This window comes from Mya arenaria, chromosome 1 (assembly GCF_026914265.1).
Source record: "Mya arenaria isolate MELC-2E11 chromosome 1, ASM2691426v1".
Taxonomy (NCBI): Eukaryota; Metazoa; Mollusca; class Bivalvia; order Myida; family Myidae; genus Mya; species Mya arenaria.
Window position 1 is genome coordinate 28,372,294 of NC_069122.1, and position 144,080 is coordinate 28,516,373.

The 144,080-nt window shown below is 35.5% G+C and overlaps 7 protein-coding genes across 12 annotated transcripts in view; 4 read left to right on the plus strand and 3 right to left on the minus strand.

The window, feature by feature from the left end:
* Positions 1-9,490, minus strand: part of LOC128225970 (cytochrome P450 3A24-like) — a 19,091-nt gene extending 9,601 nt beyond the window's left edge. The window contains exons 1-7 of the mRNA XM_052935897.1: positions 9,353-9,490; positions 9,015-9,112; positions 7,743-7,839; positions 6,566-6,618; positions 6,351-6,447; positions 5,265-5,381; positions 4,419-4,510 (exon numbers count right to left, since the gene is read on the minus strand). Of these exons, the coding sequence (XP_052791857.1) occupies positions 4,419-4,510; positions 5,265-5,381; positions 6,351-6,447; positions 6,566-6,618; positions 7,743-7,839; positions 9,015-9,088 (530 nt within the window). The 5' untranslated portion in view covers positions 9,089-9,112; positions 9,353-9,490. The remainder of the gene's footprint in view (positions 1-4,418; positions 4,511-5,264; positions 5,382-6,350; positions 6,448-6,565; positions 6,619-7,742; positions 7,840-9,014; positions 9,113-9,352) is intronic.
* An 11,892-nt stretch (positions 9,491-21,382) lies between these two features.
* On the minus strand, positions 21,383-39,454 carry LOC128235279 (cytochrome P450 3A24-like). 2 transcript variants are annotated; one of them, XM_052950094.1, is made up of 15 exons: positions 39,366-39,454; positions 38,361-38,458; positions 33,603-33,699; positions 33,020-33,072; positions 32,626-32,722; positions 31,112-31,228; positions 30,333-30,424; positions 28,907-29,058; positions 28,431-28,558; positions 28,136-28,220; positions 27,738-27,895; positions 27,185-27,273; positions 26,657-26,794; positions 23,937-24,099; positions 21,383-21,641 (listed from the first exon to the last, which is right to left on the minus strand). In XM_052950094.1, the coding sequence occupies exons 2-15, from the start codon at positions 38,432-38,434 to the stop codon at positions 21,558-21,560; spliced, it is 1,527 nt and encodes a 508-aa protein (XP_052806054.1). In that variant the 5' UTR covers positions 38,435-38,458; positions 39,366-39,454; the 3' UTR covers positions 21,383-21,557. The 2 variants fall into 2 exon arrangements, with proteins under 2 accessions (XP_052806054.1, XP_052806061.1); XM_052950101.1 differs by lacking the exons at positions 33,020-33,072; positions 33,603-33,699.
* Positions 39,455-44,955: 5,501 nt separating this feature from the next.
* Positions 44,956-64,440, plus strand: LOC128226019 (polypeptide N-acetylgalactosaminyltransferase 5-like). The gene is made up of 11 exons (XM_052935921.1): positions 44,956-45,614; positions 46,964-47,117; positions 55,708-55,874; positions 56,620-56,784; positions 57,351-57,576; positions 58,023-58,326; positions 59,574-59,702; positions 61,044-61,148; positions 62,378-62,455; positions 63,706-63,756; positions 64,294-64,440. The coding sequence occupies exons 1-11, from the start codon at positions 45,194-45,196 to the stop codon at positions 64,438-64,440; spliced, it is 1,947 nt and encodes a 648-aa protein (XP_052791881.1). The 5' UTR covers positions 44,956-45,193.
* Positions 50,872-55,334, minus strand: LOC128246354 (uncharacterized). Of its 3 annotated transcripts, XM_052964570.1 has the most exons (6): positions 54,841-54,952; positions 54,334-54,398; positions 53,920-54,063; positions 53,431-53,523; positions 52,128-52,163; positions 50,872-51,626 (listed from the first exon to the last, which is right to left on the minus strand). In XM_052964570.1, exons 1-6 carry the CDS (start codon positions 54,915-54,917, stop codon positions 51,370-51,372), a joined length of 672 nt encoding a protein of 223 aa, XP_052820530.1. In that variant the 5' UTR covers positions 54,918-54,952; the 3' UTR covers positions 50,872-51,369. The 3 variants fall into 3 exon arrangements, with proteins under 3 accessions (XP_052820530.1, XP_052820679.1, XP_052820604.1); XM_052964719.1 differs by lacking the exons at positions 54,334-54,398; positions 54,841-54,952 and adding an exon at positions 55,193-55,334; XM_052964644.1 differs by lacking the exon at positions 52,128-52,163.
* Positions 64,441-74,517: 10,077 nt separating the features above from the next.
* Positions 74,518-82,165, plus strand: LOC128238208 (uncharacterized). The gene is made up of 2 exons (XM_052953865.1): positions 74,518-74,658; positions 80,360-82,165. Exons 1-2 carry the CDS (start codon positions 74,547-74,549, stop codon positions 81,472-81,474), a joined length of 1,227 nt encoding a protein of 408 aa, XP_052809825.1. The 5' UTR covers positions 74,518-74,546; the 3' UTR covers positions 81,475-82,165.
* A 27,478-nt stretch (positions 82,166-109,643) lies between these two features.
* LOC128226030 (tigger transposable element-derived protein 4-like) lies at positions 109,644-110,733 on the plus strand. The gene is made up of 2 exons (XM_052935932.1): positions 109,644-110,070; positions 110,333-110,733. The coding sequence occupies exons 1-2, from the start codon at positions 109,644-109,646 to the stop codon at positions 110,731-110,733; spliced, it is 828 nt and encodes a 275-aa protein (XP_052791892.1).
* Positions 110,734-114,067: 3,334 nt separating this feature from the next.
* Positions 114,068-138,932, plus strand: LOC128238196 (polypeptide N-acetylgalactosaminyltransferase 5-like). 3 transcript variants are annotated; one of them, XM_052953841.1, is made up of 12 exons: positions 114,068-114,175; positions 116,541-117,171; positions 119,260-119,413; positions 126,373-126,539; positions 129,255-129,419; positions 133,219-133,444; positions 133,940-134,243; positions 135,315-135,443; positions 136,113-136,217; positions 137,352-137,429; positions 138,013-138,063; positions 138,659-138,932. In XM_052953841.1, the coding sequence occupies exons 2-12, from the start codon at positions 116,649-116,651 to the stop codon at positions 138,803-138,805; spliced, it is 2,049 nt and encodes a 682-aa protein (XP_052809801.1). In that variant the 5' UTR covers positions 114,068-114,175; positions 116,541-116,648; the 3' UTR covers positions 138,806-138,932. The 3 variants fall into 3 exon arrangements, with proteins under 3 accessions (XP_052809801.1, XP_052809811.1, XP_052809791.1); XM_052953851.1 differs by lacking the exons at positions 114,068-114,175; positions 133,219-133,444 and adding an exon at positions 130,776-130,995 and having other exon boundaries at positions 116,431-117,171; XM_052953831.1 differs by lacking the exon at positions 114,068-114,175 and having other exon boundaries at positions 116,431-117,171.
* The last annotated feature ends 5,148 nt before the right edge of the window (positions 138,933-144,080 follow it).

Consider the following 144,080-nt stretch of genomic DNA (forward strand, 5'->3'; position numbering starts at 1 on the left):
TGCAAATGTAAGTGAAACCCAGTGTGACACTGCCTTAACATTCAATTGTTAGTGAAACCCAGTGTGACACTCCCTTAACATTCAATTGTAAGTGAAACCCAGTGTGACACTCCCTTAACATTCAAATGTAAGTGAAACCCAGTGTGACACTGCCTTAACATTCAATTGTTAGTGAAACCCAGTGTGACACTCCCTTAACATTCAAATGTAAGTGAAACCCAGTGTGACACCCTCTTAACATTCAATTGTTAGTGAAACCCAGTGTGACACTCCCTTAACATTCAATGGTATGTGAAACCCAGTGTGACACTCCTTAACATTCAATGGTAAGTGAAACCCAGTGTGACACTCCCTTAACATTCAATTGTAAGTGAAACCCGGTGTGACACTCCCTTAACATTCAATTGTTAGTGAAACCACAAGTGTGACTCCCCCTTAACAATAAATTGTAAGTGAAACTCAAAGTGTGACACTCCCTTAACATTCAATTGTTAGTGAAACCACAAGTGTGACACCCCCTTGTTATTCTTGGTCTTGCGATATTCTGTCGTGTGCTTGTTTGAAAGATGGCCGCTATTTTTATTATTTGCTTTCCGGAGATGTATATAATAATTTATAATATGTTTACCGGAGATGATTATAGAGATTTATTATATGATTTTCGGAGATGTTTATAGAGATTTATATATTCTTTCCGGAGATGTTTATTGATATTCTTTCCGGAGATGATTATAGAGATTTATGATATTCTTTCCGGAGATGATTATAGAGATTTATAATATTCTTTCCGGAGATGATTATAGAGATTTATGATATTCTTTCCGGATATGTTTATAGAGATTTATGATATTCTTTCCGGAGATGATTATAGAGATTTATGATATTCTTTCCGGAGATGATTATAGAGATTTATGATATTCTTTCCGGATATGTTTATAGAGATTTATGATATTCTTTCCGGAGATGATTATAGAGATTTATGATATTCTTTCCGGAGATGATTATAGAGATTTATAATATTCTTTCCGGATATGTTTATAGAGATTTATGATATTCTTTCCGGAGATGATTATAGAGTTTTATGATATTCTTTCCGGAGATGATTATAGAGATTTATGATATTCTTTCCGGATATGATTATAGAGATTTATGATATTCTTTCCGGATTTTCTTTCCGGATATGTTTATAGAGATTTATAATATTCTTTCCGGAGATAATTATAGAGATTTATGATATTCTTTCCGGATTTTCTTTCCGGATATGATTATAGAGATTTATAATATTCTTTCCGGATATGTTTATAGAGATTTATGATATTCTCTCCGGGGATGTTTATAGAGATTTATGATATTCTTTCCGGAGATGTTTATAGAGATTTATGATATTCTTTCCGGATTTTCTTTCCGGATATGATTATAGAGATTTATAATATTCTTTCCGGATATGTTTATAGAGATTTATGATATTCTTTCCGGAGATGATTATAGAGATTTATTATATGCTTTTCGGAGATGATTATAGAGATTTATGATATTCTTTCCGGAGATGATTATAGAGATTTATGATATTCTTTCCGGATATGTTTATAGAGATTTATGATATTCTCTCCGGATATGTTTATAGAGATTTATAATATTCTCTCCGGGGATGTTTATAGAGATTTATGATATTCTTTCCGGATATGTTTATAGAGATTTATGATATTCTTTCCGGATATGTTTATAGAGATTTATGATATTCTTTCCGGAGATGTTTATAGAGATTTATGATATTCTCTCCGGATATGTTTAAAGAGATTTATGATATTCTTTCCGGAGATGATTATAGAGATTTATTATATGCTTTTCGGAGATGATTTTAGAGATATATGATATTCTTTCCGGAGATGATTATAGAGATTTATGATATTCTTTCCGCATATGTTTATAGAGATTTTTGATATTCTCTCCGGAGATATTTATAGAGATTTATGATATTCTCTCCGGAGATGTTTTTAGAGATTTATGATATTCTCTCCGGAGATGTTTATAGAGATTTATGATATTCTCTCCGGAGATGTTTATAGAGATTTATGATATTCTCTCCGGAGATGTTTATAGAGATTTATGATTTTCTTTCCGGATATGTTTATAGAGATTTATGATATTCTCTCCGGAGATGTTTATAGAGATTTATGATTTTCTTTCCGGATATGTTTATAGAGATTTATGATATTCTCTCCGGAGATGTTTATAGAGATTTATTACATGCTTTTCGAAGATGTTTATAGATATTTATTATATGCTTTCCGGTGATGTTTATAAATATTTATTTTATGCTTTCCGGCGATTTGTAGAGATTTATCAGTAAAATAATATGATAATTCACTGTTTTAAGGTTTTAGTCTGCTCTTTATAATACTTTTAAATGAAAAAAAAACAGCGCGCTCAGGACAGGGACACAATTTTAACGACGTCTTTCATGAACACGTTGTTGTAAGCAATTTTGCGAGCTAAAATTGAATGTCTTCTTATCGATTTAAAAGTAAAAAAATTGTTTGCAGTGTAAGATTGCTTTATATTTCAATTCTGGAACACCAAATGTGTATATTGGTATACTGTATATACGCATTTATTGAATATACCCCACTCGTCAAATATACCTTTGGTGCTAACTCGGTGAACTATATTACGATCTTACAGCGAAGAAAACATTTAATATCCTCTTTGTAATTGATTGTTTTGAATATTTTTATCCCACACATAAGGCCCCCACACGTATAGGTTGATACAAAAAAGATGTTTTTATTTAAATGCAATATCGTGTTAAACTCATTTGACTTATATGCATGGGCAAATTTGTGGCCACGTAGCCAATAAAAATACAATAAAAAATAAAACAACATTTATAAAGGCTCATTTGTTATAATATGTACCTTAATAAATGCCTTTTAGTTTGTATCTTTAAAGTCAAAGGTGTTAAATATAATCATACATTGGCATGAACAACAACATTTTTTAAGCCATCCTTTATTGTGCGCAATTATAATTATGCTGAAAATTCAAAAATCGCTTTATTTCGCCCCACCGCGCTACCCGGATTTCCCGGTCTAGGAGAACGTGTATCCTTGAGCCCGATTCAAAGCTTTGTTGTGGATTGTGTTAATTGTCAGCGTATGCTTTGGATCATTGTGGCTTTTAAAAGTTCATAGTGGGATTTTGCATTTGTGTTCTCATGTATAATGCAAATAAGATAGCTAGGAGCATGAGATAGCTAGGATCATGAAATAGCTAGGAACATGAGATATCTTAGAACATGAGATAGTTAGGAGTATGAGATAGCTAGGAGCATGAGACAGCTAGGATTATAAGATAGCTAGGAGCATGAGATAGCTAGGATCAAAAGATAGCTAGGACCATGAGATAGCTTAGAAAATGAGATAGTTAGGAGAATGGTATAGCTAGGAACATGAGATAGCTAGGAGCATGAGATAGCATGAAACATGAGATAGCTAGGCGCATGAGGTAGCTAGTAGCATGAGATAGCTTGGAACATGAGATAGCTAGGAGCAAGAGATAACTTGGAACATGAGATAGTTTGGAACATGAGATAGCTAGGAACATAAGATAGCTAGGAACATGAGATAGCTAGGAACATAATATAGCAAGGATACTGAGATAGGAGCATAGTCAAGCTAGGAAGATGAGATAGCTAGGAGTATGAGATAGCTAGGAGCATGAGATAGCTTGAAACATGAGATAGTTAGGAGAATGAGAAAGCTAGGAACGTGAGCTAGCTAGGAGCATGAGATAGCTAGGAGCATGAGATAGCTTAAATCATGAGATAGCTTAGAACATAAGATAGCTTGGAGCATGGGATAGCTCAGAGAATACGGTAACTAGAAGCATGAGATATCTAGGTGATGAGATAGCTAGGATACTGAGATAGCTATGAGCATGAGAAGGCTAGGAGCATGAAATAGCTAGGATGTGGAGATAGCTAGGAACATGAGATAGCTAGGAGCATGAGACATCTAGGAGCATGAGATGGCTAGGAGCATGAGACATCTAGGAGCATGAGATGGCTAGGAGCATGAGACATCTAGGAGCATGAGATGGCTAGGAGCATGAGATTGCTAGGAGCATGAGATTGCTTGGAGCATGCCAGAGCTTGGATCATAATATAGCAAGGAGAATGAGATAACTAGGAGCATTAGACTGAGATAGCTAGGAGCATAGTCAAGCTAGGAAGATGAGATAGCTAGGAGCATGAGATAGCTAGGAGCATGGGATAGCTGGGAGCATGAGATAGCTAGGAGCATAGTCAAGCTATGAAGATGAGATAGCTTGGATCATGAGATGGCTATGGTCATAAGATAGCTTAGATCTTGAGATTGCTAAGAATATTAGATTGCAAGGAGCATGAGATAGCTACTTACGAGTCAATGTCGAAACCCTCCGGACACTCCTGAATTTTTTTGTCGAGAACTTCATGGAAAACGTCGAGACATCTTTGCAAATATGGACCCATCTACAGAAATAAGAAAATATCCTAAACTACTATACATAAATAACATCACAAAGCGGAAAAGCATATTTATATTTAACTGACATACATTAAACACGGTATAGTTCGAGTTCTAGAACACGATAACACTTGTCTGTACTGTCAAACCGGACGAGACAAAATTGAAATGCATAATTTAATGGCCATGAACGGCGTAGTAACCAAAAATAAATAGCATTACTATTGTTTCAATTGTAGCAAGCGGAATTTCGGTACCACGTTTTTCAAAGTACATGCTCAAGTTGTATAGCTCTGTAAGGCGCTTTTTAGGGCGAAGTAAAAGTATTGGCAACCTATTATTGACTTTCTAAATTTACTAGAATAAAGTAACTTTGAAAGCGAAAACAATTTGATTCTTAAATAATAAAATGACAACAATTAAAAAAAAATTTGGAAAAAAATTAAAAAAATTAAGGGACAGCTCCCTTCTTTTTTATTTACAATTTAATTAATTGTTTGAGGTAAGCAACATGATCTTTCCAAATATTTCTGGATAATTTAAGCAGATTGCCTATTTTTGGTAGTTTTATTTCTTTGAGCACTAAATAACAACATTGAACGCATTGAAGCAGTTAAATCCAAAAGTGGGCAATTTTGTGACGACAACTGAGCATTACTTATGCATTTGTTACATGCGCTTTGCATCCATCTAATGAACTGGAACATCACACATGCCTTGCATCCCGCTAGTGAACCTTAAACTTAAACATAGACTCACATGTCTCATTTTCCCGGAAGTAAAAGTTGGACTGAGGGTGTGCCTTATGTTCCTCCACGTGTGTCCCTCGGCAAGAGAAACAGCTGACTTCCAAAACTCAGGTAAGTTTATCATTTGCTGAAAAACAAATTAAGAAATAGATGACATGGCAAGTTTCAAAACAACAGGTGGGATGAAACCGAAATTAAACCCCTCTGTAAACTTTAATAATGCATATATGGAAGACTGCTGGACTCTTGGGACCATTCTTACGAACAGTCTCAAATTAAGTCACAGACTCAAAAAAGGATGTTCCATTTCGAAAAGATATTAAATTCAACAAATGTCATCATCAAAACTCGACTAGAATGTGAGTTACAATAAACACATATATGCAGTTTTTCCACTTAAGTCAAGCTGGTCATCATTTCCCAGAGTCATCTATATTATGCAAAATTAAACACGATTACAGAAGGATTGGATATCGGAATCTATGTTATGTATATCCCGTTCTTAAAATAGCATTAAAAAACACCAGGACTAGACACCAGATGCGTCAATTGCAAGGAAAAAGAAAAAAAAAATCCCATCCGAGATTTACTAGGCTAGTCTTCCACGTGAATTCCAGTTAATGTATGAATAGTTTTTGTATATTTTCTGTACCAATTACATGACTTTCAAACGCGTAATATAAAAACGTAAAATTGGAAAGCATTGTGCGCTTGTTTTAAACGGGTAAACTAAGCGGAAACAACGACAAAATATTATCTGAATCATGTAAAATGATCATCGGCCTCATACTAGCTCGTAATTACGAGTCTAGGCTTGTTTTGTGGAAATACTGGATTGGCCTAATTTAAGACCATCTGATGTCAAGCCCCTATAGCCTTCTACTCTATGTGCAATATTTCAAAACTATTGTAAAACAACAGTCAACATGCTGCGTATTGTATATTGTCCACAACGGCTTTCAGTCTGAGTGAGCCGCGTATTACCTACATTTGTTCTGAAGAAGTATGCAATATATGAGGAAACGTATGAACAAGACATTCCTTATGAAAATGAAACTTACAAATATTTTGAATTGGGCCTGATTTATTCACTCACCGATCTGTTGGTGAATTTGTCGAACTGCTTCACTGTGATTTGTTTGATGATTTCAGGGTCACTGATCACCAATGTTGGCCTGTTTCCCGTGTAGGTCCTAAGGAAATAGATTGTTTACTAAATTACTATAATTAAAAAAAAATATATATATTGCATTGAATGTGAGTATAATGTAGTTTAAACTACTGTACGAATCACTATAATTAGGTAATTACCCGAAAGTTTTTCCATATTTCTTGTAATCCTGTAAGTCAAGGTATCCAATACCCTGAAATATTTATCATGGAAAGTTACAAGGTATTGTTTAAAATAGTAACACTCTTTGTCATTCCCTTTTACCAATACAAAAATTGGTCCGACATTTAAAATGAGGTTATTTCTTAAAGTTACACTCGTATTATAAGAATCAATACATAGACATGTATAACAAACATTAATTGTTAGTAATAAACCTCTAACTACTTACTGGTCAATGCATTGATGGGAAAAAAAAACTGATAACAAGATTGTAACCGTGTATTCATTAGCTCGAAATGCACAAATAGTAAATGACTGGTGAGTGCGAAAAGATTTACAGTGATCAACTATCGTCTCATAAGGTAGAAATACCGTGTTTCCTGCATCTTTTTTTCCAATAAAGCATAGAATCCATGTTAGCGAAAATATCTCAATCTCTTTATTGTCGGTTGACGAGCTGTGCAAGCTGATTTAGATCAGTTTAAATTGTATAAATAGTATATGGTATCTTGCCAAACCGACCTTTCAAGGGTGCAATACAAATTTACATTTAGATTTACCTACTAAGTATATTACAAAAATATTTGAGATATTTTGGCGCATTTTAACTAGGGAAATCGTTGCTTCATATCTATTCATTGAAAAATTCATTAAAAAATGTTAATTAGTTTTAACTAATAATGCATTTAAACCAAAAAATAATAGCTCTCCTTTAAAGACATTGTATCTTTATTATGTTTTTTTGTAAATAAATGGCGGTGTTTGTGATATTGAGAGTGAAATGTTTGTCTAGTGAATAGATGGGGCTTTTATTATAACTCATATTTACCAACTTTTCAATGTGCAAGTATGCCTTATTCAATAGCTTTAAAAACTGTTTATATACACTTTAGAATAGATTAATAAACAACTTTTCAGAGGTGTAAGTTAAAGAATAAACAAAACAATTTAGGTATCGATTCTAATTTAAGAGATGAATGTGTCCTTACCACCTTTGTTACTATTTATAATATCGAAGATTGATTTTTAAAGAGAATGTCATTTTTATTTAACTTATGAACAAATTAGTTCAAGTAAATGATTAAAAGCAGTAGTGTGGTTACTCATATGGTAAATTTATATTGATAATACGGTTTCAAATATGGCCGCTTTTACCTTTTTAACAATGTCAACCATGTCCCCTAGAAAGAAGAAGGTCTTCCTCTGTTTGATTCCCATCCTTTTGAAGTAGCTTTGTTTGTACCAGGTGTACCTACACGTTAAAAAACAGTCAGTATCATTGTATCAGCCGAAACCCGTTGGCTCGAACTCGCTTGTCTCGAATTCCTCGTTGGCTCGAGATAGATGAAAGGACCGATTCCTCTATTATAACTGAAGGTAAACCTTCCCGCTTGGCTCGAATTTTCCGAGGCTCGAGGTATTTTCGCCGGTCCCTGGGAGTTCGAGCGAACGGGGTGCGACTGTACGTTTAATAGCTTATAACATTCCTTTGAATGACAACTTAGATTTCGATACGTGTTAAGACAATATATAAACACTCAGATACTGTCAGTCATTGTTATGGCACAATATATGGTTAAGATATCAATCACAATTTTGAGACACATAATGGTGTGAAGGAGGTGAACTTCTGTTATTTCTTTCAGTGGCGTATGATCTGACGTTTTATACCACCTGTACAATTTAGTGACATGTTACATGAAGGTGTGCATTTCTTCCTCATACTTACATTAGATAACACCCCTTACAAATATATTCAACTAAAAACAGGCCTTTTAATGCTCTGAATTTTTCAAAACTTCTTAAGCTTAACAGGCTTAAGTCGCTTATTTCAATAAGCCGAAATATATACTGAAATTGGATTTTGATACGTGAAAAATGGTTTATTGTGATAAAATCTCAAAGAAGTAAATATTACGCAAATTATTGAAAAACAAAAATATTGAGCTTAATATCTTAATCCTGTGATAAGGGAATAATAAGTTTCGAGAAGGAGATGTTCTGACATTCTTAAAACGGATTCTTTAAATAATACGTGTGATCGTAATAAGGACTGGCATCTTGTTTAAATCTGAAGAAGAAAAAGAATGATTTCATCGTTTGGTTCGTGTGTCAGTCAATAAGAAAAAGGTCATATGGCACTTAAGGAAATTGCAGGAGTTATTTCCCTTAAAACCTAGAAATATACATCAATCGGTGTTGGGGAGTCCGCCTAATCCTGGCTTAATCTCAAGTCGAATTGATCGGTTGTCGCTGACCCTTAAAATTGGGTCTACACCAGATTCTCTGGTCTCCTCCACACCACAAGACCACAATTTTATTACATGGTACCAACCAACAATAGTTGATAGCATAATTGTGTCAGTAACGTACTTTTAGATCATATAAGTTTATAAGACAACGCTTAAATGTAAAGAATTTACTTACAAACAGACAGTCAACAGGAAGAAGACAATGGTAGCGGCCCATCTTGGTAGATCAAATAGTCCTAGTATATCCATTGTAGGCGTATCCTGTACCGGCCTCTTTTTGAAATATGAAATAGAGACTACACTTCAGAGATTTCAAATAAATTGAGTTTTAAAACCAACGTAGTAGAAATATGTCACCATACTGTTATCCTCGCATTGACGTTTATCTAAGCTATATATATTTCGACGTATTTCGACGTGTATGCTGAAAAGTATTTATGAACTGATTGTAATACAACGATCGATAGTGAAAATAAAGAAGAAATTTAGCAAGAAAAATTGACAATCACTTACCTTGTATATGAAATTGATTATTAATAATTATTATTCTATTTTATAAATAGATACGCAATTCCTTCTGCATATATCATTGCACAACTTATGAACTGTTCTGCTCGCAATCGTTGACATTGATGGCTTTATACCTCGGCGCGTATGACTCACTAATAATGAAATATGGGCATTCATTGCAAGTTCACCAAAGCTCAACTGGGCAAAATAAAACGCAGTCATTATTTTCACTTAAGATTTCACTGCTTTCGCTCTTCATATTAATAGGAAAAATGATTTGATTAAGGGGAAGGGAGGGAAGGGGGAGGGGAGGGGAGGGAGGGAGGGAGGGAGGCAGGAAGGGAGGGAGGGAGGGAGGGAGGCAGGCAGGAAGGCAGGAAGGCAGGAAGTAAGGCAGGCAGGGAGGCAGGAAGTAAGGGAGGAGGGAGGAAGACAGGAAGGCAGGGAGGAAGGCAGGAAGGCAGGAAGGAAGGAAGGAAGGAAGGCAGGAAGGCAGGAAGGAAGTAAGGAAGGAAGGCAGGAAGGAAGTAAGGAATGCAGGAAGGCAGGAAGGAAGGAAGGAAGAGGAAGGAATGCAGGAAGGCAGGAAGGAAGGAAGGAAGGAAGGCAGGAAGGCAGGAAGGAAGGAAGGAAGGAAGGCAGGCAGGAAGGAAGGCAGGCAGGAAGGAAGGAAGGAAGGAAGGAAGGAAGGAAGGAAGGAAGGAAGGAAGGAAGGAAGGAAGGAAGGAAGGAAGGAAGGAAGGAAGGAAGGAAGGAAGGAAGGAAGGAAGGAAGGAAGGAAGGAAGGATTATGTATTTATAGACTTGCGATATACGGCACCGCCATATGGATATTGATGATGATTGAATGTAAACATCTTGTGAAAATGACAGAGACTACTCAATAAAACATATTTGTTGAAGACTGTTTGTCGATATATTCTGCAAGCAGTTGAAGCTACGTGTGGTTATTTGTTATAGTTATGCATTATATCTGATGAGTTTATGTTATTATTTAATGTAGTAGATATACAAAAAATAATTTTAATATATCTGTATCGTCGTTGAAACAGTCGGGCGGTCCTCTTTTTGTGTCTGATATCTTGCAATTCGCAAATATGGCCTAGGTCAATATGTAGCGCAATGGCCTATACTCCAAAATTATCTATTAGTAAGCTAACATTACGTTGGAAGTTTACTTGTTGCAGTTCATACCTTATAAGGTAATTCCAATAAGATTTTAGGCTACATATATGTTTGTTGTTTAACAATAACACGTATCTCTAATATATTAATGTTATTTGTAAATGTGGTATATGTATATTTATAGGTAGCGTCGGGCAGCTCTTTTTACGTGTGATTTCTTGCAATTGTCAAATATGGCCGAGGTCAATATTAAGCGCGATGCCCTGTAATTTGTACAATCTAAGTTAACATCAAGCCAGTTGGTATTTGCGATACAAACCTTTTAAGGTAGATCGCGTTTAACGGGATAAATTCCTTATTTGGTCTATACAACGCGTGTTATGTACACATACTACACGATAGCAAAATGTCGGTAATCGTTTTAGCTCCGTTGTTTATATGTAGCTTCTATTCTAGCTCAAGGTCAACATACAGGGGCGGTCCAGGACGTTTAACGTTACAGGGGGCGAAACTTTGGCTTGGAACCTTTTGACGTTCGACCCTCCCTCAGAACAAGAATATATGCGGTTTAAAATGAAGCCAGGTGGGTTTGGGAAGAGAGCGTACGTTCTCTGTTGCACTTCCAAAGTGCGCCCCGTCTTACGCGAACTCCGGAATCCGCCCCTGTTTAATATATATATATATATATACCATAACATGCTTGTTAAAAGATACATAATACAATAGGTGATCAGAAATTTTATTTTATTGAAATCCATTTAGTATTTTAAACACGATTTACTAGTGCATCTTAGCTCTTCAGGGCAAATGCATGTGTGCGTATACATATTGTTTTATTATTGATAAAGTTCAGGTCTTTAGGCAATGCGATGAAAACCGTATTAGATACCGTCTCATAGAATTTATTTAATTTTACCAAAAACTTGCTTAACAACATTTTGAACGTGTCAAAGTGTTCATGACCAAACCTAAAACCATTACCTTCTGAATACTAATGCACCATTCCATTCCGGCCAATAGAGTGATGATATACAACTGTTTACAAGGAAGATCATTGATGCAAAGCACCAAGGGGGGCTTTCGGTTAGTTTGTTAAGTTAACAAATTTGTATTAAAAATAATTAACAAACAAAATTTAATTAAAATATATATTATTTTATCGGTTTCAACTATACACCTCATACTGCGATACGCTAGAACCGCACCATCATGACAGACATGATGATATCTATTGCGATACGCTTTGTTTGTTTATTTGAGTTTATCAATGTCTGCCCGCGCCCACTGGCTGCATTATGTCTTGACCCCGCCGTGACGCCATTATGACTTAAATTGTGTTGAAATACCATATGTGTCACGTGATGAAAGTGATACAATAACCAGTCAAATCCAGATATAACACGGTGGAGAACCCACGTGACTTATTTGGTAAAGTGCACGGCGACAAATGTCAACAAGTCTCGATTCAGGTAAGGTTTTTAAAGAGAACTTTCTTAATATTTGGAGAATTTTTGTGAAACAAAGACCATAAACCCCGCATTTAAGAGCTCTATCCACGGTAATAAAGAACTTTCTCTAATATCCTAAAGTTTTCCTGAAAATCTTGACCAACTGATTTCTCAGAGTTGAAATCTAAGGCAAAGTACACGGCTTTTGACAAATCTATCGCTTTACTTCATGTTAGCCGTAAATAATTCATACACAAATCTTATTTTAAGCTGTTTGCGAAGAGGTCTCTTGGTGCTTTAACGTGATCAGACCTTAAAATACATTTGGTTCGGGTAACCCAACCCTACCTACGAAATAGGCGACGCCCTAGCGTGTTTGGGCGGCACCATGCTACTTTTCGACATGTATGCATCATTGGGCCCCCGGGCCTCAAACAGAAGCGTTCAGGAACCAGTGTTTAACGAAAGTGCACAAGCAAATAATGCAAAGAATTTCATACTACGCGAGTCAAGTAGCGCCACAAGTCGACTGATCCATAACAATGTAAAATATATTATTCGACTATAGCTCCACAATATTTAACACTGCATTTGTAAATAAAACACACAAAAGTTACAAATACATTATTTTAGCCAATACCTTTCTTTTATTACACTAGTGTTTCATGAATATTCAGATCGGCTTCTGTCAACAAAGCATCGCCATTTTGGAACTGTCAAGCAAGTGTGCGGTTATCTTGCCGTACGTTTTATGCTGAATCGGACTATACTTAGATTGATAATACTTTCTTAACACTATATTTATAAACTTTCTTATTTATCATTAGTCGTTAGATGTCTTTAACCATGGACCTGTGGTTTATATGCCCGTGTTTAAACATACCACTTTTCAAAATATATTTTTTGACTGACAATGACATAATTATTATAGTTAAATATATGTATTCATCAATATTGTAGCATGAACCTATAAACCTGGTTTATAGGTCCGTTATAATAATTGTAGAGTGAGTGTTCAATGTTGACTATCAGCTCAATGTTGGCACAATTGGATGCCAGTGTACAACTAATAGATCATCATGCTAGTGGTCAGACGGAGAGGGTTTGAACACGTAAACAAGCGCACATTTCTTTAAAGGTTAAATTCTATAATATCAACTGGTGGTGGTGGTGCATGAATATGGAAAAATGCTGATATTTTTGCTGTGCCCATGAATGGCAGACATTTACATATTAATCGAATTGTTATTTTCAGAGGGAAGTATGGTACCAATGGTATGGCCGGCTATGACTTGTTCTTATGAAAAATTGCAGCCGAGGTAATGGTTGTGCTAAGTTCAAAATTCGGACTTTAATTCAAGTTATCCCTTTAAAGGGACTGTGTCACAGATTGGCACCAAAACAAGTTTTTTCCTGTAACGAATCTCAGGACAATTATCTAATAAAATGTGTTACGCTTTGATATCATAATTGTAAAAAAGTACTAAAATGTAAAACAAAATTGGGGTCGGAGACCGGGTTCGAAAACTGAGTCGCCAAAATTGTAGTCCAGCGTTTTACTCACTGCGCTACAAAGGCTTATTCTAATCGGGTGACATAATGAAGCTATACACCTACCTCGGTAATATCACGTGATAGCACCGACTAGACAATCACGCATAAGGAATGAATTATACCTGGTAGACATACCCAGTAATCTTTTTTATTGGAAAAATACGAAATAACTGATAAACTTAAATAAATTGTAAACTATGTGGTACTTCAGTTAGTAAGTTTCAATGCATTGTACACATCGATGCCAAGTTTATGTCAGTTTTCGACAATTTTCTTTTCTTTTGTCGCTATTTTATCATACGTGAGACAGCCCCTTTAAGGATAGCTTTCGTTATTGGTGTCTTTGTAATGCATTTAATTAATGATTTTCTATAACCATATCCCCAGCAATCGCATGACGTAACTGGTCTGATTGGCCGCAGTGCGCCCCCTCTACAAAGCACATTGTTATCAGGCCTTTTTTGCTCCAACAATCGTAAGAGAAAGGTCATCCTTTGGCAATTATTTTATTAAATTCTGGATTATTTTCATTTTGATTTTTTTTCTTTAAAAATCTGTTAAATACATTATCTAGTTTTATAGTTGCACGTTTATTTTTTATTCAGCGATATTAAATAATTATCTAAGTGTTATCATGCAATTTCTGATTGTAAATACAGATAGTGTATTTTCGCGTATTGGCAGTGACTCATCTGCATACAAATTCTAACTTATAACAAGGTAAACTTGTTTATTCTTCAATTGTTGTAAGCGTATTAAATGTTTATCTTTCGTGTTTCATGCTGAGAGGACCGAAATGTGCCGAATCGGCGAGGAGATCAGGTCTGCCAAGTGCGCCCGGCTTAATCCTCCGGCTGCACCACCGTACATCCCTAGGGAGGGACTCTGGCAACAAGACCCCCCACATGTTGTTCCAGTCCAAAACGAGGATCCAGCCGCCGAAACAACGACCCCCAAGACCAGGCATCAAAGCATTCTCCCCACCACATGATAACAACTTCTGGCCAGCGTATGTCGCATACAACCAGTGCATCGCAACCGGCCGGTCAAATGCATGCGAGAGCAAAGCCAGACCACGGGCAAGGTATAATTACCCCCGCCCAGTTATCTTTAGATTTTGATGTGCCTACTATGTTACCTAGCATCAACGCGCAGTTAGGGGACGCTGTCTCTCCGTCTGTACGAGATAACATTGTCTCGGGAGCTATGTCGAGTTTGCGTCCCTGCTTGGAGAGACGCACACTGCGAACGAACAAGCACTTACACTTGGTTAGAACGTGGAGCTTTTGATGAAACCAAAATCATCTTGGGCAAAAATTAAAGATATTTCCTCATGGACGGCCGCTTCCTTTATTTATGCGTCCAAACTTTTGACCGCACATTACAAAGAACGCAATAAATACTTAAGTACGGCAGTAACATTCGGCTTGAGGCTAAAAAATATCCCGGCCTGGGATGGCTTGATTAAGATCAGCAGTTTTTTTTTTGCGTCTAACCAGTGACCCGACTGGCTTTTCATTCTCAAAAATCGATTATGAATTGTGGCTCTTTTTTATTAGCTCTTCAGTCATCAGCAGATTTAGCGAGAACCTTGCCCAAGAAATGCAATGGTTTTAATTACATACAGTGCAGATGATATCATTGCAACTACTTGCATAAGTGTTTTAATTGTAACTCAGATAATCCTCTTAGATCCTGTGCAAATAACTGAAGCCTCGGCTCGTACGGAACATCATTTCGGGTCCGTGGAGCAGCCTACCGTAGTTTTGTTTGCGTCTAACCAGTGACCCGACTGGCCTTCCATTCTCAAAAATCGATTATGAATTGTGGCTCTTTTGTATTAGCTCTTCAAAGTCATCAGCAGATTTAGCGAGAACCTTGCCCAAAAAATGCAATGATTTTAATTACATACAGTGCAGATGATATCATTGAAACAACTTGCATAAATGTTTTAATTGTAACTCAGATAATCCTCTTAGATCCTGTGCAAATAACCGACGTCTCGGCTCGTACGGAACATCATATCAGGTCCGTGGAGCAGCCTACCGCGCCCGGCCTTCCCCTCCGTAGTTCTTACCATCCCGTTCGCAATTCCGACCTAGGTTCTCCGCTAGATACCAGTGAAAAATTCGCTCGGTTAAAAGGCCTGGGATATTGACCAATAAACGTAAATGCAATCGAACATTAACTTTGTTCATACCCAAGCAAGGGTCACGTCGATATACTTTTTAAACGGGTCTAAGCATGGTTTCCGGTTAGGTTATTTAGGTCCACGCCGCTATTATGAGGCGAGAAATTTACAATCAGCGGTAACAAATGCAGACGAAGTTTTAGAAAAGATGCTGTAGGAAGTAGATGCGGGTCGAATGACTGGTCCCTTTTCAACTCCTTCTATAAATAATTTAAGAATTTCACCTGTCAGTGGAACTTGTCCCGAAATCTAATGGATCGTTCAGACTTATAACATATTTAAGTTTTCCAAGAAATGATAATACAAGTATAAATGCAAATATAGACGAAGAACTAGAAAGCGTATCTTATACATCATTTGACAAAGTTGCCGATATGGTATTTGAATTGGGTAACGGTTCACTCTTGGCAAAACGCGACATAATATCGGCTTTTCGGCTTCTCCCAATTATACCAGATGATTTCAATTTAATAGGAATTAATATAAATGGGAAAATATTCATAGATAGGAATATCCTCTTTGGTGTGAGTTGTGCCCCTTTTTATTTTGGGTGTTTTTCAAAATTTATTCACTGGTCTGTTGAGACATCATCAGGTCAAAATAAACTTGACCATTACTTGGATGACTTTATTTCTTGCGGTCAACATGGAACAGACAACATTTACTACCGTATGCAATAGTTAAAACTTTATTTAATTCTACAACGATTGTGAAACTAGCTATTACAACCTATATTAATCACTCTCGTTGGCACGATGTTTCGCAAGAGTGTGTTCCTGTGTTGTGGGAGAAACCGGAGCACCCGAAGAAAACCCACTTGTCCGGGTTGGTGACCACTAACCAAACTCACATGCGCCCAGGCTGGGAATCGAACCCGGGTCGCCTTGGTGAGAAGCGAGTGCGCTAACCACTGTTGCTAACCGGACAACCGTATGCAATGAATTAGGCGTTCCAATTAATACTGAATAAAGCGTAGATCCGATAACAGTGGTGACTTTTCTAGAAATGGAAGATTGACTCGGAAAAAATGTTGAATCGCATTTCTCTCGAGAAGCTCTCGTAATTAAAAGCTATAATATTACAAAATTTACCCGGGTTATCGGTCGAGCGATACAATCAAGCAAAGCTTTCAAAAGACGATTTTACGATGCAATGTCGGGCGCATTGTCTTATTTAAATGGAATTTGCCCTATTCCAAACCATGTCTGGCGCACAGCGAAACCCTGCAGCTTTTCATCGACAGTGCCGGCAATACTGACTTAGGTTATGGTTGCTATTTTCAAGTAAATGGACATATTTTCAATGGCCGGTACGCTGGAATAATGAGGACATTATGCGAGAAATACAATTCTTGGAAATGGTCCCGGTACTGTTAGCTACGACCTTATGGGGTACCAAGCTACATATTGACAATAACGCACTAGTATCTGTGTTTAATAATCAAGTCATCAAAGTCAAAATGACTAATACATTTAGTCAGGCAATTTGTATTGGCATGCATGCCCCAAAATAAACTGTTTACGGCTGTTCATCTTACATCTAAACACAAATTTATCGCTGACTTTAATCTCCGTGAATAGTGGGACAGACTCTTGCACAGCGTGCCGCTGTCACCTTTTCCGAAAGTAATCCCAGGCGTTTTTCAGAAAATGATCTCCGGAATAAAGCTAAACGATTAATTATATCGTCTTTGTCTGAAATTACTTTATCATTTTACGCTGTATGTGTAAGGGGGTTAGAATCATTCACAACCAAGTACAAACTTTCTCAAGTCTGGCCTCCAAAAGTTGAGGAAATAGTTGTGTTCCTATCGTCACTGTCCTTGGAAGGGGTGTCGCATTATACCGCCAGACATGATAAATGCGAATTGGATGTCAATGTAAACTTTTAGGACATTGTTCGGAAATTACCATCAGTCTGCCATAATGTTTTTGAGACCCGTTTGTTTACCGCTGCTTTCACGTTAGCCTTTTTTGGTTATTCAGTGTCGGCGAAATAGCTTTAACCAGCCGGAGCTTAAGTGATAAGGTTCTGTCTAACAGGGACGTATCGTATGATCCTGTCGAAGATGCGCTTTTGCTTACTCAAAGGGGGTCCAAAACCAGCAATCAAAAGGGCAGGTCATCAAATAAAAACTGGAAAGTCACTATGTCCAATAACTAGCTTTGAACAATACGGGATACGCAGACCTTAAGTAAGCGGCACACTGTTTTGTCATCCAAATGGCACGCCATTAACTCGTACACAATTCTCTACAGTTTTAAAGAAGGCGTTGATTCTTTTAAACGTCGATTTCGGAAAATACAACAGTCATTCCTTCCGTATTGGGGCTGCAACAACCGCAGCAGCAATGGTAGGCTGCTCTGGGGATGCAATAAAGGCTGCTGGTAGATGGAAATCAGGGGCGTATAAGTCGTATATTAAAGCAACTACATCTGGAATTATCCCGAAATCGATTTAACTCTCTCCTTCTCATGAAGGTGTCAGACACGTGTGGATTGTGGGCTCTCCAAAAATAAAATCAGCGTTTTGCCACGCCACAAATAAAAGCATAAACCTTCATATTCCCAAATGTGAAATACGGTGGCAAGGAAACGGTGGTATGCGATAAATGGACGTCAGAAGATAGTTGCAACACTTGGCCCGCGCTAATACTAACCCTCCATCCGTCTTGGTTATCCACCGCGGCGGTAATGACATTGGAAAACGTAAACTAAAAGTAGAGATGAGTGAATACATTTCTTTGCTCGACGAGGTCAACCGCTTACTTCCTAACGTTAAAGTAGTATATTCTCAAATTTTATAACGAACCCGATGGTGATATTCTTCCAATAATGTCGCTATGAACAAAACGAGGCGGCGCCTTAGTAGTTTTTGTAAGAACGCCACTCTGTCAAAAGGCGGTTTCTACATTTCCCATACGTATAAAATACGTGCGCGGGCATTTCAACTTCCACGTATATTCCATTACGTGTTGCAAACTACTTACTGTGACGCCAGCTTCATATATTTATATTAAAACCATGCATGAACTATTTTACTTTGAAGTGCCTTGTTGTGAAACACTTTTGTGCAAAATATATAAACAACCACAATAATAAGCATGTAAAAGCAGACTGGACAACCAATTAAATACTAGTTAACTGCATATATACAGTGATGGTCTTACACAGCTGTTACCATATTAGGGGACACAATTGGTAAACCTTTCCTAAGGCTACTTTGGCCCGGCCTTAGCTCTTTGCAGTATATGACGAAGATGTGTATTAAACAGAAATGTGACATTCGGCTTTTAAATCTTGCAAAAAACTTTTAATGATCTTGGCTCTACATTACACACTATATATATATATATATATATATATATATATATATATATATATATATATATATATATATATATATATATATATATATATATATATATATATATACATGTGCAATGCGCTATGCTATGTTAGTTATAAAGTCACTTTACTATGTGCATAACACATTGCTTGGCGCATTCGCAAAAAACGGCACTTTCCATTTGTAACATTTCGTGTTGCCAAACCAAAAAAAAAAATCCAAAATATTTGACTTACTCATTATGTTCAGTATTTGGTGTGGTTTCTTTTTGTGAGTGTTTTTGTTGTTGTTGTTGTTTCTTGTTTTTTTGTTTTTTATTTATTTTTATTATTTTTTTTTTTGGGGGGGGGGGCTGATCGGCTTCCACTATCTCAGCCTCTCATTGGCGATTGGCAACTCATAAATAACTGTTTATGGACAATTTGTGGTATCTAAATAGATCGGTCGGATTTGATCATAGATATACCATGACAGAACCGTTGATATTTTATCTACACTTCGTCCGAGCCTTGCCCATTATTTTCCAAACATAAAACAAAGACAATGAACATGAAATAAATATTGAAAAGGTTGTGTTTTCCTTGATTGTAATGATGGGTAATAGGATATCCACTACGGGCTTGCCTTAGTTGCTTCTCTACTTCGATCATAAGTATACCAATAATGCAACAATCAATTACTGGTTTTCGCCAAAATTTACCTGCATGTTTGTACAATTAATCAACAAAGACTGACAGTTTTAAAACAAATCAACATTGTAGTCGAACTTCAACATGATAACAATTAAATTGTTCATAAGTTCTTAAATTTGGTCCAGGTGTAGGTTTAAAACTTGGAAAAATAAATTTCATTCAATATATTAAAACGAAGCATTAAAGCTGCTCTGGAATTTATACCAAATTCAGCCGAATCTGAGATTTTCTTTTTTTTCCAAATATCAAAGCTGCCAATCTGTGAGTGACTGTCACTAAAAAAACTAAAATTTCGTTAAAAGCCATAAAACATCAACGATTGAACTCGAATATGAAAGACTGTGATCTGACCTTTTGTCCGCAGTCCAATAACACTGGTTTCTAGACATTTGCACAATAATTGGCTCATTAAAAGACAAAAAGGTGTCAAAACAGTCAATCAGTTAGGATGCAGCTTTAAATTGGTGCGGCACTAAAGATTTTGTGAATTTCTTTCAATGTTATCGCCTCTCAAATAATTGGTGTGAAAATCTCATTCCTTTTATTTCTCTTGTATTCTATTTTTTCTATTTAGGGCACTGGCATGTGATTAAATATGCTATTTTACTGAGAAATGACCTGCAATACATAGAATACATGTAACATATTTGCGATGCCAACCAGAAAGGGAAAATAAGCGCTAGATGACATTGGCAGACCGAATAATGAAGTGTATCGGTCCGCTGTAGGCAGCGGATGTGCGTTCATAGTATAAAATTTCGTTTATAGACGGACGTAGGTTCATAGTACGTATGTTAACTTGGTTGGTAATATGCAAATTAGCAAAGCCCGGACTCCATATGGATCGAGAATTTACCTTTTATAAAGATCAGTTGACCAGTCGAGCATGCTTTTCTCTGAAGGGATCTGTTAGCCTTGTTTGAAGTCGCATGTTACAAATGGTGGCACCAGGAGGATGTTGACAACTGCCGAATTGGACTTGACTTACCCACTAGTTTCCCAGTCCAAGGCTCTGGACGAGTGTTCTCGGAGGGTAAAGTAATGTAACGGTCCGCTGTAGGCGGCGGATGTGCGTTCATAATATAACAATCAATTTATAGACGGAAGTACGTATGTTAACTTGGTTGGTAATATGCAAATTAGCAAAGCCCGGGCTCCGTGTGGATCGAGAATTTACTGTATATTAAGACTAATCAACCTCTTCAGGGTCGAGTATGTTTTTCTCTGAAGGGATCTGTTGACCTTGTTGGACGTCGCACATTACAGGAGTAATAATATTGCTCAGTTCAATTTTAAAGACGTTAGAAAATCCTTAAATAAGGCACATCTTTGGAAATGCCATATTGTGAATTTTTTTTTTTTTGAAATTGTGAAAAGGTGAAAGTGGTCAAGTGGAGTTGTAAGGTGTTTGCCTCAAATCCAAGGTTGTGGGTTCAAACTCCAGCAAGATACTTTCTCATTGCCTCAGATAAAGGACGTCGGTACTGGTTTCAATCCAGGAAGCAGACTCAAACTTTCATATTGCGACGCAATTTAGCTAAAATATGAGTTGGCATAAAATAATTTGCTAGCTGACTTGCAAACAATTTTACCATTTGTGTAAACTGTTGACTTGTTTTGCCATCTGTGAGAATGTTTATTGCAAGTGAAGACCATTGCTTACTGCAACTAATATTTACTTTCTTTATTAAGTTGGATCTAACATATATATCTAACAAGACATGTGATTACACAAATTGTACAAAACTTCTGGACACTGGATTAAAGTCTTGTTTAAATGTAGCCAAAACTCGTTCAAAAATCATTCAGCTCTTCTTTTCTTCATCATATTTGATATTTCGGGATTGACGTCACTTCCTTCTTTCCAATCGCAGGTGAACTGGCTTCTCAGGTTTGTTGATGCCGCCAAATGCCTTCGAAGAGGGCATCGGTATCTGTTGCGATGATAAAATACAATAATACTGGAAAGTGAGGTTTCTGCTTTGATATCATTTTTTTTCTTTTTGTTAAACACAGTTTATTTGTTATTGAAAATCTGGTACATAAGCCTTTAGCATATGACTAATGTTTTGATATGAGATCTAATCATTAATTATCTTTCGCTGAACATAAAATAAGAATGTAAACACACTTTTCAATCACAATTTTGTCAGAAAAAGCTTGCTCTAGAAGACCTTACGTCCAGATTGTTATCTGATTTACCAATACACGAGCTCTCATGCATATGTTCATTTTTGAATTTACGGATTTAAATCAATACAAACCCTTGTATTAAAAATAAGTAAGAGGTAAACACATTTTTCCCTAAACATTAAGGGTGCAGATTCTAATTACTTTTCAATTTCTTAAAATGGCTGTACAATACCAGAAGGCGAACCGCTCTCGGACACATTGTTTTCGATATATCCCCCTGATTGTATTAGGTATCTAAACAAATCTTTGTAATAAATTTCAGCAAATCTTCTGTTCAAAACTTCTATTTCAACTTAGTAAACAATTTTCTCATACGCTTGCTAAAATTAATAACTATAACTATGGTAGCATATTAGTGCCGTAAGTTTACCTGATACGATACGTGTTACCATTTATCTATAAATGCATTTCTGGCCTCTAGCAAATACTAGTTAACAAGTTATGATTTGCGAATTCCACTAAGTAAGTAACATAATAACTGGTTAACAAAATACGATTCGTGTTTCAAGTTTTCTATATGTAGCGGATTTAAAGTAATGGATATATATTTATAATTTGCGAATTTCACTTAGTATTTGGTATCACGAATTTTATCTAGTTAACCAGTAATTATGTAACTCATTAAGTGGAATACAGAACCTAACAGAACATAACTAGATAACCAGTTAGTGTCCGTGTTCTGGAATGCTTTTAAAGGTAACTGGTTACACAATATCGATTTTAGTCCAGATCTACCAATATCGTTTTCTTTTGTTCATGAACATGTTCATGTTAATTAACATATGATATACTGTGATTCAGAACCTAGACCAGTTATTGCGGATTAAATCGTACTTAATACTAACCGATAACAGAACAGAGCACAAGTCAGCGACATCACTTTGGGTATTAAACCGGTACGCAAGCTAAGTAAAACAAAATATAATACAGCCAGAGCACCGTTACATACATACATGAAATAGCAATAACAGCGTGACGTCGTATTTTATTCCAATAATTAACCACTAAAGTATTTTTAATTTGGTTTGAAAACAGAAATGTTGTCCTGTTGTTTGTTTCTAAATAATTAGTGATATGAATTCGTGTTTATAGTTACCATGTCGATTTAATAAAATAAGTCATTTTTAACAGTTACCATGGTAGCCAGATTCTAGTGTTCTTAGTAACCTGTCATGGTTGTGTAACCATCTTAATATTTTCAATGTGTTACTTTTTGAGCATTCGGCTTCATACAATAACATGTTTCGGTTATTTTGTATTCAATTGATCATACCGTGTATACAATATATCTATGATGTAACCTTAAAATTTGCTGACAATGTCGTACTTATATGTAAGTGTTTAGAATTGCTTGATGGTGATAAGTTCACCTTTTTAACAAATGTCAGGCAAATCAATGCAAGATATACAATAATGCATTGCTTTTTTATTGAATGGTTACCATGGCTAGTTTTTGTTTGCCTTTAATCTTCCCATTTTTAATACTTATCATTGTAAAATGCAAGACTCCATCAGCGAATGTAAGAATATAAATGTTCTGTGACTTTTACCTTATTGCTAGTTCATGCTTTAAAATAAACGGCATTTTAAAAATTTCCTAAGAAATATATATTTGTTCATCATTTTTTTTATCGTCAAATATTTTGCTAAAGACATTGTTTTGGCTCTGATATTTAGAAATGTGTTTTAAATTTATAGGAAATAAACAAATGTGTTGTTTTACGTTATTTATTTCATTTAAACTCCGAGGTTTTGAATTTGACCTATTTTGGAAGAAAAAATGTTAAAAATGTCTTGTTAAAAAGAGCCATAACTCTCTAAACAATTGATGAATTCTTAAAAGATATGCAAACTTGAGTTTGTAATGACGGACCGTTTAAAATGATATATCACTTGACTATAACACATGACATTTTTTAACGTAGTTATTGCTACCTGAAGTGGATCAGTCTTGTGTATTCTGTATTTAAACAGACGGCAAATGATGGTCCTCTTCACCTCTAGCTCTGCCAAAACACTTAACATTACATACAAACCTGAAGTTGATCCGTTTTGTGGATCCTGTATTTCTGGAGAAGGCTGATGATGGTCATCTTTACCTCTAGCTGCGCCAACCTCATACCAATACAGTTCCTTGGACCAAGACCAAACGGCATGTAGGCATACTCATTGATGCGATCCTTGTTTTCTGGGGAAAATCTGGAATTTTAAGCAAGACAATCTATTATTTAAAAAAAAGCTTTTCTCAATGGACAATCATCTTCAATGAATGTAAATATATTCCTTAAATTAGTTTTTTTTCTGTATTGTATAAGATAGCAGTTCAATACAAAATGACAAATTAAGAAGAAGATAGAGGGCAGCCTTGTCTGATGCCTCGACTAATTCGAAATTCTTCTGAGAGAAAACCATTATTTAGTATAACACTATTTATACATTATAGAAGAGTTTGACCCAGTTTATAAGCTATCGCCAAAGTTTTAGAGATTTTAGTACAAATTTGTGGTTTTAAGTATCACGAGCGTTTTCAAATAAAATAAAAAAATACAGAATCCGACGTCGACATAGCGAGTCTGGACTGTATAAACATAATACTTTCATCTATAAGTCGTATGTTTTCGCCAATGTACCTTCCATGAACAAAATCTGTTTGAAGAGGGCTTTGAATTTTAATTAAAAATCTTTTCATTCTATTTGAAATGGATTTTGTTGATATTTTATAACCTATATTAAGATATATATACCAAAGAATAGTTTTATATCGTTCCAAAACATCTTATAAAATTCGGCAGTGAAACCATCAGACCCTGGCCTATTGGGTTTTTCATGTATTAATGATGAAAAGAACTCACTGTTGTTATCTAAATCAATATCATCGTTTGTGTATAATTTCTTAAAGAATGTCCGCTGAACATTTCATATTTCTGAAGTTTAGTTATTCATGTAATTGTATTTTGTAAAGTATGTAATATTGTTTTTATTTCTGCATGACGTTTTTTAAGGTTTGCAAAGTATTTAGAATTGTTCTCATTATTTTCCACATGTAGTGCTTTTTCCATTTAGTCTTTAAGTGAGGATCTCGTTCAGATTTTTGAGTTTTGAAATTGTTTCTAGTAGCTGTATCATTTAGGTTTTGTTCTAAATAATATTATTATATCGTTCATTATGTATTCCTCTATCTGGTTGATTTACGCTTCGAATTTGATGAAAAACTTATTGTTGTGTTTCTTATATTTCCTTTCAATACCACCCTAAATAATATTGAGTTTATTGTTCTAAGCAGTGCCAGTAATTGTATATTTTTTAATCTGTTGGTATTCGCTGATTAACAGTATTTATTTTATTAATGTTAAAATATCACGAACCCCTTTTCTTTACTGAACGATCCATTTTTATATTTATTTAACAATGACCAGGTTTAAACCCGTCGATAAATTTGCTGCGTTTACATTTATTTTGCGTATAATTTGAAACTTAAAAATAGTCCAATCTTATTTATTTTATTAATGTTAAAATATCACGAACCCCTTTTCTTTACTGAACGATCCATTTTTATATTTATTTAACAATGACCAGGTTTAAACCCGTCGATAAATTTGCTGCGTTTACATTTATTTTGCGTATAATTTGAAACTTAAAAATAGTCCAATCTTATTTATTTTATTAATGTTAAAATATCACGAACCCCTTTTCTTTACTGAACGATCCATTTTTATATTTATTTAACAATGACCAGGTTTAAACCCGTCGATAAATTTGCTGCGTTTACATATATCTTGCGTAAAATTTGAAACTTAAAAATAGTCCAATCGGCTATGGGTGCTGGATTTTGTATTTGAATGCCAAGTATATTTTATGTTGGTGTTGTTCGCGCCTCACATCAAAAAGATAACAATAATTAATCATGTTAAATAGAGTTTGTATCGATCGCTTATGTAAATCAACATTACCATTGTTCCTATCTAACTGACTATCTAATAGGGTGTTAAAATCAACTCCATCAATTTCACTTCGATCCCAATATTGACTAATGAAATTATGAAATGTTTCAAAAAACAGAACTTCGTCTTGGTTCAGTCCTCAAATGTTTATATTTAATAACTCTTTGTTTTCTATGGTTAACTCAAATTCTAATATTCTACTTATTTTGATTTCATAAACATTTTTTTATTTCTACAAGACAGTCAGGATTAATGAATATTGCAACACCTTCACTATTTGTAAAATTGTCGCTGTAGTAACAATCTCCGGGTATTTAATAATTTTGACTTTTAATGAAATTTACGTAAGGAAAGCGGTCGTTTTAAAACTATTTAGTGATTGGAAGGAAATTTGCCGTATAATTATGTTTACTTGAGCATATTATATATTTAAATTTTAAAGTATCTTCTTTATAGAAAGGACAAAAAGGCCTTATAATTAAAATGTAAGAAAAATGGCGCGTTTAAAAAGAAATGTTATGCAAAAAATATATATCATGAGTTTAAAAACATGAATAAAAATGAAAACATGTATGTTTTGGAAAATATACACAAGCTGAATGATATGTGAAAAACCTTAACAAAATTCACTTTTCACGAATAATTCAAAATGTCAGATTTCCAAATTTCTTAATAGTAATTTTAAAAAACACGCCAAAAATAGTTTTCAGTAGATGATTTCCAAAGGTAAAACCCTCACTGACAGACCATGCATGTCAATTGTATAGTGCTTCGGATACACGCTGTTGACATTATTTCCTAGAATAAGAACACACCTCTCCGGGTTAAACTTGTTTGGCTCGTCCCAGTATTCTTCGACAAAGTGCAGAATTGTCGGGCAATAGGTACAATCCATTCCCTTCTGGATTTTCAGTCCTTTGATTTCAATATCCTCAGATGCTTCCCGGTTTAGCCTATACAGGAAGGAAACGTAAGGACATATTGGGTTCCTTTTACACTACTCCACGTATTTAAAGCAAATTCTTTCAAGGAATATGAATGTTCATCAGTGGAATGTTTAAATTATAGTTATCAATTCTAAAAATCAAATCAATGCATACATTTCATTGACAGAAGTATGAAAAATGATAACGAGAACATGAATACTAAAACTAATTTGATCAAGAACGTATTATCATGTTAACCTTAACATAGTAAGATCGAAGGGAAAACGAAAACGTTCAAATGGCATTATATATAAAAACACAACAGGTACATGTACATGCTTGAATACGTCGTTTGAATCTTTTTGAAGTTTATTTTGTTTAGAGTTTGTACGTTAAGAACATGTGCTTAACAATTACCTTTGTGCAGGAGGATGTATGCGGAGAGTCTCTGACATAACCATATCCATGTACCTCATGTTGAACACGTTATCGTAAGAAAGTTTGTTCTGAAAAATATGACACTTAATGCGTGAACATGAGAGTAGTCGCAAACATAATTACGAATGTGCACACTTCCATTTGTTTTGTTGTTGTAGTGTTTAAGGACCTACACACAGACCTAGTTGCAAACAAGTTTGGAATTTTAATGCCATTACGTATATATTTATTGTATATACATGTATAGTGTCTCTCTCGGTAAAATGTAACGCTATGTTCTTGTAAGTTTTATAGCGATCCGACCTTGGAAATCCGACGAATCACATTTATCTGCAGTATGTTTGGACACACCTCGTCTGTCGCTGTGTTCAGTAGAGAAAAAATCAGACTTATGTGTGAAGACATTATAATTAATGGTCGGATAACACTTTGGATAAGCGACATGTGGTATCATCAAACACACCAAACGTATGACATGAACAGCTCCGCTAGTGTTTCTATCAAAAATAAAAAAAATCAGATTACAGCATACCTCGCCGATTTCTTCGTCAATGGCCTCAATGAGTTTTTCCTGGACATCTGGATTCAAAGCGAGGTCATAGAGCACCCAGGCTATTGAGCTTGCTGTGGTGTCAAAGCCGGCCAACATAAACATGATTGAGTTGGCAATGACCTCCGTGTCTGTCAGACCTGGGTGGGGCAAATTTATAACTTTGTAGAATGAGTGTTCTAAACTCCTACTGAGTATACGTAAATACCTGTTTATCACATTCATTTTTTAATATTTACATTTAGCTATTGATCAGATACACGTGTATGAATATAATATATATAAAACAATACAATACCATGGTGTATGTTGACATATCTCTACTGATTATGTACCTATAATACCATGTTATCGGTATTAAAAACACTAAATTAATGTACCTTGTGTTCGATTTTCATTTGGTGTTTTATCGTCTTCATCGTCTTGATGGGCATTTACCATCAGTTGTAAAAGGTCTTTGTATTTCTTGATAAAATAATTTTATAATTTCAAATATATGCATAACAATGAACACCTTTGTACTGAACACAATCATGTATGAATATTGCAGCCTCGGTTTGATATAAAATTCATTGACAACGATATAGCGCCAATTTGAGTGGTGTTATATTTTTAATAATTAAATGCATATTTTGCCAACAATGCTGTACAAGCTACTTAAGATGTTGCTCTTACAGAATGACCCTTTTTTCTCTCGTCAATAAATGATTTTGAAGCATCTATGAAGAAATCGAGTGAGTCTTTTGGTACGAAATCCATTGGAAAGAGTTTCGGAAAAGCCCCCACAACATCAGGAAAGAACACTGCAAAATAATATGATTTAAAATATGTGAAGATGTATAAAGGATATAAAAGCCTGGTAATCTTTAAGGTCTACGTGATATAATTGCGCGATACTTTGCTTGTGATAATCGCAACCGCCACAATATACTTATACTTGTTTTGTACAATCGAGCACACACTAAGACATTTTTTTGTATTACAGACTGGCTAAAAGCGCAACCAGTCGAATAACCTAGAATTATTAAGTTAAGAATTCGCTCAAACTTGGAAAAGTGTATTTACGAGATAAGTTTACCGGCGTTGATGACTATATGCTGTCAATCAAGTTTGACACAAATAAACATAAAGACAATTAAATATGTGTTTACCATAAAGGAGAAACATAGGGCTGGTTGCTGGCTTAAACGTTAGGGCGACTTTGGCGTGTCTGTTAAACGGATTATTGGGGTCTGTCTGGGCGCTGACTTCTGTACCGAACCCAGTGATGCACGTAACGTCTATCGTGTATCCACGGACCACGCTGAAAGTTCCAGTGAGTATTCAGTGATATTAGAAATAATTAGATATGGAAATTAGAAGAAATATACAAAGTGTTTTTCATAAAGTACAAACTATGAATCATGCGCATCATGGCAATAAATAAACGTAATAGGAGGGTTCTCTTTCATGACCTGGGTCGCCATAGTCGATGTGAATCAGCCCTTTTCGCCCATTTTTGTGTACAAATCTAAAAGAACGTTTTTGAATAACGAATCACAAAGATAAAAGTACATAGTAAACAATCGCATAAACAATAGTGTCACAAAAACCTGTAGCATTAACTGAAACATGTATTTAGCTATCATTTTTTTCTGATATCAGAAACAGCAATATTCATGTCGTGAATGTGCATTATTACAGAAATTTTGTATTGGTCAACTATGCATTGAGGCTTTTTATCATTTTTGAACTAATACTTTAAAACCATGCCACCGTTCATTAAACAAATATCGCTTCACCTCGATTTCCTCGGAGTTCCCGCTCAAGACGGAGTACCATTGAGCAAGATTCCCAGCTGTGTCGTTGATTTGTTTATTTTGCCAGCGTTGTCTTTTGTTTCGTGTGTCTTTCAGAATGTCACAGAAGGCTAGTTACTTTTTGCAATGCATAATGGAAGTATATAGGTAGAAAAGCTAAACTTGTCTTTTATCTTTTTCATCGTTATTTATTAACGTTGGACAAGTGGGATGTTTGGAACCCATAAACTAGTTAGAACCAATCACCGGCCCTTCTTAGGTGGTAGTTCAAGCATTTCTTAATACAGTGATTCTAATGCAAATGTTATCTTTCTTTGTTGTACTGTGACGTTGAATGTGTCTCGTTGAGAGTATGTTTGACCTTGAGGATTGTACCTCTCATCAGGTATATCGTAAATGTTGGCAACTGAGGTTGCCTCTTTAGCTTCCATTGTTGTTAATCCGGTACACATTTATATAAGACTTACATTAGAGGATCATACAACGATAAGTCTGACTGTCTATGCAGTGGCACAAAGACCAGAAAAAAACAGACCAACAGCAAACCACACACAAGACAACGAACAAATGATGCGCTAACATCAATACATTTAAATTTTGGGTGACCGCTATGGAACAATACATTCTAAAAGAGTGAACTTTCATAAGAACATCTAACCCGAAATGTATGACTGAGAATTTTCAATTGGTAGGAATGATGAAACGCTGTTATCGTCCCAGATAAGGGTCAACCAGTATACAATAACATCTGATTTGATATAATAAGGGAAGTACGTACGGGTCAATGTCAAAACCTTCCGGATTCTCCTGAGATTTCTTGTCGAGAATTTCATGGAAAACGTCGAGACATTTTTGCAAATATGGCCCCATCTAAAGAAAACATAAATAGCATACAATACTAAATGTATATAGAATTTACAAAAATAATAGCTAAAGGTTCCTAATAGTTTATACTTCCATACAAATGATACCTAAGAATACGATAGCGGGGGTCCGAGCTGTTAAGTATGATATATAATGGTTGGGCAAATTGATAGCGCACGATCTCCCCATATAAATTAATGACACTGAGCCGGGATCGAAGCTTTAAGAAGGGATGGCTAAACAGACAGCAAACGAAAACAGTCAGTTTGGTACCACGCTGTCCGCTTGTTTTTCTCGGTAGAGAATTACATAAAACGTAGTTGATCATTCCCGGCTATTTTTATTGTCCTTCTTATTATACAAGAAAAATAAATTACCCGTGCAGTATAGAAAACGTTTGTTTTTGAAAACCAAAACAATGACAACTTTTAAAGATGCTTTAATTTTGAAACCCGTGAGACAGTGCCCTTCTGAATTACATTTCAGTTGGTTGAGATTAGCAACATTAAATTACCGGGTGTGTCTGTTTAGGCATAATCAGAGATTGGAATGTTTTTTTCTGCTAGTTAACATGTACAGCAAGGAAAGCATTTAAAGCGGTTTGTTGTATTTGCGTGACGACAACATAACTAAAGCCTTTGCGCCTTTGTCTTGCATCGTGCTAGTGAATCTCAACCTTAAACATAGACTCACATGTCTCATTTTCCCGGAAGTAAAAGTTGGACTGAGGGTGTGCCGCATGTTCCTCCACGTATCTCCATCGGCAACAGAAACAGCTGACTTCCAAAACTCAGGTAGGTTTAATAGTTGCTAAAAACAGTTAAGAACATCATTGGCGTGACACATTGTCTTTTGTTAGGCCAGGGGTATTTTATAAATATAGTTTAACAAGCTTCCAAAATGGCTGGATATTGAGTTTATCCGTGTGGTTTCTGTCGCAATAACAAGGTCAAAGTTATAAGAAAAACATTATGAGAAAGTAGATTTAACAATAACACCGGTAACATTTGGCTTAAATGGGCCTGCATAATTTGAAAAATATATAGAAAATCACCTTATTGAAGTAACTTTTTTTGTACGTGTGCATCGAAAAGACTTATATTATACTATTATTGTCTAACGCAATGCAACATGCATAGCTAAATGGGCACGTAATTTCCTTAAAGCTAGTTGAATCGAAATTTCCCAACACGGCATGTAGTTCCCCTACTCCATGGTGAAGATTCCAAAAACACTCTGCGCTCAAGCAGTTGTGTGAGGCTAACATAGATTCCTGTCACATGACATGCGAATGTTCGCCCTAAGCTTAAACAGCCCACGACAAAATTTACTAAGACTTTGTTACTTGATATTCTTTCATATATTTTATACTTCTAGACGGTTCAAGAACATATTTATGGAGAAAATATTTAAAATTTTGAATTTTTTGAAATGTCAACACTGCACTCACTAATTTAACTCGCTCATTAAGGTCGACGAAGAATTACATGGGTCATTGCAAATAAGTGATATTTCAACATTTTAAAACATCTCACCATTGCGTGCAGCCTTAATTAAAACTTACGTGAACGTTTACCTAGCTAAATAGTCAGACATGATTTGCCTTTCATCAGGATTGTGCAAAAAAAAAACTTCAGAGTTATATATAGTTGCCGAATGTCTAATCTGATGTACAACATACAACACAAATAAGCAAGACTCATACACGACAACAAACATCTTCCACACAACACATAATGTATTATGGGTTAGGCCATAGTAAAGGCCTCTATTTCAAGAAAGATGTTTGATTTGTTTTAACCTGTGTGATTTTTTTTATTCTATTTTATTCAAAAACATTCTTATTTGAACCGATAGCATCATGAAGCCACAACACATTGTTGATTGGATCGTCTAGAACCATTTTACATTAAAATTGTTCATATTGCCGAAATACTCATCCGGAAAAGGTGCAGAGGATTTCCAATATTTTCCGTATTATCACACTAAAACATTCAAAGGATGTTCGTTCTTCTCTTTCAAAATAACAAAAGCAAAATTAAATCAAACATTAACTTCTGAAGCAATTAAGTCTGGTATGCCCCACCCACATTTGGATTATAGAAGGCCCTTATGCGGTGACCTTTAACGAACCACTAAGTCATACTAATTCAATAACCAAACTATTAACTAAGTATAAAACTTATATATTATAGCTGTTAACTCACTGATCTGTTGGTGAATTTGTCGAACTGCTTCACTGTGATTTGTTTGATGATTTCAGGGTCACTGATCACCAATGTTGGCCTGTTTCCCGCGTAAGTCCTGCAAAAACAGATTGTTGATGACGGCAACTATAAATTAAAGGTCATATGCTGGCATTTACTGAAAACCCTGAAAACAAACACTAGGACGAAGCTGATAAATACTATCCAAATCATTCAATTACACGTAAACAAAACTGATGTATATACATGTTCATGAATAAGGCAGCGTTAAAACTTACAGTTTTATTGCAAAATGGAATCAACAGGATCAAACTTAATACTACAATGGAATCAACAGTGTAAATCGTTATACTACAATTGATTACTGTATGAAGAACTACAATATGCAAGTTACCCGAACACTTTTCCATATGTCTTGTAATCGTCTATGTCAAGGTATCCAAGCCCCTGAAATGTTTATCATTGGCATTGTTCACACCGTTTTTCGTTACTTTATACAACTTAAATTTAAATATTCCAAAAGGTAACTTCCATTTAGCTATGCTTTGTGTAGTCCCATTGATTGTCATATTATCTCTGGATTCCTAGAGCGACGTTGAGGCCTACTAAAGGATTATGGTAAAAAAAGACTTCTAGTACTTAATTGGTAATATATAAGTGAAATAGACAAATATAAATTGTTACCAATTATATACTGTTACAAAGGTATCTTAATGTTGTAAAGAATATTCCACGTATTTAAGGGATATATATATTGCTGTGTTTGTGGTATAAAACAGTTGAACATAGATGCAAAGGCATCTTCAATTCTTATTCATATTCTTGGAACTGACCATTATGGCAATTGTTCTTCGTTCCATGATTAATAAATCTATTTATGTAAGTAAGGGTTATAACATTGTTGAATGCAAACATGTGCTTACTTCATATGAATAAATAAATATGGATATTATGGTTTCAAATATGTTCGCATTTACCTTTTTTGCAATTTCGATAAAGTCACCAAGAAAAAACACGGTCTTCCTCTGTCTGATCCCCATCCTTTTGAAGTAGCTTTGTTTGTACCATGTGTACCTAACAGGTTAAAAAATAATTTCACTTTAAGTATTTATTTGTATTATATTTTGCCGCATTCGTTTGCATAAACGTACTTTCCATAAATGTTTTACCATCAATCAAAACGCAGACACTGCCAGTAATTGCCGCTTGGATATAATATATGATAAAGTGGAATGTTGGAAACTACACTGACAAGCACAGAAGTCAAATATCTCACGAGACATTTAAACTTTAAAATAACTGCGGTGATATAATGAAACAGGGACTTGAGCAGAAGCTAAATTAAACATGATTTTAGGGCCGCCCAAGAGCAATATTAAGGCCCTTAACACTCATCTATAATCAATCAAATATGTCGGCGAGCAGAAAAGATCTCTGCCACCACGTACGAAAATAGCTGGATTTTGTGTGGGTGGGGTACCTTTTATTAAAGTTCCAATACTAAACATTGTTTCCATGGTAATATTTTTGGTTTCAAAAGAAAGAAAATGAAAACAAACATTTTTAATAACGTCACGTGAATGTGATCATCATCACATGATTTGCGAGTTGGAAGTGAATACTGTACAGCAAGTGTTGAGGGTCGAGTGCGCAGCAGCCAATACCGAGTGTGATCTAATTTTATAACACACATATAAACAAACAAACTACAATCATATACACGTCAACAAATTCCGGCATCAATAATTGCTTGTTTGTCAGTCGAACTCCGGCCATGTCGCGTGTGAGATCAGTCAGTTGTCACCAAACCTGACAACCTTCTTATGGCTACTCTTTTTTTCCCCAAAGCAAGAAACCCGAACTCGTTACATTGTGCCAGCGAGCAGGGTCGTGATAATGCTGTATTAATTTCTTTTTGTCCCTTCGGTTTCCATTGTTTTATAAACATTCACAGTAGTTTTGTGCGTGCCGTGTGTAAGCCATTACTCACAATTCGTTCTGTTAGAAATAACAGCCCCTCCGAAACTGAGTACGAAAATCTTCAATTAATAATGTTAATCATGTTGATTCCGTTGTAGGATTACGATTGTTCCTGTTGATTCAATTGTAGTATAACGATAGACCCTGTTGATTCCATTGTAGTACATGTATTATGATTTACCCTGTTGATTCAGTTGTAGTATTACGATTGATGCTGTTGATTCCATTGTAGAATACCGATTGACCCAGCTGATTCCATTATGATATTACAACTGACCCAGTTAATTCCATTTAAGTATTACATTTGAACCTGTTGATTCCATTGTAGCATTATGTTTGACACTGTTGATTCCATTGTAGTATTTCGAATGACCAAGTTGATTCCATTGTAGTATTTCGATTGACCAAGTTGATTCCATTGTAGTATTTCGATTGACCAAGTTGATTCCATTGTAGTATTTCGATTGACCAAGTTGATTCCATTGTAGTATTTCGATTGACCAAGTTGATTTCATTGTAGTATTACGATTGACCAAGCTGATTCCATTGTAGTATTACGATTGACCAAGTTGATTCCATAGTAGAATACCGATTGACCCAGCTGATTCCATTATGATATTACAACTGACCCAGTTAATTCCATTTAAGTATTACATTTGAACCTGTTGATTCCATTGTAGCATTATGTTTGACACTGTTGATTCCATTGTAGTATTTCGAATGACCAAGTTGATTCCATTGTAGTATTTCGATTGACCAAGTTGATTCCATTGTAGTATTTCGATTGACCAAGTTGATTTCATTGTAGTATTTCGATAGACCAAGTTGATTCCATTGTAGTATTTCGATTGACCAAGTTGATTCCATTGTAGTATTACGATTGACCAAGTTGATTCCATTGTATTATTACGATTAACCCAGTTGATTCCATTGTGGTATTACGATTTACCATGTTGATACCATTGTAGTATTACAATTTACCATGATGATTCCATTGTAGTATTACAATTTACCATGTTGATACCATTGTAGTATTACGATTTACCATATTGATTCCATTGTAGTATTACAATTTACCATATTGATTCCATTGTAGTATTACAATTTACCATATTGATTCCATTGTAGTATTACAATTTACCATATTGATTCCATTGTAGTATTACAATTTACCATATTGAATCCATTGTAGTATTACGATTTACCATATTGATTCCATTGTAGTATTACGATTGATACTGTTAATTCCATTGTAGTATTACGATTGATCCTGTTGATTCCATTGTAGTATTACGATTGATCCTGTTGATTCCATTGTATAATTAGGATTGATCCTGTTGATTCCATTGTAGTATTACGATTTACCATATTGATTCCATTGTAGTATTACGATTGATACTGTTAATTCCATTGTAGTATTACGATTGATCATGTTGATTCCATTGTAGAATTAGGATTGATCCTGTTAATTCCATTGTAGAATTGCAAATGGCCCTGTTGACTCCATTGTAGTATTGCGATTGATCCTGTTGATTCCATTGTAGTATTACGATTGATCCTGTTGATTCCATTGTATAATTAGGATTGATCCTGTGAATTCCATTGTAGAATTACAAATGGCCCAGCTGATTCCATTGTAGTATTACGATTGATCCTGTTGATTCGATTGTAGTATTACGATTGATCCTGTTGATTCCATTGTAGTATTACGATTAACACTGTTGATTCCATTGTAGTATTACGATTAACACTGTTGATTCCATTGTAGTATTACGATTAACACTGTTAATTCCATTGTAGTATTACGATTAACACTGTTGATTCCATTGTAGTATTAAGTTTGATCCTGTTGATTCCATTGTAGTATTACGATTTACACTGTTGATTCCATTGTAGTATTACGATTGATCCTGTTGATTCCATTGACCATTACGTTTGATCCTGTTGATTCCATTGTAGTATTACGATTTACACTGTTGATTCCATTGTAGAATTACAATTGATACTGTTGATTCCATTTACCATTACGATTGATCCTGTTGATTCCATTGTAGTATTACGATTGGCCCTGTTGATTCCATTGAATTATTTCTATTGATCCTGTTGATTCCATTGTATAATTAGGATTGATCCTGTTAATTCCATTGTAGAATTACAAATGGCCCTGTTGATTCCATTGTAGTATTACGATTGATCCTGTTGATTCCATTGTAGTATAACGATTTACACTGTTGATTCCATTGTAGTATTAAGATTGATCCTGTTGATTCCATTGTAGTATTACGATTTACACTGTTGATTCCATTGTAGTATTACGATTGATCCTGTTGATTCCATTGACCATTACGTTTGATCCTGTTGATTCCATTGTAGTATTACGATTTACACTGTTGATTCCATTGTAGAATTACAATTGATACTGTTGATTCCATTTACCATTACGATTTATCCTGTTGATTCCATTGTAGTATTACGATTGGCCCTGTTGATTCCATTGAATTATTGCTATTGATCATGTTGATTCCATGTAGAATTACAATTGCTCCTGTTGATTCCATTGTAGTATTACGATTGATCCTATTGATTCCATTGAAGCATTTCAATTTGCCCTGTGGATTACATTTTAGTACTACGATTGATACTGTTGATTCCATTGTAGTATTGCGATTGATCCTGTTGATTCCATTGTAGTATTGCGATTGATCCTGTTGATTCCATTGTAGTATTACGTTTGATCCTGTTGATTCCATTGAAGCATTTCAATTTGCCCTGTTGATTCCATTGTAGTATTACGATTGATACTGTTGATTCCATTGTAGTATTGCGATTGATCCTGTTGATTCCATTGTAGTATTACGATTGATCCTGTTGATTCCATTGTAGTATTACGTTTGATCCTGTTGATTCCATTGTAGTATTACGATTGATCCTGTTGATTCCATTGTAGTATTACGTTTGATCCTGTTGATTCCATTGAAGCATTTCAATTTGCCCTGTTGATTCCATTGTAGTATTACGATTGATCCTGTTGATTCCATTGTAGTATTGCGATTGATCCTGTTGATTCCATTGTAGTATTACGATTGATCCTGTTGATTCCATTGTAGTATTACGTTTGATCCTGTTGATTCCATTGACCATTACGTTTGATCCTGTTGATTCCATTGTAGTATTACTATTGGCCCTGTTGATTCCATTGAATTATTGCTATTGATCCTGTTGATTCCATTGTAGAATTACAATTGATCCTGTTGATTCCATTGAAGCATTACAATTGACCCAGTTGATTCCATTGTAGTATTACGATTGATCCTATTGATTCCATTGAAGCATTTCAATTTGCCCTGTGGATTACATTGTAGTACTACGATTGATACTGTTGATTCCATTGTAGAATTACGATTGGCCCTATTTATTCCATTGAAGCATTACAATTTGCGCTGTTGATTCCATTGTAGCATTACAACTTACCCTATTGATTCCAATGTAGAATTACGATTGATCCTGTTGATTCCATTGTAGAAATAACGATAGGCCCTATTCATTCCATTGAAGCATTACAATTGGCCCTGTTTATTCCATTGTAGTATTACGATTGATTCAGTAAATTCCATTGTAGGGTTACGATTGATCCAGTTCATTCCATTGCAGTATTACGATTGATCCAGTTTATTCCATTGTAGTATTACGATTGATGTTTCAATACGTTAACGTTAAAGATAATTAAACCATTAATAAGCAAACGTTTTACTCACAAACAGACAGTCGTCAGGAAGAAGACAATGGCAGCGGCCCATCTAGGCAGATCAAATAGTCCCAGTATATCCATGATGGGCGTATTCTATACCGTCATCTATATAAAATATATACTCGAAATTAAACTGCACTGCATGTTAATGTACTGAGTTTAAACTCGAATCGTTTTTTCGTGTGCATTCCACTATCGCGCCAATTAATAAACTGAACATGAACCTTGAAACTTGGATGAACTTTAAATATTTACTTTTGATATGTTCAGATCATTTTGAGGCTACGGATTATACAAGCAAACCCTTGTGGTAGGCAAATACAATGAGTTAGCGAAGCAGGTATGTGAAGGTCAGAACTTCATGAAACTCTGTGGAAACAATTTGATATGTCGTGAACACATTTTCAACGTTTCCGCTCTTATAAAGGTATGACTAATGAGTGGTAATTGTTATGATGTTTCTTTGGTTCGATTTAAACTTTCTAGCATTTTACCACCTATCGCAATATAACAGGTCAAATGGGAATATTTCATTTATACAGATTCGAGTTTTTGGCACGAAAATTTTACTGTTTTATCATTCGTATTTACACGTTAACTGTATATAACAACAGAAAATGGACGGCTGTCATCACTAAACTGATAGTACCTGCCCAGAACAAGCAGGTTAGACTCGAAAACACAGACATCAAAAACTTGACGTTGACACCACATTATATACGTAGTTTAGGCTTATTTATGCTAAGCTTAGGAAAAACCCTACACAGGGTAGATAGTGGAAATTATTGCACATGCATTTATAATCGAAGGAATATTATATGAAATACGTAGCACATAAATCACCGATACTCTTGGTTACACCTGTAATAACATAACGATAATTTCCAACCGTGGATGCACACACTACTGTCTAAGAAGTGCCCGTGGTGTATGTAAGTGTATTACAAAACAACTTATTTTGTAGAAATATGACAGACACAATAAATAATTAGACAAAATAACAAGCTCTTACCATGTGCAATATTTCCGTGTTCTAGTATAATGCTTTCCCTCCTCAAACCATGCTCGTCTATATAGCCCGGCTAGTATCACTCACTGCTGGGCTGGTATTCTATACTGGATCTAATAACGATGTAGCTAATCCGATTGCTTGTTAATTATAACTGACCAATAGAGTATTTAAGTCAATCATGTATGACCATAAGATTGAGTTAAGTTACATATTGAATACCACCCCTGTGCAGGTGAAATATGGGCATTTATTGTAGAGTTAAGATAAACAGATATCGTTGTGTCTATGCTATTAAATTAGCCCGGTGAGTATGTCTTTACCAGATTGTTTTCAAATGATTTTAGGGACACTTCCGATCCCCGGGATTTTGACAATGTTCGCTTCTCGAGGTTATTCTCGCAGTTTGTACAAACTCTCAGATTGTGCATGCCACCACCCCATGACCCAAGTTATACGAATATTTATTAAACCATTGATTTTTGTGAACGAAAATGCATTTTATTTGTCATATACTGTGTCTATGTAAAAAGTAACGTTTAATTAATGATCTATTGTGTATAATGGATTTGGTCCGAAGAGAAAACGGGCATTTCTAAAAAAAAAGTGCATAGCACTATGAACCACCAACTACCTTAAAACGGATTTATTGCACATCTCAATGTGCTTGATATTGACTTACATTATCTTAAATGTAGACTATCGCGCTACATTTTGACATAGGCTATATACGTCAATACCTGACACACGGAGAGTTTAAATCACGATACAGAGAGATTGAACAAAACATTTAAAATAGATTTTATCAGACGCAAACATATAGAGCTGCCTGTTAAAAATACGTTACAGATTGATTAAACATCATACTTTACTACATCCAATACTTACAAGTACAATACAATAAACATGGAAGCCGGGCGGTTCAATTTTCCAATTGTTTTCAATCCAAACTCGAGATTTGACAGGATTATTATAAATTTATTCACGTTTGCAAGCAATTGATAAATTTATTACAAGAGTCAGCAATGGAACCAGTAGTCAGTTTGGGTATTCCGGACATGAACTACTTATTTTTGTATTCCGTAATAGTTATCTTAGTACCAGGGACGGTAGTTGTTAAGGTTGACTGAAACGTAACTCTGGAGACTGATTACTGGCGAGTGTCTCCATCGGCGGGTAAGCTTATTTATACTCGCACTCGGGCAATGCCCATTCGGCGAGTGCTCCGTTAAGAATGTTAGTCATTTTAGGTTTTTGGAGCATAGTGCACAGACAGAATGTAACCCTGGTTATAGCTACCCTGCTTCTTTAACGTGCACCAGTGTATAGCACTGTCACACGGGACCCCTATTTAACGTCCCTCCCGGAAGACGATTAGTATTTTTAATGGTGCGAACCTGCGACCCCTGGATTGATAGTCAAGTGCGTTACCACTAGACCACGGATCCGCCACTCCATTGCAAAACTAAATCGCATTATATAGCGGTGGCTGATGCTGGCGTTGCTGGCAACCAATCAAATTAGATATTTCCACCAGCAGCGGTGGCTGAGTAATGCGGCTCATATTTTGTGTGAATACAATTACAATTGTATAGCGCAAAAAGTATTGTTCAATATTCGATTGTGCTTCACGCAGATAATGCGCTATTTTATACTAGGCAATATACAGTCAATTACACATATGATCAGTTTGACATTTCAATTATAAAACAGTTTAAATCTGCACTCTCACAGATATACCGTTTTTAAAACTTTTTTATTTTTTTGTCTTGGAAAGAGCAAAGATTTGCGTAAATATCTGAAACCAATGATATAAGATGGCTGACAAAAAATCATATCGTTGATTTTCATATTTCCGTTCGAAAATTAATGTTTTATGGCTTAAACCGTTTAAGAAAAATGCATTAAACATCATTTTTTTAACTTAAATGTAAATATCTGCGATCTAATTTTTTGTCAGCAGTCTTATATAACTGGTTTCCATGCATTTTCGCAAAAATTGGCTCGTTCTAAGACAAAAAATAAAAAAGTTGTCAAAACGTTCAATCCATGAGAGTGCAGCTTTAAACAAATAAGGTTTTAAAACTAGGTTCACTTCAAATCTAGGTTCACTTTTAATGTGTTTTATGTCTCTGGGAAGACTAGAAGCACTCCACCATTTTGGCACAAGTGATCTATCAGCAATTCTGGCTCTGGTTATGGGAACAATAAATTGAATGTCATCAGAAGAAGTATTTTCCCTGAACACGGTATAATAAAGACCTCAAATAAGATGGAGCTGTTCCCTGTATGATACAAATACAATGAACAAATTTCAAACATAATTATTTCCCTTACAGGTAGCCAGTGAAAGGATTTGAGGACGTCGGTAGTTGGATGACCGTATGGTGTGTTGGACACAACTCTTGCTGCTTGGTTCTGAACTTTTTGAAGTATATTAATTGGATAGGCATGTATTTCCGTAAATAATCCATTGTAAAACTCAATATGAGAATGAATAAGCCCGTTTACCATTATCTCAGTTGATTTTTGCGAAAAGCATTCCGCGAAAACATTAGTGAAATAGTGCTACCCAGCATTGAAGATCTCAGGCGAGACCTTAAATAAACAAACGACAAATTAATATGAATTTGACACAATACAAAATATTGCACATAACTACAATATTACATCACAATTAAATATTGGTATTTACTAGATTACTTGATTCACTACGCTTCTACTATGCCTACAAAATGCAAATGGCGAACACGTTTGACTATAGTGAAAAATGTTTAGCTTAATGCTGGCCTCAAGACTACGAGTTGATCCAGAAGAGATGTGGAGAAATCATCTGCTAAACATTTCATACAATTAGTAAGAAGTATAACAAGTGCACGTGATGCATAAGGAAACTCCAATTACGCACTTCAAACTGGTAAATTGATTGACGAGTTACATCAATTTCGGACAGGCATTTCGGACAAAAATTAATCACATTATTACAATATGCAGCCCTTAACGTTTACTGGTATATACAAGACAGACACGCCTTATTCCAGAAACCGATGGCATGATGTTATCCAATCAAACTCTCTCTCGCCGATGTCAAAAACCATGCATTGTGATGTAAAGAGAATGTGTCTAGTCCGGAAGTTAAAGCTGAGAACCATGCATGGCGGTGTAAAGAGAATGTGTCTAGTCCGGAAGTTAAAGCTGAGAACCATGCATGGCGGTGTAAAAAGAATGTGTCTCGTCCGGAAGTTAAAGCTGAGAACCATGCTTGGCGGTGTATAGAGAATGTTTATTGTCCGGAAGTTAAAGCTGAAAACCATGTTTGGCGGTGTATAGATAATGTGTATTGTCTGGATGTTAAAGCTAAGAACCATGCATGGTGATGTAAAAAGAATGTGTCTCGTCCGGAAGTTAAAGCTGAGAACCATGCTTGGCTGTGTAAAGATAATGTGTATTGTCCGGATGTTAAAGCTGAGAACTATGCATTGCGATGTATAGAGAATGAATATTGTCCGGATGCCAAAGTCAAAAACACTGCATGGTGGTGTAAAGAGAATGTGTCTAGTCCCGAAGTTAAAGCTGAGGACTATGCATGGCGGTTTACAGAGAATGTGTATTGACCTGATGCCAAATTAAAAAAAAACATGCATTGCGGTGTAAAGAAAATGTGTTTAGTCCGGAAGTTAAAGCTGAGAACCATGCATGGCGGTGTATAGAAAATGAGTATTGTCCGGATGTTAAAGCTGAGAACTATGCATTGCGATGTATAGAGAATGAATATTGTCCGGATGCCAAAGTCAAAAACACTGCATGGCGGTGTAAAGAGAATGTGTCTAGTCCCGAAGTTAAAGCTGAGGACTATGCATGGCGGTTTACAGAGAATGTGTATTGACCTGATGCCAAATTAAAAAAAAAACAACATGCATTGCGGTGTAAAGAAAATGTGTTTAGTCCGGAAGTTAAAGCTGAGAACCATGCATGGCGGTGTATAGAAAATGAGTATTGTCCGAATGTTAAAGCTGAGAACCATGCATTGCGGTGTATAGAGAATGTATATTTTCCGGACAAAGTCGATAACCAAGCATGGCGGTGTAAGGATATTGTGTATGGTCCGGATGTTAAAGCTGGGAACCATGCATTGCGTTGTATAGAGAATGTATATTGTCCGGAAGCCAAAGTCGATAACCAAGCATGGCGGTGTGAAGAAAATGTGTATGGTCCGGATGTTAAAGATGGGAACCATGCTTTAATGTATACAGAGAATGAGAATGATCCAGATGTTAAAGCTGAGAACCATGCATGGCGGTGTATAGATAATGTGTATTGTCCGGATGTTAAAGCTGAAATCCTTGCATGGCGATGAATAGAGAATATGTTATGTCCGGATGTTAAAGCTGAAAATCATGCATGGCGGTGTATAGAGAATGTGTATTGTCCGGATGTTAAAGCTGAAAACCATGCATTGTGGTGTATAGGAAATGTATATTGTCCGGATGACAACGTCGAGAACCATGCATTGCGGTGTAAAGATAATGTGTATGGTCCGGATGTTAAAGCTGGGAATCATGCAAGGCGGTGTAAAGATAATGTATATGGTCCGGATGTTGAAGCTGAAAACCATGCATGGCGGTGTATAGAGATTGTGTATTGTTTGGATGCCAAAGCTGAAAACCATGCAAGGCGGTGTATAGAGAATAAATATTGTCCTGATGCTAAAGTCGAGAAACATGCATTGCGGTGTATAGAGTAGCCACAGTCGAGAACCATGCATGGCGGTGTATATAGCATGTTTATTTTCCAGATGCCAAAGTCGAGAAACATGCATGGCGGTGTATAGAAACTGTTTATTTATGTTTCGATAACCTAGAATTTCTTACTAGTATTCTAAAATACACATGAAATGGCACGAACTTTGGTCATTTTGTTAATGTAAAAGGGCGTCTAAGATGGCCATCTGGCTTGAATTAACACTATTCTTACAAACACATATGTGAACCCCAAGTCATTGCATATTATTTATTTAAAACCATAAAGGAAATGAGTAATTGTAAATCAACAAAAAATGCGTCAAAAATATTCACTTTTCACGCATTTATATCTTTGTTTTTTAAGGATTTATTAAAAAGGATCGTTTCAAATAGAATTAAGAACAACGCCAACATCAACAAGTCATCGAAGGTGGTCGCAAAATGTATACAATAAGGGGGGATTCCTTCTAATTTGTGCATTGGCAAGATATTGGTTAAAAATTATCGAAGTGTTTTGTGAACCATTAACTGGTACAATTGAATTTAATTAGGCAATATATTTTACCATATGAAGTTCATTATGGCTTTCAAGAAAAACTCAAAACTAAAACAAAAATAATGGTAGTTGCTTTCACTTTTCTATGATATAAGAATTGAAGAAGAGCTATATTCTGATTTAGGATCGATTATAAGCCTCACCAAATGTTGCAGCCACATTCTTTGGGCACACAAAAAGACTATTCATATATGTTAACAAGCACTAGCCAAATGATTCAAGATGTTACTCCGTACATTGACTTTTATGTCGAATGCATTTTTCGTTTATCAATGGAGAAGGGGAAGTTCTGAAATCTACAAATGACATGGAAATTTAATTAGATACTTAGTTCTTGTTTATAGCTTGTCATACATATTTACAAACACAGTTTTGCTTTGATTTTAAAGCAAGTTACTAAATTAAACTTTTTGCTTTCTAAACAGTAAGGAAATGAGTATGCTGTTGATAATCACAGAAAATAGAAATAATTGAAGAGATGATAATTTTTCAACTTGTGTTAGTATTAAAAGTTCAAAGTGAAGAAGAGCAAAATGTTTCCAAGACAGCTCAGACGTCTCGGATTACGATTGTGTGTTGTTATAGGACTGTTTTGGTTGGGGACTGTGTTTTTAGGTTTAAAAATGTCATTGGATAATGTTAACAATACTCAAATAGATTTGAACGTAAATAACTTTTTAGAAATAGAAGAGAAAAGGGCTCTTTTAAATGCAAATATTCATAATAATATAGAATCTCGTAAATGGGTAAGTGCAAATAATAGCAATGATCAGATATCAAGTGTACCGAAACCGTTTGAAAATAAACCAATCAAAGAAAATAAAAACTCCACTAAAGTCGTTCCTGACAAACTCGAACCAAACGGAAGTGGTAAAGAAGCCTACGAGGATGATGTGGCACAGATAGGAGCTCCAGTTGATCGAGCTGACAAGGACAGACCCCTCGATGCCCCGGGTAAGTGGTCCTTGTTCTATTTGTGTTATCAATTAATAAGTTATCCTGTTCAACTCATTCTCAGTTGATTAGATTTAAAACGGTTAAAATAAAAACAACTTCGTTGCTTTTACTGTTAATATGATTATCTTAAAGTGATACTCTTATTCAAAATCAATACATACACATGTATAACAAAATTTTGACTGATATCTCTTTAATAATGCATTTATGGAAAGGGTTAATAACTGATAACAATATTGTAACCATGTATTTAACAGCAGAAAGCGTAAACAATATTAAATGATTGCTGAATGCTAAAAGATTTACTGTGGTCTACTATAGTCTCATAAGGTAGAAATACCGTGGTTAATGTTCATTTCGTTCACATTAAACTCGGTATCCTTTATAAGAACCATTGTTTTCGACATTTATTCATCTTTTTTGGAAGATTAAAACAATATTATTAATTGGGTTAAATCTTAGTTTGGAGTAAGAGTGCATCTTTAATCATTCACATACAAGGTCACAAGTTGTTTGGTGGGTCTCATTGGTTTCAACAATAATTTATTTCCAATAAAATATTTTTCATTTTTACATAAGAAATATAAGCATAATCAAAGAATTTTAGGTGAGAGATGTAAATGAGAAATTAGACAAGATATATATAAACACAACACGCAAGAAATAATTGAAGTTTTGACCATTCAGCTTTCCATTGATATCTAAAGAGAATGCGAAGCGGAATTAAGTTAAGTATTTTAAAAAAGTAATTTAGAAGTGACAGTACTTACTTGATATTTGTTTGTAAAATAAAAAAAGCCTTGTGTACACAAAATACAGCTCCAAATGTAGCATAAACCTTATTTTACGGCCAAGTAATGAAATGTGTAATTGGCTTTCGGAAGATAACGAATGTATTCGCTGAGTCGCCACACGATAGGTGCTGTTGCACACAGTGGTTCATATTTGCACTTATATGATATATGTTCGATAAAATACTTCTACTCGTCTTTATCAGCCTCATATTAACTTTAAGAGTTTTTGCGTTTGTGTTTTCCAGTACATTAAGCTTTTTACCACTAGGACCTGTTTCATATATGCTCTTAGTTGATCTAAGTCAAAAATTGAAATTATCTATGCATCACATTTGCGTTATTTAACTACATATTAATATTAAGTGAACTTAAATCAGTAATAAAATAATGGTCAGTTTATCGTCAATTGGATCGATCATACATATTTAAGGTAATGGAAGTTTTGCCTGAAATCCTGCATTGAAAAGTATATTTAACGTTTCGCGACAGGTCCCCGATAGATCAATATATCATATTATGTTTCATCTTCCAAAGTCACTGGATTATTTCCAGGCGAGATGGGCAAACCCGTGTACATTGCCAAAGAAAAACTGACCAAGGAGCAGCAAGCGGACTTCGACAAGGGATGGCAAGACAACGCCTTTAACCGTTACGCCAGTGATATGATATCTCTGCATAGGGCACTTCCGGATGTACGGGCTGAAACGTGGGTATTACTAATCCTGTCAGAAAAAAATGATAATCTTGAGGATAGCTGTTATGTTAACTGTTTAATTGTTTGGTCAGTCTCAAATTTAAATCGTTTTTGTTTGTAAACTTGTACTCGGTTACCAGAAGATACTTATAAGATAAGGAACTATATCTAACACTATGTAATATTCACGAGGTTCGGCATGAATATGAGGAAAGAAACTACGATCACAATTTCTGTTAAACAACAAAACAACATTCGTGAAAAACACCACGTCGTAAAATACAAAAACTAAAACTTTCGAATGAATGTTATATGTTTTTCACCCCCTCCCCACAGTTTTAAGTCAAATGTTCGTATCATAAATTCCATGCCCGCTACATATCTTTGGTAAATTGCGAACCACATATACACGAGCAGCAGTAATTCTCAAAATTCGCTCGCCGTTTTTTGTATGGGTCTAAATTGTGTGTCTCTCGTTCAGTACCTGCAAATAAACTTGACTTAAAACTGGATCTTTGTTAAGTCTTTTTGACTTGTCACTGCCTGTTGTATCGTTAGTACGCATTATTTCGAGAACTATGAGTGTACATCTCAAACAACAGCTTTTGGATGATGGTTTGGCTTATCTGTAATGGATACAAATTTAAAAGACATAAATGACAACACCTTTTAAGATATATACTCGGGATTTACTATAATTTAACGGCCATGCAAGCCGTAACCGTAATGTTTCTTTTACGTTCAGGCTTGTTTAGGCTGCCACAATGCATACGCGTATTGTGAAAAAGTCCTTCCCTGGGAAGTGGCATATAACAGATGTAATACTTAAACGCAAATGTTCGTATCATATCATTTGATTTTTTTATTTGTTATAAAAATATATTTATGCAAAAACAACAAACAAGCAATTTTAAACAGTAAGTAACACAAACATAGCTTATAAGTTATATGAAGATGTATTGAAATTTATACATGGATAACAATTAGAGACAGAACTTAAAGTGATGGCATGTTTATTCAAACTGTTAAACCATTAAAATTTGATAATAATTGTAATAAAATCAAGCGATTTTTATCGATTAGCGCGTTGTGCTAAATAATGCCAAGCAAACAAATCAAGGTGTGAGATTCTTAATTGAACCCGCGAAAATGACATCGACCCAAGCAAACAAAACAAAGTGTGAAATTCTTACTTGGGACCGCGAAAATGACATCGAGCGTGGAAAAATATCGACACTCAAGATATCGAGCCATCCGATCGAATTTTTATGAACATAGAGTAAAAATAAATCGGTCCTTTAATCTGGTTCGAGCCAACGGGGATATCGAGCCATGAGATATCGAGCCAACGAGTTTCGACTGTATGTCATTCACGTCAGATATCAGGGCCCGTATTCACGTACGTGTCTTAGCCTCAAATGTAGACTTAGGACTCAAGACTCAGACTTTGGGCTGTAAAACGGTATTCACTAATGTTTCTGAGATCAAAGTTTGAGTTCAAAGTCTGAGCCTGAGTCTCAAATGTTGAGTCTATAATTTAGAAGCTTTGCAACCTTCAAAGATGGCGGCTGGACATAGAGCTATCGTTAGAGATCGTATGTATCTGAGGCAAGTGCCACGTCCTCGTGTTTTTCGCGATAGGAGTAACCCTCTGGAGGACCTAAGGGAAGAGGAGATATTTGCTCGTTATCGTTTCCGGCCGGATACGATCTACTTCATTGTTGATTTATGCCAGGCAGCTGCCCGGGACACTAGTCTAAAATAAAATCCTCTGATGCATGCTAACCTGCTTGTAACATAGCATCAAGATGGACGGTGAATGTGTTGTACACCGTTTAAGCTATTAGAAAGGCAACCTTAGCACAAAAGGACCTTGGGGTTCGGGTTAGGAACGCATGGTTTTCATACAGGACGACCAAGCACTAGTTAGCGGAACATGCATGTAAAGTGATAAGTTTAACCTAACAGCCTGATTTCCTGTTTTGTTTCTAGTTTTCATTTGAAGTAAGCATATAAATACAACAAAGACATTTGATATGTTTCATGTTTTAATTATCTTACCACTATGAACAAGTAACAATGTGGAATGCTTCATATCACAAGTGTTTTCATAAATGAACAGGCCCCAACTTCTCAAGTCTATTATAAAAAGGATTAAGTTTATATCACTATTTTTGTTTTCCAATAATTAGCATTATATTTACTTCTTTAAGAACTTTTATGCTTTAGGTATATGCTGTATGTTAATAACATTTAACTATTTATTTTCAATCCAATTCAAATTGAAAGAAGTTTTGATAATTTGTGACAAGAGCATAAACTCTTAGAAAGTTAACAATGATGACATTAACAATGCTGTTAACTTAAAACACTTCTTTTCAATACACCATTATAGTACAAACAAGAGCTGTCATAGAGACAGCGCGCTCGACTATTCGGCCGCTTTTCAGTATCAGGATTGAAAATATATGAGGTAGTACGCAAATTTTGACATAAATTCTTAGTCGAAACAGGGGCTTAATTATGTCAAAATGATTGACACAGTTACCTCCTCCTGTTTACATGTTGCGGGCATGATGGTGAACAAGCATGCAAAGTTTCAAAGCTAGATGTCAATGGAGTTTGAAAATATTTCAGATAGTACGAAAACTTTAATGTAAATTCTAATTAGAAAAAGGGGCATAATTTTGTCAAAATGCTTGATAGAGTTACCTCCTCTTGTGTACACATATTTGAGGTGGTACACAAACTATTACAATTTCTTTTATCATAAGTGGTTACGCCGACGCTCAGGTGAATAGGATAGCTCTCCTTATTCTTCGAATAGTCGAGTTTAAAACGATGAGGAACAACACTCATATATACACCACAGTTTTAACAAAGCATGTAATTCAAATCATCCATAGGGCTTAGTGTTACAACTAGCTACAATTAAGCAATGAAAGTACAATACATATGCAAACATCACATACAGTTTTAGTTAGGACCGATATCATATCTAATGTACACTTCTATAATATTTGACAACGATCTGTATTATTTGAAACCTAATATTAGTGTTTTATTTTGACTAAATCATTTGTAATGATAATATAAACAACAAAGGTAAGTGACGCTCATGAAAATTGAAAGCCATACTTCCATGGACAGACTTTCATACTTTATAAACGATACTATCTATTGTTCAATGTTAAGTAAATTTCGACAAGAACATAAGTCATTACCTTAATTCTTATTAATTCACCATGCCATTGTTGACAAAAAGAACAAAATCACTTATTGACCGTCCAAATATTGGATAAAATCACCATAAATTCAGATGAAATGTGTTTGTAAATTCCGTTAACAACTTAACATTTCAGACTTTGCATAAAATGACAAACTATCAAAATCAGTTCCAATTAAACAGAGACAGCTGTTTTTTTCATATAACTGATATGTAATGTTCATAACATATGAATAATATGAGTTGAATTTGATATATATCAACTAAAAAAAATACATAGAGTCATTGTTGTATATATGTATATGAAGTCATGCAGTCATGCAGTCAAAACACAGGGAAAGCTATCAATAGAAAGTATATACATTTGCATCTATAAAATGATCATTATGAAAATAATCATTAATATAAATTAACAGTGTCAATCATAAAGAGGATACTTTCTCAAACTCCAGATGAACCTTGTGAATTATAAATGAATGAGAACTGTGTAACAATTGGATATTTGAAAAGTAACAAGCAATACCCTTAATAATACTTAATTGTCTGATGACTTTATGGCACCATACATTTTATAAATTTGATATGTATAAACTATATAGCAAACTACATACCTTATGTCCTTAATAAATAATTACTTCAGCAAACTTTACAAAGAATATTTCATTGGACATGGATGAACAATGATGTGTAACATATATATGAAATGTCATCATCAAACTTAGTGGCATAACATATATGGTTTAAAAACTTTAATAGCACATGAATTTCAGGGCATTGCTTAATACAACAAGTACATTTTGACTTGATCAAAAATAAAGTCACCTAAGCCAATCATACATGCAATTCAAGACTTACAAAGCTTTAAATATTTGAAGATTGATGTAGGATCTCAAAAGTAAGTTTGAAGAAGTTAGCTTAAAGAAGTACATCACCTTCAAATATACAATGAAAAATACAGGGACAAGCCTAAAATGTTTCAAAGACAATCTAACAGTGTGCTTGTTACTTTCAAATATCCAATGAATTGGTTGAGCAGAATTATTTATTAAAAGTAAAGGAATCTACAAAAGGATTTCCTGAATTAAACTCAATGGAAGACCTTTGTAAATAATAACTTTTGGCAGCATCAGCCATTTCCTTCACTGAAATAAGTGCATTTTTTTGTTCTAATAATAGGTCCATCTGGAGCTTGATTTTTTTGGTCTCCTCCCTAATCCTGACATTGTCAAGCGATAGGTTTTCTGCAGTTAATTCATTTATTGTGGACTGCTCCGTGGTGACAATTTTTCTTTTTGCTGAAAAACAACAAAAAACATATTTTTATTTTATACTCGACTTAATACATATAATGTTAGTATAGCTATCACATTTATCATTTACTTCAATCATACATTATTCTAAAACAAAATCACTATATGCTGCTTGATAAATTATAGAAAAGATGTTATATCTGCTTTTCTTACAATTATGATATCAAAGCGTAACACTTTCAATTAAACAATTTTCAAGAGGTTCTTTACATGAAAATACTTCATTTGGTGCCAATATGGTGTACAATCCCTTGAAAGCAATCAACACGTATAGGAGTGTTAAGCATTTCCTAATAGTTCAATAAGTTGAACTTAACAGTATGTTATTGCTAAAAATAATATCAGATAAGACCTTTTCGAATTTGAGTTAATTTTAGATCTACCACAGCAGATGGTACAAGCACAGGAAGTGTATGCATAAAAAGATCTGTCATAAACTACGACACAAAAAAAAGTCTCATTTAATCTTTACTTAAATGAAATTACCTTTCCCGGTCTTTTGTCTGCACGACTTCAATGGACCTGAAAGATATGAAAAAGTTAATTTGTTATATCGACTATATTTAAGCTGTACTCTCACTCATATACTGACTGTTTTAAAAACTTTATTATTTCTTGTCTCAGAAAGATAAAAATTTGGCGTGAAATATCTGCAAACAAGTAATGGATCACTGTAAGATTTTAAAAAGGCAGCTAGTATACACAAGCAATGCTAAGAATATGTGGAGTTGCAAGAAAGGTCTGGCAATTTGAGCGCCTAAAAATAGACCGAAGTAAAACCATGTCAAAGCAAGGTGAACTTAAATCATTGTGGAAACCAAAAGTTGAGAATTTTCTTGAATTTAATTCTTGAATAATGCCTAATAAAACAGATACTATTATATTGAGTAGGATGCCAAAGGCAAATAGGGATCTTTTAATTTAGACATGTTCACAAAAGTGTTTGTTAGGTAACAATTCATTTTTGGTTTCAAATTTAGACAAAAATGTTTTTATTTTTTATTTTTATTAAACAACTGAATTATTATGCACATGACTACATACAGGTACCAATTACTGATTATAAAATTTAGAAAAAACATCTGATTTATGCTAGGTTCTTGTCATAAGACACTTTTATAGATCATCAATATTGATAGAAATGTTTGCAATATTTGGATTTAAGGTCAAAATATTTTTTTATTTGTATTTCCTGATAATTTACCGAAATTATTTCCATGCAATTTGAAGTATTTACTTTCATGTAAAATAGGTGACAATCATGAAAACTGGGTTTGAATTTTCAACCGCTATGTCACACTTTTGCCTCATTTATTTGAAAAGCACCCATATTATGTGTGCGTACACACAAAACCTAAACCAGAATTTCTAAGTCGTACAATAAACTATTTAAATTAAATGCAAACAATAGTTATCTTAATTGGTTAATCAAACAGGTTGAATTGTTAAGTACAATTGTAAGAAGTTTCAATGCAATACTTGAAGAAATTGCTGGGAAATTAAACAAGGTGTGTTGGCAAACCGGCACTTGGGTGAGTAGTATAGCTCTCCATATTCTTCACATAGCCGAGCTAAAACTGAATGCCATCAGACAAAATTGTGTGATTCTATCAACGTAGCTCATATGATAATGTATGACAACATTTTTTTTATGTACCAGACAACATTGCACGCATACATTCAGCCTTCCTGCAATACATAACACATTAATGAAAGTGAAAGGGTTTACGGAATTGAATTGCTTCTATTGATTTAATGTTGGGATAAGGAAAAGAATGAAATATTTTACCTCCTGATGTTTCTGGGATAGTGGCCTCAGACGTTGGCTCATCTGCCATGATCATTGAGGCCGGTTTCGAGGCCCGAAAAATTTGTTCAAGGTCTGCAATAATAAAAATCATCTCGAAAGTTTGGCATGGCACGCTGGATTGTTATTTCAACAATGGAAAACTCGTACAACTTCTACCAGTATACATAATGTGATATGATTTATTTATTATTCAAAGTCATAAAAATTTCAACCAAAATATGAACACCTTTAAAATAAAAACTTGTTTCAGTCATCAAAATTAGACTTTTGGATGAACAAGCCCGAACTATTGTTTTATTGCATGATAAATAAAATTCAGAATTTGAGCAAGCCAGAGATGAGGGCTTGCTGTTTACTGTCGATCAATTTGACATGAATATACAGTGCATATCAAACATTAGACTGATAAAGCTTTTACAAAACATATGTGAATGAAGGATAAAACATATGTGAATGAAGGATAAATACCATCTGAATCAAATCCTCCGCCAATGCCCGTGACAACTTCGTGTGTGGCAAGATGGTCTGCCACACACGACTCTGCCACGGACAATACAGCCGATGGGCCCCCTCCTGTTGGTGGATGCCGCAGCCCACTGACTTTGTTGATGGCTAAACGAAACGAAGATAATATGCAAGAAAATGTACTTTTCTGTCATCTTTTCACACCTGACTGAATCAACAATTAAAGCAACCAAACATCTAGAAATATTTTGTTTTAGTTAATGACGTTAGTCACTGACACAGTGAGACTTGACACAATGAGATGCATATAATCATATACATGTATACTTTCAGTAACTTCTGCAATTTTTCGTTGCAAATCTTTTAGATTGTTTCTGCCTCTATGAACTAGTAGCATGGTTAACATATTTTACTTACAACGTCCTTTTACATTTTGAAATTTCTTCCGGCACTGTTCCGAAGAACGTGGAGCTGTAAATTCACTGAAATATAACAACATGAGGTGTTTTAATTTTAATTATTTTAACTTCAGTAATTCTTACAAAGTTGAATGTCCACTGGTAATTGTTTCAATGTATATTGCATTCTTATAAAAGTTTAAATATTTTTTTTTTATGGATGATTTTCATTCAATTGCCAAATCAATAACAAGTGTATACCATCAATACAATGTTGATACATGTATATTATAAATTAGTACAGTATGTTTCAGTGGAACAATAATGTGGCAGTAATACAGCTATGCATGGCCATGTTACGTAACTGTTATTTATAATAAAATTGTTGAAAACTGTGTTTAATACCGCATGCAAAATATTAACCTTATGAACAATTATCCTTCATGCCATGCTGTCTCAGAAAGAAATAACAACAAAAACACATGTACAAATAAGGCATAAAGTCTGTTTCAACTATCAAACGTACTGGCTTACAACAGTGGCAATCTCTTGCCACTTTGCCCGGCGTTTAGTTGAAATTTTTTCAACACCACACCCTCTCATCTCTCCGAAAAGAAGATCCCAATTTTCACGTACGAGGCAGCAGAGTCTTACCTCTGCTGCCTCTGTCCATGGGGGACTTTTTTTGTTAAGAAACCCTAAAAGAATAACAACGTTATAATATCTAAACTTTCTAGTCCATTGCTAAGGTATCTACGTAAAAAAGAGTTCTCAATGAGAAATTATTCAGTATATGATCAGCATGTAAATTACTTTTTTAACGAAATGCATGATATCAGTATCAATAATTTATAATAAAAAACATGTAAACAATATACCTGTCGAGTCCATTATCCGTCTGTCAGTGATGTAACGGCGCGTGCGAGCACCTGCTGACGTAATCATGGAAAAATACCGCTTGCATCATCGACATAAAGTATTCTCAGCTGAGTCTGAGTCTAAAATCGTTAGTGAATACCAAAATCAAAATAGTCTCAGCATAGCCTGAGACTGAGACTGAGACTGAGTCTGAGTTTGAGTCAATAAAAAATGTACGTGAATACGGGCCCAGGTGAAATCAAGAGAACATATACAAACTGTTATAATGCTATGCATGGTGTACTTTCGGGCATTTGTTCTATATATAAGTAAACAGCAAGCAACTACTTTTCAAATGATACCAAGTCTGTATGAGGTCACCATTCATCGATATTTGCATTATTGTTACTGAAGCTATCATATAATTTGCAAATTCAGATGAAGAAGTTCACTAAAGAAGTCGCTCAAGCATACACGAACACGTAATATTTCGCAATCTTTTTAGTAATGTGTATTACTCCATTTTATTTTTCAGTTGCAAGACGATAAATTACGGCACAAACCTCCCCAGTGCATGTGTCATAATCATTTTTCACAACGAGGCTTGGAGCGTTCTTTTGCGAACCATTCACAGCGTTATCGACCGATCCGAGCCGAACCTTTTAAAACAGATAATTGTTGTGGATGATTTTTCTGACTTTGGTTGGTAGTATAGCCTGGATTTGGCGTAGAGCTAGAAATTCTTCCAGGCCTTGCGATACGCCTTGTATTATACTACTTCCAATTTTGCTTGTGTTTATATCTGCTAGCTTTTTCGTTCTATTTCTCGCCGAGCAATTACATCATTTGGATACATATATTGGTCCAATGTTCAATTTAGGCGGAGGCGTGTTTCGTCTTTGGTATAATTGATATTGAACTAATATTTGTATTTTCCATTCTACGCTTAATATATTATTTACATTTTTCGCTATCACTTTAACGTTCTGATTTACCATTAAAACCACTTGTTTCTTTTACCATATCCTATCTTTTTAATCCGTACAACAACAAAAAATGACGTCAAATGAATTTACGGATCAATTAAAATGAATCAATTTTGTTTTATACGTAGAGTTTAAACGATTACGTGGCTTTTGGGGCTGTTAGACTGTATAGATTTTGTTGTTTTACTTTAAAAGTAAATACCGTTTTCCTATTGTACAGTTATGTTGCCATGTGGAGATACTATCAAAAAATTATTTTTTTAAAGCTACAATTTGGATTCCGTATTCGTTTAAAATGAATTGTCTTATATTTACAAACCCACAAATCACAAAGGCCATCGTCTTTATTGATTTGTTGGCTGTCAACGCTATTGGTAAATTGACGTCACATCAAATATTAAAGAAAATGTGCAAATAAGTTATCGTATTACATGTACATTAGACAACTATGTATTTGTTAGATCATCTGAAGGATCCACTCCAAGAGTACATCGACCAGTTGGACAAAGTGACATTGGTACGGGCACATGAGAGGTCCGGGCTCATAAGGGCTCGGCTCATGGGCTTCGACAAGTGCACAGCAGCGGTGGCCATCTTCCTTGACTCACATTGTGAAACTACGGAAGGTAATTTGGTTTGATGGCAATGTATTTTTGTAATGCTGGTCCTACTTATTCATCCAGTTTTAATATGTGTATGTGTCTAATGTTATACACAATGTGACGACTTTGCCAAAATATTAAATAGTTATACAAATCGCAAAGTTCATACAATACCTGCTTTTTTCAAAAAGGTAAGCTGGAACCAATGTTGTACCAGATCAATTTTAACGCAACAACTTTCATCAAAGCGATTGACGTTAAGGTAGCCTCCACTAGTAAGCTGTTGTCCATAGCCTTGGTAGACAGGATAACATTTTATTTGCGTTTAGTTTTTTTCAATGTTTCAGCTGTCTTTACAACTTTATACTAGCTAATTTTGATCAATATATATATATGAGTACATATTTCTGGGCTGCAAGGGAAATGCATAACATCTTTATAAAACACATGATTGAGTAACATTCACAGTTTCACTAATGTATTAAATATTTCTGATTAAGTTATGCAGTTGCAGAAACGTGTTGGTGTAAAAGTATTGCGTATTACTTTTGCATTGTTTTGTATTATACAGTTGACACTTTTTACCATAGGATGGCTTCTGCCTCTGCTTGCCCGTATCAACGAAAATGAAACAAACGTTCTAGTTCCGGTAATTGACGTTATTGATCAGGATACGTTTTCATACGGGTATAGACAAAACCCAGATGCTAAGGACATGCTTGTTGGTGGTTTTGATTGGGGGCTATTGTTCAATTGGCATCCGGTCCCTGAGCTGGAGCTGAACAGAATCGAATATAAAACTAATGTACCTGTACGGTAAGTACATGTTAAAGATGAAATTATATATATTACAAGGCAGTTGTTGGATAAACTTTGTACCTCACCTATAAAAATAAAGAAATTAAAACATACATTCCATTGTGTAGTTAATAACGTAGATACAAGCGAAAAGTCTTACCACATTATTGTTCATTCTTTGTTTGGTGATTTCGTATATATTTCGTTTAGCTTTAATATATCGTTGTTGCTTTCGGAAACTCTTATTGACAACTTATAAAGTTGCTGTTCTTGAAAGTATCTAAAATAACCATGATTTGATAAGACGATTTGAAATTCAAATTTATATAAACAAATATATTGTACATGAGGGTTAAATAATGCAGAGTCTCAGAAACAATACAGTTGAAAAAATACAATAATAAATTGATTTGCTTTCCTAACTTTCGGTCTTAAAAATACATGTTTGTACCGACATATTGTAGAACTCCGACAATGGCAGGTGGGTTATTTGCCATCAGTAGTAATTTTTTCACAAAGCTTGGAACATATGACAGTGGATTCGACATTTGGGGTGGGGAAAACCTAGAGCTCTCGTTCAAAACGTGGATGTGCGGGGGTACGCTTGAGACGATCCCCTGCTCACATGTTGGTCACGTGTTCCAGAAGAGAAGTCCATACAAGTGGGACTCGAAGAGGAATGTGGTGAAGAGAAACTTGGTCCGCCTCGCGGAAGTTTGGCTGGATGAGTTCAAGGAATATTACTACCAAAGGATCGGGAGAGACCTGGTATGAAAAAAGCAATGTCCTTTTAATAAATCTGTTTGAAATCTCCCCATTTCCAATTTAGGTGCTGCTGTTGACAGTTCATAGTTTAAAAAATCAATATTTCGGGTTCAATGTTAATCTAAATTCTTATCGTTTGACATCTTTGAAAATTTCTACGAAGCAAATAAAGTTGTTTCATAGTATTTTAATTATGGTATGGTACTTATGTCTTAAACCTCTGATAATTATCGATATAAAGTTTATGTCAACTTTCATCCGCTGACCTTTACGTCTAAAATGACATTAAATTATTAATTTAGTTTGTAAAGATAACTCAATTCATTTATATACACAAAAAAAAAACTTTTTAAGGGTTTATTTTAAAATATCTATGTTTTACCTTTCTATCGTTGATGACAATTAAATTATTGTGTTTTAATATTTCGTCGGTACGTCATATTGTTTCATTTATGACATAACTAAATGTATCGCATTCTTAATCATAAACGGAGTAAAACAAAGGTAATGATATTCCATATCTCTAATGTATGAACTCGATGCATTAATTTGTGTCTTAATTGCAAACGTGTTTCTTCTCTGGCGTAAACGTCTACATATGTTCGCCTGTAGACTGTTTTTCTTTGCTCGAGTTACGTACCCGGACAATACCGCAAGTTTAAACCGTAAAAGGCGTTTATTATCACATTAAAGTGACACTCTTATTCAAAATCAATACATAGACATGTATAACATACATCAATTTTGACTGATAATCCTTTAACTACTTACTAAAAAATGCATTTATGGAACATATTACTTACTGATAACAAGATTGTAACCGTGTATTTAATATCAGAAAGTGCAAAAATATTAAATGATTGGTGAATGCTAAAAGATTTACCGTGGTCTACTATAGTCTCATAAGGTAGAAATACCGTGTTTTATGCTTATTTTTTTCCAATTAAACTTGGTATCCTTCATAAGAACCATTGTTTTCTACATGAATTCATCCTTTTTGGAATATTAAAACAATATTATTAATAGAAGTAAATCTTATTTGGGAGTAAGAGTGCATCTTTGAGTTTAACATTGTTATTAACTGTGTGTCTTGTAAGTAAGTTTTCCTTCGAGCATTCACTCGTTGTGCCACTAGTTGGATTATGATTATATGACCTTGCATACAAGACTTATCCATACATGTATGTATTTGTTGTTGCATTTAAATTGAGTTTACCTTTCGCAATTAAGCGTTGCTCTCCCTTTAACAGGGGGAGTTCGGTGATGTGAGTGATCGCAAAGCATTGCGGGAAAAGCTTCAGTGTAAGAGCTTTAAATGGTATCTGAACAACATCTACCCTGAACTGTTTCTACCGGGGGAAGCCGTAGCATCTGGAGAGGTATTACACTGATTTAATCAAACGCCATATATGATTATTAAATTAAACAGCATCCATCGATTTTGGGGTTTTGAAATAATATAATTTTGACTTGCATTCATCAAATTTAGACAAACAGTTGACGAACCACTCATCAATTCAATAAAAAAGCATTAGAGTGTTTTATAACAACTTATCATTTATTCTTAAGCTCTTATTTCTACCTGATTATAACATTTTAATTAATTATTGTGCTTGTGTTGATACCAAACTATATTCAGTTGTGGTTTCAAAGATTTCGGCGGTTTTGAAACCTGTTTTGAAATATTTGCTTGAAGTAACAAATGCACGGTTTTGTGAACAGCTGCAACAACATGATGTAGCTTCTGCACGTTGCCATTATTTCTTAGTTTCTTCAAAACAATGATACCGCAAATAGTCGTTTGTATGGTCTAATAAATTGTGTTTCAACACATGTGTTGGGTCACTGTCTACAAAAGGTTTTTAGACTGTAGGCCGCGACAGGGAATAAATAATACGTGGGTGATTCGATCCTCAGGTACTTGGCGTTGTAGAATAAAAACTTAGACATAAACCTAATTAATATGTCCAATGCATTTTGTTGGGATGCATTTGGTTTAGCAGGCATATCCTGGTAGTAAATTAAATACGCCTAAGTCAAGTTTGAAGTGTAGAGTAGATTTTAAATTAAATATCCTTGATGCCTTATCCGTGGCAGTGCATTGTTCATGAAACCAAAGCCCCAGATAAGGTTTTATATGATATTGAGAATTACTCCATTCCGAAAGCCTTTCAACGCTTTAAGGGCTTTGGTTTTTTTAAAGTGACTTGGGTTTTGGATTAAACAAATCGACGAATCTGCTTCCGGGGAAGGGGGGTCGATTGCTTCAAAAACCATTTTCGTTTTTCGTAAAACAAACGGTTACTTATTTCCATTTTATTTGAAACTATCATAACAAATGCAATATAGGTGTAACAAGTATAAAATCAAAACTTGTTTATTACCAACAAAAACACCCTTAGGATGGTATCACAATGCAACAAATGGTGATTCTGCGCGGATTTCGATTGATATTTCTTTACAATTATTTCTAAAAACCTTCAGTGAATAAACTTAATTTGATAATGAAAGTTTCTTAACCGTTTACTTCCATTTAAGTTAAAATATTAGTATAAAATCGCATTTCGAATGTAAATTACAAAAGCAAAGTGTTGGATTGTGTTATTCTGTGTCTTTGTAACACCATTACGTCCGTTTCACATTTGGCTTGCATTGACGTGTGTTATTCATGTACAAACCATTAAACTTCTATCATTCTGACTGTGTTACATATGTTGTAGATTCGCAACTACGATCGCTCAATGTGTGTGGACGCGCGCACGGAGCCGGGTAATAACGGAGGGAAAATATCAATGTACCCGTGCCACGGCCAGGGCGGGAACCAGGTAATCTGATTTAGTACTTATTGCATTATGGTGCCACGGACAAGGCGGGAATAAGGTATCGTGATTTAGTACTTATTTCATTTTGGGGCCACGGACAGGGCGGAAACCAGGTAATGTCATTTTGTACTTATTTCATTATGGGGCCACGGACAGGGCGGGAACCAAGTAATCTGATTTAGTACTTATTTCATTTTGGGGCCACGGACAGGGCGGGAACCAGGTAATGTCATTTTGTACTTATTTCATTATTAGGCAACGGACAGGGCGGGAACCAGGTAATCTGATTAAGTACTTATTGCATTGTGGGGCCATCAACAGGGCGGGAACCAGGTAATGTGATTTATTTAATTTTGCATTAATGTGCCATGGACAGACCGGGAACCAGATAATGTGATTTAGTACTTTTTGCATAATGGGGCCACGGACAGAGCTGGAACCAGGTAATGTGATTTAGAACTTTTGCATTATTGGGCCACAGACAGACCGGGAACCAGATAATGTGATTTAGTACTTTTTGCAGAATGGTGCAACGGACAGACCGGGAACCAGCTAATGTGATTTAGTATTTTTTGCATAATTGGGCCACAGAAGTGAATATAATACTTAAACTTATGCACGCGCTTAAATTGTTGAAAGGCTGTCTGCGTGATGAGGTCGAGTTTACCTTCTTTACAATTATGTTCGCAGACAATAACAATAGAATCCAAGCAATATTTCGGGTGGCCAAAATCTGTAATCGATAAGTGCTTGTCATAAACGAAGATATAACGTAAATTTTACATTTATAAATTTTTAATACAATAAGCTAGTTTTATAACAGTTACTAGGATTAATTAAAATGCTTTCATCTGCAAGTTTATTGCTAGTGTAAAGTTAATCAAATGAAATTCGATATTGGCTTATGACGTTTTGAATATTTGTAGTGGGTAATGTAATGTCTGCATAACTATCAATAATTAGCTATTCCTTTCTGTTCCTCGCCAAGTTTAATAGGTGATTCTTCGGCTTGCTTTCTTATTTACACTAAGGTCCCAATCTTGTGAGCGTATTTAAATAAAACGGTCTTTTTATTTGCACTAAATATGTTAAACAGCATAACACCATACGTACCATTTTTAAATCCCAAAGCGTTTATTCCAGAAATAATAATAATCGAAGAAATATGCGGATGATAACAATATATATAATTATTTGTTTTACTCAATTGACAACACTATTCATCATTACAGTATTGGTTGATTAGCAAGGAGGATGAAATCAGGCGTGACGAGAATTGCTTGGACGCTACTGACGGCACACTGTTGAAGGTTTTTTTGCTTAATTCAGCGATTTTAAGTCGGTATTTTCGTTGTTAAATAAATTATTTTAGGTCACTCTACAGTGGCTTTGATTCGTCATAAAGGCGATCTCAATTATATTTGTTTAAAGCTGCACTCTCACAGATATACCGTTTTTACAACTTTTTTTGTCTTGGAAAGAGCAATGTTTTGCGTAAATATCTGCAAACCAATGGTAAAAGATTGCTGACAAAAGATCAGAGCTCAGAGTTGCATATTACTGTTAGAAAATTATGTTTTATGGTTTAAGAAAAATGCATAACACATGATTTTTTGAACTTAAATATAAAAAATCTGCGATCTAATTTTTGGTCAGCAGTCTTATATGACTGGTTTCCATGGATTTTCGCAAAAATTGGCTAGTTCCAAGACAAAAAATAAAGAAGTTGTCAAAACGTTCAATATGTGAGAATGCAGCTTTAATAGTTTGCCTAGAGGTTTCCAATAAATAATGTTTCATATAAAATGTTGTCATAGTGATTGTAATTGTTGTTTAAAACAAGCCAAAAACGTTTCAAAGTTGCATATTTTCTCATAGAAGTCATAAATCTATCCTTTAAAGACAACGACAGAAATAATGATACTGCCGTTTGTTCTAATCTAACACCACCAACCCCCCCCCCCCCCAAAAAAAAAAAAAAAAAAAAAAAAAAAAACAACAACATCATCTTGTAACCCGAATAGCAAATTAAATTAACGTAAAATAGCGCTCCAGTTGAGATACAGTATCTCCAAGCATAGAATTCGTCAAAGGTTTGTCCATTTTATAGTTCGTTCAAAATAGTTATGATGAAATTCATTTAAAGAACCGCGCGATTTAAACTCGAAAGCTTGTTTTTCGACAAATGATATTTTCCATTCCTTTGTTTATTATAAACAAAATTTCATCTTTAGATTGTATACATATATAGTATCATAAATGGTTATGACTGAATCAAGCTTGTGTCTTTTTTCAATATAATTGTGTTATCGTTTGGTGATATGAATCACGACATTGGCGAAAACAGTTTTGAATAATGGTCTCACAAATGCTACATCGGGTAGGAGAAACGTGTTTGTTTGTTTTTGTTGATTCTTTAAGACCAGTCGAAACAGCAAAGCTAGTCACGAAATGCGTAACATGTCATTTTGATACGTTGTGCTTTATATATTTGGTTATGTTTATAATCAAAACAACTGTAAATCAGAATGTTCTATCCAGGGTCGACATTTTCCTTCAGGTCATACCGTGTCATGGCCAGAAAGGACACCAAGTCTTCAAGTACAGAGAGGTATTAATCATCAAATTATGTTAATCAAAGGGTTTTGTGATATATCTTACATTCAAATTATTGCATTAGGTCCGTCGATTGTGTGCCGTTGCGTATCGCTATGTACAATTGAAGTGTGATGCCTGACCATTCCACATGTAAACAATGTGTGCGGAAAGACTAAATGTAAATGTCGACGTATTAATGCATAATTTTTTTTCAAAATTATCGTTTCGCTTAGAAATTCCTATCTGCATGATTCATGAAATTGCATTGATTCGTAATGGGTATATAAGAGTTTTTTTCATTAATCGAATAAAACATTTTATCTAGGGCGGCTATAACGTCGCTTAGTGGTTGGCTCAGTGGAAGTTATTTATCTAAAATAAAGCCGGAAGAAGGGGCGGTGACAGTGTTGCGCTATCATGCAGCATTTTCAATCAAACCCATTCTTTCTTTGGCATACGTATGATACGTTTGTGTTTATCAAGAACACATTCCATAGACTAGCGTCAACTTTATGTCCAGGAGTTATTGACAAAATGTGTCTTATTTCAGGACGACACTATCTACAATCCTGCGTACGGCAAGTGTCTCGAGATGTCATGGGACGCCCAAAGTGTAAACATGGCGCCGTGTGTCGCTAGCAGTCGGCAAAAGTGGAAAATGCTGCGCAAAAAGCCGGACCTTCCGGGACGGGTGTAAAAAATGAATTATGATATATTTTTTAGATTAAAAACTATTTGAAAACGAATAAAGATTCGAGTAACAACGTAATCAATTGTGTTTTCTTGGTCATGCAATTCATAAGTTTTCTATAACGTTTACTCATATAATATTGAGTTAATCGCATACACAATTACATTATCATTTAATAAGAGTCAAAAGTAGCGTGAACTTATGATTTATTTTCCTGTTTGCATACGGCATTATATTTTCATATTGTAAGAATCGTATTTGTGCGTGCCTTCGTGCATAACGGATGCTTGAATGCAATTCGCCAATGCATGGAGCGCGCTAGAAAATACTCCCGGACCGGCAATGATCTCGATACTCCATTAGTATTACTTGCGCCAGACCGGACAAAGAAATCAAGCAACAGTTACTTTCATTATATTTGCCAAACACTCACAAACAGAATTAAATACAACCAGATTCAGAGTTTGCAAATACCGTTCGAAGGCTACAATATAAAGTCATTGAAAGCTGATTAAAATGTGCATGTCAAATTGTATGCATTCGCAAAATAAACCTTATACAAACTTTGTCATAACAAAACGAAATAAAGTGAAGAATATGAATACAAATGTTAGAATTATTTGTCAAAAGACCAGGAGTCAAATGATTGACGGCATGTATGTCAGTATAAACGCAAAGTTCACAGCTAGTAGCATTCTCGTAGTAGTTTTCTGACTATGTGAAACATTATTGAAACCATGAACTCGTAATGCACCAGTCAATTGTAACCACGCCCCCCCCCCCCCAGGTCCGGGGGTATACCGGGAATAGCCGGGGAAAGGGCCTTGTTTTTACTTTCAAGGTGGCCCCACAGGGCCGGGTGACCGCGCTGGCTTTGTCATAGCGCCAAATTTAGCGGAGATTTGGGCCATATATAGAGTCTCTGGGCTGCGGGGGCATTTTGCCGGGGTTTAACCATCAGTTCGTCCACGAAGGGCGGGGATTTTACCTGGGGTTGGCTGGACCGAAAGTCAAAGTCCCGGCTATTTCCCGGACCTAGGAGGGGGGGGGGGGCGAGGTTACAACTGAATGGTGCATAATCATTGTCAATTACTAACGTCACTCATGAAAAAATACTTTCCATAATTCTAATAACACGAATGAAATCAAATACTTAGCGCATTCATTGTACGTTTACAGGGTGTTCCAAAAACGTTGACTTGTTCGAATCCGGAACTGACTGAATTTGAAAAACACAAAAAAGCTAAATGTAGCAAGTCAACAGTGCTCACAAATACACATTCATGTATATGGATGCTGAATACTAACTGTTGGGATTGCGTCGAAGAAAAATAAGTTTAAACTGTGTCAGTCATAGAGGTATCATCATGATATTTTTTCGCCAAAATCCATATTTTTAGCTCTAATATTTACAAATGCATATAAAATTATAGAAAATAAATTTAATAATCATTTTCATTTGCATTCAGTAGTTTAAATTTGACTTATTAGTGGAATAAAATTGATAAAAATGTAATATTCAAAGGGCCATAAATCGCAATTTTAGGAGTTATAGCGCCTTCGACTTTTAAAGCCATTTCTCCAGAAATGGTTCCCTCTCCAACCTCCCCCAACCCCCATAAATGTAAATGTAGGCAGTGTTGTGTAGACTAAACCTATAATGGTGGCACTACAAGCATGCTTAACCATCTGCGGTTGAAATATGAATCTGAAACAACTCCAACGAAGCAGCCAGAGGAGCCCAAGCAAATGATGACTGTGTTTGTTAAGACGGTAGCTTCAGTCAAGCATGATTTTTGCTCAGTTTATTAGCAAAGACTGTTGCTGATATGCTAATTTCATGACGTGATAACTCTTTTCAATTGTTTATTAGTTATTGTTTCGCATGTTCTATTTTTGTATTGTGATAAGTATAATAAAATAAAAAGAACAAACCAAAAGTTAAATATGAATACACATTTTATTTTTATTAATATTTCTGATATAGTACATTAGTCGACACTTATTTATGGATGAAAAACATAGATGGAAATGGCCAATATTACGATGACCCACGTACAGGGTACGTGAACATGTCACCAGTTTTTCTGAGTACTCGAGTGCATGATCGGCAGATAATCCAAGTATTGGAGTACCGAATTTACTACTCGTTGCAATCCTTAATTAAAAGATAAAAACGCAGAACAGCAAAGACACTGTTGTAGTTATGAAAAAACGGGACTATGAAGAACAAGTGTACAACTTAACGAAAGAACATGTGCTATCAATGGTGTTTTGATGCCGTTTATGCTTGATTGTCATTCCTCAACAATGTCCCACATAGTTATCTACCTTGACGAGCAGGAATCTCTGCGACCACCTACGAAGAGTACCTTGCGTTCAGCTTTGTTTTGTTTAAAGAATTTAATTTAATTGTATCTTATTGTCGTATTGTATTATCGGAATTTTTTAAATAATAAATGTTTTATAACCAACTACAGGTGCATGTTTAAGTTTCATGTTTTGAACATGGGCACATTTTGATAATCACGTGATATGCGTAACTACAGTGCTCGTTGTACCGTAAAGGGAAGGTGATCGCTAGGTGAGGCTAGATGACTCAAATGCCTGAAATATATAGCAAATGATAACTGATAACAATCATGAATAAACACATAGTACTTAATGTGTCACCAAGAAAAATAAAAAGTTTCACACGTGTGGAATGTAAATTTTGTAAATATACACATTGAGGGGAGCGCAAACAAATTCTTATCTACTGAATGATATAAAGTCAAATTTCCGAGCATTATATCGGAATACTTTCCTCTTGTTCGTATTAAATTCAAGTACATAAGTTCGCACTCATTGACCACATTTCCGCAATTGTTTTTATTTTGAAACAAAGGATGTTTTCTCTACATGTGAAATCTATTCCAAGCCCAATTGAACCAAATTTTGGAAGATACAGCTTCCAAATAAAAACTATCGACAAACATTTACCTTACCAGATGTGACGAAAATTTCACATATATAGGTATATTTCAATTCAAGGCTTTCTAAATGCGTGTTACCTCACGGTGCGACTAAAACACTACGTTTAAAAACCTGTTAAGGTAGCCTCTTTCAGAAAATACCTCAAGACGTATTAGCGCGTTTTGGAGTTATGGAATCGTCCCAGTTCTTGGACCATAAGATGCGTATGAACGGATATTAAAGGATTATTTCTTCTGCAATAATTTCAAGAAAAACACATAGTACAACTTTAATTTCTTCAGCAAGGGTCGATCAAGCATAGAAACAGTTTTATAAGTATCTGTGCTTGAATGATCATAGCCATTTCGCTGGAAAAAGAAGTAATTATTAGCAGAATACGTGAAATAAGAACTTTTCAACAAAACACTATCTTCTCACTCCTTTTTAACCATCACAGGATGTTAACGTTTAAGCAGCTCCCGGTAGCACTCGTAACTGATACACAGAGTGTGTCATTAACGCTGAAACTTATTTCACTTTTCTTTCGCAGATAGTTTCGTTAAAATCGCTCAAAACAATGCTTTGCTGGTGTAAATGCTTAATTTCCCGTCGAACTTTTTTTCTTTCGTGAAAATGACGACATGATGCTCTTGCTTTTATCCCACAATCGCATTCATCTTGTCACCGATAAAGATACTGGAAAACATATTGATAGGTTATTTGAAAAAAAACACATTAAAATTAACTTATTGATCATAAGGTGCTTGACAGAATATCTTTTATCCCTTGTCTTAACGGTAAGGGAAGTTTGTTTTTAGTGGGATGACTTACACCCACTGCACAAGATATGATATTCAAGTATCAGAAAAGATTGAACGATTTGTCAGTGAATGAATGACTTGACCATGTTTAGAAAAATACGTTTTGCAATAAGATGGGATTTAATTCACAGGGAGTCTAAAAAGTAAAAACAATCTGATATAGCATATTGGTTTTGAAGGGTTTAAGCCAAAAAATATAACCAGTAATAGACAATTAAAATAGATTCTCTTCATTACGTGTTCTCGCAAAAAGACGTCAATATTGCCATTCATCAACTATTTCTTGTTTACATCTGATTATGTTGACATTCGTTTCGATATTATAAATATGTGTTCCCATTGGAAGTTGGATTTAGAGGATTTCCATCACAGTCAGTGTGGACAATGCTTGGAGCTGTAGGTATCAGTACAGCTGTATCTAGTCCAAGGAGGTAATAAATTATGCTTCGATGCTTCATTTACTGCCTCAGTGGACTAGACGTTGTTTCACTTACCACCTCAATTGACAAGTCGTTGATTCATTTACTGCCTCAGTGGCCTAGTTGTTGCTTCATTTACTGCCTCAGTGGATTAGTCGTTGCTTTATTTACCACCTCAGTGGATTAGTCGTTGCTTCATTTACCGCCTCAGTGGACTAGTCGTTGCTTCATTTACCACCTCAGTGGACTAGTCGTTGCTTTATTTACCACCTCAGTGGACTAGTCGTTGCTTCATATACCACCTCAGTGGACTAGTCGTTGCTTTATTTACCACCTCAGTGGATTAGTCGTTGCTTCATTTACCCCCTCAGTGGACTAGTCGTTGCTTTATTTACCGCCTCAGTGGATTAGTCGTTGCTTCACTTACCGCCTCAATGGATTAGTTGATGATTCATCACCGCCGCAGTGGACTAGCCGTTGCTTCGTTTACCACCACAGTGGCCTGGGCGTTGCTTCATTTATTGCCTTCATGGACTAGACGTTGCTTCACTTACCGCCTCTATGGACTAGTCGTTGATTCATTTCCGCCTCAGTTGAATAGTCGTTGCTTCATTTATCGCCTCAGTGGCATAGACGTTGCTTCATTTACAGCTTCAGTGGACTATTCGTTGATTCATTTACCGCCTCAGAGGCTTAAGCGTTGCTTTATTTACCAATACAGTGGCCTAGTCGTTCGGAAATCGAACAACAAGGGAAATCCAAAGACTAATGTTTATACCTTTAAAATGTGACATGTAGCTGTATTGTAGCTGTAACATTATTTCTAAGCACACAAAGCTACCTGGCTACAGCTTTTAAAATAAAACCATCAGTATGATTCCAATGAATGATTTTTGTTTGCTCTATTCTGCGAGGACAAAGGCGCAAGAGATCCCTTCAGAGAAAATCATGCTCTGTGGGCGACCGGTCTTTATTTAAGAAATATAACACACCACTGAGGGTCATATGACATTATAAGGACCGGCCAGTCAGCCACCGAAGGTGTATATGGACCGAGGCGTAAGCCGAGGTCCATTCACCTTCGGGTTCATAGGACGAAAGCCATGTACTTGAATATATATTATGTTTTAACAGAATTGATTATATCTTCAAATAAACAGATATCTTTAAACGGTGTGAGCTTTCGAACAATGACGCACAACCCGACAGCTTCTGTATAACAAAGATCAGAATAATTAAGAAATACGCCTTAACAAACACATTTACCCGTAGATCATTGATGTTTTGACAATAATGGTTTAACACAAATAATCAATTGCAAACAAAAACGTAGGGCAAATATTAAGCTAAAAATGAATTGCATACTTAAATAAAAATCATATGACTGAATCCATTATGGTGCTTAGAAACGCGTGTTTTGGAAGGAATAGATGGCTAAAGGTGTTACTTTAAATTGTAATATTTGGAGCTGAAGCACTTTCCTCAAATTGTGAGTTTTAATTATTCTTATATGTTTTACAAGTGTTAACCAATAAGTTTTATTGTATATCAAATTGCTCCCTCTGTTTTGAATGAATTGGCCAGATCCAGGTTTGAACTCGTTAGTATCCACTTTCTTTATCATTTATAGAACTATCTCTGAAGTTTTTTTCTAAATGCATCCACTTTTTTTTCTTTTGTTGTAGAAATGAGTATCATTCCTAATGATCGATACGCATTTAGCTAATTATGTTAATCTATATTCTGTAAATTTCTCCATTATTTGAATGCTTATAACACTGACTATAGTTCTACGCCTTGTTTCTGCACTTTAATAAGGGTTAACTTTCAGTCTACCTGTATAACAGTATGTCGGCACCAGAGAGTTATGAGCTCTTCTCTGGTGGCATGCTTAAGACATGCCAGTCAGTTTAAAGCAAGAACTTCTTATAGCACTTCAACTTTTGTTTTTGTTTTGGCCTTTTAATTGCATTCTTTTGCAACTGATGGTAAGGGGCATGTTGTATTTTTGGCTTTTTCCGATATGCAAAAATCTCTTATAAAATCATGCAAGTAACACTGCCTTTCAGCACTAATTCCTTCACCAAAGATCTGCTCTGGCAGAACACAATGTTCCACTTTGCAGGTTTTCATGATGTTTATTTTTTTTCTTCTTTTTTGCTTCAATTACTGCGTCAGTAGACTGTCGTGAAATTGACGTTAGTGGTGAACGCGCTCGTCCACATCGTGCAATTATACCATAATCGCCAAGATGTGCCGAGATAGTGTAACTGATGGAAACAATTATCATTTCTGAAGAAACGAATTTCTATCGTAATATGTTACTATACAAAGTAACATATGTATTAAAAAATGATACTTTTATGATAATTGACACGAATCGCAAATACCACAACAACATATTTGTATATTTAGGTTAGGGATATATTGAATAAATATCTCATTTGAAATTATTGCAATAAACATAATAACCGCATCGAATTGTTCGCAATCATTCAATTGTCATAAACATAAAAATATGCAAATACATTTATAACTAGGGGAGATAAAACCGCTAAAAAATAGTTGTCCAAAACGACCGATTTACCACTGAATAAAATAGCAAATATTTCATCCCAAATGAGCAGCCTATTCAATTTCACAGAAAATAGAAAAAAACATCAAATAGTTTGTTGTCATATAACATTTGTTATTGGGTCCCTAGCCAGTTTTGAAGGTAAACGATATATACTATGACGTCATCTGCGTTAGTGCAGTGAATATTAATTCGTAAGTTACACTTCTAAACTCTTCAAGTTCTTAAATATTTCTCAACTGATCTTAATCTTACGGTGTTATATTGTTATATTACGCACGTGCCATAGAGACAAATACGGGATGATAATATTAAACCGAAAACAAAGTGAGGAAATGTCTGCAAATTTAAAACAAACATCATCGACTGCAATGATAGAAACATCATCGACAAAAGTATCATTTCGTTATGTTATAAGTGTATACATAATACGCATTTAAATCACTCTTGATACTACAAACTAGCAACCAAACCCCAAAAAACGTAACAGGATACGTCATATTTAAATTGTATGAAAAGTTACGGGCATGTGTACTTGAAATTTACAAACCCTTAATATATCAATAAAAGAGCTTAATTGGTGTCATTATTAGAACGCTTACAACCTCAGTCGCCTAGATATTGCTTCATTTACTGCCTAAGTGGACTTGACGTTACTTAACTTACCACCTCAGTGTACAAGTCATTGATTCATTTACCGCCTCAATGGACTAGTCATTGACTCATTTACCGCATCAATGGACTTGTCATTGATTCATTTACCGCCTCAGTGGACTAGTCATTAATTCATTTACCGCCTCAGTGGACTAGTCATTGATTCATTTTACGCCTCAGTGGACTAGTCATTGATTCATTTACCGCCTCAATGGACTAATCATTGGTACGTTTACCGCCATAATGGAGTAGTCATCGATACATTTCCCGCCTCAATGGACTAGTCATTGATTCATTTACCGCCTAAGTGGACTAGTCATTGATTCATTTACCGTCTCAATAGAATAGTCATTGATCCATTTATCGCCTCAGTGGACTAGTCATTGATTCATTTACCGCCTCAGTGGACTAGTCATGGATCATTTACCGCCTCGGTTGACTAGTCATTGATTCATTTAACGCCTTAATGGACTAGTCATTGATTCATTTAACGCCTCAATGGACTATTCATTGATTCAATTACCGCCTCTATAGACTAGTCATTGATTCATTTACCGCCTCAATGGACTAGCCATTGATTCATTTACCTCCTCAGTGGACTAACCATTGATTCATTTACCGCCTCAGTGGACTAGTCATTGATTCATTTACCGCCTCAATGGACTAGTCATTGATTCATTTACCGCCTCAGTGGACTAGTCATTGATTCATTTAACGCCTTAATGGACTAGTCATTGATTCATTTACCGCCCCAGTGGACTAGTCGTTGATTCATTTACCGCCTCTATGGACTAGTCATTGATTCATTTACCGCCTCAGTTGACTAGTCATTGATTCATTTACCGCCTCAATGGACGAGTCATTGATTCATTTACCGCTTCAGTGGACTAGTCATTGATTCATTTACCGCCTCAGTGGACTAGTCATTGATTCAATTTCCGCCTCTATGGACTAGTAATTGATTCATTTACCGCCTCAGTGGACTAGTAATTGATTCATTTAACGCCTCAGTGGACTAGTCATTGATTCATTTACCTCCTTAGTGGAATAATCATTGATTCAACTTCCGCCACTATGGACTAGTCATTGATTCATTTATCGCCTCAGTGGACTAGTCATTGATTCATTTACCGCCTCAGTGGACTAGTAATTGTTTCATTTACTGCCTCAGTGAACTAGTCATTGATTCATTTAACGCCTCAATGGACTAGTCATTGATTCATTTACCGCCTCAGTGGACTAGTAATTGATTCATTTATCACCTCAGTGGACTAGTCATTGATTTATTTACTGCCTCAGTGGACTAGACGTTGTTTCATTTACCACCTCAGTGGACTAGTCGTTTTTTTCATTTACCGCCTCAGTGGACTAGTCGTTGTTTCATTTACCGCCTCAATGGACTAGTTATTAATAAATTTACTGCCTCAGTGGACAAGTCATCGATTTATTTACCGCCTCAGTGGACTATACGTTGCTTAACTTACCGCCTCAGTGGACTAGTCGCTATTTCATTTACCGCCCCAGTGGACTAGTCATTGATTCATTTACCGCCTCAATGGACTAGTCATTTATTCATTTTCCGCCTAAGTGGACTAGCCATTGATTCATTTACCGCCTCAGTGGACTAGTCATTGATTCATTTACCATCTCAGTGGACTAGTCAATGATTCATTTACCATTTACCGCCTCAGTGGACTAGTCATTGATTCATTTACCGCCTAAGTGGACTATTTATTGATTTATTTATCGCCTTAATGGACTAGTCATTGATTCATTTATCCCCTCAGTGGACTAGTCATTGATTCATTTATCGCATCAATGGACTAGTCATTGATATATTTAGCGCCTCAGTGGACTAGTCATTGATTCATTTACCGCCTCAGTGGACTAGTCATTGATTCATTCACCGCCTTAATGGAATAGTCATTGATTCATTTACCGCCTCAGTGGACTATTCATTGATTCATTTACCGCCTCAGTGGACTAGTCATTATTTCAATTACCGCCTCAGTGGACTAGTCATTGATTCATTTACCGCCTCAGTGGACTAGTCATTGATTCATTTACCGCCTCAGTGGACTAGTCATTGATTCATTTACCGCCTCAGTGGACTAGTCATTGATTCATTCACCGCCTTAATGGAATAGTCATTGTTTCTTATACCTCCTCAGTGGACTAGACGTTAATTAATGGCTCTGCTTCTCTTTCGCTACTTGTCATCACAATATTTGAAACATGATTTAACGTCATCTATGTCTCGGTGTGCTCCCTGTATCTTTTAGTATTGTTTAAAGTTGTTTCAACTGACTGTCTATTATTTAAGCAATTTAGACCACTCTTTAAATAGTGTATAGTCCATTACTATAATAATGAGCGGCTTGTAGAAATAAATTCCCTTCCTCAGTCCAATAACGTAGTATACAGAATACAAAATTTACAATGGAAATTGTACATACATAACTCACCACTATTGTAGAAGATCTTTAAACGGTGTGCGCCTTCAATGACAATGACACACTACCCGAGATCCACTGTATTTCAAAGATCAAATTACAAAATATATACACCTTAATATTCCCGTTTTTCATTCATGGTTGAATTCAAATCATGTTTATTGCACAAAAAACGCTCGGCAAACATCAAGCTAAAAAAGGATACTTATATATAAATCGTAAGACTGAATCCATTATGATGCTTAGAAACGCGTGGTCTGGAAGGAATAAAGGGCTAAAGGTGTTACTTAAAATAAGTTTCTTTAGTATTATTGTTATATTTGGAGCTGGAACACTTTTCTCAAATTGTAAGTTATAATTAATCTTATATATTGTATTAGTGTTTACAAATATCTAGTTTTAATTGAATCAATTTGCTCCCTGTTTTGTATGAAAAGTTCAAAACCAGGGTTGAACTCGTGTTAATCATTTATAGAACTATCTCTGAAGTTTTTTTCCTTGAAGGAATGAGTATCTTTCCAAATGATCGACACGATATGTGAATCGATTTTAAAATATTTCAGTGAGAGGTACTGACGAGTAAAACTCGCAGCTCGTCAATCACTACATAACAGGAATGTTTTTTATACAGTTGTGTATTTCTCAAAGGTGTCCTTAGTGTGTTTAATATAGCTAGTCTTTAGCGAATTATGTTGGTTATTAATCCGTTAATTTCTCCATCGTTAGTATAAGTGCTTATAACACTAACTATAGTTCTGAATCGTGCGCCTTGTTTCTGCACTTAAGGGTTAACTTTCAGTCTTCTTGTATGAAAGTATGTGGGCGGCACCAGAGAATTATGTGCTCTTTTCTGATGTCATCGTAACGCAAAATTCTGTGTTACAAACTGTTTCATCTTACTTTGGAATTACTATGTGATCCGCTGCCTCAATATGTTTTTTTCACCGATTTGATGTCGTCCGTTTTTGGTCAGTTGTTTGCAGGTGTTATTACAATATCTTGCTTGCGAATAAGCGCCCTAAAGGCAAAGATTCCTCCTCTGTTGAGGTTAAATACATTAAATTGTATTATTTAAATGTACAGATCAAGATGTTGGTCATTTCCAAACCTAATTTGTGGTTCCAGAAACAAATGATCATACATTTCTTCTCTTTATCACTTGTCATGGAAACAACTTTTGTAATGTCATGCATTATTTACACTATAAATAGTATGAAAGAAGACTCACCTTGCAAATGTCATGTTCTGTCGATATAAACAGTCTAAAAGGAGTTTCATCTCGCAAATGCTTTGTCTTGCCACAAATAACAGTCTGATTTCAGTTCCACCTCGTCAGTGCCATGTCAGGCCATAATAAACGTTCTGAAAGTAGTTTCATCTTGCCAATGCTAAGTCTTGTCACTATAAACAGTCTTAAAGGAGTATCACATCGTAAATGTGATGTCTAGCCCTCTTTTGCCAATATAAACAGTCTGAAATGAGTTTCATCTCGCAAATGCCTTTTATTGCCAACATAAAAAGTCTAAAAAAAAAGTCACAACGCAATTGGCATATCCTATCGCTATAACCTGTTTGAAAGGCTTTTCACCGCGCCTATGCCATGTCTTGCCACTTTAAACAGCCTTAAAGGAGTTCCACCTCGTCAATGTCAGCTCTTGCCACTAAAACATTCTTAAATGATTTTCACCTCGCCAATGCTTTGTCGGGCCACTTTAAATAGTCTGAAAAGAGTTTTACCTCGCCAATGCCATATATTTAAACATTCTGAATTAAGTTTCCCCTCATAGATATGTTTTTGCCCATATACGTAAACGGTCTGAAATGAGTTTCACTTAGTTAATGTTTGTCTTGCTGGTATAAACAGTCTGTAAGAGTAACACCTTACCTATGCCTTCAATTGTTTTAACATATGAAAGGAGATTCATCTCGCCAAAGGTTCGTCTTGCCCATATAAACAGTCTGAAAAAAAAAATCAACTCGCCAATGCCATTTCAGGACGTTATAAACAGTTCGAAAGAGGTTTCACCTCGCCAATGCCATGTCATGCCACTATAAACATAATACGAGAGCTTTACCTCCCCGTTTTCTTCGAGTGTTACTATAAACAGTCTGACAGAAAGTTTACCTCGCCTTTGCCTTGAATAAACAGTATGAAATGAGTTTCTTCTTGCAAATGCTTTGTCTTTCTGCTATAAACCCTCTGAAAGAAGTTTTACCTGGCCAATGTTATGTCTTACCGCTTTAAACACTCTGAAAGGAATTTTACTTCACCAGGGCGTTGTCTTGTCACTATAAACAGTCTGTTTTTTTACAGTCTAAATGGAGTTTCATCTTTCCAATGCCATGTCAGGCCGTTATTAACAGTATGAAAGGAGTTGCACATCGTTAACGCCATGTCAGGCCGCAATTAACAGTTTAAAAGGAGTTTCACATCGTTAACGCCATGTCAGGCCGTTGTTAATAGTCTGAAAGGAGTTTCACCTCGTCAATGCCATGTCAGGCCGTTATTAACAGTCTGAAAATACTTTTACCACGCCAATGCCATGTCTTGCTCCTATAAACAGTCTTAAATGTGTTTTTGTTTTCTCAAAAATGCGTTGTCTTGCTGTTATAAACACGATTGAACAAATAATAAAGATGGATTTATTGAATGGAAATATTATAAGGCTGGTATACTTAAGTCAATTTAGTCATAATGATTTGATAATTCATACACTCAAGTTCACTTCTATACGCCAAACAATAAAAAAGAAAAACATGTCTTTTATAACAAAATGTCAAATATTGTACATTGAAATAGTTAATAGGATAATTGGTGGTTACTATGCTGACACAATTACCATAGGCGACCGTAAGAGCAGAACTTAATTGTCCGAAATCCAAAATCAAAACAGCTGAAAACTTATCATTATAATTGTTTTGGCCTTTTAATTGTATTCTTTTGCAAATTATGGTAAGGGGCATGCTGTATTTTTGGCATTTTCCGATCTGCAAAAATCACTTATTAGTAATTACATCATTTAAGTTACACTGCGTTTCAGCACGTATTCCTTCACCAAAGATCTGCTCTGGCAGAACACAAAGTTCCACTTTCAGGTTATCTTGATGTTTAATTTCTCTTCAACAAACTTCAAACTTCCTGATTTTAACAACCCCTGGCTCGTTAGAAGATACTTCAAATGAAAGGTATTTGGAAATGTTCTTTAGTGGTTTGAACATGCCTTTGAAGAAGGTGCTCCAGTCATAGAATGACACTGGTTTCCAATTGTCATCAACAATATGTGGGATGTTGTGACCATTGCCGGATGGCATGGCCCTATGGAAGACACCTCCTGTATGATATTATGAAAATAGTTCAGGATAATTGGTGGTGACTATACTGACACGTTCATCATTGGCGACTGTATAAGCCGAGCACAGTTGTCCAAAATCAGAACTGCGGAAAACTTATCAAAGCTTGAAACATGTAAACTGTGTGATATTAGGAAATTATTCCAACTAGAAGAAAAAAAACTTGGAGGCGTAAAAAAGACATTGAAAAAAAGCAGAGTAGACGTTTGGCTTTTGGGATATGATTTTGTACCACAAATATATTCGACATAGAGCTGCAATAATTCAAACGACTGACCAAATAACTACCTCGCATAGGATTAAAATAGCAAATACACGAATCCCCGGACGCTGGAAATAACATCAAATCGCGTCTTCAATCTGTTTTACCTTGTATTATCAGTCATGATCAACAAGGACACACAAAAAAGAAATATACGTTTCATACATAAGGCAAATAGATATAATTGATAAATTCAATATGGACGGTGCAATTTCTTTTTTATATTTTAAAAAGGCCTTTGACACTGTTGATAAATATTTTATGTTCGATTCTTTGAATAAATTAAGATTTAAACCCTCATTTCTAAAATCGGCTGAAACAAAGTGTAGTTAAATAACGTCAAACATTTCTAATAACGGATACATTTCTCAGATTCATTTCAACTACAACGTGGTATACGACAAGGCTGTCCACTTTCTTCATTACTTTTTATTATAGTAACTAAAGTGTTGTCAAGTCAATTAAGAAAAGATGAAACATTCCAATGTATACACATACAAGGAAAACAGCTTAAAGTTACTTAACTCGCAGATGACACTGATAGTAAATAATTCAAAAGCACAAGGTATTTGGATTGGCAAATGCAAACTAAATGTAACGGATGGTATGCATTTTTCAGTTCAAATCGTGTAATGCCAAACAACTGTTTATTTTGGAAATGATAAAAAATGAATGTACGAACTTAACTTAAATGAAATATTAGTAAAATGTAACAAAAAATCGTAAATAATGGAATTAAACGATAGCTCACCATTTCCTTTTTCCAAAGCTTTCTAACACCTGATTCAATTAATCCGATTGGTAATTCCTTTATTTTTGAAAATTTTTCGATTGAAAATGGAAATAAAGTTACAGTTGTTGGAAACAAATTTGAAGGATTTTAAGACATGCCTGATTTGAGATATTATTTTAAAATAATAAGAATTGGAATGGATGAACTATTTTACTAATACAGTTAATGCAAACTGGTGTTATACCATCATAAATATTGGATCAATTAAGGACAATATTCCTTATATACTTTCAGAATGTAGACAGAATTAAAGCCATAACAAAAATAAACAAAAATAAATTGTTTTACAACTGCCAATTAATCAAAGTAATTATTAATAACACTAATATACCCAAAACTTACTACAATATTAAATAAGAAATAATATGGGGTAATCGATTTATAAAGATATTAAAAAATGAAAAATAAACTATTTTGTATTAAATAAGAATATTTACTCTAACATGCTTTACATAACACTATAGGAAATTCGGGCCACATCGACTAAATATTTATAGAAAATGGAAACATTTTTTTTAAAATAAGCAATACCTATCATTTCAAATGAAACTTCAAGATCAACTGTTTCTAAAAAAGCTATATGATATAACAAACTTTAAGTAAGTTTTCAAACCAAGAAGCCTTTCGAAAACATGAGAAACAAGTAGATATATAAAGATGAATACCACTTTCTTTTAGAATACACATTGCATAATGAACTAAGAGTGAGATATGTATATGTACATAGGTACTATAGACAACATCCTAGTATGTATGAGTAGTTGAGTTGATCAATACAAAAAAACGAAAATATGTTTTAAATGACTGTGTTTATATACAAGGCGTTCGAACTATAACATTATATCCAACATAATTATAGATATAGGTGTATGCATATAAAATATATAACCACTTATAAGTGCATTCATATGTATTGCTATATTTTGATGGTATGTTATATGCTGTATGTATTGATTGATATTGCATATATATGTATGAATATGTACGCGTGTTTTAACTTGTCGTCATTTTGTATGATATTCCTCCACATGGGTGTTTCTGGTTAATAAGTATTCTGTTCCGTTCTATTTTAAACAATTTTATGAAAATCCATTTATCCCTGGTTAAAGACGATTGCAATATCATATTTGCTTGAACTCTTAGTATACCATTGTTCATATATCTTTTGTGGACAATAAAGTCAAACAGTTTAATTTAAGTTAATAACAAAATATTATAGGAAAATCTAAATGGATTTACATGGAAGTTGAAAGATTTTCTTTATGCAGATATTTTTAAAATGTTGATTACAAAAACATATTTAGAACATTAAACATATTGTTCTAGGTTATGACTATGACGATTTGATAACTAATCAAACTCATTTAATGAAAAGGCATTTCCTTCTAAATGATCGTGTCAAAAATATTGAAAGAATGTACCATTTACCACATACTGATATGTTGATGTTTTGACAAAAAACAGAATACCATAGACTGACAATTCCAGAAAGAAAAATTAACGCAATGAGATTCTAGTTTCATCAGTTTTCATGAATATTCCGGTGTTGAGCAAAGTATGAAATGCCACGATATAACATATATTTAACAATTGGTCAGAACGATGTCATTTGTTATATTTTTGAAGTCTTATCTCCTTTCAGTAGATATTCGAAGACGAATTACCATGCATTTGGACAAATTGGGTATGCGGCTATTTTCTAAATCGACAAAACCAGAGAACAAGACTCGATATGGACACATTCACAGAGAAAACATTAGTCACGCTCCTATTGACAGCATATACGCTATTGCAGATGGCTTTGAACCAGACGTTGTTCGGGATTTTCCCTCTGTTGAAGGCGCTGAGAACAGGATTCCTCGAATAATGCACCAGATGTGGATATCAGACGAAAATGACAATGATACAAGTGATATGATAAATGTACCAACACAGTTTGAAGCGTCCGTAAAGTCATTTTTCAATATGCATAGTCAAGCCGATTGGAACTACATGTTTTGGGACAGCGAAAAGGCCAGAAGCCTGATATCAGAGAGATACAAATGGTTTCTAGCCGTGTTTGATAGTTACATGGAAAATATTATTAAAGGAGACGTGTTAAGGTACATAGTTTTGTACGAATTTGGGGGTGTTTACGCCGACCTTGACCTTACATTTCTAAGACCTCTAAACAGGGTTACTGTAAAGTACCCTTGCGTGCTTACACTGGAACCCTTTGAGCATCCAGTGTTCAACAGTGGTCAACCATACAGGATAAATAACAATCTTATTTTCTGCCGACCAAAGCACCCTTTTATGAAATATTTGATCGACAACTTGCCGTATGCAAGAATGATGGTACATAGCTTGGATATATCCGGACCTAGCTTCATTTCTATGTGTTACCTTATGTATTCAAACATATCAAAAGATGAAATCTTCCATGCCAGTCAAATGAAACATCTTGATGGTGTAGAACCATTTCTTTATAAAGGAAGACAGCAATTTAGAGAGGATGACTCGTTATATTTGGCTAACACTCAATATTTTTCTTTGCCAGTGGCTAACGCAGACAATGGCAAATGTAGCACTGACCGAACGTCTTCCCTTGTTCAAAGGATGTGTGCATATCTGAAGAAACGAAGCTTCGTAAGGACTCTGAATATGTTTACCTTTACAAAGCATGCCTGGGCAAATTCAAATGTCAGCCCTAAGAGATTTATGAAAACTGTCAAACTCAATAAGAGTTTATTATGGAATAAAACTGTATCAAATTGACTTTCAGAAATACCCACTTATAATGAGTCGTAAAATTGTAGTATCTGCAGAAGTAGCATTAGTTGTAACAGAAGCAGTATCATTTATTTTACGCCTCTCGATAGTAAAGCGTGACATATGTCTATCTCGAAACTAGAGGAGTTACAGACAGGTATTGATTGGTATTGATTGGTAAGTCTTGCAGGAGCATTTTATGATGTAGGTGCAAATTGTTATGTAGTCATTCTACCAGTCGACTTCACGCTGTTTCGTTAATCTAATTTCTATTTTACAGGGTATATTTGATATAATGCCGTTTTGGGTCATATATTTGAAACCAGACGCATGAATGAGGCTAGAAAGTAATAATTTGTGATCCGACTCTTTAAAAAAACTTGTGTCGGCATACAACGAAATCCCTTTCTTCGTTATATATAAAATGACTCCTCTTTACCACTGTATTATGAATTTCCAGGAAATAGTTTTAGGAGATTTTAACTGATTATGATTATTTTGTCTATTAAATTAACACCAGAAAACCATATCAAGACCAATCCGTGTTTTGTTATCATTCTTTGTTTAAAGTCACTTTATATGACGTCCATGTGGCACAGTAGTGGCTGCATATCTTCGGTCATCTGTGAATCCATCCACCCAAGAAAGAGGTCATGCAAAATAGAATTCAAAACCACATTCATGTCTTTAAATATAATATAAATCATGTGTAAACTTCAAAATACATACAGAAATGCAATGAACAAATCATTAAATGCTACCTAAATGGGGAGAAACATTGTTTTTTTAGAATTATTTTAATGATACAACGACCCTGAAGGATAAAGTTGTTTTCACTCGGTGAAATTTATTACGACCTTGCACTAAAACAAATCATATTTCTTTTTATTATATGCCATAAAATGCGAATTAAAAGTCATTTTCATAAAAAAACGCGCCAATTGTCATGCCATGTAACGTCATTTTGGAACTAATACGTTGAAATTATGTCCCAGCCCTGTGTCCATCGACGTTTGTTTGGAAACTGAGAGCGGCCTAAAATAATTAAAAAAGTGAAAAATATCAAAATGTTGTTACACTATTTTAAACAGTAAAAATACCATTTTTATTTCACTGATACATCTTTTATAAACCACCGGAAACCATGAGAAAAAAACAAACTTCAGAACTATTCTAAGGATATGGCTCCTGTCCATGAAATCATAGTGCTGCGCTATCTTGCTTTCAGATTTTGAAAAAGAACAAAGCAAACATACGCATGCATCATTTTAAATAATAATGCAATATCAAAATATGAAAAAAATAAACACCGACGAAAGACAATGCATCACGGAGTCGACACATCAAGAAGTAATACATAATTAAATCAACACATCATGGAGACAACACATCATGGAGACAACACGTCATTGAGCCGACACATCACAGAGTCAGCACATCACGAAGTCGAAACATCACGGAGTCAACACATCACGAAGTCAAAACAACATGGAGTCGACACATCACGGAGTCGATACATCATGGAAGAGTCGACACATCACACAGTCAGCTCTTCACGAAGTCAAAACATCACGAAGTCGACATATCATGGAGTCAACACATTACGGAATCAAAACAATATGGTGTCAACACATCATTAAATCTACACATCATGGTTTCAAAACATCATGGAGTCAACACATCACGGAGTCAACACATCACGGAGTAAACACATCAGCGAGTCAACACATCACCGAGTCAACACATCATAGAGTCGACATATCACGGAGTCAACACATTTTTGAGTCAGCAAATCAAGGAGACAACACATCATGGAGTCAACACATCACTGAGTCAACAGATCACGGGGTTAACAATTCACGGAGTCATTACATTACGAAGTCAACACAGCATCGAATCAACACATCATATTATCAACACATAATTGAGTGAATACATAAAGGATTCAACACATCATAGAGTCAACACATCAAGGAGTCAACACATCACGGAGTCAACACATCACGGAGTCAACACCTCACCGAGTCAACACATAACTGAGTCAACATATCACAGAGTTAACATATAACTCAGTAAACACATCACGGAGTCAACTTATCACGGAGTCAACACATCACGGAGTCAACACATCACGGAGCCAACTCATCACGGAGTCAACACATCACCGAGTCAACAAATCACAGAGTCAACTCATCACGGAGTCAACACATAACTCAGTAAACACATCACGAAGTCAACTTATCACGGAGTCAACTCATCACGGAGTCAACACATCACAGAGTCAACACATCACGGAGTCAACACATCACTGAGTCAACACCTGACCGAGTCAACACATCACTGAGTCAACACTTCATGGAGCCGACGCATCACGGAGTCAACTCATCACGGAGTCAACACTTCACGGCGTTAACATATAACTCAGTAAACACATCACGGAGTCAACTTATCACGGAGTCAACACATCACTGAGTCAACGCATCACGGAGACAACTCATCACAAAGTCAACACATAATGGAGTCAACACCTGACCGAGTCAACACATCACTGAGTCAACACTTCACGGAGTCAACACATCACGGAGTCAACACATCACGGAGTCAACACTTCACGGAGTCAACACATCACGGAGTCAACACATCACGGAGTCAACACATCACTGAGTCAACACTTCACGAAGTCAACACATCACGGAGTCAACACATCACGGAGTCAATTCATCACGGGGTCAGCACATCACTGAGTCATCACTTCACGGAGTCAACACATCACGGAGTCAACTCATCAAGGAGTCAACACATCACGGAGTCAACTCATCACGGATTCAACACATCACGGAGTCAACACATCACGGAGTCAACACATCACGGAGTCAACACATCACGGAGTCAACACTTCACGGAGTCAACACATCACGGAGTCAACACATCACGGAGTCAATTCATCACGGGGTCAGCACATCACTGAGTCATCACTTCACGGAGTCAACACATCACGGAGTCATCTCATCAAGGAGTCAACACATCACGGAGTTAACTCATCACGGATTCAACACATCACGGCGTTAACACATCACGGAGTCAACACATCACGGAGTCAACACATCACTGAGTCAACACTTCACGAAGTCAACACATCACGGAGTCAACACATCACGGAGTCAATTCATCACGGGGTCAGCACATCACTGAGTCATCACTTCACGGAGTCAACACATCACGGAGTCAACACTTCACGGAGTCAACACATCACGGAGTCAACACATCACGGAGTCAATTCATCACGGGGTCAGCACATCACTGAGTCATCACTTCACGGAGTCAACACATCACGGAGTCATCTCATCAAGGAGTCAACACATCACGGAGTCAACTCATCACGGATTCAACATATCACGGCGTTAACACATCACGGAGTCAACACATCACGGAGTCAACACATCACTGAGTCAACACTTCACGAAGTCAACACATCACGGAGTCAACACATCACGGAGTCAATTCATCACGGGGTCAGCACATCACTGAGTCATCACTTCACGGAGTCAACACATCACGGAGTCATCTCATCAAGGAGTCAACACATCACGGAGTCAACTCATCACGGATTCAACACATCACGGCGTTAACACATCACGGAGTCAACACATCACGGAGTCAACACATCACGGAGTCATCTCATCACGGAATCAACAAATCACGGAGTAATTTCATCACGGAGTCAACAGATCACGGAGTTAAAACATCACGGAGTCAACACTTCACGGAGTCAACTCATCACGGAGTCAACACATCACGGAGTCAACATCTCACCGGGTCAACACATCACGGGGTCAAAACATCTGACTGCTTTTAAAACATTGCTTTTCAAAATTTAGTGAATCATTTATCGTTTTTTTCCTTCACAAATTAGTTTTTCTAAACATGTTATCAACACTAAGAACGAGCATAACATGTAAGTAACGGATAGTTTACTTGTATATTTGCAAACTAACTGAACGATAACCTGTGGGTAAAATAATCCGCTTTTTTATTGCTAGTATTGCTCATGTGCAAAATGTGTGAACCTTCATTTGGTATTACAATTTCATTTTGGAATTGGTCAAGAATGTGTACATAGAGTTGTTTTGGCCATTAGATAAGTAAATTTATTATTGAAAACATTTTTAAATAAAACAAATGAGAGACTTAAATGTATGTTTCATGTAAAATGCAATTAATCCATGGGTATGGCCTAATCCATGGCGCCATTTCCTCGAAACTTCTTAAGCTTAACTGCCTTATGTAGCTTATTTCAATTTGCAAATATACATACTTAGATATGATTTCGATAACAATGGTTTACTGTGAATATCATAAAGATGATTCTTTAATGAAGTCTAAAAGCCCTTGAAGCTGCACTCTCACAGATTGAACGTTTTAACAACTTTTTTTTATTTTTTGTCTTGGAACGAGCCGTTTTTATGCGAAAGTCCATGAAAGCCAGAAATAAAATACTGCTGACAAAAAATCAGATCGCAGATTTTTATATTTAAGTTGGAAAATTGATATTTTATGCATTTTTAGATATTAAATCACATTTAAATTTTACCATATTTGGTTTCACTTTTAATTTCTGTTCTACCATTGAAATATCTTTTGTTTATTTTATCACGATTTTAGTATATTCATTCAGCTTATCCTGTTCTCGTTAATCCATAGGATTTTGATGCTGTCAAAGGGAAAGACGTGACGTTCATTGCGTTTTATTATAATAAATACAACCCAAAAAAATAGTAAAGAGTTTATTTAAAGCTGCCATTCCTGTTAATCATCTACAAACAATAGAAGTTCTAAGCTTTAACTTCCCAAATAGTCGGAGGTGGTATAAGTTGTTCCATCGCCTATATCTCTCTACCTTAAAGTGAACGAACGGACGAAATTTTATTCAATGATAGGCCTCCAGCCCATAATACATGTTACAATGCAAATCAAATATAACAAAATGCATATATGTAATTAAATAGTATAAACGTTAGATATTTAACCATCCGCTTTGAATAATATTCTCTCTCTCTCTCTCTCTCTCTCTCTCTCTCTCTCTCTCTCTCTCTCTTTATATATATATATATATATATATATATATATATATATATATATATATATATATATATATATATATATATATTAATTGCATTGAACCTTTCCAGGGTGTCATTTCGTTGACACAATGTTTTATAATACGACTGAAATGGATGTATTGTTAGTGTGTCTATAACTTGACTGAAATCTCACCGTTTGAAGAATTATCGCTTCAGAATGACGTTCTTAAAATATGATATTATAACATGTAGGTTTTCTGTGCACTACATGTATTAAAAATATTATACAACTGAGCTTGTCATTGAAGTTTTATTAAATACATAAAACATCGCAATGCGGGTCATACACAAAAGCGGACTGAGGATTGGTACACCAGTTTGCTACGTGATAAAATGTTTCGTCGGAGGAAGGCAATGTTTTGATTCAAATAAACACTTTATAACTTTATAATACTTAATTAATTTACTATTTCTTCACCATTTTAAATGAAACAAAGCGCAGTCTACGCCGCCTACAGAGCCCCGCCTTTGCATGATGGAGCACTAATAATGTCTGTGAAGATGGCCTATGTAGCCGATGTAGCCTATGTAACCTGTGCAACGTGCAGCCTATGTAGCCGATTTAGCTTGTGTAGTAAACAGGCTGCAACATGCAGCCTATGTAGCCGGTTTAGCCAGTGTAGTAAACAGGCTGCAACGTGCAGCCTATGTAGCCTGTGTAGTAAACAGGATGCAACGTGCAGCCTATGTAGCCTTTGTAGCCAGTGTAGTAAACAGGTTGCAGCGTGCAGCCTATGTAGCCGATGTTGCCTGTCGTGACAGGTGCACGTAAAACAATCATGGGTGTCGCAAATGAGTTTGGGCGCATTAAGCACGTGAACATTGCCTTATGCATCGCTTAGTAGGCTGCTATGGGTAATGTTCGAGGCATTGACACGTGCACGTGAAACAATCATGGGTATCGCCACAATGCCAGGGTGGTAGGCATTTGGAACCCTTCAACCTCACATAGGCCAGTGTGCTGGGAAAAATCTGGTCGGCGTATTAAGCACGTGAACATTGCCTAATGCATCGCTAAATAGGCTGCTATGGGTCATGTTCGAGGCATTGACACGTGCACGTGAAACAATCATGGGTATCGCCACTATGCCAGGGTGGTAGGCATTTGGAAACCCTTCAACCTCACATAGGCCAGTGTGCTGGGAAAACTCTGGTTTGGGCGCATTAACATTTAATGAATATGAAGCAAATAGGCTTTTGGAGCCCTTTCCATGTCCCAATCCCACATAGCCTGCCTAAAATCCTAGGCAATCCATATGTACTATCACCTAGGACTAGGTCTAAGCTACACACTGACATAAGTCCCTATGGTCCCCTTGCTCGTTTCTGCGAGAACGAGTCTTACATGTATGGTAGGGGTCAATAAGGTTAATATTGCCAATATACGCATAATGTTGGGCTAAGGACGGGGCCAGACTAAAATCCTCGTAGTATTAACAGTTTCCCCGAAGGTATCACACCGCCAGGTAACAATTGGATACAGTGCCATTGGTCCCCTTGCTCGTTTTTAACGCATCCGCACCATAACAGTGTCTGAATATGGGCCAGATTGGCATTGGGAATCGAGTTCATGTCCATATTCTGCATAGCCTGCCTAAAATCCTAGGGTATTCACATGTGCCATCACCTAGGGCCAGGTCTCGGCTACACAGTGACATAGGTCCCTATGGTCCCCTTGCTCGTTTCTGCGAGAACGAGTTTTACATGTATGTATGGTAGGGGTCAATAAGGTTTATATTGCCAATATACACATAATGTTGGGCTAAGGACGGGGCTAGACTAAAATCCTCGTAGTATTAACAGTTTCCCCAAGGTATCACACCGCCAGGTAACCCTTGGATACAGTGTCTTTGGTCCCCTTGCTCGTTTATAACGCATCCGCACCATAACAGTGTCTGAATATGGGCCAGATTGGCATTGGGAATCGAGTTCATGTCCCTTATCCGCATAGCCTGCCTAAAATCCTAAGGTATTCACATGTGTCATCACCTAGGGCCAGGTCTCGGCTACACAGTGACATAGGTCCCTATGGTCCCCTTGCTCGTTTCGCAAATCTTTAACCGGAATTTCTGAGTAAAAAACAAAGGGCCAGCCTTTGCATTAAATGCATGATAAATTTATCCAACTTGCAAATTGCAGCTGGTTTGCTGCTTAGGAAACCTTGTATAAAGCTTCAATATTATACATTCAGTGGTTACTGAGATATGAACTTTGAATTGTAGTTGCACGAAATTGTTAACCAGCATTTCTATGTCCAAATATATATGACCATAATTTGTATTAAATGCATAATAGAGTTATCTCATTTGCCTATTTAAGTTGGTGTGATCGTTGGGAAGCCTTGTAAAAAGTATTAATATTATACATCAAGTACTTGCTGAGATAAAATGTAATCAGTACTTGCTCGCAAAACCTTAAGCAATGCGTGACGTCGACGCCGGCCCCAGAGTGAGAATTATAAGCCCTCCTCATTCTTCGATTAGTCGAGCTTAAAACATAAACACAGTCTTCTTATACATGTTGTTTGTATAACAAATAATAACAACAACAAGTTAGCATATAATCCAATTTGTTAAACACAATATACTTTTGGTAGAACCTATTCATAATTATCTTTTCCTGCATGATATATCCTGGCTTTTAATCATATAAGGGATATACAGCCTATTTATGTTGTACCTTGTAGCTTGGTTACTACACAGGCTTCATATGCTATAAAGGCTGCACGTTGTAGCCTGGTTACTACACAGGCTATATAGGCTGCACGTTGTAGCCTGGTTACTACAAAAGCTATATAGGCTGCACGTTGTAGCCTGGTTACTACAAAAGCTATATAGGCTGCACGTTGTAGCCTGGTTACTACAAAAGCTATATAGGCTGCACGTTGTAGCCTGGTTACTACAAAAGCTATATAAGCTGCACGTTGTAGCCTGGTTACTACAAAAGCTATATAAGCTGCACGTTGTAGCCTGGTTACTACACAGGCTATATAAGCTGCACGTTGTAGCCTGGTTACTACAAAAGCTATATAAGCTGCACGTTGTAGCCTGGTTACTACACAGGCTATATAAGCTGCACGTTGTAGCCTGGTTACTACAAAAGCTATATAAGCTGCACGTTGTAGCCTGGTTACTACAAAAGCTATATAAGCTGCACGTTGTAGCCTGGTTACTACACAGGCTATATAAGCTGCACGTTGTAGCCTGGTTACTACAAAAGCTATATAAGCTGCACGTTGTAGCCTGGTTACTACACAGGCTATATAAGCTGCACGTTGTAGCCTGGTTACTACACAGGCTATATAAGCTGCACGTTGTAGCCTGGTTACTACACATGCTACACATTGGGTAATTTAAGAGTGGCGCGCGACGTATGCGTCCCTTCCATCCCTCTTGTGCAATGCATGTACACATATATTAAAAAGCTGATCATTTTTACTATAGTTGCTTCTGATAAATACAAAAATGTACGTGATAGTAATTGTATGTCATACAGAGTATTCTTTAATGTTTAACGCTCTTTTTTGACTAAGCATGTTGCAGCCTGTTTTACTACACAGGCTTAATCGGCTACATAGGCTGCCCGTTGGAGCCTGTTTACTACACAGCCTAAACCAGATACACAGGCTGCACGCTGCAGTCTGTTAACTACACAGGCTGCTTCGGCTACATAGGCTGCCCGTTGCAGCCTGTTAACTCCACAGGCAAAATCGGCTACATTGGCTGCCCGTTGCAGCCTGTTTACTACAGAGGCTAAATCGGCTACAAAGGCAACACGTTGCAGCCTGTGTACTACACAGGCTAAACCGGCTACATAGGCTGCACGCTGCAGCCTATTTACTACACAGGCTTAATCGGCTGTATAGGCTGCCCGTTGCAGCCTGTTTACTACACAGGCTAAACCGGCTACATAGGCTGCACGTTGCAGCCTGTTTACTACACAGGCTAAACCGGCTGCATAGGCTGCACGTTGCAGCCTGTTTACTACACAGGCTAAACCGGCTACATAGGCTGCACGTTGCAGCCTGTTTACTACACAGGCTACATAGGCTACATAGGCTAACTTCACAGACATGTGGCCTAGTCGATAGCCATGTACTTGAATATATATTATGTTTTTACGAAATTTATTATATCTTAAATAAAGAGATATCTTTATACGGTGTGTACTTTCGAACAATGACGCACAACCCGACAGCTTTTGTATTACAAAGATAAGAATGCAAGAAAAAAACGTCTAAACAAACACATTTATCAGTAAACCATTTAAGTTTGGACCTTAATGGTTTGACTCAAATAAAGTATAGCCCCAAAAGACGTAAGGCAAGTGTTACGCTAAAAGAGGACTGGAGACTGAATCCATTATGATGCTTAGAAACGCATGTTTTGGAAGGAATACATGCCTTAAAGTGTTACTTAAAATAGGTTTCGTTAGTATAATTGTAATATTTGGAGCTGGAGCACTTTTCTCAAATTGTGAGTTTTAATTATTCTTATATGTTTTATAAGTGTTAACCAATAAATTTTATTTTATATCAAATGACTTCCTCTGTTTTGTATGAATTGGCCAGATCTAGGTTTGAACTCGTTAGTATCCACTTTCTTTATCATTTATAGAACTATGCATCCATTTTTTCTTTTCCTGTAGTCCTCCTGATGGAGTATCATTCCTATTGATCGATACGATATGTGTATCGATAAAAAAGAGAAGCTGACGAGTAGAACTCGCAGTTTAAATTATAATATAAGAGTAAGGCTTCTTGTACAGTTTTGTGTTTCTTAATGGTGTTCATAGTGTATTTAATATAGTTAGCATTTAGCTAATTATGTTAGTCTATAATCTGTTTATTTCTCCATTGTTTGAGTGCTTATAATACTGATTATAGTTCTTAGTCGTGCGCCTTGTTTCTGCACATCAAGGTAAAATTTCAGTCTACCTGTATAAAAGTATGTCGGCACCAGAGTGTTATGAGCTCTTTTGGGGTGGAAAGCTTAATACATGCCAATTAGTTTAAAGCAAGAACCTCTTATAGCACTTCACCTTTTTGCGTTTTAATTGCATTTTTTGCAACTGATAGTAAGGGGCATGTTGTAATTTTGGCATTTTCAGATCTGCAAAATCTCTTATAAAATCATACAAGTAACACTGCCTTTCAGCACTAATTCCTTCACCAAAGATCTGCTCTGGCAGAACACAATGTTCCACTTTGCAGGTTTTCATGATGTTTATGTTTTTTTTTTCTTCTGGCGTTACTATACTCATGGCCAAAAGTCGTGTCCGGTATGGGTTTCATTTATGCCTTGCAAATCCTCAATGCCAGTTTTCAACACATTATTGTACCGGCAGTACTGGCTCAAATTCCAAATTTCGTTTTTCATTGAATGCATGATTAATGTCCTCTTTCCATCGATACCAAATTTATCAGTGTGCGATATAAAACAAAACAGATATTGTAGTTTTTGTAGACCGGACAAGACTTTTGGATATTGTAGTTTTTATAGTATATACATGACATTTGGCCATTAGTATAGAAGTTAGCTTAATAACTTTGTGGCCTAGATGTTGCTTCAATGACTGCCTCATTGGACTGTCGTGAAAATGACGTCACTGGTGCACGAGCTCGTCCACATCGTCGTGCAATTAATAATATCATTATCGCCAAGACGTCCGCGATAGCGTAACTGAAGGAATTGACTAGAAGTTAAACAATACACGCTGAAAACTATAAAATACATAAAATTTGCTTAAAATAAGATTTGTGTATGAATTATTTACGGCTAACATGAAGTAAAGCGATAGATTTGTCAAAAACCGTGTACTTTGCCTTAGATTTCAACTCTGAGAAATCAGTTGGTCAAGATTTTCAGGAAAACTTAAGGATATTAGAGAAAGTTCTTTATTACCGTGGATAGAGCTCTTAAATGCAGGGTTTATGGTCTTTATTTCACAAAAATTCTCCAGCTATTAAGAAAGTTATCTTTAAAAACCTTACCTGAATCGAGACTTGTTGACATTTGTTGCCGTGCACTTTACCAAATAAGTCACGTGGGTTCTCCACCGTGATATGACGAATTATAAATTAAGTGGACATATAATAGGAAATTTACTTATTATGAAAACAATTTGATACGAGTATCCGGATAGTATTCGAATACTTGATACGAATATCCGGATACCGATTTGGTATCCGGTTTTCATCCCTAAAAGTTACATATGTATTAATTAATGATACTTTTATGATGATTGACACGAATCGCAAATACCACAACAACATATTTGTAAATTTAGGTTAGGGATATATTGAATTCATATTTTATTTTAAACTATTACAATAAACATAATAACCGCATCGACTTGTTCGCAATAAATTGTCGTAACCATAGAAATATACAAATACATTTATAAATATTGGAGGGTGTCCAAAACGACCGATTTACCACTGAACAAAATAGCAAATATTTCATCCCGAATGAGCAGTCTGTTCAATTTCACAGAAAATAGAAATAAAACATCAAATGGTTTGTTATCAAATAGCATTTATTATTGGGCCCCTAGCCTTTTTTTTAAAGTAAACGATATGTACTATGACGTCATCTTCGTTAGTGCAGTGAATAATATGAACTAAGGCACTGCCTCTACGGGCAAGTGTTATTGCCGGACACATTAAAGTTTATTTAATGACTAAGTGAAACACACTAGGAGTAAAAGGGAAACGTTTTTTGTATATGTAAATAAAACTTTTTAAATAACAAATAGTTGTGTTGCTGTTAGCAATTTATTAAGTATATACACAACCATCCACAATAATAGTGTATTCAGTATATTTAATGCATTACTATATATTTTATATGAAGATTGGAGTTATTCTTCTCATTTTACTTAAAATATAGCTACTATGTATTTGAGATCAAGTACACAAACACATTTGAAGAATATGTAACAAACAAAAAATAAATAAAAATAATCACATACCAATAATGTTGCACTGAATTATATAACAATCAGGGGTCATTATAATTTTAACTAGAACTGAATGGGCAAAAATCTATTTAAATATAATGGTTAAACATGGCAAAACATTTACTCAAAAGGAATTATTGATTGTGTATGAGAAAATTGTAGATAAGGAGCTCTGGCAAATTGTCTGCAAAACATCACAGTGAGAATACAGAATATATTCTTATTTGTTTGTTATACAAACATATCCCCCCCCCCCCCCAAAAAAAAAAAAATACAATATGTTAATTATGAACAAAAAATGTGTTGTTTAGATTTTAAGGCTAATATAAATACTGCATTCATTGCAGAATCTAAATGATGCTTTCAATAAACTTTGCTTTCAAGAATTTGTGTTTGAAATGACAAAATGAAAAATGAATCTGTCAAACATCAAGTCTTATGATCAAAATATTCTAAATTTCAATTAATTAATATTTTAACAGCTTTGCTAAAATCAGGTTAACACTAAAAGAGATCTGTTTTAGACCATTGACAGTTAAATATTCATGTACACAGTTTATACAGTTCACCAACAGTGACCTTTTTGTCTTGCTTTTTGATAAAAAGTTTGTTGTTTTTTACATCTGGTGGGAAATAAAATTGTATGAATAAATAAATGTTGAAATTTTCTAGACCTTTAAAGGCCCAATATGTTATGACCTCTCATAACATTTCTGACACGAGGAATATTCTGAATTCAGCATGGAGATAGTCAAAACCATATTTCCATATCATGGGACTTTCTTAAAGACCCAGTTTGTTAAAGAACCTTAACTTATCAAGGTGTAATTACAAACAATTGAACTCTAAGGGTGATCTTAAAATAAATGATAAATTGCAATTACAATCAACATTTAACAGAGATGAAAATTTAGTAAAAAGTAATCAAGTCAGTGATATTATTGGAACACACCCAAATAAGAACCCAGTGAATAACTGCCAGCTGAGCTAACTAAGCACTTTTTCATACATATTTGCTCAGTGTACCAGCAAAAAGTGCAAGCCCAAATTTCCATTCCAAAACCATTTATAAATGAAAACAATTGAAACAATTAAAATGATTATATTATATTATTTATACAGAATGCCATCATGAGGCTATTAAATTATTCACAAATGCTAAAATGCACAACTTAAGGCTATAATTATCTACTATTCATTTATATAGATTTAAAAAAATGCTTGCAATATGTACAGTGCCTAATTATGTTAATAAAATTCAGTGTTCTCAAAAGCACAATCAAAATGTTCTGTTCTGACAGCTGGATCTTTAATATTTAACATATCAGTTCAACAACATACAAATAGTGATCTTGGATTCATTGACAGTCGAAACACCATAACTACTATATATACTGAACTGATTGCTTCTTGAAAAAATCATGCAATAAAAGAAACTGAACAAACAGGTAACAGAAAGTATCTGGTATCTGGTTTTAAATGCTAAATTTGGCACAAAATTAACAGAACAAAGTTTTGCAATTGTCTTTAAGTTGCTCAATTATTACATATTTGCTGTAAATGTCACATTTTGTATTATTGCCACACAAACAAGTTTGACAGGGGTGACTAACATCTGCACTCTCTTGAAATATGGGATTCTGTGCTGCATCAACTTCAAGTTTCAGATTGTTTGACCACTTCAAGCTGCTGGCACATCAGAATATGTAAATAACATAAATGCAATGTTTTAACAGAATAAAAGTATTAACTACTACTGTGAATATAGTTAATAATAATTCGAGGCATACACAATTCTATATGTAGTCATAAATTTGAATATTTTGCAATGAGTATTCGACTCTCCAAGGTAATTTACTACAAAGAAGCATTTTGGAGGAGTCGGAAATGCAATTGCTTAGAATTTCTTCTTACTTGAAGACATTTTCTCTAACGGCGAAATGGAATTCCAGACAGAACTATCTTGAACATCATTGTTTTGTCCATAAAGGTCTTCTAGGGCTTTAGCAACCAGGTGGCTATAAAAAAAGGAACAATACATATGTGATTTTACAGAATGTTGAATGGTATTAAGAAGTATTGAGGAATAAGTCAAAAACCTTGATGTTACTGACACACTTTTTATGCCATTTGCCTTGTGATATTTTAAGTTTTGTTTAACTGCATATAGATTAAGTTCTTAATGTAGTGCTCAAATGAAAGAGCAAACAAATTAGTTTAAAAAAATTGACAAACACGCAGAGGTTGCTGTTTCATTAGAAAATTAAATAATCTCATGGCCGCAACCGGAATTCATTTATAACCGGCATGAAACGAAGTAATTTAGGAATGAAACAAACAGAAATGATAAACTGAAAAGAATCAAACCCACGCAAACAATACTACTGACTGGATTCATTTTCGTCAAGAGATTGTGAAATTCTAATAAATTACAGCGTGATGTCTGCTCCAATTTAAGTTTGGCTGGATGGTCTGTCATCATCACCATCTCCAACCTGTTGCAAACAATAACAAATTTATAATAAGTTATTAAGAAATTGGATTAATAAAAAGATGCACTATACTTGGTTGATGAAATTACTAAAATACTAAAAAAACACTTATTTCATTAGGACATTCACTTATGGCTTGGAGTTGGTAACGCTGGAGTTTACACTAAATTGTGTTGGGGGGAGATGGGGGATGGATATCAAGAGTTTGTGTGTGTTGAAGGGTGAGGGAGCCACAAGAGCTATAAAGGGGTCTCAATTACTACTCGCATAACCAGGGAACTCTTAAATTCATGATCATATATATAATTTAAATATATAATTGTAAGCAATGGGGTGGAGGGCTTTGGTTTAAACAGGCACTATATTATTTTGGAGGGGAACATCACAGTTAGGGAGTTGGACTCACTTTCCCACTTCACTCTGACAAGTTTCCTTGCATACCCGACATGTGTTTCCGGTCATGTTTCCAGTGCTGAAAAAATCTGTTATACACTTCCCCATGATAGATGGGTCAGGTGCAAAAATGTGCCACTTATTATTTATTTTATTGTATGGTTTATGGCGTGGGGGGTCAATTTGCAAGTGCATAAATTGTTTATATAAGATCAAAAAGACACTTGATATTCAATAAATACGACATACATGTATTAAATTAGGTTTAAATGAACGCTAAATAAATTCTCTTTCTTTTTAACAATTTGCAATGTTTACCTGTCAACTAAAACAATACAGCAATAAATAAGACTTGCCCAATCACTGTTCATTTTTTTCATTCAGTAATACATTCAATCTTAAAAGGGAACAGCATTGTGACTCACGTATTTAGAAAGTACAGAAAGTAACGTTTCTGGTTTGTTTTTGTGTGTTATGGGTCATAATGCAGATCGTTCAGAATATTCAAAATGGCCGTCGGCATGACATTAACAAATTGTTTCACCTACTATAAGATCTTGTTAGCAGCTTAATATCCCAAACAATCGTTGTAAAACCGGCACTTAACCGTTTAATCAGTGCTAACAGACAAAATATGAGAAAACCCTGTGAAATAAAAGTAGAAATGGCAATATTTACATTGTTTCAGAAGATTCAGTAGCGTATTGGAAACGGATGTCGGAGGTTTCGTACTCATTCATTATCGAACCGGTATGACTAGTTAGAGGAAAGTACACTTTCCGCGGAAAGTACGAAATTGGTGAATGCTCCTGAAACAATAGTTTAGTGGTAACTGGCACTATATCTCCGTACATCCGAGAAACCCTGTACCCAGATTGGAACGCGAAGATAGAAAACGCGTGAAGTTTCTAGTAAACCGTTTGAGTTTTCAAAATATGAAATTCATTAAAAAAAAATAAAAACACGCATCTCAGATGAACTCACCTTTACAATAAAATCAAACTTATTTGCTCTGCTTCCAAACAAGGAGTAGGATTTGTTATGGCTCCTTTTGTTGTTGCTGTTCCTTATTAACAAAATGGCATCCAATGCTCTCTTGAAATCTTCATAAAGTTCATTGTAGCGTGAAATGCGGATTAATATATTCAAGTTTAATTCCATAAGCATTTATTTTCAGCGATACTTAGTGATTTTGTCGGATGTAATAACAGCTTCAATGACAAAAACCATTTTGACACACACTGTATTGCACATAAGTAAAACACGCTATTAAATGGAGTACTATTTTTAACTCATATCCATATATGGAAGTTCCGATCTAAAAAGTACATGTACTTCGGGTGTTTCCGTGACGAATTTTCATTGATTTACGGAGGTCAAACCCCGCCAAAAACATGTACAATTTGGTTGCCGGCATGCACGCGCCTTATATGAACAATATATGGCAAGCTTTTCTGGTTCTCATTTTCATGGTTCAGTGGTGCCCAATTTTTTCATACCTATCACTCCGGCAAAAAGAAGAAGTCCCTTGCATACACATACAAACCATAAGAGGGCTTGTACAGACAAACGCTTCAAGCTCGTATTAATTCGTAATTTACACTTCTAAACTCGTTAAGTTCTTAAATAGTTCTAAGCTGATCTTAAGCTTTCGGAGTTGAATTGTTATTTTACACATGTGTAATACAGAAAACTACGCCATAAAAGAAACATGATCGACTGCAATGATAATAACACCGTCGTCATTCGTACCATCTCGTTATGTGATATGTTATAAGTGTATACATGATTCGCATTTTAAGCACACTTGATACTACAAACTAGCAACCAAAGCCAAAAAACGCAACAGGATACCTCATATATAAATTGTATGAATAGTTACGAGCACATAAAGTTTAAATTTACAAAACCTTAAGCTAGTAATAAAAGAGCTTCATTGATGTCATTATAAGTACGCTTACCACCTTAGTCGCCTATATCTTGCTTCATTTACTGCCTTAGTGAAAAAGACGCTGCTTAACTTACTGCCTAAATGGACTAGCTATTTACTCATTTACCGCCTCAGTGGACTAGTCACTGATTCATTTACCGCCTCAATGGAATTGTCATTGATTCATTAACCGCCTCAGTGGTGTAGTCATTGATTCATTTACCTCCTCAGTGGACTAGACGTTGATTGATTTACCGCCTCAATGGACAAGTCATTGATTGATTGATTTACCGCCTTAGTATACTAGTCGTTGCTTCATTTCCCGCATCAGTGGACTAGTCGTTGATTGATTGACCGCCTCAATGAACTTGTCTTTGGTCCATTTACTGCCTTAGTGGACTAGTCGTGGCTTCTTTTACGGGCACAGTGGCCTAGATGATGCTTTCTTTACTGTATCAGTGCCCTAGACGTTGCCTCATATACCGCCTCTGTGGCCTAGACGTTGCTACATTTACCGCCTCAGTGACCTTTTCGTTGATTTATATACCTCTTCAGTAGCCTGATCTTTGCTTCATTTACCGCCTCAGTAGACTTGTTATTGATTCAGTACCGCCTCAGTGGACTAAATGTTGATTCCTTACTGCCTCAGTGGACTAGACGTTGATTCATTACCACCTCAGTGGAGTAGTCGTGGCTTCATTTACCGCCTTAATTGACTAATCGTTGGTTCATTTATCGCCTCAGTGGACTATTAGTTGATTCATTTACCACCTCAGTGGACTAGTAGTTAATTCATTTACCGCCTTAGTGGACTAGTCATTTATTTATTTATCGCCTCAGTGGACTAGTAGTTGATTCACTTACCGCCTCAGTGAACTAGTAGTTGATTCATTTACCGCCTCAGTGAACTAGTAGTTGATTCATTTACCGCCCCAGTGGACAAGCCATTGATTCATCTACCGCCTCAGTGGACTAATAGTTAATTCATTTACCACCTCAGTGAATTAGACGTTGGTTCATTTGTCGCCTCTGTGTACAAGACGCTGATTCATTTTCGGGCTCAGTGGACAAGCCATTGATTCATCTACCGCCTCAGTGGACTAGAAGTTGATTCATTTACCGCCTCAGTGGACTAGTAGTTGATTCATTACCGCCTCAGTGGACTAGTCATTGGTTCATTTACCGCCTCAGTGGACTAGTCATTGGTTCATTTACCGCCTCAGTGAACTAGTCATTGGTTCATTTACCACCTCAGTGAACTAGTCATTGGTTGATTTACCGCCTCAATGGACTAGTCATTGATTCATTTACAGCCTCAGTGGACTAGACGGTAATTAACGGCTCTGCTTCCATTTCGCTACTTGTCATCACAATATTTGAAATTTGTTTTAAACGTCATCTATGTCTCGGTGTACTCCCTGTATGTTTTAGTATTGTTTAAAGTTGTTTCAACTGACTGTCCATTATTTAAGCAATTGTGGACCAGTCTTTAAATATTGTACAGTCCATTACTATAATAATGAGCGGTTGCAGAAATAAAGTTCCTTCATCAGACCTGTAACCTACACAGAGTACAAAATTAACAATGGAAATCGTACATACATAACTCACCACTTTTGTCGAATATCTTTAAACGGTGTGCGCCTTCGAACAATGACACACAACCCGACATCTACTGTAAAGATCAAATTACAAAATAGATACGTCTTAACATTCACCCGTACATTATTCATGGTTAAACGCAAACAATGTACCTTGCAAAATAAACGTACGGCAAATATTTAAATATAAATCCGAAGACTGAATTCATTATGAAACGCGTGTTCTGGAAGGAATAAATGGCTTAAGGTGTTTCTTAAAATTAGTTTCTTTAGTATAATTGCAATATTTGGAGCTGGAGCACTTTTCTCAAATTGTAAGTTATAAATAATCTTATAAATTTATAAGTGTAAACCAATACCTAGTTTTAATTGTATCAACTTGCTTCCTGTTTTGTTTGAAAGTTCAAACCCAGGTTTAAACTCGTATTATCCACGTTCCTAATCATTTATAGAACTCTCTCTGAAGTCATTTTCATTGAACGAATGAGTGCCTTTCCAAAAGATCGACACGATATTTGTATCGATAATAAAACATTTCAGTGAGAGGTACTGACGAGTAGAACTCGTTTTAGTCAATCACAACATAACAGTAAGGTTTCTTGTACAGTTTTGTGTTCTTAAATGGTGTTCATGGTGTATTTCATTAAACTAGACTTTAGCAAATTATGTTAGTTTATAATCTGTAAATTTAGCCATTGATTAAGTGCTTATAACACTGACTTTAGTTCTTAGTCGTGCGCCTTGGTTTTGCAGTTAATGGTTAACTTTCAGTCTACCTGTATGAAAGTATGTCGGCACAAGAGTGTTATGAGCTCTTTCCTGATGACTTCGTCAAGCAAAATTATGTTTACCAAGCTGTATCATCTTTCTTTGGTATTAACCTGTGATCCGCTGCCTCAATATGTTTCTTTCAGCGAGTTGATATCGTCCTTTTTTGGCCAGTTGTCTGCAGCAATACCTTGCGAAAATTAAATAAATTGTTATCTACGTGGTACTTCAGTTAGTAAGTTTCAATGCATTGTACACATCGATACCAAGTTTATCTCAATGTTCGACAATTTTCTTTTTGTTTCGCTATTTCATAATACGGAGTACAGCCTCTTTAATTTATAATATCTAAAACCCTGTATTAGAAGTTTTTCCGTCATAAGTTTACTGCGAGAGCTGAAATGTTATATAAGGAATAATATGGGGTAATAAATTTATAAAGATAGAAAAAATATTTTGTATTAAAGAACTAGATTTACTCTAACATGCTTTACACAGGTGACATTGTTGGAAATTCGAGCAACATCGATATTATTACATTTTAAAAGTGGAAACATTTTTTTAAACAAGCAGTACCTAACACTTCGAATGAAACTTCAAGATCAAATGTTTCTACATAGACTACATAATATTTCAAACTGTCATGAAAAAAGTTTTCAAACCAAGCCTCTCGAGAACATGAGAAATAAGCAGATATAGATGAATACCACTTTCTTATAGAATGCACATTGTATAATGAACTAAAAGTGAGGTCTACATCCTAGTATGTAGAAGTAGTTGAGTTGATCAATACAAAAAAAAGTAACTATTTTTCAAAAGTCAGACTGTATTTATATACAAGGCTTTCGAACTTAGAAATATTACAATATATCCAACATAACAGTCAGCTTTTTCATATGTATTGCTATAATTTTGATAAATGTTATAATTGGTATGTTATATGTTGTTTGTATTGATTGATATTGTATATGTATATATTTTCACCTCAACTTCAATTCCTTAAATGAACTGCCATTCAGCAATTGCGTTCATCATGAACACAACATCTTCGGATATGTTCGGATCTCAATTCATCGCATACCAATATACATGAAAATTTGATCTTGTTATTGTTTGTATTGTGTCAGCAGGTCCCGTAAAATATAAATCAACATTTTAGAAAGTGCTGTTATTATATTTTAAATGTTTTGTTGCCAAAAGTGTTTCAATTTTACGTTTAAAAGTGATTTCAAGTGGTTGATCTTTTCCCGCGTTATTGTGACGTCATTTAAAAATGTCGGGTCGTCCTATTTACAGAATGGGTAAGAAAGGATTACTGAAAGGTAATCCGAAATGAAATGAAGTTTTTTTTTTAACGTTTCTTGAATAAAATAATGAACTATTGGTGTAAATATAAGGAATGAATTGCGGGCTAGATGTCATTATCGGGGTATGAACGCAATTGGGCTGGTCTAAGTGTGTGGAGTCCGATTGGCCAGCCCAATTGCGTTCATATCCCCGATCATGACATCAACCCCGCAATTCATTCCTTAAGTATATAAGCACGTGTATTTACTTGTCGCCATTTTGTATGATATTCCACCACATGGGTGTTTCTGGTTTATAAATGTTCTGTTCCGTTCTATATTAAACAATTTTATGAAAATCCATTAATCCCTGGTTAAAGACGACCTCTTGGAACACCATTGTTCATATATCTTTTATGGACAATAAAGTCAAACAGTTTAATTCAAGTTAACAACAAAATATTGTAGGAAAAATCTAAATGTATCCACCTGGAAGTTGAACGATTTCATTTATGCATATATTGAAATGTAGTAGAAAATTTTGAGATTTTTGTTAAATGTCAGGCATTGTCGAAACAAATTCAAGATGTTAAATACAAAAAAAACATATCTAGAACATTGAACATATTGTTCTAGGTTATAGCTATGATGATAACTGATCAAACTCATTGAATAAAAAGGCATTTCCTTGCTTTCCTAAATGACTGTGTAAAAAAATTGAAAGAACCACATTAACCACATTAATATGTTGACGTTTTTTAGGACAATAAAACATAATAACATAGACTGACAATATCAGAAAGAAAAATTAACGAAATGAGATTCTAGTTTCATCAGTATTCCCGTGCTGAGCAAAGTATAAAATGCCACGATATAACATATATTTAACAATTGGTCGGTACGATGTCATTTGTTATATTTTTGTTATATTTTTGTGGTTTTATCTCCTTTCAGTTGATATTCGAAGACGTTATGGACACATTCACAGAGAAAACATTAGTCACGCTTCTATTGACAGCATATACGCTATTGCAGATGGCTTCGAACCAGACGTTGTTCGGGATTTTCCCTCTGTTGAAGGCGCTGAGAACAGGATTCCTCGAATAATGCACCAGATTTGGATATCAGATGAAAATGACAATGATACAAGTGATATTATAAATGTACCAACACAGTTTGAAGCGTCCGTAAAGTCATTTTTCAATATGCATAGTAAAGCCGATTGGAACTACATGTTTTGGGACAGCGAAAAGGCCAGAAGCCTGATATCAGAAAGATACAAATGGTTTCTAGCCGTGTTTGATAGTTACATGGAAAATATTATTAAAGGAGACGTGTTAAGGTACATAGTTTTGTACGAATTTGGGGGTGTTTACGCCGACCTTGACCTTACATTTCTAAGACCTCTAAACAGGGTTACTGTAAAGTACCCTTGCGTGCTTACACTGGAACCATTTGAGCATCCAGTTTTCAACAATGGTCAACCATACAGATTAAATAACAATCTTATTTTCTGCCGACCAAAGCACCCTTTTATGAAATATTTGATCGACAACTTGCCGTATGCAAGAATGATGGTACATAGCTTGGATATATCTGGACCTAGCTTCATTTCGATGTGTTACCTTATGTATTCAAACATATCAAAAGATGAAATCTTCCATGCCAGTGAAATGAAACATCTTGATGGTGTAGAACCATTTCTTTATAAAGGAAGACAGCAATTTAGAGAGGAAGACTCGTTATATTTGGCTAACACTCAATATTTTTCTTTGCCATTGGCTAACGCAGACAATGGCAAATGTAACACTAACCGAACGTCTTCCCTTGTTCAAAGGATGTGTGCATATCTGAAGAAACGAAAACGGACTCTGAATATGTTTACCTTTACAAAGCATGCCTGGGCAAATTCAAATGTCAGCCCTGAGAGATTTATGAAAACTGTCAAACTCAATAAGAGTTTATTATGGAATATAACTGTATCAAATTGACTCAGAAATTCCCACTTATAATGAGTCATCAAATTGTAGTATCTGTAGAAGTAGCAGTAGCTGTAACAGAAGCAGTATCATTTATTTTACGCGTCTTGATAGTATAGCCTGACATATGTCTATCTCGAAACGAGAGGAGTTACAGAAAGGTATTGATTGGTATTGATTGGTAAGTCTTGCAGGAGCATTTTATGATGTAGGTGCAAATTGTTATGTTGTCATTCTACCAGTCGACTTCACGCTGTTTTGTTAATCTGGTTTCTATTTTACAGGGTATATTTGATATAATGCCGTTTTGGATTATATATTTAAATCCAGACGCATGAATGAGGCTAGAAAGTAATAATTTGTGAGCCGACTCTTTAAAAAAAACATACATTATGTGTCGGCATACAACGAAATCCCCTTCTTCGTTATATGTAAAATGACTCCTCTTTGCCACTTTATAATTCATTTCCAGGAAATATTTCAGTTTTAGGAGATTGTAACTGATTATGAACACCTTGTCTATTAAATTAACACCCGAAAACCATATCAAGACCAATCCGTGTTTTGTTATCATCCTTTGTTTAAAGTCACTTTATATGACGTCCATGTGGCACAGTAGTGGCTGCATATCTTTGGTCATCTGTGAATCCATCCACCTAAGAAAGAGGCCATGCAAAATATTATTCAATACAACATTCACATCTTTAAATATAATATAAATCATGTTGTAAACTTCAAAATACATACAGGAATCTAATCAACACATCATTAAATGCTACCTTAATGGAAAGAATAATTGTTTTAAGAACTATTTTAAGGATACAACGACCCGGAAGCATATCGTCGTGTGCCGAGATAATATATTATATCTTGTGTTTCTTTGTCATCTGCATATCAGCACTCAATAATCTGCTCGTCTGGTACCGCATATATGTGGTGTTGTTTAAACAAAGTCATTCAAATACTTGTAATAGAAGATGTAGTTGAACTTGAAATAGAAGAAGTGATGCAGAGCAAGTAAAATCGAATTATTTAAAGTCTTGAAGAAAAAGATGTGGTTGTAGTTGTTCTTGTAATATAGTGATGCAGTATTTCTACTCCAAGTAGAAGTAAAAGTAGTTGTAGTGGTAGTGGTAGCGGTTGCGGTTGTGGTAGCGGTAGCAGTAGCAGTAGCAATAGCAATATCATTAGTAACAGTAGCAGTAGCAGTAACAGTAGCAATAGGAGTAGCAGCAGCAGCAGTAGTAGTAGTAGTAATAGTAGTAGTAGTAGTAGTAGTAGTAGTAGTAGTAGTAGTAGTAGTAGTAGTAGTAGTAGTAGTAGTAGTAGTAGTAGTAGTAGTAGTAGTAGTTTAGTCGAGGTCGTAGCAGTTGCAGCAGCAGCAGTAACAGTATGATCATAAAATAGTTATTCAATTAAATAAATGTTCAATACCAATCATCAAAAGAATATATACAAAAGAATATCAGCCTTGTTGGCGCCGCACTGAAGTGCGCGCCTATTATGGAATGGGTATTTATTTTAGTTAGTGGTAGGAGCGGTTTTTAATTTGATTGACAGTTGGGTGTTACTGTTATTTTATTCGAACTTAGAAATATAAATTATATCCAACATAATTACAGATATAGATATATGCATATAAAATATATAACCACTTACAAGTGCATTAATATGTATTGCTATAATTTTGATGGTATGTTATATGCTGTATGTTTTGATTGCTATTGCATATATGTGTATGAATATGTACGCGTGTTTTTACTTGTCGCCATTTTGTATGATATTCCTCCACATGGGTGCTTCTGGTTAATAAATGTTCTGTTCCGTTCTATTTTAAACAATTTATGAAAATCCATTTATCCCTGGTTAAAGACGATTACAAGAGCATATTTGCTGGAACTCTTAGTATATCATTGTGCATATATCTTTTGTGCACAATAAAGTCAAACAGTTTCATTTAAGTTTATAACAAAATATTATAGGAAAATCTAAATGGATTTACATTGAAGTTGAAAGATTTCCTTTATGCAGATATCAAAATGAGCACTTTTTGTTAAATGTCAGGCATTGTCAAGTTTTTAAAAATGTTGATTACAAAAACATATTTAGAACATTAAACATATTGTTCTAGGTTATAACTATGATGATTTGATAACTAATCAAACTCATTTAATAAAAAGGCATTTCTTTCTAAATGATTGTGTCAAAAATATTGAAAGAATGTACCATTTACCACATTCTGATATGTTGATGTTTTAACAAAAAAACAGAATACCATAGACTGACAATTCCAGAAAGAAAAATTAACGAGATTAATGAGATTCTAGTTTCATCAGTATTCATGAGTATACCGGTGTTGCGCAAAGTATAAAATGCCACGATATAACATATATTTAACATTTCGTCAGTACGATGTCATTTGTTATATTTTTGGAGTCTTATCTCCTTTCAGTTGACATTCAAAGACGAATTAACATGCATTTGGACAAATTTGGTATTTTTCTAAATCGACAAAACCAGAGAACAAGACTCGATATGGACACATTCACAGAGAATACATTAGTCACGCTCCTATTGACAGCATATACGCTATTGCAGATGGCTTCGAACCAGACGTTGTTTGGGATTTTCCCTCTGTTGAAGGCGCTGAGAACAGGATTCCTCGAATAATGCACCAGATGTGGATATCAGACGAAAATGATAATAATACAAGTGATATTATAAATGTACCAACACAGTTTGAAGCGTCCGTAAAGTCATTTTTCAATAAGCATAGTCAAGCCGATTGGAACTACATGTTTTGGGACAGCGAAAAGGCCAGAAGCCTGATATCAGAAAGATACAAATGGTTTCTAGCCGTGTTTGATAGTTACATGGAAAATATTATTAAAGGAGACGTGTTAAGGTACATAGTTTTGTACGAATTTGGGGGTGTTTACGCCGACCTTGACCTTACATTTCTAAGACCTCTAAACAGGGTTACTGTAAAGTACCCTTGCGTACTTACACTGGAACCATTTGAGCATCCAGTTTTCAACAGTGGTCAACCATACAGCTTAAATAACAATCTTATTTTCTGCCGACCAAAGCACCCTTTTATGAAATATTTGATCGACAACTTGCCGTATGCAAGAATGATGGTACATAGCTTGGATATATCTGGACCTAGCTTCATTTCTATGTGTTACCTTATGTATTCAAACATATCAAAAGATAAAATGTTCCATGCAAGTCAAATGAAACATCTTGATGGTGTAGAACCATTTCTTTATAAAGGAAGACAGCAATTTAGAGAGGAAGACTCGTTATATTTGGCTAACACTCAATATTTTTCTTTGCCAGTGGCTAACGCAGACAATGGCAAATGTAGCACTAACCGAACGTCTTCCCTTGTTCAAAGGATGTGTGCATATCTGAAGAAACGAAGCTTCGCACGGACTCTGAATATGTTTACCTTTACAAAGCATGCCTGGGCAAATCCAAATGTTAGCCCTAAGAGGTTTATGAAAACTGTCAAACTCAATAAGAGTTTATTATGGAATAAAACTGTATCAAATTGACTTTCAGAAATACCCACTTATAATGAGTCGTAAAATTGTAGTTTATCACGTGCTTACCGTTGTTTTCCGTGTAATATACCCATAACGAATATTTTATCTAACACATGTGTAAGATAACAAATCGGAGAATCCTATTGGCTAGACTAATCACACGCGACCTAGATATCCCTCCGTATTGTTTGTAATATTAAAATGGTTTAAACGCCAACCAATACTTACCTCAATAATAAAGATGTAGGACTTCCTGAAAACAAATGGCTAACGAATCATAGTCTCAGAAAGCATCCAGTTCAAAAACTTTTTGATAACAATGTTCCGCCAAACCAATTAATGTAGACCACTAGTCACAGAAATATCCAGTCAGTCAACAAATACAGCCACATTAGTGACATAACACGAGAACATTTTAAATATCTCCATCTTGACAAACACATGCAATAAGCAATTAATGCCATCTGCTTGCCAGTTTAATCAGCTGTCGTTTACCAAAAACACAAATACGAATACCGCAGCACAGGCTTCTCAGTCCAGTACGTCTCAGCACAGATTCCATGACGGCTAGAACATCATGTTCGCTGGAAACATTCTTGGTGGAACTTTTCAACATCAACATCCAGGCAGTACAGGATAAAGCTTCGCCGTAATCATCTGCATGTTGTGAAACGCCATATACACTACGAAAACGCTGCATATTCGTCGTAGAAAGCGACAGAGAATTACTTTTAAATCCGTGCACACAGTAAAACTTGACAGACCGATGTAGGTCACATAAACCGCGTAAATGCATGTACTCTCAGAGTGACGTCATCAAATTGTGTACTTTTGTGGTTTGATTAAATGTGTTCGTTATTCATGTTGTTGGATATTTTCCTACCCGTTATTGGACTAGGGCACTTGTGGCCTAGTTCATAGCCGTAATCGCGATGTCTGCATTTTCAAGCCGAATCTGGAGGTTCACTGACGTAATGTATTCATACGCTGTATTTTGATTGGATTGCCGTAAGCAAATTTGAATAATCAAAGTAGTACCAGAACTGATTACAATTAAAACATCCAATAAAAATAGTTCTCCCAACAAGACAAGCTAATTGTATGTTCTTTTAATGAAGCACAAGAAATGGGTACGTAGCGAGTGAGTTAATCGGGTTAACTACATGAATGTTCTTGCATACGGTCAGATTAAATGCAATAAGAATATGAACATATTGGAAAAGTACGCATCGACATTTTCCGTTCAAAGCCCTTGATTGATAGACTGGTTTATATTTGTGACTTGTTAAGCGCTTTATCGGAATTAAAACTTGATAACTGCTTGCTATTTTTGTCATTTTCATTTGGATCTATTTATATGGCGCATCGATGGCATTCCACTCTGAGAACTTTGGCTGTCAAACAATGGGTTCAGAAAGTTGAACTAAATTGGTAATTAAAACACCGTTTAAAGCATGTGATAAAAAAGATCTGACACGAATTGTCATATAATAGAGGCTCAATTACTAACAAATTTCGTGAACTCGTTTAATAACATCTTGTATTTAAACTTCAAAATACATACAAGAATACAATGAACAAATCATTAAATGCTACCTTAATGGAAAGAAACATTGTTTTAAGAACAATTTTGATGATACAACGACCCGAAAGCATATCGTCGTGTGCCGAGACCATATCTTGTGTGTGTTTTTTTGTCATCTGCATATCAGCACTCAATAATCTGCTCGTCTGGCACCGCATTTATCATATATGTCTTGTTTTTTAAACGAAGTCATTTAAAGACTTGTCATAGAAGATGTAGTTGAACTGGAAACAGAAGAAGCGATGCAGAACAAGTTAAATCGAATTATTTAAAGTCTTGAAGTAGTAGATGTGGTTGTAGTTGTTCTTGTAATATTAGTAGTGTTACAGTACTTCTGCTACTAGTAGAGGTAGTGGTAATGGTAGCGGTAGCAGTAGCAGTAGAGCAGCAGCAGTAGTAGTAGTAATAGTAGTAGTAGTAGGAGTAGTAGTAGTAGTAGTAGTAGTAGTAGTAGTAGTAGGAGTAGTAGTAGTACAAAGACAGAGGAAAATGACAGGAAATGAGGAACTAAATGAACTCGTGTATAAATGGTTTATGGACGCTTGTGCTCGTCTTGTTACTGTATCGGGGCCATTGATTCAGACCAAAGCCAAAAAGTATGCTGAGGAGTTAGGTCTTACTGAATTTAAGGCTAGCAATGGGTGGCTGGAGTCATTCCTTACTAGACACAACATTGTTTTTAAGAAACAAGGTGGTGAGCGTGGCGAAGTCAATCCGACCACAGTAGCAAAGTGGTTAGACCAGATTCCATCACTTTGCGAGGGGTATTCTCCTGAGGACATCTTTAACATGGATGAGACTGGACTATTCTACCGAGAATCATCGAGATCCACATTCTACACGAAGGGAGAGGACTGCGCCGGTGGGAAACGAGCAAAGGAGAGGATAACAGTTGCCCTCTGTGCCTCAATGACTGGTAAGGTGTTAAGACCATATCTGTTACGATAATGATGTTGTTGTTGTTGATGTTGTTGTTGATGATGATGATGATGAGTTGTTGATGATGTTGTTGTTGATGATGATGATGATGATGATGATGATGATGATGATGATGATGATGATGATGATGATGATGATGATAAGTTGTTGTTGATGTTGTTGTTGATGATGATGATGATGGAGTAGGATGAGGATTTTGAAATAATATTTCAAAACATTTTTTATTTGTTTGTCTTCAGGAGAAAAGCTGAAGCCAGTCGTTATTGGCAAGGCACGTAAGCCCCGATGCTTTGGGTCGATCTCTGTGGACAAACTGCCAGTCAAATACTACAGCAACAAGACCGCATGGATGCACAGCTGGTGCTTCGAAGACTGGGTAAAATCGCTTGACCAGAAAATGAGGGCCGCGAACAGGCACATCCTCCTCTTTGTGGACAACGCACCCGTTCACCCGAACATCACTCTGAGAAACGTGAAGCTTCTGTTTTTTCCAAAGAACTGCACATCGGTTTTTCAGCCGATGGACGCTGGCATTATTCAAACATTGAAATTAAAGTACAGAAAGAGACAGCTTGCTCATGTGCTGAGTGAGATGGACAGAAACAGCAGCCAGACCGGTCCAGAAATCCTAAAGGTTTAAACATTTTACAAGCCATGTGTTGGATCAACTCATCATGGAACGAAGTGAAGGCGGAAACCATCATGAAGTGTTTCCGGAAGTGTGGATTTGGGGACAATATATCAGCTAGTACAAGTGACCATGAGGAAAGTAACACGGACAGAGATGATATTGACGAGGATGATATACCACTCGCTGTGTTGAGATTGTCGCGCGATCTGTTCAGTCAGGACTTTAACACCTTAGCTGACATTGACGGCAATGTGCATACGTGCGACAACTCCATGACAGACTGGGGCCGCCCTGTTTCAGAGATTCTGTCTGAGATGAGGAACTCTGATGAGACTTCCAGCAACATTGATGATGAAGAGGAAGAAGAGTCTTTAAGATCGGTAAAAGTGGTTTCAACAAGTGAAGTGAGTGATTGTTTGGACACAATAAAAGCTTTTGTTCTACAACGATCACAGAGTGACATGCTTGACGTGATAATGTCTGCTCAGGATTTGTTAATGGACTTTAAATTAGAGACTGGAGTTAAACAAACAAAAATGACGGACTACTTTAAAAAGTGAAGACAAAAATGTGTATGTACATGTAGTTGTGTAAATGTGTAGAATGATATGTTGTGTGTTTTGTTTATGCCTTGTACCAACATTTATCTAATGCATTTTATTTATTAATTTGAAATAAAGTTATTTTATCTATACAAATGTATTTGTATTCATCCTTCTTCAATAATGTTGATACTGATGTTACCGATTGTGGTGTGAGGTGGTGGTTTAGTCACATACTCCAACTCTAAATAAAGCTAGAGTGGCAGAAATGTCAAACCTGGATTAAGTGGCCACCTGTCTTAAGCAGCCACTTTGATCATTTCCCGAGGGTGGCAACTTAATACAGGTTTGACTGTAGTAGTGGTGGTGGTAGTAGTAGTAGAAGTAGTAGTAGTAGTAGTAGTAGTAGTAGTAGTAGTAGTAGTAGTAGTAGTAGTAGTAGTAGTAGTAGTAATAGTGGTGGTGGTGGTGGTGGTGGTGGTGGTGGTGGTAGTAATAGTAGTATAGAAGTAGTGGAATAGAAGTAATGGTAGGAGAAGTAGTGTAGTAGTCGTAGTCGTAGTCGTAGCAGTAGAAGCAGCAGCAGTAGCAGTATGACCATGAAATTGTCATTTAATTAAATAAATGTTTTAAATTGACAGGTTATTCTTCATGGCTATGAGCATACCAACATCGAAAACAAAGACCTCTGAGTGAGGTGAGTTAAAGAGCTTGCATTGAAAACACTACACAGTTCATTGAAGTCGAATTTGTAACGTGCACCGTCAAACAAACATATACCAAATAACCAAGCTTTCATGCGTAATGAGGCAAACTCCAACAGATCCCTTCAGGGAAAAGCATGCTCGACCCTGAAGGGCTCCACTGGTCTTTATATACACTAACTTCTCTATTCTTACAGATCCCGGGCTTTGCTAATTTGCATATTACCAAGTTAACATACGTACTACGAACGTACTACTGTTTTATACCGATTACAGCGGACCGTTGCACTTTTCTCTTCTAGAACAAACTTTATAAGATTGAAATATTTTCAATACATTGCTTATGGAAAATTGAACACCTCGATATACCTTAACTACTTCATCTTTCTATGGGACCACACACTAAGTAATATCCGTATAAGTCAGAAAGGTGTGAGCAATATTTTTGAGAGTTAGGGGTTAGTGAGTTTCTAATACTCGTGAAATATAACCTTTGGTGCTCACTCGGTGAAATTTATTACGATCTTGCACTAAAACAAATCATATTTCTTTTTATTATATGCCTTAAATTAAAAATAAAAGTCATTTTTATAAAAACGCGCCAAATCGATTTCTATGTTACGTCATTTCGGAACTAACGTCGTTGAAACTGTGTCCATCGATGCTTGTTTTGAAACTGAGAGCGGCCTAAAATGAAATATAAATGAAAAATATCAAAATGGTATTTCACTCTCAACACATCATGGAGTCAACACATCACGGAGTCAACACCTCACGGATTCAACCCATCACGGAGTCAAAACATAATGGAGTCAACATATCACGGCGTTAACACCTCACGGAGTCAACACAACACGGAGTCAACACCTCACGGAGTCAACACCTCACGGATTCAATCCATCACGGAGTCAAAACATCATAAAGTCAACCCATCACGGCGTTAACAACTCACGGAGTCAACACAATACGGAGTCAACAAAACATGGGGTCAACACATCACGGAGTCAACACATCACGGGGTCAATACCTCACGGATTCAACCCATCACGGAGTCAAAACATCATGGAGTCAACCCATCACAGCGTTAACACCTCACGGATTCAACACAACACGGAGTCAACAAAACACGGAGTCAACCCATCACGGAGTCAACACTTCACGGAGTCAACACATCACGGAGTCAAAACATCACGGCGTCAACACATCACCGAGTCAACACATTACGGAGTCAACACATCACGGCGTCAACACATCACGGAGTCAACACATTACGGAGTCAAAACATCACCGAAACAACACATCAAGGAGTCAACACATGAAGCAGTCAACACCTCAAGGAGTCAACACATCATGGAGTCAACACATCACGGCGTTTACACATCACCGAGTCAACACATCACCGAGTCAACACATCACAGAGTCAACACATCACGGAGTCAACACATCACCGAGTCAACACACCAAAGAGTCAACACCTCACGGAGTCTTCTATTTCATTTTTAACATTAATAATTTTCATTCAAGAACATGGGAAACATAACCAATTAAGTATGCTTTAGTATCTTTATTAAATTCAAACAGACACCTCCGAAAACAAATGTAAGTGTTCGTGATGATAGTGTCCAATAAGGCGGCAGTATTTTTAAAATTCGTCGTAGACTTATTTGGGTTAATCAGCAGCCAGCAAGAAGGTAAATCGGCTGATTAAAGCAGATAATTTTGAACCCTAAGCCAGTTAATGTTTGTAAATATGCATTTATCAAATAAAATTGTCGCCCGACATGAGACGTTACCGACAAGGTTTAAGACAAATGCAAATTAACAAACATTAACCTAACTCAAACGTTTTGAAACATACACAATTTTTGTGTACATACATATTTTAATGCACCCTTTAACATAACATTTATCAATACTTCAAATAAGCATGGATTCATTTTCTACTTTAAAATCCGTAAGTACATTACGGCTGATAGATAACACATTTCAATATTGTCAAGGACCGTATAATAACACTACCCCTTATCAAATCCCCCGTGAAAGGAAGCTTTAACCAGGGTTTGGATCCATTTATTTGTGTATTATTGAATCTAGTCAATCAAAATGTCTTGTCAAAAGATATACAATTTTATAAATGCAGGGAACAAATTTCTTATTTCTTTTACAAGTGTGGAGCTTGGGATGTGCGTTTGCTACTCAGAAAAGGTATGTGTGTTTGAAATATAAGAAATTTAGCGTTTATATAACTTTAGTAACCATGGTTTTGATTTCCGTGTCTTGAGTTAGTAAGTTAATGAGATGATTTAAGAATAAAAACGTTTCAAACGACTCGTTCGAAACACACCATTTATTAATTCAATTTAAACTCTATTTAATGTATGTAACGAATAAAGTTATAACTTATACTTAGTCAGTCTTGTTGGCACGATGTTGCGCGAAATAGTATTTTTGTGACATAGGGGAAACCGGAGTATCAACTTGTCCGGCTTGTTGACCACAACCAAACCCACATGCGCCCACGCCGGAAATCGAATCTGGGTCGCCTAGTTCAATCGGAGCTCCTCGGCCATTTTTATCGAAAACAACCTCGGATGTATATGGACGGTTTACAATGTCAGAAATCGGATCTTTTTAAGTCCGCTGCAAATAGATCGCGTAGTAATTTAAATTAGAAGTTAAACTTAATGACATAACTCTTGGGAATCTTAATTATGTTTGAAATAATACACTTCGCATGCAATCAATTCAAACTTAGATCAACAAATATAAACTAAAACACTACATTTAATAATAATATAATTCAAAATTTTACCAACAACTTTTATTGATGTACCGGCATATATCTGAGGTTGTTTTCGATAAAAATGGCCGAGGGGCTCCGAATGCACCATGGTAGGAAGCGAGTGCGCTAACCACTGCACAAACCGGACAACCAATTATTGATATGGTTATGCTGGAAATTACTTGTTCTAAAGATAGTATATTATGAACAAACACATCGTAAGGTATGCAAACCAGGGGCGAAGTTGATTTTACGAGAGTACGCGGCTGAATCCTCATGATTCTGACGACAAAAAAATCAGTTGCAGTATGCATACTTGACTACATGATCCTCAAACTGTCCATTTTCCAGTACTAAGTAAAGCACCTCAGAACGCCCAGAATGCACCTGATTGCACCATGGTTTTCAAAATTTTCCGAGAGGGCATGCCCCCGGAACCCCCCTACCACAATTATGAATCCCCATGAATAGAGGGCTAGCTACGCCCCTGCAAACTATAGCGTTAAAGAGTTATAACAGAACATACAGTACGTCAAACGCAGGTTATGTAGATACTTTATTTCGAAAGTAAGATGTGTATATGCAGAACAAATTCTCCATCATTCTTACCACACTCCTTCACAGTAATCTCCCGTGACGAACTCACATCTGGATCTAAAGCTGCACTCTCACAGATATACAATGTTTTCAACTTTTTTTTATTTTTTGTATTGGAAAAAGCAAATTTTTGCGTAAATTTCTGCAAACCAATGATAAAAGATTGTTGACAAAAGATCAGATCGCAGATTTTCATATTTCCGTTCGAAAATTAATGTTTTATGGGATAAACCGTCTCTAACGGTTGAAGAAAAATGCATAAAACATATTTTTTTAACTGAAATATAAATATCTGATATCTATTTTTTGTCAGCAGTCTTATATAACTGGTTTCCATGCATTTTCGCAAAAACATAATCGTTCCAGGACAAACAATAAAAAGGTTGTCGAAACGTTCAATCTGTGAGAGAGCAGCTTTAAGCTGAATCAGCCGTTATTTAAATAGTTTTTAACTGGTTTGTAGGATATAATCGTTTCATTTCCATTCAATAACGTTATGTTTCACTTTTTGAATGACGTCATGTGATTTTGATCACCACCACCACATGACATTCGTGGTGTGACAGTAGGAAATAACCGCTGTATTAATGATTGCCTAAGTGCTTATTAGTTAACGATTTGCATTTGTGATATGTTTCGCAATCTTCGTTGTTAAGCAAGCCAGGGATCACTGCAAACAGTCGTTATTCATAAATTAATAGAGTAAATACTGTCTTGAGGTGAGAATTCGAAATCTACGATTTCTTCCCTAAAATGTAATGGTGTTCTATTTGACAAAACACTGACTGTTAAAACTGTTAAATTACGTAATACGCAATATGACTTATCGGATTTCCCAGACGTATTTTACTACAGATTATAAATAAACCAGCCGTACAAACTGATTTTTGATCGAATATAAGCCTCACCAAATGTTGCAGCCGTATTCTGTAAGCAAACAAAAAAAACATTCAAACACTGGACAAAAGCTCCAGGATGTTACTCCGCCTATTGACGTGTAATGCCCTATGCATTGTTTTCGTATATTGATAGAGTAGTTTTTTGTTAAATCTCCAATGATATGAAAAGATAAGTTATTTAGTTAGCGTTTATAAATCATGATCATTGTCTCCACAAATATCATTCTTTTGATGTTGAAAAAACATGAAAGACTAAATTTACTAATTAAACTGCCTTTTTCTTTCTATACAGTAAGGTGCGGATTATGCTGATGATAATCACAGAAAACATAAAGAAGTTGAAGAGGTGGTAATTGTTCAAAATTCGGTAACATTTAAAAGTTCAAAGTAAACAGCAAAAATGTTTCCAAGACAGCTCCGACGCCTCGGCATACGATTGTGTGTAATAGTTGGACTTTTCTGGTTGGGGACAGTGTTTTTAGGATTAAAAAACACTATGGATTTAAAAGACAAAGAGGAAGTTTATGAAATGTTTCGAGCCGGTAAAGGTGTAAACGATAAGCCGTTGGATCATGTTAATATTAATAATGATAATCAAATAGACTTGAACGTGAATAACGTTAATGAAAAGCAAGACAAAATGGTACATAGAAATGCCAAAATTGACAATAATATAGAATCTCGTAAAAGGGTAAGTGCAATAAATATCAATGTTCAAAAAGCAAACGAAAATTCTGTAGAAAAACAAACGGTACTTAAACCTATTGAACAAAATCCAATTGAAGAAAATCAAAACGCTGCCAAAGACGTTCCTGACAAACGTCAGCCAAACGAACCCGATAAAGTTGCTAATGAGGCTAATGTGGCACAGATAGGAGCTCCAGTGAATCGAGCTGACAAGGACAGACCCCTCGATGCCCCAGGTAAGTGATCCTCTGTCTATATGTGTTATTAATTCATTAGTTCTACTGTTCAACTCCTTCTCAAATAGTATCGTCGCGGATATGTAAGAACATGGTCACAAGGAAAACAATTTCGTTCCTTTTATTATCTAATATTATTTTCTGACATCAGTCGTTTTGGTTATCGTGTCTCCTTCGTTTCGACCATATTTTGTTTTTTATTTCCAGATATTTAAGGTTTAGGCATAATCAAAGATAAATTGTGGTAATAGTACGTGTGCAATGAACTTGATATATAAAAATACCACAATTAAAACATAAGTGAAAAGGAATATTTTACCATTGAGTCACAAAGCACAGTAATAGTATTTTTAACCCATTGATTCCATCGCATTATTAAAGGTAGTCTAAATCGGAATTATGCTTTATATTTAAAGCTGCACTCTCACAGATATACCATTTTACAACTTTTTTTGTCTTGGAAAGAGCAGATTTATGCATAAATATCTGCAAACCAATGATATAAGATTTCTGACAAAAAATCAGATCATAGATTTTCATATTTCCGATCGAAAATTAATGTTTTATGGCTTAAACCGAAAAATGCGTAAAACATCATTTTTTGAACTTTAATATAAAAATATGTGATCTATTTTTGTAAGTAGTTTTATATAACTGGTTTCCATGTATTTTCGCAAAAAAAATGGCTAGCTCCAAGACAAAAAATTAAAAAAAAGTTGTCAAAACGTTCAATCTGTGAGAGTGCAGCTTTTAAGTGACACTCTTATTCCAAATCATTACAAACACATATATAACAAACATACATTTTGAGTGATAAACCTTTTACTAATAACTAAATATTGCATTTATTGAGAATAGCAATTACTGATTACAAAAGTGTAAAATTACACGCATTTAATAGCTGAAAAAACACAAAACTATTAAATGGTTGGTGAGTGCTAAAAGATTAATTGTGATCTTTTATCGTCTCATGAGGTAGAACTATCTTTCATTCAAATTAAACTCGGTATCCATCATATGAACCATTGTTTGTTTTAATTCATTCATACTTTTTGTATATTAAAAGTTTAAAACAATTGTATTAATTGTGGAAAATCTTATTTGGGAGTTAAGAGTGCATCTTTTATAAGAAATATGCGTGCTTAGTGATCACATGATTTTTACAAACCCCTATATGGTTAGTAAAATAAAGAAAGTCTTATGTACACAAAATGTAGCTCCGAAAGTAGCATACAAAGGACAGGTCATAAAATGTTTGTATGGATAACGAAGAACAATCGACGCTAGAGTTATAGCTGAGCAGTGTGTCACACGATAGTTGCTGTTGCACACAGCTGTTCGACAAAATCAATCGGGTTAAATGTAAAACCGAAAGTAGATTTAAACGACTGAGTTGCACTTTTTAATTAATCGATATAAAACCAATTTTTCAACATTAAACCAATATCTATTTGAACAAACATGTTTATTTCAGTCATATTCTGCCGCGAAATTTATTGTTACTTTTAATTCTGAATGTGAGTGTATCCAGTGTGTGAATGCCACGTGATAAATTGCGTCATATATGCTACGTCGGGAGGCAACATTTTGCTGAAAATGAAGACTATGCGCTATGCTTCATTTAAAATGGTGAAGACATAGTGAAGTTATCTATGTTAAAAGTCTTCATTCGAAGCAAAATGTTGCCTTCCGACGTAGCATTTATTACGCAATTTAACACGTAGTATACAGACACTGTTGTCTGTAAGAGTGTTTTTGTGTGTAATACAGTGTCTTGTTTGTTTACAACAAAGGCCCGTTTCAACTTTGATCTGTGCTGATCATAGTCATTATTATTATTTAAGTATCACATGCTTTGCTACCTATTGACTTATTTTGTGAAGTGAACTGAAACCAGTATCAGAATAACACACATAAATATGAGAAAAATAAAACAACATGTGGGCGCCCATTTAAACGTTCAAACATATTTAAGATGATTGAAGTTACGACTAAGATCCTTACATGAAAAGGAAACTAAACGTCTTGCAATAAGTCCTAGATATATCATATATATTTTATCTTCCAAACTCACTGGAATATTTTCAGGTGAGATGGGCAAACCCGTGTATATTGACAAAGAAAAACTGACCAAGGAGCAGCTAGCGGACTTCGACAAGGGATGGCTGGACAACGCCTTCAACCGATACGCCAGTGATATGATATCCCTCCATAGGGCACTTCCGGATATTCGAGATGAAGCGTGGGTAACATTTAGCCAATAACATAATTTATGGCATAATATAAGTGTTGGAGTTAGCTTAATAAGGTCAAGTTTTTTAATGTTTGGTCAGTCATTATCAAAATAGTTTTTATTTGTAAAATTGTGTACCCGGTTACAAGAAGATACTTAAGGCAAGGAAACATGGCGTACACCATAGTTTTATAACTATGTGTTTCATATAGACACTAACGTGGCTTATCACTTTAAAACACCCCAAATGAAAAATAAGTAACTGGCTGCTGTAGGACAATCCAAGACACAAATTTAATCACAAGAAAACATAAGATTAATGAGGTGTCTCACAAAATTGAGTAGAAATACACGATCCTGTGGTCAAGACGGAATAAGTCTACAAACAACCAGTTTTCACAGTTCCACAGGCAATGCTTTTTTCCAATTTTTACTCTGAAAACTATCTTTCTTGCAATACAGTGTCAAATTATGCTAAGCTCTATCCAAAGGGACTACCCATTTCTTATCTTTCACTCAACTTTAATAATATATTGATACATGAACACGAGCACTCTTTTTTCTGTATTAAAATCCGGTCAACGGGGGCAGATATTGTGAACGGGGGCAGCTAACTGGGGTCATGAGCAAGGTCAACGGGGGAAGTAAACTGTGGTCATGAGCCTGATCAACGGGGGAAGATAACTGTGATCATGAGCCAGGTTAACGGGGGCGGATAACTGTGGTCATGAGCTAGGTCAATTGGGGCAGATAACTGTTGTCATGCACCAGGTCAACGGGGGCAGATAACTGTGATGGGCCAGGTAAACGGGGGCAGATAACTGTGATGGGCCAGGTCAACGGGGGCAGATAACTGTGGTCATGAGCCAGGTCATAGGGGTCAGATAACTGTGGTCATGAGACAGGTCAACTGGGGCAGATAACTGTTGTCATCCGCCAGGTCAACGGGGGCAGATAACTGTGGTCATGAGCCAGGTCAACGGGGGCAGATAACTGTGGTCATGAGCCAGGTCAACGTGGGCAGATAACTGTGGTCATGAGCCAGGTCAACGGGGGCAGATAACTGTGGTCATGAACCAGGTCAACGGGGGCAGATAACTGTGGTCATGAGCCAGGTCAACGGGGGCAGATAACTGTGGTCATGAGCCAGGTCAACGGGGGCAGATAACTATGGTCATGAGCCAGGTCAACGGGGGCAGATAACTGTGGTCATGAGCCAGGTCAACGGGGGCAGATAACTATGGTCATGAGCCAGGTCAACGGGGGCAGATAACTGTGGTCATGAGCCAGGTAAACGGGGGCAGATAACTGTGGTCATGAGCCAGGTCAACGGGGGCAGATAACTGTGGTCATGAGCCAGGTCAACGGGGGCAGATAACTGTGGTCATGAGCCAGGTCAACGGGGGCAGGTAACTGTGGTCATCCGCCAGGTCAACTGGAGCAGATAACTGTGATGGGCCAGGTCAACGGGGGCAGATAACTGTGGTCATGAGCCAGGTCAACGGGGGCAGATAACTATGGTCATCCGCCAGGTCAACTGGGGCAGATAACTGTGGTCATGAGCCAGGTCAACGGGGGCAGATAACTGTGGTCATGAGCCAGGTCAACGGGGGCAGATAACTGTGGTCATGAGCCAGGTCAACGGGGGCAGATAACTGTGGTCATGAGCCAGGTCAACGGGGGCAGATAACTGTGGTCATGAGCCAGGTCAACGGGGGCAGATAACTGTGGTCATGAGCACATCTTACATTTTGGATTTTCACAAGGAGTGGAATCAATACGTGAAAGGCAAACTTCCATCACATTTTCTGTTAAATTGCATCCCTCGTTAGCATTAAACGTCGCCAAAATTGTTATAGTATAAGTGATGTTATTTTGCCGCTCTCCACGATTCTGTGCAGAGGAAGACATGTGGTTTTAGTGCGAATGTCCGCCATACGTCCGTATGTCTCAATTTTGTTTACGCTCCATATTTCCTAAACCACTTGACGGATTTTCATGAAATATTTTCGAGACATATATGTCCTGACCGCCCGTATCTCCTTAACCCATGTAAGGATTTTCATAGAACGCGGGTCATTTGTTCTATACATTCACACGACATGCCGAATTCAAAGCAATACCAAAGGCGCGCTGGCAGAAAATTATGTCACAGTTTAAGGGCATAATTTCGAGTCATCGATTTTATGTCCGCTCCTAAACTCCTGAGAGGGTTTTCATGGACCTTGGGTGGAGTGTACACATGTACACGACAGACACAACTCGCTCCGACATGGCTTATTTTTCATTGTTTTATATTTACTTTCGACAAGAACTTTTGTATAGGCGAATCTGGACATTTATATTGTATAACACGCAAGGAGTTACGACGTCATTGATTATTTCAATATAACATAAACATTAACATAAATAATTTATTTTGAATTAAGCATATATAGCTTATCATCATATACATATATCAGTAATTCATAAATACGCACATAATGAAAACTAACTCAATCACAAGTTAAGGCACTAATAATCTTCCTTATGCGTACCATGTCACAAACTACAATAGAGAAGGAAATATATTACAAAATATATACTACTGTACAATATTGATAATATATTATACCTCACATAAATTTGTCCCTTTTTTGTATATATAAACTCGATCGGTCCGTATGTCACTGTATTTTTATGAAACTCTAGTTTAATGACGTCAGCGGTCCATATTATATTTTTGGCCGGTCCGGACCTCGCCAAAAATGTAATATGGACCGCTGACAATACAATTGGTAAGTGCGGCTCGCTATTTTCACAACGGCGAAAACTTGTCGCAAGTAGAAATTATTAGCTTTGTTCAATAAAACACATTTAAATCGCTTTAAAAATATTGAATTGTAATGACAAGTGTTCGGTATAACTTCGGGCCATATGGTATTATAAGGACCGTTCAGTCAGCCCCCGAAGGTGAATGGACCTTGTGAATTGTAACTCGGATCGCAATTCATCGCATAACAATATACATGAAAACTATTGATCTTGTTATTGTTTGTATTGTGTCAGCAGGTCCCGTAAAATATAAATCAACATTTTAGAAAGTTCTAAGTTATTATATTTTAAACGTTTTGTTGTCAAAAGCTTTTTTTTCAATTTTACGTTTAAAAGTGATTTCAAGTGGTTGATCTTTTCCCGCGTTATTGTGACGTCATTTGAAAAAAAATGTCTCCGGTAACAGTCGAGTCGTCCTATTTACAGAATGGGTAAGAAAGTATTACTAAACGGTAATCCAAAATGAAATGTATTTTTTTAACGGTTCTTGAATAAAATAATGAACTATTGGTGTAAATATAAGGAATGAATTGCGTGGTTGATGTCATTATCCTTCGGACTCCACACACTTAAACCAGCCCAATTGCGTTCATACCCCGATAATGACATCAACCCCGAAATTCATTCCTTAAATAACGCCCCGACCGGATAAGCGCTACGTCGTTTAACCAATGATATACGACGTTACAAAAATCAGCTATGCTTTTAAACAAAGGTATGTAGTCGGTTACATTTATTTCAGAATAAATACTCAATTGCAGAAGAAAATGCTCATTTTTAATTATAATGAATACTTATTTAAAATGTCAATATGAGTATAAATCGCATTTTTCTTGCGTTTATGCTGTAGGACAAGCGAGCAAATGATCAAAAACCCTTAGCGCGCTTCATGGAATTTGCTCGCGCGCCCCACTGCGTTCATAAAGCATAAACATAAGAAAAAAATATATATATATGATATAAAACTAATGAAATAAATGTTAGGCTGTGTGGTTGAGTACTAATAAAGTGGTTTAAACCAGTGCATTCTCATTTCGGTATTCTTATGAATCTTTATATTGATTAGTAAAGATATGTAAATCATGTGAAGTCTGTCTGTTTTTTGAGTATTTAGTGTGAACGTTAAATGTATATGATTCAATGTCAATTATGACTTAACCTTGTGCATTTATGCTGAATCTTCGATAAGTTGTTATCATCTTGAATTGTCCTTGCAGTTTTATATATTGTATATCTGTAATGGAGGTAAAGATTACGATCATTGGTTATGATTCATATTCGGAATTCACTTCAATTTTGCAGCAAAACAAACGTAACCGCTATTGGTTTTACATCTTTGTTTGTTGAGGCTGCTATATTGATGACGAGCACTGGCCTTCGTTATGAAGTGGCACATGGCAGATTTAATTACTTAAGCAACATATGTTCAAACCCGAGCATGACGTTGTATTCACAGTATATTTTAGTCGTATCGAAGTGATTCAAAACAAAATGCAATTTGCAGAGAATGATAAAACACACGCAACACCAGGACTTACGTTTTACCTATATATAAGAGCTTTAACAAGTTCAGTACGAATTCCTCACATGCTTGTATGATTCAACTCAGGTTATTTCCAAAGACATTTAAAAGCTGTATTTTACAATCATTGCTTTGGAGAAAATGTGTTGACAGTTATTCAACAATCATGTGCACGTCATAGTAAATTTTTCACATGACCTTTTCCTTAAAGTTACACTCTTATTCAAAATCAATACATTTGCATGTATAACAAACATCAATTTTGACTGATTATCCTGTAACTACTTACTAAATAATGCATTTATGGAAAATATTAATTACTGGTAACAAGATTGTAACCGTGTATTTAATAGCAGAAAAAGCAAAAATATTAAATGATTAGTGAATGCTTAAAGATTCACTGTGGTCTACTATAGTCTCACAAAGTAGTAATACCGCGTTCTTTGTTCATTTCCTTTAAATCAAACTTGGTATCATTCATAAGAACCATTGTTTTCGACATTTATTCATCCCTTTTGGAATATTAAAACAATATTATTAATTGTGGTAATTCTTATTTGCGAGTAAGTGTGCATCTTTAATAAGTTTAATTACACTGTTCATTATTACAGATAAACAGCGTTCTTGAACCGATTTTTTCACACATACGACCTCGTCACATGTTGTAAGGAAATCGTGCGAATTCTTCACAAATGTTTACCTCCCAGTAAAATCGCATTAATTCTGTGTAACAAATTTGTTTAAGTGAAAAATAACGTTAAAACAGCGTAATACCATAGCAGCCTTTACAGTATTTTCCGCTTCCAGTAATTTATCGACCCGGAATGGAGCATGAATTAGGCCCAAAACAGTACGTTTTTACACACTTGATATTGAGTACATTTACATCATTTCCCCCCACCAACCCCTTTATTTTATTAATGCACTGTAGTCAATTGATCACTCAGCTCCCTGTACGTGTATAATTGTATGAAACTTATATTATAATATTTCTAGCACTGTGTACATGTAGAACAAACATCTGATTGCTTTTAAAATCTTGCTTTTCAAAATTTAGTGAATCATATCGTGTTTTTTTTTCACAAATTAAAACGGCTATTTTTCTAAACATGTAAGTAAAAAAAGAACAGAACAGAACATATAAGTAACAATAAGAACAGAACATGTAAGTAACAATAATAACAGAACAGAACATGTAAGTAACAATAAGAACAGAACAGAACAGAACATGTATTTTTAAGTAACGGATAGGTATCAAGTAAAAACAATGCTGCAACCAACTGTATAAAACTGGGGTGTTTTGGTTCAGTCAAAGTTAGCCAAAATGTTTTTAACTGGTCAATATTCATCCAATAATTACCTTAATGTTCAAACTAGCTAAAAAATAACATGTGGATAAATTATCCACTTTTTTACTTGTGGCTTCTATTCCTCATGTGCAAAATGTGTGTACATGTACCTTCGTTCGGCATTACCATTTCATTTTGGAATTGGTTAAGAATGTGTACATGGAGTAGTTTCGGCAATTAGATGCGTTAATTTATTATTGAAACTACATCTGTATAAAAATAAACGAGGGCCTTAAATGATATGATAATCGCAAAAAGCTTTGGATTTCGTTTATCTTAACATGCTGTGAATATCCATGTGTAAAGATAATTTATATTCAAACTCTTTTTAAGCCTTTTAAGACTTGTTAAACGTCACTACTTTAAATCGACTTAACTGGTTTAACCCCCAGTAACCTCCCGTGTGGTTTTGATGAGCATTCAGAAAGCGGTACCCCAACATATAATGTCCCTGAGTTTTTCATTGTATTGTTGTAAAATTGTTACACCACGCATGTATGACTTTTGGAATACTGTAATACCCAATATTATGTTTCATTGTTTGAAAGGGTTTTGTTTGCAGAAATGGAAAAGTTAAAGTTGTACCAAACATTATATAACAAATAAGTTAATTTATCAACGATTTACCAAAGGTATCCGGCCCACAAATGTGTGACTTTTGGATGGCTGTTATACCCAATATTATGATCTTATTATTTAAAAGGGTTTTGGGTGCAAAAATGGAACTGTTAAAGTCGTACCAAACATTATATAACAAATATGTTTGTTTTGCCTTCATTAATTGCAAGATGTCATTTTTGTCCGATTTCAGCTAAAATATGTACTCTTACTCCCCAAAAAGATTTACCACAATTAATACAATTGTTTTAATATGCCAAAAAGGATAAATAAATGTCGAAAATAACAGTTCTTATAAAGGATACTGAGTTTAATTTTTAAAAATAGTGTTTGTAATACATGTGTATGTATTGATTTTGAATAAGAGTGTCAATTTTAAATAAAGAGTATTTTTATTATACAAACTGTAATAACTCTTTGTATGATGAACATTCGGTCATCTATTTTACACATAAGTAGTCAGCAGGCAAATACCTTTCTAATGATTCCAAATTTGGGCACCCAAGTCATCAATTTTAAAATAAGTGTGAATGGAGCCTTTAGAGAACTATATTTTTTTTGCGGATTCGATTCCTGAACACGAAGTACTTGAAAAGCAGTTCGTGCAAACACGCACATGTCGCGTTTTACAATCTACTTTAGTACGTACCTCTCTTCCTTTTCAGTTGCAAGACGATAGATTACGGCGAAAACCTCCCGTGTACATGCGTCATAATCATTTTTCACAACGAGGCTTGGAGTGTTCTTTTACGAACCATTCACAGCGTTATCGACCGATCCGAGCCAAACCTTTTAAAAGAGATAATTGTTGTGGACGACTTTTCTGACTTTGGTTGGTAGTAGACAAGCTACCTCATAGCCTGGTTTCGGCGTAGAGCTAGAAAATCCTTCAAGGCCTTGGTATAGCCCATGTTTTATACTACACATTGTATCCAAGTTTTGCTTGAGTTTATCTCCTAGCCTTTTCATCTTATATCTCGCGGAGCAATTATATTTAGATACATTAATCCCATATTTTTTTGGTTTCAGTATTTAATTGAAAGATATAAATTCTCATTTACATTTTACCATTTTTGCTTCACTTTAAATTTCTGCTTTACCATTGAAATATCTTGTGTTTATTGTATCACGATTTTAGCATATTCATTCAGCTTATCCTGTTCTCGTTAATCCATAGGATTTAGATGCTGTCAAAAGGTTAGACGCACAGTTCACTGCGATCAGTTATAATTATTAAAAAAACATAGAGTTTATCTTAAAGCTTACGTGGCTATTTGGATTGACCCTTAAGTTTATATTTCATAGTATATAAACTAGATTTCCAAGATTAATTACACATGACCATAACATATATAATTGTGAATTAACGTGAACACATTCTTGTCACTTATAAGTTTATGAACATGAAAAGATGATTACATTAGTTCAAAACATGTCGAGACCTACCTCAAAGTTAAAGAGACACCTATCAGACTGCTATCGAAACAGGCACTGCAATTCCTGCTCATTATTTATAGCCAATATAATTCTATGTTCTGGTGTCGGATAGACGTTCTAATCTTTAACTTCCAAATAAGGCGGAGGTGGTATAAGTTTTCCCATCGCCTTTTTTCTCTCTAGCGTTATAAACGTTAAATGTTTAACCATCGGCTTTGAATAATATTTAAACCTTTTCAGGAACAATGCAACTGAGCCTGTCATTGAAGTTTTATTAAATAAATAAAGCAATCGCAAAGTCGGACTGAGGATTGGTATAACAGTATGCCGTGTGATAAAATGCTTCGTCGGAAGGCAATGTTTTGCTTCAAATAAACACTTTTTAACACTAAATTATTTTACTATTTCTTCACCATTTGAAATGAAACAAAGCGCAGTCTACGCCGCTTACCAAGCTCCGCCTTCAATCTTTGATCAGAGTTTTATTGAGAGTTTAGTTTCTTACACTTCGACAATTTATTCCACAAATTTAAACCGCTCCATGACGGAGCACTTATACCCTTATCATACTCCGGTAATTAAACAAAGGCGGAACTCCTTAAGCTTCAAAGACTGCCGTTTGCTTCATTTGAAACGGTGAAGAAGAAGAAAATTATCATTGTTTAGTTTATCTCGTCATTCGAAGCAATATGTTGCCTCCCTAGGGTGTGTAAAAAGACAGAAGGGAAGCATGTAACATATAGCATATGTAGCATCCTCAGTCCGACCGCTTAGTCCGTAAACTAATAATGGCCAGCAATGCCGTGTGTAATTGGTGATGTCATACCAAGCTTCTCATGCCAACCAGCTGAACTTGTATTTTCCAGATACAATCGAATCCCGTTGGCTCGAACTCCCAGGGACCGGCGAAAATACCTCGAGCCTCGAAAAATTCGAGCCAAGCGTGAATGCTTACGTTCTATATACAGTAATCGGTCCTTAACATTCAGTTTAAGCCAACGAGGAATTAGAGCCAAGCGAGTTCGAGCGAACGGGGTTCGACTGTATGTTGTGATACAGCATTCCATTGTTTAAAAATTCAAAGGCTTTAAAAACTGCTAGCCTAGTTACGTATAATATGACGTATGTATATATATATATATATATATATATATATATATATATATATATATATATATATATATATACGTGTGATATTTGTAGATACATAAAAATATTGTTTAGTGTTGTTGTTGATTTTACATATTTTATAATTATTAACTTCTTTTTTCACTTTACATTAAACATGACTATAAATGTTCATTTTAAAAGTAAATATACGCGAGTTTACATGTCGTGTATACCACGTGAAAAATTACGTCATAAATGCTACGTCAAAAGGCAGCATTTTGCTTCGAATGATGACTTTAAACAAAGATAACTTTTCTTCGGGCAGTCTATGCCGCTTTAAGAGCCCCGCCTACGTTTTATTACCGGGTTTTGATAAGGTGATTAGTTTCCTCAAACACTTCGACAAACCTGTTTCCAAAATATGTTTGACAGTGCTACATCAGGCGGCCGTATTGTGAAAAGGTTTGTCGAAGTGTTTTTAGAAACTAAACTTTCAATCAAACACTGGTAAAAGACCGAAGGCGGGGCTCCGTAAGAGGCGTAGACAGCACCATGTTTCATTTGATATGGTGAATGAATAGTAACGTTATCTTTGTCTAAAGTCTTCAAATAAAGCAAAATATTGCCTTCCAACGTAGCATTTATGACGTAATTTATCACGTGGTATTCACACACTGGTATTGCCAACTGATATCAAGATATAAACATGCCATGTTCATTAAAAATAAATTATCTTACATTTACTAACCGTTCACAAAGTTCCCACATGGAAGGCCATTTTGTTTTAAAAGAGGTGGCGTGACATTTTCTGTAACGTTGTTTTCTCTTCATTGTTGGCCACGTCTTTTGATTTTTTTGCTGTTTCCGGGCGGCTATCAAAAACTATTGACCGGTTGACGTCACATAAAATAAAGGGAAATATGCAAATGAGTTATCATGCTATATTAGACAATTAAACAGTGTGTTTAGATACCTTACAAGAAACCTATGTATTTGTTAGATCACCTGAAGGATCCACTCCAGGAGTACATCGACAAGCTGGACAAAGTGACCTTGGTACGGGCAACTGAGAGGTCCGGGCTTATCAGGGCTCGGCTCATGGGCTTCGACAAGTGCACAGCAGAGGTGGCCATTTTCCTTGATTCGCACTGTGAAGCTACGGAAGGTAATTTGATCGAATTGCATTTTTTGTCTAGGTTATGTGCTATTTATTCATAACGTTGCCAATGAATTACAGGTAGTTTTGCATTTCATATGCTAAATATACTAGTTAATTAGTATACACGTGATTGAAAACTTAACAATTTGGATTTAAAACTTAACAATTTGGAATAAATTATTAAATTAGCATTCATTTAAGTTTCGGCCATTTTCAAAATACTTACTAGAAAAGCTTTTTTACCTATTTGGACTTTACATACAAAATGACGGTTTACAGGAAAAGACGTCACATTAATAATTTGAAAAAGCTTTATTTGTTTCACTTTCTAAAAATATATATTTTACTAAATGTTATCTATGAAGTAGTTTTTTTATACAATTTAACATTCGTACGCCTGTGCATCAATAAAAGTTTTGCAAAAAGTGTATTACATAAAATACAACATATTTTGTGAAAATAAACTCTTTATGCTGGGGGATCGATAGATAAACGTTAAATTCGAAAACCTTCTATGGCTATGTACATGTATATCCGTTCTCCGCTGCATATACCCAATAACTGAATATATGATATACCAGAATTAAAACATCGAGAATAAAAAAATACTCATTTAGCTCCATAGTTTAGTTTAAACATATTTATTTTACAACGATTGTGAAACAAGTTATTACAACATTGTATTAATCACTTTCGTTGGCACGATTTTACGCGAGAGAGTGGTCTTGTGTTGTGGGGGAAACCGGAGATCCCGGAGAAAACCCACTTGTCCGGTTTGGTGACCACATACCAAACTCATAGCTCCATAGTATGACTAACCTCTGCTATACATGTTGTACGGTTTGTTTATGTACCATTCAGTTGTAACAACGCCCCCCCCCCCCACCGGGGAAAAGCAGGGACTTTGACTTTCTGTCCAGTCAAGCCCGGGCAAAATCCCCGTCCTGCGTGGACGAACTGCTGGTAAAACCCCCGCCAATTGCCCCTGCACCCTAGGGACCCTAGGTAAGGCCCATTCCTCGCTATACTTGGCGCATAAACAAAACCACCGCATTCACCCGGCACTGCGGGGCCACCTGGAAGGTAAAAACACGGCCCATTTTCCCGGCTATCCCCGGGGGGGGGGGGGGGGGTAACAATTGACTGGTGCATAAATGATTGTTCCATGTGTTTCGGGGCAATTAATTTCATTGCTATGAAAGATTATGATAGGCAGATAGATAATTTGTGACCGAGCTCCTTCAAATATTGATTATATTAATTCGTGTATATCCTTATGTCGACCACAAAAGACGACTTACCAGGTTAATAAGATTACACAATTATGAGACCCTCATCTCGCATACACTGCTTGCTAAAAAGGGTGGCTAGAACCGATGCTGTACCAGATCTACCTGAACGAATCAACAGTTGTTGTCCCTGTTATTGAGACGATCGACACGGACACGTTTACCATTGCTCGAGCTAAGGCCAAGGACATACAGGCGGGCGTGTTCAGGCTATCAGGGCTACTTTTTGATTGGGCAGTCGTGCCAGAGAGGGAGCATAAGCGACGAAATTACAAATACCATTTGCCATTTAGGTAGCCTAGACTAGTGGGCTGTTGTCTCTAGCTATGATGGGCAGGATATAATGCTATCATATTTTTGTTGGTTTATTTGTTGTTGTTTTTTTCTAATCTATTTCTTCAAATATATACCTGTCTTAGATAAATATGTATACAAACACATAGTATTATTTGTATTATTTTACATAGATCTCTATTTTATTCAATTGTTATTGCTTGCCATAGATACAACGTTAATTTAATATATACTATCGGGATAAAGTTACTCAGCATGTGAAACATACCATGTGTTGAACCAGGGTTTATATTTGAATTGATAACTAATGGATTTTGTTCCTGTAGTTTTGCATTGTATTTATACAGCTTTAACGACAGAAATTCAGAATGTATCACATATTTATCACATTGCTGGCAGTTTCTCTGGTGTATGGAATAATTTATATTAACAGCAGAAAATCATTGCACCAATAATTATGATCGTTTGTTACAAACGTCTTTAAAAGACATAACCTACATTTCCAGCCAATGAAATTGCAGATAGGCAAATCAGTTCCAGGCTTAATCATTAAGAATTTCAACTAACAGGTCCGTCTACAGTCATTCAACCGATACACAATCCCTGCGTTGTATTTCGCTTTGATACTGTGTCATCTTGTTAGATTATAAGTCAATTAGATGACCTGAATTAAAAACTTAAAGCTTAAGACGGGTTCGTTCGCTCCGCTCTGCCCAATATTAATCATTAAGATTTTACTTCATGTCATCTAACTATAACATCTAATCCTGTTACGTGCTCTGCTTTATTTTTAATCTTAGAATAATAATAGAGCATATGCTTCCGGGCTGGATCGAAAAATCCAGTCTGAGTACACGAATGGAAGCCATTATCTAGGCAGGAAGTCAGGTTGGTTATAACGAGGCGTCCACGAGGGTCAATATTTTCGATCTGTAATGGGAACACATTATTTATTTATTTCTTGCATACCTTAAATGTACAATTTGTATAAAAATATAAAGAAAATGAATTAATGGATTTTCGAATAACCAGCGTTTACTGAAGTAATGCTCTGTAGTAATTTTGTGCAATGATGACGTCAAATAGTTTCTCTAAACCATGGCTTTTAACATGATTCATTTCGTTCAGCTATTTTTTTGTTTAAAAATATGTATTCAGATTGAAATGCCATAAGTTAGTTTACATACACTATAAAATAAAATGAATATAAATTGACGCGTTCTTGTGTGCGATTCATTTGGCACTGTTTGCAAGGTTTTACGGTTGCAAGGAGGATAAATCCGCAATAAAAGAATTATCCTATAAACAGAAATCTCGCAAGACATTTTGTTATCCAATAAACAGAAATCTCGCAAGACATTTTGTTATCCAATAATCAGAAATCTCGCAAGACATTTTTTTATCCAATTTACAGCTATCTCATAAGAAAATCTATTAACCAATGTACAGAAATTTCGCAAGTGACTTTATTATCCAATGAACAGATATCTCGCAAGAAATTTTAATATCCAATGTACAGATAGATATCTCGCAAGAAATTTTAATATCCAATGTACAGATAGATATCTCGCAAGAAATGTTATTATCCAATGTACAGATAGATATCTCGCAAGAAATGTTATTATCCAATGTACAGATAGATATCTCGCAAGAAATTTTATTATCCAATGTACAGATAGATATCTCGCAAGAAATGTTATTATCCAATGTACAGATAGATATCTCGCAAGAAATTTTATTATCCAATGTACAGATAGATATCTCGCAAGAAATGTTATTATCCAATGTACAGATAGATATCTCGCAAGAAATTTTATTATCCAATGTACAGATAGATATCTCGCAAGAAATTTTAATATCCCATGTACAGATAGATATCTCGCAAGAAATTTTAATATCCAATGTACAGATAGATATCTCGCAAGAAATTTCATTATCCAATGTACAGATAGATATCTCGCAAGAAATTTTATTATCCAATGTACAGATAGATATCTTGCAAGAAATTTTAATATCCAATGTACAGATAGATATCTCGCAAGAAAATTTTTTATCCAGGAATCTGGGTTATTTATTAGATGAACTTCGTCTGATTTTGCATACATTAACTCTTTGGATTGCATTCGAGTCTTGGGTTATCTATTGATTCGGGTTGGTGTAAGAGTCTTGCGTATAATCCTTGCTTTGTAGATTGTCCTATTATTTGGACATTGTATCTTTAGGTTGGCTTCCACCTCTGCTTGCGCGTATCAACGAAAATGAAACAAACGTTCTAGTTCCGGCTATCGACGTTATTGATCAGGATACGTTTTCATACGGGTATAGACAAAACCAAGATGCTAAGGACATGTTTGTCGGTGGTTTTGATTGGGGGTTATTGTTCAACTGGCATCAGGTCCCAGAACTGGAGCTGAAAAGAATTGGCTATAAAACTTATGTACCTGTACGGTAAGTAACGGTTATCGATGAGGCTGGCTGTTGCTGGTGAAATTATGTATCTTGCATATATAAATAAAAAATGAAACATGAATTCCACTTTTTATGCATTGACCTAGTTAATTAGACATAATATATTAGCCAAACTTATAACAATATATTCCTTCAATCTATTATTTGTTTGTTTTCTTTATGTGTGTTCTAGGTTATCTTTATTATTGGTATATTATTGGTGCTTTGGGGTTTTGATTTTCACATATTCATGTAAAGTTGTTGTTGTTGTTGTTGTTGTTGTTTAAAGCATCTGAAAATGCCATGTATTGACAAAATACTTGAGCTTGATTGAATATATATACCAAATGACAGTTTAATGATATTACAATAAAAAGTTTGCATTTTTACAAGAACAACAGAATATAATCTTGTCAATAGAAATAACGTTTGTTAAAAAAGGACTCGCCAGCCTCCCATTTTGAAACATAAATGTTTGTATCGACTTTTTTGTAGAACTCCGACAATGGCAGGTGGGTTATTTGCCATCAGTAGTAAGTTTTTCACAAAGCTTGGAACATACGACAGTGGATTCGACATTTGGGGTGGGGAAAACCTTGAGCTCTCATTCAAAACGTGGATGTGCGGGGGTACGCTTGAGACGATCCCCTGCTCACATGTTGGTCACGTGTTCCGGAAAAGAAGTCCATACAAGTGGGACTCGAAGAGGAATGTGCTGAAGAGAAACTTGGTGCGGCTGGCAGAGGTTTGGCTGGATGAGTTCAAGGAATATTTCTACCAAAGGATCGGGGGAGACCTGGTATGAAAACTGAGATTTTTTTTATATCTTCTTAATTTATTTGTTTATGTGTTAGCAATCTCCCGACCGACCCGCTCGAAATGATCCAGTTGACCTGATTTGGTTAAACAAATTCATATTTCGGATTTCATGATAATCATAGTAAACAAAATTCTTACCGTTTGACATCTCTGAGAAATACTACCAATCAGGCCAACTTGTTTCGGAATTTACCAAGCAGGGTTTGGTACGTGAGACAAAAAATGCTGATAATATTGATATTTGTTTGATGTCAAATGACATCCACTGGCTTGTTAGAATAAAAATGGCTTTTAAGTGTTGTTTAATTGCAAAAAGAGCATATATTTTATTCACAATCAAGCATAAATTTGAAGAGGTTATTCCAGAATATCTATTTAAAAGCTGCACTCACACAGATTGAACGTTTTGACAACCTTGTTTATAGTTGTTGTGGAACAAGCCAATTTATGGGAAAATGTATGGAAACCAGTGATATATAAGACTGCGGTTAAAAAATCAGATCGCAACCTTTCATATTTATGTTTAAAAATTGATGTTTTTATGCATTTTTCTTAAACCATTAGTAACACTTCTAGCCATAAAACATTATTTTTTGAACGGAAATATGAAAGTCTGCGATCTGTTATTTCTTTAGCAATCTTTTATCATTGGTTTGCAGATATTTAGGCAAAAATTTGCTCTTTCCAATACAAACAATAAAAAAGATGTAAAATCGGTATATCTGTGAGAGTGCAGCTTTAAATATTTCTATCGGCGATACCAAGACAGCGACGGTATGTTTTTAAACGATCGCGTAACATAATGTGTCTGATTCTTAATCATGAACGGATTGTTATCAGTAATTAAAATTTTCCATAAATGCATTATTAAGTAAGTAATTAAAGGTTTATCATTAAAAAAAATGTTTGTTATACATGTGTATGTATTGATTTTGAATAAGAGTGTCACTTCAATGTATAAATACAACGCAGCGAGTTGGCGAGTGGCCGCAGATGTTCACTGGTAATTGGAAAGTACAATTACAACATAGCGTTGCTTACTCTTTAACAGGGGGAGTACGGTGATGTGAGTGATCGCAAAGCATTGCGGGAAAAGCTTCAGTGTAAGAGCTTTAAATGGTATCTGAACAACATTTACCCTGAACTGTTCATACCTGGGGAAGCCGTAGCATCTGGAGAGGTATATAAGGACATATTCTCCATATCGAATCAATACATTTAAGTGAGCAGTATCCATCAAGCTGGTGTCTTGAACATATTTCATTGTTTTTACATTTTTGCATCAAATGCCATACAAATAATTGACGAATCGCTCAGAATTAAATGAAAAACATTCGTGTGTTTTACAACATGAAATTATTTATTTTTACAGTAATATCTCTACATGTAAAGAATATCTAATATCAAAAGGGGTGTTTTATAAATTATGAAATGCAACGAAGGATGATTTTGCGGTGTTTATAAATAATTTTCTGTCAGTCATTCCTAAAACATTCAGTTTACTATCTCAATTGATTAGTAGAATTTCAAAGCTGTTTAATTCGATATGACTGATAATATTACTATATAACATCGCAGCGACGATTGTCAATGCAATTATGACGTCATTAGATGGCGTAATTCGCGTGTAAAACAAAACATATTTTCAACGGACGCAGCTCGAATGCCTTGTTATAGAACTGTGAATTCGTTTGAAAGATACCGTTTCATAGTGATTGTATACTTAAACTATGTTGTTTTTTTAATGTCAATAAGTCCGTTTCATATTTGTCTGAATGTTGATGTAGCATTATTCATGTATCCGGCCATGTAACCTGCTATCAATCGGACTGTGCAAATTTTGTTTTAGATTCGCAACTACGATCGCTCAATGTGTGTGGACGCGCCCACGGAGCCGGGTAACGCCGCAGGGAAAATATCCATGTACCCGTGCCACGGACAGGGCGGAAACCAGGTATCGTGATTAAGTACTTATTGCATTATGGGACACGGGCAGGGCGGGAACCAGGTATCGTGATTTAGTACTTATTGCATTATGGGACACGTCCAGGGCGGGAACCAGGTATCGTGATTTAGTACTTATTGCATTATGGGACACGGGCAGGGCGGGAACCAGGCATCGTGATTTAGTACTTATTGCATTATGGGACACGGGCAGGGCGGGAACCAGGTATCGTGATTTAGTACTTATTGCATTATGGGACACGGGCAGTGCGGGAACCAGGTATCGTGATTTAGTACATATTGCATTATGGGGCCATGAACAGGGCGGGAACCAGGTATCGTGATTTAGTACTTATTGCATTATGGTGCCACGGTTAGGGCGGGAACCAGGTAAGCATTATAGGGCCACGGACAGGACGGGAACCAGGTATATTGATTTTGTACTTATTGCATTATGGTGCCACGGACAAGGCGGGAACCAGGTATCGTGATTTTGTACTTATTGCAGTATGGATATATATTTGTTTTTCAATTAAACATAAAAAAAAATATTAGTACTACGTCTGTATAGCATTTATATATATTTTGCATAATTTTTATGCATTCGGCTCCCCGTATGATTTTTCTCGGTGTCAATGCACAGCGCAGCACAACGCGGTAATCTAATTACAAATGTATTGTGTACTTATTTTACATACGTTTGTTGTAAACAAGACCATAATAAGTATTCAGCTACTACAATTGATACTGTAGTAAGCATTGCTGGTATTATAACAAAATTGTTGTCGTTTATGGTGTTGGTTGTGGTGGTGTTGGTGGTTGTGGTGGTCGTCGTCGTCGAAGTAGTAGTAGTAGAAGCAGCAGCAGCAACAGTAGCAGTAGTAGTAGTACTACTATTAGTAGTAGTAGCGGCAGTAGAAGTAATAGTAGCAGCAGTATCAGCAGTAGCAGCAGAAGTATTAGCAGAAGCAGCAGCAGAAGCAATTGCAGAAGTAGTAGCAATAGCAGTAGTATCAGCAGCAGCAGTAGAAGTAGTAATAGTTGAGTTGGAGTAGTAGTAGTTGTAGTCGTAGTAGTAGTTGTAGTAGTAATATTATAACTTTAAATATATTGAATTCTAAATCAACACTATTCACTTTTGCAGTTTTGGTTGATAAGCAAGGAGGATGAAATCAGGCGTGACGAGAGTTGCTGGGACGCTACTGACGGCACATTGCTAAAGGTGTAGTGTTTTATTCATCACTTGTGAAATGAGAGGTCATATATCCAGGGCTTTGGAATCGTAATATTTTAAATTATATCTGGACACATGTAGGCGTGGATGTTTTGTGATAAATTTAGCAATATTGCAATTTTCACAAAAAAAAAATGAAAGAAATAAGAATGTTGCTATAATGACGCTTATAATATTATTGAGATATTGTAACTCAAAGCAAAGTTCGACAAATATTTGCCTATTTTAGAGATTAATTAAAACAGTAATGATGTTGTATATTTAAAGGAAGATTGTGATTTAAATTCGAGTTATATTTCAACAAATTATCTTGTCCAATCATTTGCTTATTGTAAACGAAATGTCATTCTGAGGTTCCGTACATCTACAATATCAGAATTCTAATACAGAACCGTATTATTATATTTGTGAAACTTTTATAATTATATGAATTGAAACACGAAATTTCCTGGAAACATGGGAGAGCACCTTTAATTACTGTTGTGATTTACAAGTATATATGTTAGTCATTGCTTAAAACTGGGGGAATGCGATTATCTATATCTCCCTAATAATATATATTTTTCTACAGGTTATCCAATGTCATAGTCAGAAGGGACATCAGCTTTTCCTGTACAGGGAGGTAATTTATTCATCATGTTTTCATTTCTTGAATTTTGTCAGTTAATTTTCCATTCAAATTATTCCATTCGGTCCGTCGTTTGAATACCATTACGTATCGCCATATTCAACTAAAGAGTGATACCTATCCATCCCTATGTACAAGGGGATGACAAAATAACAAACATGCTTAATGGATACTTTACGAAAAAGTATTTCGGAAACGGGTTTGTCAAAGCGTTTGAGAAAACTACATTACCGGAGTTGGACTAGGTGGCTAGTTTTCTCAAACGCTTTGACAAACCCGTTCCCAAAATACTTTTTTGACAGTGTTTGAGAAACTGCGCTGTGTTTCATATACAATGGTGAATAAATTTTAAAGTTATCTGTGTTTAAAGTCGGGGCTCCTTAAACAGCATAACCTGTCTAGTGTTTAATTTACAATGGTGATGTAAAATTATCTTTGTTTTAAGTCATGATTCGAAGCAAAATGTTGCCTTCCGACGTATCATTTATCACGTAATTTATCACGTGGTATACCCACACTCATGTATATTCCAAAGACCCACGTCAATTTAATTTTCGGGGTGTACATGGGTACCTGTGTCTTATTTCAGGACGACACTATCTACAATCCTGCGTACGACAAGTGTCTCGAGATGTCATGGGACGCCCAAAGTGTAAACATGGCGCCGTGTGTTGCTAGCAGTCGACAAAAGTGGAAAATGCAGCGCAAAAAGCCGGACCTACCGGGACGGGCGTAGAAATGAATTATGACATATTTTTAGTTTACTAAGTATTTGAAAATGAATTAAATTCCGTGTACCAACACAAATAGTTGTTGTTTGTATATTTATTGCCATACAATTCATAAATTAAATATAACATTCACTAATGTAGTATTGACTTCACCACATACAGTATCACATTATCATGTAGTAAGCATTGAACCGTTTTTTTTTCTCGCCATACATTTCATAAATCAAACAAAGCGTGCACTTTTCAGTTTGCATACAGCCGTTGTAAGAATTGAATCGTATTTGTGCATGCCTTCCTGTGGTATTAATGCTTTGAAGCGATCGGTGAAGCGCGTAAGAAAATACTCATGCAATGACAATATTTATGTAGACATGATCGATATATTCCAATGTCCTACCATGCGGAAGACGGGAAAACAAATAAGGCATCAAAACCCGTTATTACATTTTGCGAACCTCTCGCAAACACAGTTTACCATAGCCAGATTCCGACTTGGGAAATATCGTTTGAGAGATGAATGCTAACGTTTTTAAAGTGAAACTCTTATTCAAAATCAATACATACACATGTATAACAAACATAATTTTTGACTGATAAGCCTTGAACTACTCACCAAATAATGCATTTATGGAAAATATTAACTACTGATAACAAATTTGTAACCATGAATTTAATAGGCAGAAAGCGAAAAAAAAATCAAATGATTTGTAAATGCTAAGATTTACTGTGGTTAACTTTGGTGCCATAAGGTAGAAATACTGTGTTTTGTGCTCATTTCATTCAAATTTAACTCGATATCCTTTTTTAGAACCACTGTTTTTGACATTTATTCATCCGTTTTGGAATATTAAGACAATACCATTAATTTTGGTAAATCTTATTTGGGAGTAAGAGTGCATCTTTAAGAGTTATAAACCTTATTAAAAAAGGTTAATGATTTTTTTATTTCATTTTATTTTGCATAAAATTTGCGATATTACCCTGAAAGAGATTTGCTTGATAACAAACAGATCGAAATACAATGTAAATTAAAAAAGATCAATAATAAATAAATAATATTTAATTTAACTGTTAAAACGGTAATGCATCTTTGTCAGTACAGTTAGATAATCATTTATATAAACATGTATATAGATCAATAACGTTCCTAATATTTCTATGAGAGTTACTTAAAATCTTCCCGAAATTTAGAACAAGAAACAGAGTAACGAAAGACGATTAATGCATTGTTGGTATATTTCAATACGTTGACAACTGCAAATATACTTACGAAAGGTTTTTCTTGACTTCCGCCTGCATTTCCGTCCAGATCAGGAGGAAAATTTCTCCCACCTCAGATTATAAGTATCTTCCATGACCGAGGGTGTTAGATAGGTTCAATCCGACCCGAGCGTAGGGTGTTTTGCGGAAACGAGGTTTACCGAGAATAAGAATTTCTAGCATTGTTAAATCATTGGATCTACTTATCTGAGGTGGGAGAAAAGTAGACCCAATAATTCAACCATGCTAGAATATTAGTATCTACCATGGCCGAAAGTGTAAGATAGGTTCATTCCGACCCGAGCGTAGGGTGTTTTGCGGAAACGAGGTTTCTGGAACTCTTTTGTACTTAGTGAAACTAATTGCGTATGGAAATGCGATAATTCATGGTTGTCATGGATATGCACGCAGTGATATAGATTATGATTATGTTAATAGTCAAATCGGTCTTTAAATAGCTTAAGGAGAGTCAAGCATTATTTCTTAAAACTAGTTAAAAGGTGCGTGAAAACTGTTTTATGGTGACATTTGAAGCGAGAAATAATTAATCAGCGTTCTAAGTATTGCCACAAGACAAGGTTTCCATGATGCTACAGACGACAGTCTTCAACAAGGGGGGCAATTATAATGTGGTGACCATTTAAAAGGAGTTCCATACGGGCATTTTATCTTCGCCCGTGGGCAAGATAAGAATTTCTAGCATGGTTATATTATAGGCCTTTCACAATATTTATGCATGCTTAACATTCCATTCTCAGAACGAGGTTCAGATGGGTCAGATGTAAACATTGGTCACTGATATTAATGGCTACTTCAGGTGAAGTTGTGATTCTGAGAAATTTTGTGCGAGATTACAAGATTTCTAATTATCATTGTTGTGTATTACAACTGTAATACAATTGAATGAATCAGCTTTTATAACTTTTCAAAAGAATAAGAAGAATAAAAGAAAACAATGGAAGGTGAAAATAAGAGGAGATACAGGCTAAGAATTCCAGGTAAGCTCTTTCATTAATAACATAGCAATTACTTTGACTGTTTGAGGTTAATGCAATTCAGGATATTGTATGTCTCTGACAATATGTATAAGCTGGCTATCCCAGATGTCAAATATGATAAAGAAATTCTTAAAAAATATGTGTTATTTCTTTAAATTATAAAATAATAATGTTGTACAGTTACTATACATACATGTCCAACTTTGGTCCTTTTTCCTCGCAGATTTCAAAAACAACAGCCATCTGTCATTTTAAGACAGAGGATTTTATGGGATGAACACCTACAAGGACACAAAGACTAAGGACGAAACGACACAAGGATTGGTGAAACGACACCAATAATATTGCTGACGAGAAAGCCCACTTCCACATCATAACCCAAAACTTAACGGTATACATTTTTATTAGTAAAAACAAACGGCAGTCTATAAAATGTTTTGCAATTTTTTGCCTCTTTCATAAACACCAAGCACTTATTCCTTTATCAAACAGTGAATTACAATCATGTACTTGAAGGACAACATTCAATACGTACTTGTATTCAAACTGTGTATTTATTACTTCATCATTGACATTACCATTGACAAATTCACTGTTATTTCAGATTAAAATTGGATGATGATGAAAATGCAACATTGACATCAGATGTTCAGCCTGGTGGAAGCAGGGAGGACATTCTCGCAGCCACCTCTTTACATATTGATTTAAACATATTTTATTCAACATGTTTATATATATAATAATCAAAGTTCACATTAAATACCGGTACAATATAAATATTACATAATGATCAACTGAGAGAGATTTATGACATGCTGAGCACTACTGACAAACTTAGTAACTTATATACAGGAGTTTCTTCATATTTAATGTTTCTAACATGTTATCAACGTGTAGAACCATCCGCTTATATTCACTTTTCAATCATGGTCGTCGGGCGATGTATAGATAGCTCAATAAAGAAATTGAAAAAATGTCAACTTTGTTTTTCATATTTTCCACAAATCTGTATTTAAGTATTAATATTGTTTCATTGTGATTGTCGTTTTCACACTAGATGAAAAAGTCATGTCCACAGCAAACGTTTAGGGCAATGACGCTGTTTCACACTGTACATTTACACATAAGCCATGTTCATTTTCTTTTAATTCTATCTGAAATTAAAATAATTATATACTGAGTCTAATGCTAAATTAAAATTTCATTTTATATCATAATACTTGAAATATATATCAAACAATTTTAGCGCTCAGTTTTCTTTGAATATTTCTACATGTACATTTAAACTACCTGACAATAATATGGATCTTTAGACTTTCTTCTTGAATTGTAACAACTTCCAGTTACCTTCCATACTGACTCAAGAGGCTAAACTGAATGGAAGATATAACACAAATGGTATTTGAATGGTATGAAAATGTGATTTATTTACACAAACATACAGCAGATGCAAGACTCTAAGATGTTGGATAAATGAAGGATAAATATCCCTAATATTCAATTTGCAAGGCCCTCAATGTAAATAGATTATCAGATAGATGGTTTATAGCCACTAATTAGTCATGGTATTTATTTTGAGATTAGAGCTTTGGATCAATACAACTAAATACTCATCCATTTTCTCTAAATATGATAAGATTTTCTAGTGAATGAAGTTCCATTATGTATACATGATAAGGATTGACAAGTGTACTTACCTTTAAAACTATGGACAAATCCCTCGATGAAAAAATTGTAGCTAGAATGTATTGATTCATTCCCAGAAGATATTTAATTTTCTATATCTTTCAAGAAAAGAAAAGGTTAATTATGTCTGGAATAATACATTATTTCTATGGGAAGCCATTCTGCTTATCAGCAATGTTTACATCTGACCCATCCGAGCCTCGTTCTGGGCACCTCATGTTTTATTCATGAGGTATATATTAAGAAAGGATCTTCTTATCTGAGGTTGGAGAAATTCGTATCTTGCCCACGGGGGAGGCAAGAAATACTACAGCCACAATAATCAACGACCTAGCCGAAATTTTCTTTTTTACAAACCACGTTTGCTTTCAAAGGCAGCAAAACAATAATGACCGTTTCGGTTGTAACATGTATAAACGTCCACGTCGTCATTCCAATAAATGAGTAGACATTCCAACTATGTAGTTTGCATGTGATGTAGCTTACCATTCGAATAGCAAACACAAACACGTCAGCAATCCATGTGCGGAGTTAATCAGTCCAGACGCATACAAGGTGCCAGACACTGTCAGAAAGGTGAGGTAAACCGCCGTTGAGTTTGGTGACTTCCCATGAGGAAACACCATGATCGCGAGTCCTGCTGTTTAAATGTGTTATATTCATGTTTGAAACCAAGTTTGATATAGGCTTGGCCACAGAGTTTAAATAGTTAATAGCCAAGCGATGCAGCAGGATTGAACATACACCCACACTTCTGTATTGTATACATCCAGCTGTTGCTTTTTAACTTCATAAAACGAACCAGTTTATCTTTATTACGGTGACAATAAAGAAGAAAGGGGCCAAAACATAAAATCCTAATTGAAATAAGACTGAAAAATAAGACATTATGTAAGACACCAATGAAAACCTAGTTGCCTTTGAAAATTCGTTTTAAAATTTGGTTTCCCGGACGTCCATCTCAGACCATTGGCCTACTTCCATATTCATAGGTTTTGAAGCTGAATGGCTGAATGGCTTTTGATTTCAAAAACAGGCTGAAGATGCTGGATCTCCTTGATCTGCTTATCTATTGTTTACATTTTCACCGTATATTTTATTTCAGTAAGGAATGCACATACATGGACATTAAAACAAACAAAAAATACTAAAAAACATGTATTGTAAATAATACATAATACACTAATACACACAATCATGCTATCATAAATAGCCATAACAGGCACAACGAACCAAAGATTACACACAAAAAAAGAGAAAACTCTTATTTCCATTGTGACCCTTTGTTTTGGCGGCATCGGTCCTTTGTTTTGGTGGCATCATATATCGTATAAGG

Coding starts and splice junctions, on each gene's coding strand:
- LOC128238196 (XM_052953841.1), top strand. CDS start 116,649: ATGTTTCCAAGACAGCTCCGACGCCTCGGCATACGATTGTGTGTAATA. Junction 129,420..133,218: donor GCACTGTGAAGCTACGGAAG/GTAATTTGATCG, acceptor TTGTATCTTTAG/GTTGGCTTCCACCTCTGCTT. Junction 133,445..133,939: donor AAAACTTATGTACCTGTACG/GTAAGTAACGGT, acceptor ACTTTTTTGTAG/AACTCCGACAATGGCAGGTG.
- LOC128235279 (XM_052950094.1), bottom strand. CDS start 38,434: ATGGATATACTGGGACTATTTGATCTGCCTAGATGGGCCGCTGCCATT. Junction 33,700..38,360: donor TTCCTGACGACTGTCTGTTT/GTGAGTAAAACG, acceptor TTAACCTGTTAG/GTACACATGGTACAAACAAA. Junction 26,795..27,184: donor ATACATCCTCCTGCACAAAG/GTAATTGTTAAG, acceptor CTTCCTGTATAG/GCTAAACCGGGAAGCATCTG.
- LOC128246354 (XM_052964570.1), bottom strand. CDS start 54,917: ATGAGAGGGTGTGGTGTTGAAAAAATTTCAACTAAACGCCGGGCAAAG. Junction 54,399..54,840: donor ATTGCCACTGTTGTAAGCCA/GTACGTTTGATA, acceptor GTTATATTTCAG/TGAATTTACAGCTCCACGTT. Junction 53,524..53,919: donor CGGAGGATTTGATTCAGATG/GTATTTATCCTT, acceptor TTATTATTGCAG/ACCTTGAACAAATTTTTCGG.
- LOC128226019 (XM_052935921.1), top strand. CDS start 45,194: ATGTTTCCAAGACAGCTCAGACGTCTCGGATTACGATTGTGTGTTGTT. Junction 61,149..62,377: donor ACGGCCAGGGCGGGAACCAG/GTAATCTGATTT, acceptor TCATCATTACAG/TATTGGTTGATTAGCAAGGA. Junction 62,456..63,705: donor CTGACGGCACACTGTTGAAG/GTTTTTTTGCTT, acceptor ATTTTCCTTCAG/GTCATACCGTGTCATGGCCA.
- LOC128238208 (XM_052953865.1), top strand. CDS start 74,547: ATGATGCTTAGAAACGCGTGGTCTGGAAGGAATAAAGGGCTAAAGGTG. Junction 74,659..80,359: donor TGGAACACTTTTCTCAAATT/GTAAGTTATAAT, acceptor ATCTCCTTTCAG/TAGATATTCGAAGACGAATT.
- LOC128226030 (XM_052935932.1), top strand. CDS start 109,644: ATGACAGGAAATGAGGAACTAAATGAACTCGTGTATAAATGGTTTATG. Junction 110,071..110,332: donor CCTCTGTGCCTCAATGACTG/GTAAGGTGTTAA, acceptor GTTTGTCTTCAG/GAGAAAAGCTGAAGCCAGTC.